This window comes from Ceratosolen solmsi, unplaced genomic scaffold (assembly GCF_000503995.2).
Source record: "Ceratosolen solmsi marchali unplaced genomic scaffold, CerSol_1.0 scaffold17, whole genome shotgun sequence".
NCBI classification, from domain to species: Eukaryota; Metazoa; Arthropoda; class Insecta; order Hymenoptera; family Agaonidae; genus Ceratosolen; species Ceratosolen solmsi.
In genome coordinates, this window is record NW_011948445.1 from 102,141 (window position 1) to 246,319 (window position 144,179).

At 23.6% G+C, this 144,179-nt stretch overlaps 7 protein-coding genes across 7 annotated transcripts in view; 5 read left to right on the plus strand and 2 right to left on the minus strand.

Moving 5' to 3' along the window:
• The first annotated feature begins 10,371 nt into the window (after positions 1-10,371).
• Positions 10,372-71,338, plus strand: LOC105366081 (zinc finger protein 780B). Its single transcript, XM_011504396.1, has 10 exons — positions 10,372-10,620; positions 32,783-33,784; positions 34,549-34,848; positions 36,481-36,873; positions 37,542-37,720; positions 38,317-38,718; positions 39,856-40,341; positions 62,340-62,537; positions 66,773-66,950; positions 70,817-71,338. The coding sequence occupies exons 1-10, from the start codon at positions 10,417-10,419 to the stop codon at positions 71,045-71,047; spliced, it is 3,573 nt and encodes a 1,190-aa protein (XP_011502698.1). The 5' UTR covers positions 10,372-10,416; the 3' UTR covers positions 71,048-71,338.
• A 34,455-nt stretch (positions 71,339-105,793) lies between these two features.
• Positions 105,794-108,844, plus strand: Rbpn-5 (Rab GTPase-binding effector protein rabaptin-5). Its single transcript, XM_011504463.1, has 8 exons — positions 105,794-105,859; positions 105,936-105,988; positions 106,170-106,312; positions 106,399-106,820; positions 106,915-107,426; positions 107,902-108,298; positions 108,373-108,489; positions 108,685-108,844. The coding sequence occupies exons 1-8, from the start codon at positions 105,794-105,796 to the stop codon at positions 108,838-108,840; spliced, it is 1,866 nt and encodes a 621-aa protein (XP_011502765.1). The 3' UTR covers positions 108,841-108,844.
• Positions 108,845-110,457: 1,613 nt separating this feature from the next.
• Pat1 (Protein interacting with APP tail-1) lies at positions 110,458-115,414 on the minus strand. Its single transcript, XM_011504397.1, is given in 9 exon segments — positions 110,458-110,836; positions 110,934-111,099; positions 111,169-111,394; positions 111,592-111,755; positions 111,828-112,083; positions 112,159-112,338; positions 112,910-113,160; positions 113,293-113,406; positions 114,835-115,414. Coding segments are annotated over 9 exon segments (1,725 nt in total). The 5' UTR covers positions 114,976-115,414; the 3' UTR covers positions 110,458-110,609.
• A 2,883-nt stretch (positions 115,415-118,297) lies between these two features.
• Positions 118,298-123,900, plus strand: LOC105366083 (uncharacterized). Its single transcript, XM_011504398.1, has 5 exons — positions 118,298-118,468; positions 119,462-119,775; positions 121,749-121,907; positions 122,792-123,158; positions 123,634-123,900. The coding sequence occupies exons 1-5, from the start codon at positions 118,438-118,440 to the stop codon at positions 123,801-123,803; spliced, it is 1,041 nt and encodes a 346-aa protein (XP_011502700.1). The 5' UTR covers positions 118,298-118,437; the 3' UTR covers positions 123,804-123,900.
• Positions 123,901-129,021: 5,121 nt separating this feature from the next.
• LOC105366086 (phospholipase A2) lies at positions 129,022-130,106 on the plus strand. The gene is made up of 4 exons (XM_011504400.1): positions 129,022-129,207; positions 129,283-129,355; positions 129,681-129,767; positions 129,860-130,106. Exons 1-4 carry the CDS (start codon positions 129,099-129,101, stop codon positions 130,035-130,037), a joined length of 447 nt encoding a protein of 148 aa, XP_011502702.1. The 5' UTR covers positions 129,022-129,098; the 3' UTR covers positions 130,038-130,106.
• Positions 130,107-130,109: 3 nt separating this feature from the next.
• On the minus strand, positions 130,110-131,470 carry LOC105366085 (transmembrane and coiled-coil domain-containing protein 6). The gene is made up of 6 exons (XM_011504399.1): positions 131,340-131,470; positions 131,073-131,285; positions 130,839-131,004; positions 130,554-130,746; positions 130,331-130,486; positions 130,110-130,246 (listed from the first exon to the last, which is right to left on the minus strand). The coding sequence occupies exons 1-4, from the start codon at positions 131,430-131,432 to the stop codon at positions 130,715-130,717; spliced, it is 504 nt and encodes a 167-aa protein (XP_011502701.1). The 5' UTR covers positions 131,433-131,470; the 3' UTR covers positions 130,110-130,246; positions 130,331-130,486; positions 130,554-130,714.
• Positions 131,471-140,087: 8,617 nt separating this feature from the next.
• Cow (Proteoglycan Cow) overlaps positions 140,088-144,179 on the plus strand; it is a 31,909-nt gene continuing 27,817 nt past the window's right edge. The window contains exons 1-2 of the mRNA XM_011504401.1: positions 140,088-140,243; positions 141,476-141,533. Of these exons, the coding sequence (XP_011502703.1) occupies positions 140,118-140,243; positions 141,476-141,533 (184 nt within the window). The 5' untranslated portion in view covers positions 140,088-140,117. The remainder of the gene's footprint in view (positions 140,244-141,475; positions 141,534-144,179) is intronic.

Here is a 144,179-nt window from a genome sequence, read left to right on the forward strand (position 1 = left end):
GAGCAATAAGTTACAATTATAAACCAACGTAATTTTACTTGTAATTTTTAGCAATTATTTGTAATTTGTGTTTTTTTATTCACATAAATAAGGAATCTAAATTATTATAGAGTCAAATTTGACTAATCTGATAAGTATTTCGTTTAATATCTACCATATTATTATTGCACTATATTTTATTTGAAAAAACATAATTAGTGCATAATTTATTACCTTTAATTATTCTATAAATATTTTTACAATTATAAATTATATAATATACTATATAAATTAAAACATATATCTCTATATAAATTAATCACTACATAAATTTAAATGCGGTAAAAAAATTTTAAACATTTATTTTATAAATGTATATAATGAATATAAAAACAATTAAAGTCGAACTAATTCTACTGAAATAAATATAAACTTATTTTAGTATTATGCAAAGATTAATATCTAATAAATAATTTAAAAATTAGATAAACGATTAAAAGTTAAAAATCAAAAATCAATGAAACAATTTTCTAAATATAAAATAAAGAATACAAAATAAAAGAAAACGAGAAATCTGTAAGTAATCATACAAAATATGTAAGTACATTGTACAATTCTACTCTCATTCATTCTTTTATTTGAACATAATATAAATTTTTTAAATTTCCTGAAAATAAACGATATAATACAGTCGACTTTCTTTTCATCGGAAATAATCCGTCAGACGATCCAACATTTTTTGTTATTTACAACAGTGCTTGTCTCTAATTCCGTTTTTTTCATTTTCTGTTTCTCTCTTCCTTCTCTTGCTCTGTTATTATAATTCTGTTTTTTTCTCTAGTATATTCGGTGTACATGTGCTGAATAAAATTTACACATCCGAACCAAATAAAATATCAAAACCAAACTAGAAACATGAATTAAAACTACTGTATTACTTAAAGTAAGGCATAAAGAAAAAATAAGATACTATGAGAAAAAGATGATATAAAAAATAGAAATTAAAAAATGAGAGAAAGAAGAGATAGCTAAGATAGAGAATGAGAACAAGAGAGTAGATAATGCAAAGTGGAATCTCTGTTTATTATCTCATTTTACATATCTTCGTATATAGCTTATCGCCTTTACAAAAGCATTGAACATCTGTCATTTCGACGTTGCAATTTATTAACTTCATTTCGTTACAGATACTTAGTATGATGGAAGGGTGGACAAGTATCATATTCATGGTTTCTGTCATTAGTTTATTAGTATCCTCAACATTGAGTGAATTATTTAAAATACATCTAACTTTACAGTTTTCTATGTCAGAATCAATAAAAAAGTGGGAATATAGAAATGATGTACTAAAGAATAACTGCCTAATATTCCTATTTCTTTTCATCTATTTTGCATTAATTATGCTTAAACTTACTTAAAAACGATTGATTTGTAATATTTATTGCTTTGATAGTTACAAATATCATTTTCTATTTTTAGATCATCATACATTTTAATATTAAATCTGTCGATAAAGACCAAAAATTTCATCACAATTATTTATTAATAATGTATACAATTGATTGTTTCAATGCTTATTTGTTGTTTCGTTGATTGAATAAATTGCGTAAATTAACACTTTTCAATGTAATTTTAAATTAATTATCGGAATTATTATAAGACACTTAAAAAATAAGTTGTAAACATTGAAAACATTAAAATGAAAAATTATGGTATTATCAATTTGATAGTATCTTACCAATTGATAATAAGGCAAACTCAAATGAAATAGAATGAGATAAAATTGTTTGCTCTTCGTCAAAGTAAGAAAATAAGAATCAAAATGACTTACTACAACAATATAGCAGTTGCCTATCACATAAAATATACCAAATATTAAATTTTATTTTATTTCTTCAATAACGTACCGTAGAATACCTGCTCGCAAGAGGGAGCGTGACTATGAGGTAAGAAGGACTGAGCATTTAAAAAGGGAGTAATACACAAATAAGAGACTAAGACTAGAGTAAAGTCCTGCTGTGGACGAAAATACATATCGCAATATTGGCACCCGTTGCGCAAAACTTTCACTGTACATTGCAGTCGTGAACAATAGCAAAAAGCAAGCAAAGCAAAGTCTTTTGTCAGAAAAATCTTAGTATATGCTTGAGTAACTGCCAGTCTGAAGGTATGTAAAAGTAACATTGATGATTACTCATACCATGAATAGTCAAACACTATAAATCCTTAAAAAAAAATAGAAATGAATATATTCTCTCTCTCTCTCTCTCTATCTATCTATCTATCTATATATCTATCTATCTATCTATCTATCTCTATCTCTCTGTCTCTCTCCCTCTCTTCCTTCATCATTACTATAGTGCTGCTGTATTATCTTATTTTCAGTAAAACAAAGTAATATAACCTATTATAAAAAATGATCATTATATTAATGATTACTTCACTGTAGATAAATAAAAATACATGATAAAAGAAAACTAACTTTAAATTGAAAACATTTAACTTAGAAGATTGTTATAATATATAAAATAATATAGGCCATTTAACAAACTAAATAAACTTATTCACTATTGAATTCGCTTTTAAGTGTTTATTAAATCTTACACAGGATCACATGAATGAACTCAAATAACTATCTACTTTTTTTTATGATGGATAGTTGCATATGTAAACAACGAAGAGAGATAGATAAGTACGGAATGCAGCGAACGAATAATTCGTTTGCATTATCCTTAAGGTCATTTTACTACTATGCATTTTTGTGTTAGATTTACATTTCTATTGCATACTTGATTAGTAATTTTCAGATTAATTCGACTTATTTTTTTTTTAAATAATTTTTTAAAATTTTGATATAACTGCATAAATTTTTATTTAATAATTATTTATATAACATCTTATTTGAAACAAATTTTTAGTTTTTTTTTTATAAATTATTACAATCTTTAACAAAACCACTCTTTTAATTAATAGGTTTTATCTTCAATTTTAATTTAATGATTATTAGTAAATAAATTTAATGAGCTTTAATATCGTATCTATGTATACTAACTTCAATTTATACCATTTTTTTATAATTATAATATTTATAATAATAACTCCTTTTTGTTATTATTTAATTAGTAAGGTATGAGCTTTTTATTAAGGAAAAGTTTAATATATTATTATTTTTATTTAATTCTACACAAATATTTTAAGGGATTTTTTAAGTTAATCATACTTCATTTATTGTAAATTCTAGTATAAATATTAATAATAGAAAAATATAACCACGTTTTTATGTATGACTATGTTGTACAAACTTAAGTAATATTGAAAAACATAAATAAATTTATAATTAATAACCCTGATGACAAAACACAAGCTGTATGGACTCCTTTACAATATATGAACTGTTTTAATTAAATTATAAAATTCATCGGTGAAAATCAACTGTCTTTTTTTCTAACATCTAATATGATTATCTTTCTTTTTAACAATTTTATTATATCTTATTTCAATATTTTAAATAGATTACAATTTATTTTCCCATATTAATACATGAGTTTCTTTTAAGTATTTAGTATAAATTGCATGTATATATGCTCTTGCTTATTCGTTTGATTGTAGTACTATAAATACTATATATGTTACAGTGAATTTTTATATTTTTATAAAATGTATTAAATTCTTCTAATTCATTAGAATAAGACAATTTTTTTTATACCAGTTTCTTTTAAGTGTACACGCTATATAATATTTTTTAATGAACAGTATTTCTAGAATAAAACATACATTAAAACAATAATGTGTTGCCTTTTTAACAGATAAAATAATAATCTGGCATATGAAATCAAACATATATTATATCTCACTATAAAAAAAGTAACTAATAAAATCTACATTGAAAACATCATTTGGGCTTTAGTATACTGTAATATAACCAATTAACTCTGATTATGTGTATGTATATATATATATATATATATATATATATATATGTCTTATGCATAATTTTTTCAAAAAATAGAATCTCATAACCATCTGGTACAGAAATATCGCAATACTTCACTGTATTCTTGAACTAAGTATATTTTTAAAAATCTCACTGTATCACACTACTATTATAAGTTTGAAATGATTAAATTAGCACAACATGTTATGTTGTATATATCATTCTAATAATATAAAAATTATTAAAATATTTAAATATCAAACAAACTTTTCGTATTCTTAAGCTTCTTTAATATACATATGTATAATCAAGCATTCAAAGGAATAATAGTAATATTATGTTAACGGATACTATATTACTCTTTACAGGTTTTGCGCTGTTAATTGTATGACTATACGATGTTCAACTGTATATAAGCTATTAATATAATAATATCAATCAAGTATTTAAAAAAGTCGTCGAACTTAAAAAAGTTGAAAAATATTTACATTCAACAAAGGAAGTATAATCAGAAAGAAATGAAAATACTATTAAATGCTACTAGCTGTCGATAAAAAAAGACAATAAAGAATTGTTATAGTATCACATCTTCAAAAAAGCGAATGATAAACAAATAATTAACGGTAATGATTTTGGTTATATGCGGATCAAAAAGTTGTAAATTAAATTGAAAATAACTGGTTTCTTTCACATGTACACTTTGATTTAAGGAAGAAACTAATCTTTAGTATGACAACTTGAACGTAGTTGCAGTACATATTTTATTTATCTGAATGCTCGTATAGGTGTACGTCTATCTGTTCCGCTGATGACTTTATTTATAAAGGGATGCAAGTTTTGAATCTGGTTTACGGCCAGCACACATAAAGGGCGTACATTACTTATGCGTAGGTAAAACGATACTTGAGTAATTAACGCATCACTGTCTCTCTTATTCATAAATGTATTTTTAATTATGTATAAAATACGCTGCATATCGTAAAAATGTTAGTAATACTAAAAATTCCATACAAATGTTAGTTATATACGGTCTTTGAATTTTCAATATATATGTTAATAATTTATACATTTATTATCTTTTAATTTGATGCTTAAAAAATATTTCATGTTTTAAAATCAAAATTTTTCATTATAAAACAGATTTATTGTTATGTAACTCGTTGGGCCTATATAATTAAGAAAAACTTATACTGTTATAAAACAGTGTTGTTTTGAATTCATAAAAATAGTTTATTGATATTCAATTATTTATAAATACTTATTTTTATAACAATCCTAAGCAATATAATTACTCTTTCATTGTTGCTTTCATTTAGTAAGTAAATCATCCTGAATGACACAAACTGTATAAAGTAAAAAAGAAACAATTGGAAATTCGAAATTCTTGACAATCGTCTTTTCGTTATAATTCAATAATTCCTTTTAAAGAAAATATATTCAACCGTCAATGAAGAAAAATAAAGTTAAAATCAAACGTGTAGCAAATACAAAAAAGAAAAATGTAAGGGAATTCCAAATAATCTCAAACTGATCATCATCCAGTTATAGAAACAAGAGATTCTGCCTGTTTAAGACATTCGCATGTTTTTTGAATATGTACGTACATACATAAAATTCAATCATCGCAAACATACTTTAATCCTTATTAATTTTGTAAAACTGCAGTTCGTTGACTTCTTTGAAATCAATTTTAATGGCATTAACGCCGTTAATATGCTAATACTGCAACTCAACGTGACAATGTTACTTCTTGTAAAACCTTCAGATAGCTCGGCGCGCTCATGCTGCATTGATCTGCAATATAATTTTCAAGCAAAATAAAGAAAGAAAGTTTATATATACGACTCTCTCTCTCTCTCTCTCTATTATATATATATATATATATATATATATATTTATATAGAAATAAAATAATAAGTTATAAAATCTATTACTAATTCAAAATCATTTTCATTTGTTCTGTTTTAATGACAAACATAAGTATATTTTAATAAAATACTATGTTAAAATAATGTAATATAATTTATACGAATAAAGTTTAATAATATATTTAAGTTAACTGAAAGTTTAAAGGTAACCATTATAACACATTTTTTAAATTACTATTTGTATTTAATTTTAGAATTGAAGAAAGGTGATATTTACTTTAATATAAGATATTTTTATAATACATCAATTTCATCAATAAATAAATCAATTGTATATAATAATTTAATATATGAATATAAAACTTTTTGAAACGCATAACGATAATTTTTTTATAAATAATATGTTACTATTTTCTTGATGTATAAGTATATATTATATTAATATTTTTAATGCCTTTTTTATCTATTGAAATACTATGTATGTAAAATACACAAATAGATAATAAAATAGAACAATAAAAAACAAAATAATTTTTGCTCTATTAAAAAATGAGTCTTACATTTTCACAAAATAGTAGAGCTACTAAATTTTTATTTAAGTTTTGACAATTACTTTCGATAATTATTTTGAAAGGATGTTATTATGAAGTTAGTTTTGAATACTAATATCTATACATAAAAGATTTTTTTAATAATTTTTAACTATTTTATTACAAATTCATTAGCAATTAGTATTCTAATTGAGTATAATGTGTCATGTATTTAAATAAATGTCTATTATTATTTAGAAATGAAAATTATTGATTTAAATAATAATATAAAAAAAATTTTTTAAAAAATTAATTTATGAAAATAGAATATTATTTAAAATTTAATTGTTTTACAAAGTTTATTATATAGAAAAATATTATTTTTGAAATAAGTTAGAGTAATAATTTCTAATCGATAAACGAATTCACTTTCATAAAATGTAATACACGAGTGAGTAACGAAGAAAATGATGTGAAATTTAATTAAAAGATAATAGAACGTCTGAAATCATAGATAAAAGGATAAAGGAAAAGAAAAAATTATTCAGAAAATTTGTTTGAGTTGACAATGTGATGATTTAATATTAGCGTCGCTGCTTAAATTTGTTGAAGATCAGTACGTAAATAAATGGTAAATGGTTTTTTAGCATTACCTCACTACTCAATCATCACTGTATTTCAACGAAAAAACTTCAGGTCTTATGTAAAGCAATAGACTAAGGAAAGCCAGATAATACTCTAGGGCATTATTAAAGAAAAATGAGAGGTGTAGAGTTTGTTTACATTCCGACGCTACTACTATCGTTTTCCACGTGGGAAAATCAGCAGGCGCAGTTGTAGCAATATGTCATAGTAGTATTATAGCAATAGGCATTTTATAAATACATTATTTATTACAATACTATATAATTTCGCATCTTTCTACATTAAATAATTAACTAAATTAATTAGTATCAAATTCATGAGAACATTTATTTTATTCTGGAACCCTGCTCTGGGGACCTATATTTAAGAATAAAAGAATATATATATAAGAATATATATATAATAAAGGAACCTATTTATATTTAGTATGTCTTGCAAATTTATTTTTAACTGTATAATTTGTAAGAATTTTGTAAATTTTAAACTTATATTTATATATTACTTTATGTATTTATTAAATTTTTAAATTTTCTAACATATTTTATTTTTTACTGTGTTAATTTTGTCGATAATTTTTTATACACATTTTAAATAATAAAATAGTTTTTTTACTATTTGCAAGTATTTAATAATCACTAAATTAAAAAAAAGTTTTTATAATTGAGATAGGCATCAATTAAATTAAAATATTTAGTATTGAAATAAAAAACTATATGTACACGGAGATATTTATTTATTCATACATTATTATAATAAGAAAGTTAGACTCTGTTTTATTAAGAGAAAAATATAATTTTATAAAAATTCTGAAATAATTTCTGAAAATATTTTATTGTTTAAAATTATAATCAAATTTTATAAATCTATTATAATCAGAAAAATTATTATAAATTATGAAATTTCAATTCTTTTGAGGATATTTTTGAAATTGATGTTCCTCCATATTTAGTTTTATACTCGATAAAAAAAAATTATATTTACATCATTAGATATCTGTCGGCCTTTCTAAAGATTTTGTACTATTCAATTTGCGTACAAACGGAACATCGCATTCACACTATAAAAAAGGTAATTTCAGACTTATTGAACTAAACAGTTTACGTTAGCAGTTAGATTTATTAAATAAACTTACATTTCATGCGTTGCGGTGCGTGCTGTTTCCTACGGGTCATCTGCGTTTTGTAAGCGATTTTTCCTATCTCGGGGGTGTCGAGATCTTCTAATGCTCTGCCCGCAGTGACAGCTTATCCGGAAATTTCTGTTCCTACTAAAATATTCTGTAACCTAAAAAATGTCAGCAAAGATGCCCACTAACGATCACTACCTAGTGTTGATTACGACGTTATTCTGTTTTTAACATCTCACAAAATTTCTTTTCTTTTCTCCCTATATTTAGCACTAATCCTTTCGCACTGTATTTCAACACTATTAATATTGACTACAATTTTAATCTGATTATAAAATCGTATATATATTATTAGGCGTATATATATATTTTTTATATCATTTAAATCACATGACTTATTTGTCGATCGAAACTCTAAAATCGGTGGATAATAATCTTAAGCACTGTGTAGTGGATCGTCACTTTTGTTGAATTCCTCATTAAAAGACTATAATTTCTTAATTTTATTCTTGAATCCTTAACGAATCGAATTTTGAATATATCACAGGCAGAATATCGGTTGTTCAAGAATCATTGAACTTTACACCTCATATAATCAATGCACTTTCCAGAAAACGTTTGTTTTCTCACGCACTAGTAAAATGGCATTTATAAAATCCTTCGTCCTCGACAATAGAACTTAATTAATTACCAGACTCTAAAAATACAAACAAGAATTATAAAATCATAATATTGCCCTAACCAATTATGTATATATATATATATATATATATATATATATATATATATACGAATTAGGTTCCGCGCACTTGCCGCTCCTGTCGATCTAAAAACTTCCGGTTGTGCTTCCTCCCTTCACAATTTTCTTCACGTGCCTAAGCTCACAATTTATCCTCTTTTTCAGTATAGCTTTTTAATAAAACAAACAATAACTGACTGTCGACGAGTAAATTCCAAGCTCACAATATTTGCAGAAGCTGATTTTGTACTGGTGGAGGGAAGAGGAGGTGGCTGCGGACAAGAGGGGCGGAGGAGATGTGTTCAACCCAAAGGAAGGAGTGGGGGGAACCTCGGAGGGAGAAAAATCCCGATATTCGATGGTCCAACAACAACGCCGACGGAGGGGGCTACGTCGAAGATACGTTGAAATGAAGCGGACGGCGGTCCAGCGCTGACTGACTACAAGAGAGTGCCGTCACGACGGCGGCGCGAAATCCACGGAGGGGGAGGAGGTGACGCAAGGACGCAGAGGGCCACTACCGCGCGCCTTTTCCCCTACTCGTGCTTCGTCTCGCAATTCTTCTCCCTCTTTGTGCACCAGTGAGTAGAGAATTGAAGAAATTACAAAGAATAAATGAGCGATGCACAAAGTCTTATGAGAGTGCGAGCATGTGTTTTAAGCAACATGCAACATTTTCTTTGTGCATGGTTCTAGATTATCGACAGAGCTAAGCGAAAGGTGAATATCAAAAAAATTCAGGTCAATAAGCATTGACTTTGTAGTCAACTCGACTTTGCAACGATATTTTAATAATAAGAAAAAGTTATGTATATAATTATTACATATACATTCAGATGAATTACATATAATTTCGGAATGAAGAGATTTTTTCTTCATACTTATACGTCATTCTTTCCATATATTTTAGAAATAAAACTATAATGAAGAAAACTAAATGTGAGAATTATGTTAAGGTATGATAAATATGTCTTTTCTACTACTTATATACTCATTTAATTAGTTTCTTTTCTTAAATATTTAACAAATAATCAACTGACTAGTTTAATATATTAATTGTTAAAGTAAATAATGTTATTAGATTAAATTAATTATTCTTATTCTTTCAGATTCTTATTTAAATTTCTAAATTTCTAATAACAAATATAATTATAATAACAAACAATTTATAATAACAATTTATAATATAACAAAGGAAATTTTTCATAAATAATAAGTTTATTATTTAGTAGATCACAATAAAATATTATTTGCAGTTGAAAGGAATATATTTTTGTATTACTTCTATCATTGATCAACGTGTATTTTTAGAAAATTGTAAGTACAACAGTCAATTATGATTTTATTTCACTGCCTACAGTACGAATGGTTTTACTGTAATAATGAAGTAATTCTCTGTTTAATACAAAAACTTATACAATTTATAAGTTCAAGTTAAAATTGTTAAAAATTTACAATTTGTCTCCTTTTTATAAAAGGACATTTTTTTGTATCGCAATTCAACGTTTATACAAGAACATATTTGAATTGAAAAAATTATTGCAAAAAGATTCAGTTTCCAAACTTAAAGAAATAAGACTAAATCCAACGACCACATGGTGAAGCCTAAAGGTACAGGAGAGCGGCTAAGGAGAAGGCGGGGCCCAAGAGCTCAAAACAACCTGAAGGATCCATGGGGTGGGATATCCAGGCCCCCTCCATTCTCGTATTTTATTACCCGCCCCGTGTTAAGCTGTAGCTCAACGGCCTCACACAAGCGACGGTCGACGTCGGAACTACGGTCACGCGTGGTGTCAGCTGTGAGTTTCTCGGTATTTTTATCTTGAAATCATCGCTAAGTGTTTTTCACAAACCACGTGAGTACCAAATCATTTTTTTATTATTTAAATATGTATTAATGAGTACAAACAATACCATATAATATTCCTGTGTAATGAAATACGTGCAAAATAAGAACCTAACCTCAAAAGGTGCCTTTCCACAGTTGATATTCGATTATTGTTTTCTTATTTATTATGTTTGAATTGAAAATTAATATTTAAATAATTTCTTGTAATTTGTAGTCACGGTTTCTCAAACGTATAATAGTTATTGACTGCACGACAAGTAATAGTGTTCAAAGTAAACTGGTAACACACGACAAATAATAACTCCTTCATGCTTGGCTAAGTAGGCCAATATAAAAAATCATTGTAAGAGCACCAATGTACATTGAGCATTCGGAAAATCTAAAGTCGATTATCAGCTCTGGTTCGAGTTTATATGTATATATTAACCATTGCTATAGCCGCTGCGGTGGCGCTACAACCCGAGCTAGACCGCTATGCCACGCCCACGTTCTGCTACGTAAGGCGGAGTTCCGGTGATCTATAGCGTCATACAATACCCCCACGACACCACGTTGCCCTTACTGTGGACATCTATTTGTTCATGACCACGCCCATGCGCACCGGCGCTCTGTGTCGTTGTCGTTGTCGCGGTCGTCGTGTCGTCGTCGTCGTCATCGTCGTCGTCGTCGTCGTCGTCGTCTCCCTCTCTCTCTCTCTCTCTCTCTCTCTCTCTCACTCTCTCGACATTTTCTCTCTTCCTTTTGGACTTTCTCTGTTCGACGCTTGAAAATACGTTTGTTTGCCCATACGAGCCAGTGGCGTGGTTTTAAAAGGGTAACTATATATCTTTATTTCTTGGTTGCAGTGGTATAACTTTTGGCAATCGCCTGTTTCGTAACATTTATACCTTAGGTGTCGATTTATGGTCACGTCAATATTGAATGATATGAGATTAAAATGATCATATATTTTTAAAAATCTTAAATACGAATAAAACTGCGCTTTTTTATCTAATTATGCTGATATAACTTGATAGCTACTTATGAGTAAAATCATAATTTTTTTTCATTTATCCATTGATTAGATAATATTTAACAATTTGTATTATAGATCGGTTTCATTTGTTTTTCTTATTTATTTATTAATTGATTGCCAATTATTATATGAATTATTATAAGGAGAACTAATAATATCAAATAAATGTTAAAAGTCATTGTTTTAATATTTTTAATTTAACATTTTAATTTAATTTAACATTTTAATAATTTTAATATTTATACTCTATTATATATATATTTATGTAAAATATAAATATAACAAATATTCATTTATATATTGATTATAGGTTTGTTTATATATTTATATATTCAACATATATTAATGTTTATTTAATTATGTTTTGTGTAAACTAAATAAATTAATCAAAGATATAATATATAATTTCCTAATATTTTGTAAAAAAGAATATTAAATTTATTAAACACCTTACTAATTTTCCTTTACAAAAAATATACATAATTTATTCAACAAAATATTTTCACTTCTAAATATAAATATTTTAATAATAAATCTTACTAAAAATAATGTGGATAATTAATTCTATTCGGATCAATTAAATAATATTTTAATATTATTAAATATATTATTAAATAATTAAATAAAATTTTAATATTATTAAATATATTATTAAATAATTAAATAATATTTTAATATTATTAAATATTATTTAATAAATTTAATAAATTTAATTTTTTTTGTGATCTGAAAAATATTTTTAGTTAATAATTCAATTCGAATTCAAATTATTTTTTTATATAGATAGTAATGGCAAATAACTTGAAAAAGTTTTATATTTGATCATGAATAACACACACATAATAGATTTGAGTGCGTAATGTGTTGGCAGAAACACATATGCAGACAATATATGCAATATATGTTTATCTTAGCCGAAAATGCCGAAAATGATTGGTATATTTTTAAAAATTTAATTTTAATAATAAGATACTAACATAAAATCAAATAAAGTACGTCACTTATATACTTTAATTAATATATGTATAGTTTTGTCTTTTATATACATTAATTTCTGTATTATTTTTCTGCATATTTTTGTAATAAAAAATTATTACATTAATTTACAGTTTTAGCTTCTACATCCAAATATTATTTAGAATATTTAAAAGAAAATTCATATCGATTAGTCAATGGATTAGTATAAGTTAGGATTTAATTTTTTTTAAATAATATAAAAAATGGTTGCAATTTAATATTATTCTTTATATATATCAACATATTATATATATCATTTTAAAAGTGACAAATTTTGTTTATGTTTCATTTATATATTTAATGAAATAAAATGATTTTTATTATAGCTTGTGATTTATTTAAAACTAAATTAAGTCGTCTAAATAAATCAAAAGGACAAATAAATGGTGAGACTAAACATTATAACATTAAGTACAACATATAATTTAAATAAGTGTGATTCATTATTTACTTTTCTTTATCTTGAAAAAGTAGAAGTAACAGAAGAGAAACAGAAAAAAGATTATATGAAGTAATTTTTATCTTTTGGAATTCTTCATATCATTTTCAACTGTGTAAGCATAATTTGATTTTTCTACCCTCTCGTCTTCTTCTTCGTCATCCATTTTTTCGCATTTGTATATCTCTTCTCTTTTCTCATATGCTTGTATCTTTAATCTTCACTAGCAAATTTTCTATATTTGCACCTTTATCCTCCGCTTTTCTTAAAAATCTGTTTTATTTAAGCTACATCATGTCTTTTTCTCATATCGGAAGGATCATTACTGCTAAACATTCTTGTCAATTAAAAGTTCTTGTACGCGAATCCAGACCCGATTTAGAATCCATCTTTACAAACTGAATCTTAAAAACGATTCCAATCTCTTGTATGCTAGAACAAACGAGCTAGTGAATGCAAAGAAAGTTTGAGCGCAAGGAAATATAAAGTTTACCTATATTTTTCTAATGTTTATATATTATATATTTCATAAACTTTACTATCACATGCTAACAAATATAAATGCATAAATTTAGGGCGTATAGAATCTGCCCTGTGAGTACGCTCAATATTTAACTCTACAAAAGTGCATGAATGTCAGTATCGGTATTCATTAATATAGATACGGATCAAGTACACGAGCTTATTCTTGTACTTTTTAGACAGAAGCGCATACAATAGAGCTGGTCTTATTCTTATTGTAAAATTTAATTCGACTATAATTAAAGTTTCTCGATATTATTAACATCTTTGCTGTTAGTTACGGTAACAATGAATATTCAATTAAATAATTTAAATTAGAAAATAATATATTAAATACTTTTTGATTTCATTAAAAAAAAATTTTTAATTGTTTTATTTATACTGTGCAAACCAAATTAAATTTACTATTTATATTTCATATTTTAATTTTATTATTTAATCTTTTATTACTGAATTTTGTATAATAATCTTATCGTTTGAACTATACAATTATTATTCTAATTGTTTTTAAAATGATAAAAAAGTTGAAATTTATATCAAACAATTTTTGTATTAGTTAATTTTTAATTAATCTCAGTAATTGTATTAAAAATAGGAATATGCATAATAAAAGAATCTTATATACAGGAAGAATGAAAAAGGTTGTAGAAAACAGTAATTTATTACAATACAAAGTATTATACTTTTGTCAACTATATGCTTTGAATAATAGATGGATAAATTATAATATATTATATTATAAAAAATATAAAAAATACAATGTCTTATAAAAAAAAAGAAAAATAAACAAAGCAACGAAATTGCAAACGAACAAAACGTGATTTGCTAGTTCCTCCGGGATGTTTTCACGTCAGCTTCTTTTACTCGATAGTAAACGACAAGTAGACATATACATAGAATGAATCGTACATTCGTTCAACAAACGATGTATGCTCTATCTCGGAATGAGTACAATTCAAAAAAAAGAGTAAGCGAGAAAGAAAAGATCCTTTACGAGCATTGTCGGCGGCGACGTTGTCATAGTTTCCGTCGTAGTCGTTGTTGACGTCGTAGTCGTTGTTGACGTCGCAGTTGCGTTGTCGTTGTGCCACAGTCCAAACCAATGACGACTATAGAACTTCTCTTATTATTCCTTGAAAAACAAAAAGTTTAAAAATGAAAAACGAATACGTATGCAATAGGAACCTGAACCTGCATAAGAAATATGTAGAAAAAAATGTAAACAAGAGAGGCGGAATAGCAATAAGTTAAAAAAATGAAAAAATATAACAATATTCATTTGTATCAAAAAAGTGATATGCACGTAAATTTATTACTAATAAAAGACATGTACTATAAATAAAAAATGACATATTGTATTTATTATTAAATATGTTAGTGTATACAGCTTATTTTTAATTATCTGAAATGTTAATAAAAATAATTAATAATATTACTTTCATTATAATTTAGGTATATATTTAATACAAAATTATTTTTAAAAAATGTGGTTTTAGTTTGATGTAACAATATTTTAATATCTATACTTAGGAAGAATATAAATCGTTTAACGATAAAAAGTTTAATTGTATAACTTTCATAGATTGACTTCAAAATAAAAATTGTACTTTATTATATTTTAGAATGTGTTGTTTAATAAAATTAATTTTACAAATAAATATTATTATTATTATTAATTAAGCGTGTTTTCTAGATTCACAATATTTAAATCATTGAGAACTATTTGTTTAATATATTATTAGCATAAAGTTTACAACGTTTTTTTTCTATTGCTATTAAAATCTTTATTGGATTATCGTTCTTCTAATTCTTGAGAATTATGCATAAGTTCGTATAATTTCTATCTTATATTAGAACAATTGTTTTTGATAAAAGTTAATATATAAATATAAATTATTAAATAGTTTTCATGATGATTAATTAGCTTGATTACCGAAATAAATTTATTAGTATGTAAACTAAAATTTGTAAACTAAAAACATCATCATTAATTCTCAATATATATTCACATCATACTTCATTTTTATGAGAAATTATTTTTAAATTTTAATAATTTTAGATAATATTTTATTTCATTCTTTATTATATTATTCTTTATTTAATCAATGTATGTATATTATGAAACCATAAAATTTGTTGTAAATGTTCCAATAGTTGTAATATAAAAACTGTATTATGCGATATGTTCCGTTGCTTGATACGTAGTTTTTATTATTTTCTCTTACGCTCTTGTCACAATTTGTCTTCTTGAATGATCATTTGAATATTATCCAACAATATTATAATAGTATTTGATTTTTAAAGCTTAGTTTAAGTTTTCTGTTCATGTATTAATCACTCACTTTAGGGATGTTATTATATAACATTATTGCACCTTTTACATAGTTGTATATTTAAAAAAGATACCCTCTTATAAGTGAATTTTGTTTATTTTTGTCGCGTCAATAATGTAAAAAATAATTCATATTTTATATTGTTATCTTTATTACATATAATTAAAACTTTCAAGTAATAAATGCTATTCAAATATATTAATTATTTATAAAATCAACACATGTTCAAATTAACATTATGTTTCATTGAACTTATATATTTTTTAATAATTTTTAATCATATTTTAATATATTTATTATAATAATTTTAGTTTAAAAATCAATCTTTTTTAATAGTAAAATTTAATTACTGTTCTTAAATGTAAATAAAATTATTAATATCGAAAATTAACATAAGTGAATGGAAATGTTTTATATTTTTATTATGTTTTTGAAAATATTTAAGTAAATAGAATTTATGAAGGTTAGACAATTTAAAATTTACGAAATAGAATATATTACATTTATTAGAATTAATACTTTGATTATAAATTTTGTTTAACTTTGAATAAAAGTCTAATAATTCAATTACATCTAAATAGAAATTATCAAATATGTAAGTTGTTAAAATTAACTTCTGATTCATCTTTCTTAGTGATAGTAGAAAATATTTAATGATTTCAAAGTATATATTACATTTGAGATCCAATTTAATTTTATTTTGTATTAAATTAGAAATTTAAAAATGATTTAAATGTTGAATTCAAATAATTGTTATATAAATATATTTTATACGTATATTTCAGATTATTTTTTGAAGTAATTAATGTTATATTATGTTAATTATGAGAAGTATTATTGCAAAATTATATAAGCATCATGAATTTAGAAAGTCATAAGTTAGTATTGTTAAAACTAACACATCAGAAAGATAGAAGCATTTTAGTTTCCTTAATATTTCATCTTGATATTCATATGGCTTTGAACCAATAAGCAATTCTATATAAAAAAATTTTTTTATTGTATTCACAAAGAAAAACTAATTAAATAAGAATATTATTTGCTGATATAATTGTTTTTCCTATAATATCATAAGATTTTTGCTGATATCCTTATCTGATTGAAAGTAAAATAAAAAATACTGTTTGCATCTGTAGAACAAATTGGATCCACGACTATGCATATGTGTATAAAAGTACGTAGGAACTGTGAGGTCTGTTCTTGAAAAATATTCAACGAAAAGGGGAAATATGCCACTTTTTGCCATCAATATTTTCTAATTAAATAAATAGAGTAAATTTTATTATGTGTGCGTGCGCATGTAACAATAAGCATACGGTGTCTGCCTAATAGACATTGCGAAGTCTATGAAATTATACCTTATGGAACTACAATATTAAATATATATATATATATATATATATATATATATATATTCCGGAAATTTTTATATGTTTAAAGTGTGCACAAAAATGTAGAAAAATAAAAAAATAAAGATGTATCCTTGAACAATTGAACTGCGTATACGGTTTAATATACTCGACCTAATTAGAACTGACTAGTACTTAGTTCATACTGTAAGATAAAAATTTCTTATTTGCATAATAAAAATGGTATAAACTTCAAAAGGATAATTTGATATTATTAAAACGTATTCTATTAACATTTTTATCAATTGTTTTTGTTATTTCTTTTATTTTTTTTCTTTTTTGTTATTTCATTCTTATTCTATTTTAAGCAATTTTAGACAATACTTAAATAAATTAAAATATTTTTAAGTTCAGTAAAATATATCCAATTGCATTTCAATAAAAATAATTATCGTTGAAATAATTTTATAAATGTTATGTTAAATTTTTTCAGATGCCATTTTTTTAAGAAACATTTTTTTCAGTAAACATTTACTTTTACACATGCTTTAAAATGCATATTATTTATAAATGGTAACGTGTAAATGTTAATAGACTATAATTTTCCGATTTATGTATTTAAATTTAATCAGATTTTTGTTATATTTTATAGACAAAGAAGTATTTTTTTGAATTTAATAATAAAATAATTTAATATTTATAAATTTCGTGCTTATTAAATTAAACATAATTATACACACACACACACACACACATATATATATATATATATATATATATACTATTTTGTAACTATATATATTATTTAATATAACGTATAATTATTTGTTTTTGAAAAAAAAAAATTTCTCAATTATTTTCTTTTCTTACATTTCTCAATATATTTCTCAACTAATTCTCAAAAGATTCTTAAGCAACGTAATATGGATATAAATAAAATAATATATTTAAATTAATAACATAACATTATCAAAAAAAGTAAAATTAAAAAATTTTATTTTGAAATTTAATTATAAATTTAATTATGTATTATATTTATTTAATAATTAATAATTGAGTTTAATGAAGTTATAATTTAATAATGATAACTTTAAGAATATACCTTTTTTTAATTTTAAGAATTTAAGTATATACAAAATTATAGAAATATATTAGAGTGGATTTCTATATATTATAAATTTTTACATATTTAATAAACAAGTACCATTTTTTATCGAAGTTTTTCTAAAAAATATTGATTTGAAATTTATCCTATTTGTGTTTAATGAATTTCGAGATTTCAATAATATTTTTAGTCTCCTGTATTTAAAGCGTGTTTTATGAATGCTTATTTTATAGTTCAGGTTTATAAAAGAATATTAAATTAATGTATTTTATTAATATAAATTTATTATCCATTAATATTTGAAAGTATTGATGCAAGAGAAATAAGTAAAAATTCACTTGTTCATTTAAAAATACAAATATATTGTTCTCTTATAATAATTTAATCAAATTTAATTGTTGTATTCGAAACTACAAAAGAAATTTCTAAAAAATAAATATAATTAACCATTTTTATTGGATATTTTTGACTTACTTCAATATAGATGAGGAAAGTAATTGATATAAAAAAATATTAATAGTTTTCTTTTCTTTGAAATTATTAAAGATTATTTAAAGTTTATAGCGTTGTTTGATAAAATTGAAGTTTAAAGAAGCTTGTAAAAGATATAGTCGATACGCATATAAGATGCACAGAAAATATAAATGATAAAATACAGCAGAGTACAGGAAGAGTAATAATACGAGAAGTACATAATTTTATTATCACAGAATGTGTTATATCGCGTCAATCTGGAAATTTATCGTGCTAAATATTCCCTCCCTTTAACCGAGGCTCGCGCAATATATATTCCTTCTCTGCTCTCCGCTCGAGAGATAGAAACTCGTGAGTTCCCATATCACGTGCGCAAACCTGTAAATTATGACGGTGAAACTTAAACAAATCAATGGGGATTAATTCGTTTAACTCCGGACTTACATACTCAACTTCGAGATCAATATTACAGATAAAACGCTTGAATCACGGCTGTGAATGTACGCACGCCTTGTGCTACAACATCTGTGCTCTGTTAGCTAAAACTTTTCCACATTTCGAATCCTTAAGAAAGTCTCCTCAGCTTGAATAAAAACAGTAAACATTGCAGCAATGAAAAAAGAATTTTTCAGCAAAATAATGTCGTACATGTAAAGCAGAAAAAACAAATTACCAATCTTCATCAGTTACAATATTTTTAATAAAATATAGACATGCATGTTTAACGCAAATAAAATTTAGTTTATAATAATTCAACATTATAACAAGTTGAACATCGAAAAACCTTGTATATTGAGAATTTTATTATCTTGGTAGTAAATATTTACTTATTACTTATTTTTTCAAATACTCTTCAATAATTTGTTAATGCAGGGTATCACATTTGTAATATTAAATTCCATATTTCAAATATAAATCTTTATATTACGTTTATAATTATTTAAACTTGATTAAGATTTTCTTTCAGATTATTTAGTGCAGTATATAAAGTATTTTTAGTTTAATACTGATAGAAACAATATAAATTATATATAAAAATATTTGTATTTAATATAGTATTTTATTTGAATTCCAATTATGCTTACATTCAAATAAATTTATTGATCATATAAATAAAAATAGATATATTTAAAACATTGGTATTTTTAAAAATATAAATGCTGGGAAAATTATAGGTAGATAAGACAACAAGGAGTTCAATAGTAGGTAATTACAGACATTCCTTATAATAAAATATTTTTTCTTTATACATTAAAAAAGATTTAGTTTCCTAAGATTTACGAAAACTTTATAAAAATAAAATCATATTAAATTTTAATGGTATATTAAATATTGAATTTGAATTCCCAGTACTTGTAAGTAATTCACCTACAAGTAATATATTCTATAAACATTTATTATTAATCTGATTACACTTACATTATTTATCACCTGGCATTCAAAAACATTCTTAGTAGTTCTAAAAATTAATTATTTATATTAAATATTACTTATATGTGAATTTTTTTCTTAAATTGATAGAATTTCGCCTAATCTTATCAAATGTATGTATTATTATTTGTAATAAAATTAGATCATTGATAAGAATCTGTTATTACGCATTCAAAGTTTCGATAATAATCCAAGTACGTAGTATAGAATTATTGTCCATCTTAAATGCTATGCACTTTTTATTTTCACATAATGTAATCATTAACTATTCATTTTAATAACTTAATATTTACTGAATATTTTTATTTGAGTTAATAAACTATGTATATTATGACTTAATTTTCTTAAAATAGAATTTCTTAATTATAATAAAGTATTGGCTGATTTTTTTTCATTAAAAATAAAAAATCATCAATTGACAACTTAGAAATTAATTTAATATGGTCGAAATATTATTTTCTTTTACAATAAAAATATTTTAGATAATTTATACAATATTTGTATAAATTTTTAATTTAAATAATAATTTGTTATATATATATATATTGAAAAAATATGATAATCAATTTTATAAAAACACGATGGACAATATATCAAATTCAATTTTATTTTAATTTGAAAAATTTGTACTAGAAATATTCATTATTATTAATTAATTACACATACATATATCATTATAATTATTGTCTAATTTTTAATTCGTAGATGAAGATAATCATTTTAATTTAAAGTAGAAAATGGATAAAAAGAAAATCAAAGATTTTTTATCTATATAGTAAACAAAGCTGAATCTATGTAATTAAAGTTTTTATCTATGTAGTTAAACAAAGCTATACTGAAATATCTATAAGAAAAATGAATACTTATTAATTAAATGATGATTTATTATGGGCATATAATCGTCTATTATCTTATCTCATTACATTAAACTACACTAAAGTTCTGAAGAATTTTTCGTAATAAATAGCCAATTCCATAATAAGTAGCACTTTTATAGTATCATAGAAAACTTATGCCTTGACCTGCAAGCCCATTTGTGCAAGTACAGCGTCGCGGCTTATCTGCGACAATCCCGCATTCGTATAATCGTCGTCGTCGTTTCTCTCTCTCTCTCTCTCCCCCTCTCTCTCTCTCTCTCTTTCTCTCTCGCTCTATCTGTCTTTCTGTCTTTTTTCTCTTCTCTTTTTCACCCCTTCCCTTCTTTATATACATGCTCTATCTCGGCTATGCAGTGCGCGGAGAAATTACGGCAGGAAACGCGAAAACCTCGATCCGTGCTACCCGTATAAATTAAGCGTAATGTGCTCGTTAGGTCGAATAAAAGTTTTACGGACCGATCAAGAGAAGTAGAAGCCATGTACTAAGAGTACGTACTAAAACAGAAAGAGAAAGAAGTAAACAAGGAAAAGAGGGAAGGATAAGAATATAGATAAAAGAAGGGAGAAGACAAAGATGGAAAAGAAAAGAAATAAAAAAGCTAAAATAAGAAAGGACAATAGTGAGAAGGGGAGTCGAATAAATAATAGATAAAGGAAATGAAAAAATGTCGAGAGTGAAAGAGAAAAAATAGAAAGTCTCCATCCAAGGGTAGATGTTCTGAAATGTTCAACGCTCTTAATTTTTCACTTTTACTTATTTTTGGTTAAATAATTCTCTATTATATGAATGAAATGTTCTTAAGAAAGCAGATATTTGTAATAACTGTATTATACAATTACAATTATGTATAATCGTATTAAATAGAAAAGAAATAATAATTTACATATCTTTACTTTTTGATTAAATGTAATATTATAAATGGAATGTTTAAAATATGTTGACATTATGATTAAATACAAATATAAACATTTATTGTAACTAGTAATATCTAGTCCTGATATTTTAAAAATAATTACTATTTTTAATTTACCAATAGAATTTATTAATTAATTAAAAATGTAAAAGTTAACAATAAAAAAATTTGCTTAATATTTTTCTAAAAATTGTCATTAAAAGTATTTCAATTTTACAATAATTTTTTTTATTATCATTAATAATATTCATAAAATTAAAAATTTAATTTACATAATAAAATTAAAAATAATGATAAATTAAAAATGTATATTTTCACGTTTGAATAAACCATAGATTCAAATAAAATTGCCTTCAATCTTTTACTTTACTTCTTAACAAAATTCAAAAAAATTAATTATAATAATGATTAGCAGCATTAAATGTACGTATCATTATTTTATAAATGAATTCATCCTAAGTTATCAAAAATATTATTTATAAAAATATCAGAGGTGATAATAAAAAAGCCTATTCTTTGAATGGCAGTTTAAAATCATTTTTATGAGAAACAAAATTTAAAAACTATTAAATATATTTTCAATTAGTAGAAAAAGAGAAAAGCTATAATCAGTAAAGGCATATTATAATGCTATAGCGTGTTACAGAGAAAATTCTCCGTGATGCGTTGTCAGCAATCACGCAACTCTACTAAACTTGACTAACTCTGTTTAATAAAATACCAATTCGAATTCATACAAGATTATTACATTTATAATATCATTTATAATTCTTCAATTGCTTTCACGTGTAAATGCATTTATAAGAATAATAATGATTATATTTATGTTTTTTAGCTTATTATTATTTTTGTTCGTACATTTTGTAAAATAGTGTGCTTAATGATTAAGAATCGTTCGAAACTTTTTTTCGTGATATTATATAACTTAATTATTATATAAAATATTAATATACAGAAATATTTATAAACAACATACTTTTTGAATAGATGTAGAAATGCATACATATATAAAAATTATTCGTTATTTATTTATTATATTAATATAGAATATTCTTATTAAATTGCATTCATTTTACTTTTTTATATTTTTTAAATATATTATATAATATTGAGACAATCTTTTAATATAAATATTGTGTATTATAAAGTTCAAATACAAAAAATCAATATTAAAAATTAATATAAGAATTTTAGGAAATTAAAAATTTTAAATGATTTTTTATCATAAAAAATTTTGTATGAATTATTATTGTATTACAACTATGCAAAGAATGAAAGATAGCTAGTACATTTCAATTACAATTATTTAAATTTATATTATATTTATAAATGAGATATATTAATGAAGTGAGATGCATAGAATGACATAAAAAATAAACTACTATTTGATTAAAAATAAGTCACACAATGTACTCCAAATAAAACTGAAAAATGAGTTCAAAAAGAATTTTACCGCATATTTAAAATTTTCAAGAGAATTAAAAATAAATATATAGCAAAATTAAGCTAAGTTATATTGACAATGGGAATAATTGTAATGCTCTGGCTGTAGTATTTGTAACATACAAAATTTCATGCGCACATACCAAAGAATAAATGAAAAATTGTAACTAAACGGTGACGAAGTAGGAATAGGTAATCGAAAAACCCTTATAGTACCATAAAATGTTATGTCTGACGAAAATAGGAAGAAAGATAGTATTGAAAAAGTAGAAGACCATACAAATATAGAGACAGTGTCAGTCATGGTGAGGGAAGTCGAGACGAAAGGATATTCTCGAGGTCCGTCTGTATCGATCGCGGGCGTATGCGGTAGATTGACACGTGTCATGGCCGCCTCGCTCGGAAAAGAGCTAGAACTCAGAAACATAGCGAGGGGCAGACAGAGTGAGAGCTCGTTCTTCGCATTCGCGAAGGGGAGTTGTGAGAGAACAGAACCGATGGTGGGATGCTGGAGGAGAAGAGGACATTAAGGTGCGTAATAGCCAGCGGGTCGAGCGCGCACACCGTGGCATCATCGATTAGACAGAGCACTCCTTCTCCTTCTCTCATAAGAGAATATACACCGATTCCCTTTGCCCCTGCCACCAACGGTGCTTTCTGCCCCTCACTGCTTCCTTTACTAAGGGTCCTATACCCGTCACTGAATTTCGCACAGCATAGTGAAAGAAAGAGAAGCAAGCAATATACGTGCTCTACATACACACGACCACGTTTATGCTTTAGCTCTTGTCCTCGGATGTACTATATGTAGCAGACTTCTGTCCACCCGTGTACTCGCTAGTCTTTCTTGATTTGAAAGTGACTAGACAGTAGGTATGTATGCAGGTGGTTTTTGCTAGTTCAGAGATGTGCAACTTCCTCGTTTTTTTTTGCCGCATTGCCTAATATAGTTATAAATATTAATAGCTCGGCTTAATAAATTCCGTACTTCCCCTCCTACAGCCATTTCAGATTTTCATTTTCTCAATTTGCATAGATAGGCTGGACATTCTAATAATTTTTTTAACGTTATACACCGGATTCACCATTCCATGTATTCTGTATCTGATTTGACCCTTTATCGTTTCAGTAGGATTCTATAACGGCAACATGATGACTAATTTTAAAAGTGACGACTATTTCAAGGCATATGATATATATATGTAGATAAAGAATGAATGAATATATGAATGGGGTGAATAGATGAACGAATGAATATATGAATGAATGGATGGATGGATGGATGGACGGATAGATGAATTAATAAATGGATATATAGATAGATATATAAAATTAAATTGAAAGAGACAAAGAGCAAAATGAAAGACTAATATTCATTGACACACATGTTTCTTTCTATTCGCGCTTCAAAATAAAAATTGCATATTTGTATATTCTTATAGTATTAATTTCTTTCTTAAGCTAATTCACCATCTTTTACGACATTTAATTATTTCCAGCTACATTTTTTAAAAGATCTCTACTCTATTTTATTTTTTATGTCAATTCTTAATTATATTTGTTAAATAGCAGAGAATAAAATGGAAAATATTATCAACTTACAATTGGGAGTATCATAGCTCATGTGCGTTTCAAATTTATTGCAACTATAAATAACTTTATTAATTTTATGCTTACTTTAATTGATATTTTATGACTAATTTTAATATAATTTTCTAAAGAAAAAGAAAACAATTTATTTTTATTTACCTAAACGTAAAAATACAAATGCAACAGAACTTTTATATATTTTATAAAACAATCGTCATTATGTATAACAGAGTAAATAATAATTGAAATGCCAAAGATTATTAAATTATCTTTTATTTTTGTTCTGTTAAGATACTGTTAAGATAAAAATAGTATGATATTAAAGCATATTCTAAAACACAATTTTAAATCAGTGAATCCAACCTCAAACATTTAAATAAATACTTTTCGATTTATAAATATTATTAATAAAGTATTTATATTTTTTTTCTACGATATTAGGTGAACTAGTAAAGAATTAAGAAATTTTAAGTATATTTATATGATTTATCAAATATTATAAAAATTGATTTTATTTTTATCTAAATACAGTTAAAATAACAATATCATCATAAATAAAGCTGCAATCACGTGTCAAAGTGAATAAATTTGCAATGCTCATAATGTAGAAAAAATTGTATATAATAAAATTAAAATTATATGCAGTAATTAGTTGTTCAGGTTTTGACTCAGTTTTTTTTTATTCAAAACAAATTATAAATAAGTGTCAATTGGATGAAAAAGTCTAGGATTCATGTGCAAAGAGGATGATCCATTACAAATTCCACTAGAAATAAGAAGTGAAGATGTATTCTTGAAAAGAGTCAAATCTCAAGACAGCTATTCTCGCCATTTGAATAACATTGTGAAAGTTCTTTTTTTTTATCACACCTTTTTTTTATCATTTGATATTAAGAGAAAATTTCACGCGTACTCAACACTGAATAATAGTAACATTAATGTGTATACCTTTTTCTATCCTATATTGAATACAATATGTCAAAAGATTCTTTTTTTTACAAATTTAAAAGTTATAAATTTGATTTTATATTTTAATTCTGTTATACCTTCATACTTAAACAATATAAATAGTGCGTATAAATTCATAATTGCTGAAGCTTACATGTATAAAAATTATTGAAATATAGTTATAATACATAATAAATTTCATATTAACAAGTTATTTTAATGTAAATAAAAATATAAGTAATTAACTTCCATTTTGATAAATAATATAATAAATTTATAATATTGTAATAAATATTATTAAATCCTTTTTTATTAAAAGCAAAAACATACCTGTAATAAACTTGCATCATCAATCAACGTAACATGTGATTTAATACTGATCTTTAAAATATTATAATCGATATAATTCAAATACCAATTATTTATAAATAATTACAAAGCAACTTATTTCTTGAAATATTATTCTTCGGTTTTATTTTTCATTAAAATGTATTAATTATGAAAATATTTTATTTATAATTAGTAATATATATTCTATATCACTCTAATTTTATAAATATAAATTTAAAATTTTTTTTGCAAATATATGAAAATACTTGAAAATTAAAATTTTTTCTAAATATTCATGTCGAATTAAAAAGAATCAGTCTTTATCAAAAATTGATATTTAAAAAAACTTTGTAAATTTACCATTATATAGTTACGATTACAAAAGTATATATACATTTAGTTTTAGATAATATATAATATTAAAAAATTATTTGCTCGTTGTTATCAAGTACACAAATCGCACCAGGAACATTAAAATTATAAAATTATAAAGAATAGAATTAATTTATAGTAATTTAAGAATTATATGTAAGACATTCAGCTCAGAATATTTGATTAAATATACATCAAAGGATTCTTATTTATAAAAATATAAAAAAAATTCAAATTATAAAATTTTTAATATTGGTTAATTTTCATGAACTTTAATGTGTATTTATCATTTTTCAATATCATAAAAATTCCTAAAATAAATTAATCTATCTTTAATAATGATACATATATATAAATATAAAAGTAAATACTTATAAATATCAAAAATTAAAATTAAATCTATAAAAATAAATATAATTTTAATGTCAAAAATGAAATTGAAATATGTTTTAAGTACTTTAAATTTATGTAAGTGCACAATTTTTTATCTTGCTTAGATTTAAGTAAAATAGTACATATAAAAAATTTATATTATATACAAGAAAAAATTGATAATAATAATTATGTATCAAGAATATTTTTCGCGATATCAATAGATTTCAAACACAATAATTTTAGATAATGTAATTAAAAAATTCACAACTTTAAATTTTTTCAATCTATTATATTTATATAGTACTGAACTTATGAATAATTGAAAATGTTTTGTAAAAAAAAGTTCATGACAATATTTTTTGTTATTAAAAAATGATTTTAGGTATCTTTTATTAGATAATATTTTGACGAATAATATATATGAAACATTCAGTAAATTTTCAAGTTAGCATTTATGTCAAATGCAAATATCTAAGTTTGTACACTATATATGAAAATTTGTGATTTTGAAGTCATAATTTTGTTTTTAATTATTAAATATAGAAGGTATTTATATATTTAGATGGAGATTAAATATTTTATTAACTTAATTACAAAAGGTTATTATAAAAAAGAATATAACTCAAAATACATACAAAATTGAAATACACCTTGTAAACATTTTTAAAAAGGGAAAGGTTTCGTGTACAATAACCTTAGTAATCTGAAACAGCTCCCTTAATATTTACCTGAAGAAGGTGGAATAAAGCAAAGATACGAATAAATGCTTAGCTACATAGACATTCAGAAAAACGAAAAATGAACCAAATGAGGAATAAAAGAATGACGATAACACACCTGTGAATGAAAAGAAGAAAAGAAGAAACGGAACCAGGAGAAAAGCCAATATCTTACCCTTGTGCAGTTTTAGGACCAGAAGTGAGCTAGATATAGCTTGGAAAGACATGCGGAATCGAGGGGAGAAGATATGGAAGCCTCAGGAGAGGGAAACTTTGAAGGTGGCGGTAGCGGCGACGCCCGAAGAAAGAGAAGAGACGAGGTGTCGTCGTCCGAATAACGGCCAAGCGGCATCGACCGATCTTTGCTGCTGCTGCTGCTGCTGCTGCTGCTGAGTCGAGCATCGCGCAACCCCATGGAAGACTGTCATTCTCTTTATCTCTCTCCTTTGCCCTCTCGGGTCTACACACGAAGCGTCAACTTGTTTCCTTTCTATTCCACGCATATTGAGTTCAATTGGGCCACTACACTTGAGCCCGCCATTCGACAATCTTTCTCCATTTTCGCTCTTCTGTGCTTCTTGCTACTCTCTGCTTCTCTCGATACTTCTCTCTTCTATGTTCAAAGTCTCTGTCTCTATAGTGTCCGGTATGTGAAAAGTCTTCTCTAGCACACACAATCTTCAATCGCAAATACAATGGTCCTTAGCGTTTGCTCCAATCGTTCCCTATGGATCATGTATGTTCTGTACTCCTCCCATTCATACTGCCTTTCTTTTGTATTTATCTTTTGTTATTCTTATGTTTGTACACTATCAAGCTCTTCGGTCTCTGTTTCTCTTGTCTCTATGTCTATCTCTTTTATAGCGCGCCTGTGCATAATATATGTGTAGTTTGTGGTGGAGTCGATATGATGAGAATGAGAAAGAGAGAGCGAGAGAGAGAAACAGAGAAAACAGGCAAACAGGCAGACAGATAGATAGACAAAGAGAGACAGAGAAATCAAGTAGTAAATGGGAGATGGAGCTTCCAGTCACTTTAGCGCGAGCACTTAAAACCAAGACGAGATAGAGACTGCCTTTAATTTCGAGAGATAAGAGGATCACAGCACGCTACACCTGCACTGTTTGAATATTATACCAGCAAGCAAACGCGCTCGAACAATTGCTGAGATTATTGTTAAAATACGAGACTGGCGTTTCTACGTGGCTAATGCTATATGTATGCCGAAATTGAGTTTCTCATCTCTCTTCACTTCTGTTTCTTTGGATTCCCTCGTACCTCTCATTTTTCCTCGCTGACTCTCTCTTCCCCTCTAATTTTTTCATTAAATTTTCTTTACCATAATTTAAAATAGTCACTTTATTATATTTTTCCATGACTAATGTTGTCTATTTTTATTTTTTTTATCTATTTTTAGCGTCCGAATTTTTCATATAATACATATATAATGTTAATAGATGAAAAGGACATTGTATTGTTTTTATAATTTTTGGGAATGTAATTTTTTTCAAATTAATTTCTCAAATTCTTACTTATTTTGAATTATTGAATTATTGAGTTATAATTTCTAAGAATTTACATGAAATATGTATATAATAGAGTATATAAATTTAATTTTGAAAAAAAATATCTTCATTACAGTTTTCAATAGTTATTAAGTAGAATAAATTTATTTTGAACATTTTTAAAGTAATTTTTTAAGTAATATTATGTTTTAAGTAATTATTTTTCAAATTCATTGAATTATAAATTAATTGCTTGAATCCAACTTGAATATAATTTCTGAACAAATTTATCTAAATATAATACTTAATCATTTTCATTTTTTATTAAAAATCTCATTATTACGTTATTTTAATATAATTATATAAATGTAAGTTTATATTTTTTATATTTTTATTATTTGTCTTTGATGATCATTTATTAAATACTTCAATTAGAGAAATAAAAATTAAAATATTTTTTATTTAATTTGGTAAAATTTAAAATTAAAATTTAAAATAAACTAAAAATTTAAAATTTAAACTTAAAATTTACTAATTTATTGTCTAATAGAATACAAATTATTAATTAAAGTATTATAATAAATTGAATCATTTTTGAAATTTATAATGAATTACTTTAATTTATTTAAAAATAATTCTTACAGTGTATGAGCAATATACTTTAATATAATAAGAAATTAATAACAAATGGACATTATTATAATAAAATTATAATGAAGTATATAATTTCATAAATGTGTTATTTTTATATTTGGATATTTTTATTTATCTATAGTTTCTTTGACTTTAAAATACATTTAAGTTACACATTTTAATTCATTTTTTAAATCTATAACTTGATTATATGATTCGGATTTATTATGGTACAACTGAATATCTAAAATAAAGTAGCTGAATTGTTTTTGTATTGATTAAACTACATTAATTGCGCTGGTGGAACTAACACTAATTTCTATTAACATCGAAGGACAACTTCAGATAATAGTTTAGTTTAAGTATATAAATCTAAAATATTTATATCATAATGCATATAATGTTTGATCCTGACAAAAAATCGAAACAAGCACAATTAAGATTATTAAAAATTAGATAATACTTTTTCTTTTTAACGTTTCAGTTATTCGTATATATACAATATATAGAGTAAATGTTTAATATTAAAAACAGATACATCATTAGTAAATATCCTCGTAAATAGCTTCAGTATCCAAAAGCTTCTTTTTCCTTTTCAGTCACTAAATCGCTTTCTCATTCTTTATTTTTCTATCATTCTCCCTCATTTTTCTTAAATTAGTTATGTTTGCATGGCGCTACAAAATTTATATCGTTTTTGATGTTTTTCTTCTCGTTTTGGCTCGAATCGCAAAGTATACTCGAGTGAAAATACGAGCGTGTACGTACGTCGGGTGTTGTCGTTGCTGCTTTCATCCTCTAATTGAATTCGTGTGTTCATTGGCGGAGGCCGTCGATACACTTCGAAGAAGACACGATGATGGTCACTTTTGCCGTCTTAACTTTCTCGCTCCGTTATCAAATGTATTTTTACGCGTTTGGAGTAAAATCACTGCACACATGAAAATGTTTTGTTTGTAATTAGCTGCTTACGTTGGTGAGCAGGTAAGAAATATGCAGTTTTGTATATGCACGAAACGTTGATCAGTTGTGAAATACATTAATTTACAACTCATTCCGCCTTATGGATTCTTATACAATTAATATTCACTAATTCTTTTGAAGTTATTAAGGACCTGTTCTTTTATAATTCAACCAATACTTTCTTTACATAAAATGTATAAGTCAGAATGATTATTTTCAACATATATTTTTCATGTGAACATATTTTAGATTATTTTATATTCAATTTCATAAATTTAAATGGGAAACCTTTTTCATTCCATACAATAATTTTAATTAAAATGGTAATATAATGATTACTATATGTATAAATAGTGGTATTAACTCTAGTTAAAATATATATATAAATGAAAGTTATTATCAAAATAATAATGATCTCAAAAAATAAAATTTTTTTAAAAATAAAATGAGATATATTAACAATTTTATTATAATTTTACGTAGCAGAATACAAGTACTATGAATTTATTCACTTAATAATCTTTAATATTAAAACGTAGTCAAACACTATATATTTGCGATAAATTCTAAATAGCTTATTCCTTTAATTTTTATAAATAAAAGAAAATAATTATATATAAAATATTAAAAATTTTGTTTGTCAATGGGTAATTCAATTTGATTATATAAACTGTAAAATTTATAAAATTTAATATACTAACTAAAAAAAATATAAGAAGATATAAGAAAAATATAAGAAAAATATAAAAATATAAAAATAAAAATATTTAAAAAAAAATATTAAAAAAAAAATATATAAGAAAAATATATGAATCTGTACATGTGTGTGGATATGTGTGGTGAGAGAGAGAGAGAGAGAGAGAGTAAAAGGGGAAAGTACGAAGATAACGATAAAAAGGCTGCGAAAAGAAAAGTTATTATAATGGAAAAAATAGAAATAATTTGTTGATATTTTCTGATATTTGATATTGACACGAAATTTTAATTCGGAATTTACTTCATTACGAAATAAATGTGACCTATTTAAAAAGTATAGTTTAAAAGCTTATTATACACTTATTCTATCTTATATATGCTTCTTTATTTGCAAAATAATTTCAAATATAAAATATATGCCAATAATAAATAATAAGTTCATAATTAATCTTTTTATTTCATAAAAGAAATTACAATTGATAATATAATCTCTTTATTATTCAATACAGAAATTTGTAGCAATTAAATTAACAATATAGATGTCTGTAAAAATTGCTTAACATTTGTTTAATCTATGATTAAAATTTATTGTTTAAATATTTGAATACTCTTATTTTTACATATATTTCAATTAGTATTATATTATATTTCTCTATTTTAAAATACAAATATTACTATAATAATTTATGTTTATTTTTCTGTTTTTATTCTTGCTTAAAAGCTTATTTTTATTCTTGTTATATAAAAATAAACATAAAAATGATAATGTATTAAATTTGAAATAGAATTTATTCATAAAATAATGTAAATTTAATTGAAGGTAAATGACTTTTTATTAACATATAATTTAAATTTTTTTATATTTCACATTATATTTAAAAGAAGTTGCATTTTAAAATAGAGACTGTTCATTTATGCAAAAATATCTTGTAAAAGAAATTTTATTTGAAATTTGTATATTTTTATATTTTTTCTAATTTCTATCTATTATCACAATATTGAAGAAATTATTAATTAATATTTTAAAGATTAATTATTTTTTATTTTATTAGCAACTCTAGATGGAAAACTACGAAGATGACGAAGACACACACTTTTGTAACAAATGTCACTCGAACGTCAATGGTTTAGAAAACTACGTGCAACATCGACAATCTGGATGTCAAACTATTAAGAATAATAAGAATAGAGTTTATCACTCTCCAGTATCAACTACTAGTATATCATATCCAGAGATTCTCAATGCTGATGCATTTTTCAGCTCCCTTGAATTACAAAGTAGTGCCAAATGTCATCCACGTAGAGCTAATGATCTATTATATGGTCGTATTAAAAAATCTAGTCGTTCTGAGGAACATAAAAAGAAAAAACGAAAAAATAAAAATCTAGAAGATAAAGATGAGAGTAAAGAAAAACTAGTAAACTTACTAACAGTTGTTACTGACCTAGATGATCTTGGCATACCCTCGCTAGTGGGCTTTCCCGAGATTGTTGCAAGTACATCTTCCTCTGTAAGCAAGCCCAGTATTTCTAATGTCTTGATATCCAGCAAAGAAGATACCCGTAGCAGTGCTAATTCAAAAACTGAATATCCAGTCTATTTTAATAAACATGAAACAATTATTACCAATCAGAAACGTAACCAAGTTGAGACTAATAAAATAAACCAACATCAACATCATTCAGTCTGGTTAGAGGATACGATACTTACTGATCTCGTAGCTAACAATGAAAATGAAAACAAGGATGATTTAGATGAGGGACATATGAACAGATATGCCGAATATGACTACCATCAGGATGATGGTTTAGATGATGATAGTTTAAATATGGATATGGTTGAAGAGGATTTGTACATGGATTCTGAAGATACTGAAAATCATGATACTCACTATCCGCCACAGAATCATACTGGAGGAAAATGGAAACCAATGGGTATTGTGCATGAGGAAATAATAAACGAAGATGATGCAGAAATAGATGAGCGTGAACATTATGATCGAGAACATCCACCTCCAAACCATACAGGCGGAAAGTGGAAACCAAATGAAATTAATCCTCAGGTCTTTACTTATTCTTTTATACTTGTTTATTTACATCTATAATAAATGTATATTATAATTACTCACACATAATTCGTTAATTTAATTGATTTATGTATTGAAATTTATTTTTTACTATTGCCTATAAATATAATTCTTGTTAATCTTGTTGTATTAATAACATGTGTATATAAAATATAAATTCATTTTTAAATAAAGTAAAAATTTTATTCTGTTCATACATAATTACTAAAAAGTAAAAAGTACCAAATATTTATTATTCAATAATCTAATAAAATCATTTATTAAAAAACATAATCGATTAGGAAAAATAAAATATTATTTTTTTTATATAATCTTTATAACTTGTTTATAAAAATCATAGAATTTGATATTAGTTAAAAATTTATATATTAAAAATTTTATTTTACTTAATATTATGTAAGCCCTTTATATGAAATAATAGTTTTTATAAAAATTTGTTTCATACCTGTTATTTACTTTAATATTATTTTTCTTTATAAATAAATATTAATGAACCTGAATTTTAAAACAATTATTTCAAATTCTTAATATATAAGAATATGGTTTCAGCTAGTTTGAAAAAAATTTGGAGATATCATTTCAATTTAAAGTTAATATGTAAAATTTTTTAATCAATTATATTTGTAACTGACACACATATTTTAAAAAATTTCAGTCTATATTCAAATATTGATATTGGAATAAAAGCAATAAAAAATAAAATTTTCATGAAAATAACAAAATTATTTGTGGTGACCCAGAAATGTAACGAATTCGATAGTAAAAACGTTCTGAGTCTACCGCCGCCAAATCACACGCGCGGCAAATGGGTTCCAGGAGCACGAACCGATATCAACAAGGGATATTGGTGCAGTCCATGTGGTCGGAAGTTAGCGTCCCAGTTAGTTTACAATCGCCACCTGCTGTCTGGTCTGCACGCCAGAAGAAGCATTCAAGAAATCAATGGTGCCGTACAAATGCCGAGAGGCTCCACACCATATATGCATCGGAAGAATCTCAGTCAACGTCAAAAAATCGTAATTTCAGTAAATGATACCTTTGTATTTCTTAATATAAAACTGAATTTATCTAAATTTATATAAAATGTTAAAAATTTATAAATTAAAATATTCTATAATAATAAAGATATAAATAAATAAAATAAAATAATATTTATAATTATAACATGAATCAAAATAAAAAATTTTTTTCCGTGCATATTAATAAATAATTATTTTGAATACTACATATTAAACATTGTTTAATATTGAAAATAAATATTTTATATTAATGAATCCTGCAAGCATTATGAAACAGATTTTATAGCTATTTTATATCATATTTTTTAACATTTAGTCAAATGCACTCCAAATCTCTTAATCTCATAAATTTGATATGTCGAAACATGTATAAAATTAAAAATACGTCTGTTTTATAGGTTTATTTATTTATTATTAAGCAATTTTCTTTCTTAATTAATATTTTTAATAGTCATAATATTCTTCTCAATATTTTTGTTATTGATAAACAAAAATCTTTTTTGCGTTTGCTTTAAAAATTCAAATCCAACAAAATGAAAAACGAGTATAAACTCCAACATTATACGTAGCATAAAATCAAATAATTGAGTTGTTTGGAAACTGAAACGGATAGAAAAAGTAAAAATGTTTAAAGTTTCAGTTAATTTTCAAATGATTATATAATAATGTAATATAAAATAATTTTTTAGATTATAATATATTATATTGTATAAAAAATCATATGATAAAGAATTAGATTTTATTGATTTATTTTTTGATTGACTACAGTTAAACTAAGTATTTTAGTAATTATGAACTGAAATTAAATTAGCTGGGTAATATTTATACATGTAGATGTTTAAAAAGAATTTTCCATAAAAAAATTTATTTTAAATATTGAATATTTGGATTTTTACATAGCTATGATTATTATTTTCTAATCTTTTAAAATATTATAATTTATATAATGCAATAAAATAAATTACTTAATTATTAAAATTAATTTCCCCATATTTTATCTCGTACAATAAAAAAAAATAACTAATTTATTTATAATTTATGCATTGCCTCTGAATATATAATGACTTATAAATACAAATTCATCTCGAATTTTTAAAATATTACTAAAATAATAGAATTAGAACATAGTGTAATTTTATGAATTCTAAAATAAGAAAATTATTTTGATACGAAGCTTCTTATTACGTGCATTAAATAAAATTGATACTCAAAATTTAATTGATATTAATGTTTAAATTTGCATTATTTATTATATAATATAAGAGAACATAGATAATTATAAATATTAGGCGTTGAGAAATTGTATAAAAAAGGAAGATTTCATTAAAAGCAATAACATTAATATAAAAATAATATCTCATATGTAAAATAGTAAATAAGTTTAAAGAATGATTAATATAAATATTATAGTAAATATTTCTATTTCCAACAATCAAGAAGAGACATTGTATATGATTTGTATATTGTAAGGGACGCTAATCTAACCAAATTTAAAAGATGATATCTTAATTGTCTATTTATTATATTTAAAAGAATAATTTTGATTGAAAAAAAAACTTGAAGAACATAGAAACGGGAGTTGACAGTTGTTTTTCAATTATATCTTAACGATTAATATCCATTCAAGCAATCACAGGACTTAATCAAATAAAGTTACCCTTAACCGAAATTGTCTGTTCACAGAAACAAAGCAGCAATGTTAGCGGCGTGGCAAGCGAGTCAATGCCGGTGATGGGGGCGGCGTCCCACCATCAGATACAAAAGAAGAGGCTGCGAAGTCGCGAGAAGGAGGTCCTTTCGTGCGAAATGTGCCATGCTCGTGTGCGCAAGGCGCAGATGGGCAAGCACCTCCTCTCGTATTATCATTGTCGCGTCGCAGGTGCGAATCCGAGCAGCATGAAAGCACGCCGCTTCCTTTTGGAGAACATGGCGAACATCGTGCGCCAGTGTCCTTTTCAATGTGCCTCGTGTCGTTTTTATTGCAACACGGAGGATACTTTCTTAAGGCATTGGAGATCTGATGCACACAAAGGCACAATTTCAAAGGTAAGTTTTTCTATCCCTTACTATTCTTTCTTCGTTTTCCATTATTTCACTTCTTCTTTCTCCTTTTTACCAATTCATTCATTTCTTATACTAAATTTGGTTTTTATATTTGTATATGAAATATGAAATCAATTTTGCTTTTTTCTTATATTGTTATCTATATGCATTAATAATTTACACGATTTAATACAATGTTCTTTCCGTAATACAATTATATTTCATTTGTTCAAAAATTGTATACAAATTTTTGTTTTAAAAAATAATTTAAGAAATAAAAATTGATTATAATTTTTCCTATCAAACATAATTTAATCGCTTATAATCGAAAAAACTAATAATGCGAATAGAAAAAATCTTTAATTAATCATAATAATGTACATCGTTAATTTCTTTGATATTTTAATAAATAATTGCTTTTATATATAAACATAAAATAACTTTTTCTGAATTTCAGCACTTTATCAATAAAGTAATGCCTGTTATAACAATTCAATATTAATTTTGTTGCTTCGAATAATCTTTCTTTAAATAATCATTTGTATCAAGGATTATCAGAAATAATACTATTTATCATTATTTATGATTAAAACTTTTATACGATATTATTCATATTGAATGGTTTACAATAATGTATTCATATTTATTATTTACTGTTATGTATTTAATAGATTGCGGGAAGTTTCATATGTGTATTATGCAACTTCTGGTGCGATGATAATAAAAGCGTAGAGTCGCATATAACCAAGCAAGGGCATCAAAATGTTGTTTCAATGATAAATGGATCGGTACCAATAATCATACGTTGTCAGAGGATTCTTATGTGCTCAACCTGTTGTCGTCGATTTAGGTATTATTTCTCTACTTAATTTAATAATATGTCACATTTTTAGAATTTATCTAAATAGCAAATACTTTAACTTATTTCTTTGTAATTGTGTACATTATTAATTAGTCACTTAAACTAATACTTACAATCATTATAATAATTCTCTCTCTCTCTCTCTCTCTCTCTCTCTCTCTCTCTCTCTCTCTCTGTGTTCTTCAATAGACCTGTGAAGTTACTATAAAAAGAATATTATTATCGTTCAAAGTATGTACAATTTAAAATATTTATGAATGTAGCTTATATGCTGTAAAATATTTTTTTTAATAAACAAAAATATTCAATCTTGTTGAAATTTAAAAATTGAAAATATTAAATAATTTTGAATTTAATAAATAATAAATAAAACTGAAAATGAAAATATTTTACACTATATCTACGTTTACTATTCAACAATTTAAAAAAGACGTGATATCAATTCGTAAAAGGATATATTTTATTCTCTGTGTAAATCTTAATATACTAAATTAATTAATTGACATTGCTAAAATGAACAAAGATAACGAGGCATAACTAAGAAGTAGTCAGATGAATCGTAACCTAGATATTTCATTACCGAGGTACAACATACAGTTACGGTTTCACGCCAAGGACACTGGGCATGAGGTCGATCATTCCGCTTCAGATGAGTATCAGTGCAGATTAACTTGCAATGTCTGCGGGCAAGTCGTGCGTTCCTTGATCTCATTGCAGCGTCACCAACTTGCCTTACACAAGCCAGCAAAGGAAGGGGTTAATATTGCATCTCCTTACTTTTGTTCCTTCTGTTTACTCAAGTTCAGAACTGCACGTCAAGCAGTACTTCATCGGCGAACTTCTAGTCACAAGGAGACAGTTAAACGAAGAAAAGCAGGAGATGTGCCGAAGAGTTTTATACAATGCCCACACTGCAAGGAGACACATTCCGAGCTTGTCGAGCACAAATATCATTTGCTCTCTAAGCATCCCGAATTATGCCACAGGTTCGAATACTTGAATTATTTTTTATCTTTACTATTTAATTTTAATACAAAAAAGATCCTGATATTTATTTCAATGAGCGTTTATGACAAAGTAGTAACATCCAATTTTTATGTGGTATAATATAATGATTTTACTATATAATACTTGGATTTACTTCTATCTTAATATTTATAATAAGTTTAAAAATTAAATTAAAGTAAAAAATATGAATATAAAATACACTAAATAGCAGAAACATTAACTTTAATCATATATTTAATTTTTAAAATATTATTTTATATAATAAAGTATATATATCTGAGACTTTAATAACATAACTAAATATAGATTTTATTTTATTAGTACTTTATAAGATTTTTAAATAAATATATTTTCAAAACATTAAACTAATTATTTATTATTAAATGTAAAATTTAATATATTTTTATATATTTTATTATATATAAAAATATATTTTATATATTTTATTTTTATAATTTTTAAATAGAAATCATAACAATTTTTCAAATAAATTTTTCTAGTCTAATTACTCTTACTAATCTTACTATTATCACTAATGTACATTATATGAATGTATCTCAGGGAAAAATGTATATTATTACTCATAAAATGGAAATATACATCACACATTATTGCAAATATAGATTATCATAAGTATAAGAAACATGCAATTTCAGTTGAATTGTGTTAACATATCTCTTAATTATAATGTTTTTATAAATTGAAATATATATATTATTATATAAATATATGAAAGAAATTAGTAATAAAATAAGTACCATGTGCAGAACTATATTTTATTGAATGCTTTTACAACATGTTCATTGATTTTGTTAAAATTCACAATAAAATCTTGATCCTTAGATAATTGAAGTTATAAATAATTCGTACATGTTTTCTAACAGTCAATAATTAAACTTAGTAAAACTTTTAAAAATGTTATATATATAGTATGACAGTCAATACATGATATTTTAAATGAGTTCTAATATTAAATATTAATTAATAAAAATATAAATTAATACAAATAATTATAAGAAATATATAAAAAAATTCATGTACAAAATTAATTTTAGTGTAAACATATAATTTAATTTTGAATTAAAATTCAATATAATTTTAATACTTACATACAGATGTCTGAAGTGTGGAAAGCACTTTGCCCTTTCGCAAGATGTGACGAAGCATACACGAGAAAATCAATGTTCTCGTGACGAAAAAAGTCTTTATAAAAATTCAAATACTAATAATTGGAAATGTCCAATATGTCAATTCACGAGCGATTCTGAAGCTGAGTATTTGTTCCATAAAGCGCTTCACGAAGGATTAGTAAAGTGCGACTCCCTCGTTGTAGAATACGGTTCCACTTCAACGCACAAGTTTCGCTGTCCACTCTGTCAAAATGTTTTTAGCAAATCGACACTTCGCGATCATATAAGAAGACACACAGGTGAACGACCTTTTCGTTGTGATAAATGCATTGCCACTTTCATGCGAAGATCAGCTGCAAGAGTTCATCAAAAGGATTGCAATGGACAGACAACTACGATGAATTCGCGCATAGAGATCATTCAAGAGAGGAAGTACATTTGTAGCGAGTGCAGCAGTGCTTTTCATACCAAGTAAGTAGTTTTAATATTTTTTGATCGTAAATAAATACGATGAATATAAGTGATAGATATTGTATTGAAATTTATTGAACATTTACAGTCTGCATACTTAAAACCCGTTAGATTTAAATATATTACGAATATTCTAATTACATAAAAACATATTTGAATTCAACTTTTGATAAATTTTGAAACAAATAATGAAGAAAAAAATAATAATTACTTAATATAAATATAATATAAAAGTGTAAGTAATAGTAGCGTTGATAAGATATAAGTAAATTGTTTTATTTTAACCTTCTTATTTTTTTTATTGTTAAATTATATATTTCATAACTGATATGAATTTTTCTGTAAAATTTCTTCATTAACAAATGCACAAATCTTTCTTAATAAATAGAAATAAATCAACTTTAATGTATATATAAATGAAATATGGAAGTTGATTGTTTAAACAAACATTTCAAAATAATTATTTATACCAAATTTTTGGTAAAATGAATTTTCTCATGTTGAATTTGTTCAATTTTTAAACAGAAATATAATTGACGTATTGTATTTTTGATATTTGAATTATATAATTGATTGAAAATATAATCTACAACTTATAAAATTTTATAATAAATTATAGAAATTTTATTTACTTTTAAAATCTTTAAAAATTCATTCTACATTTTTTTTAAAACTTCAAGAATAAATAATCAAAATAACGATATCTTTATTACATTTGAAAAATTCATCATACAAATTTAAATATACTCAATCTAGAATTATAATTCGTAAGTTATTATACAGTAGAATGAAAAACTTGTTCAAAATTTGGAAAAAATATTGGCATGAAAAAGAAATAATTAAAAATATTATAGAAAATAAATATACAAATAAAAAGAAAATAATTATATGAGAAATCTTAATAGGAATTTTAATAAAAAATTTACCTGGATCAAACTTTAATTAAAAAAACAAATTTGTGTTTTGCGTTTATATTTAATGTTACATTGTCAGACAATGTGTTAATCAAACATATAAATAAACAAATGAGTTTTAAATAAAAAGGAGCAAGACAGAGAGAAATAAAAGGTATATAAAAGACAGTAAATGCCTGTGGACGTGAAATAGTCTCTTTCCTGTAGTAAAAGTATCCTCAGTGCATAACTATGGAATGAAACACCGCAACTGTGTGACTGCAACTGCTTACATGTAAAGAAATAAAATGACCAGTGCTTTCCATTGTAGTTCTTTTTCTCTCTTTCTCGTAAAACAAATTTAGAAGAATTTTTTTTGAAAGCGGTGAAAAAATATAGAATGTAAGACAAAGAATTGAGTTTTAATATGAAAATATGAAGGCACATAAGAAACTTGCTCAAACCGATATAATTTAATTTTGAGAAAATTGACAAGATATGTGTAGAACTTTAGTATTTACGTTAATGAAAGAATCTGTGAAACTTTATTAACTTCCTTGTGAATTTTACGTATATTCCTATTCATTTTGATTCGTTCATTCTAACTGCATTTTTAATTTATTTTTTATTAATGATCTGATTACTTATAAGAATAGTTTTATATCCATGTTCGTATAAAATGTCATGGTTAAAGCGATAATAAATATATATTTAATAATTGGTACATAATTTTCCTTTAATATACAGAAAAACTATATTTGAATTTGTATTAAAATATAAAAGAACGTAAATAATTTTTAGCAAAATTGAATTTACGAATAAAGTAATAAATAAAGTAAAAGTTGTTATATTTTACTATTACTAAGATGTTTGCGTACCCAAATTTTATATTTTAATTTTTTAAAGAATTTTATGTAAAAACTTAACCTTTGTTGCTTGTTATCATTAAAAAATTATAAAGAATGAATTATAAGAATTACTGTTATAAAGTTGCATATCAATTATTTTCATATAGTTAAAAAAATTAAAGCTGACAGTTAAATTTTAACAAGTTTTATGGGTAAGTATAAAAAAAAAATTTATTACGTATGTAAAGATAATCGATAGAGACCTAGATAATGATAGAATAAATAGTAACATATCCAATAACACAAAGAATAATAAACACGCACTCCAAAAATCATTATTAAAATTTAACACATAAATTATAAAAATAGAAAGTATAACTAATACAAAAACAATCAAATACAAAGTAGTAAAATGTAGTTTCAATGCACAATGTTGGAACCATTCTTATAACGATTCTCTAAATAAAGTTTCTCTGAGACGTAAGATTACGTGTCGTTCCAGTAGAAATGAAATAATTTTGGGTTTTAATGCTCGTTTCGCCTACATATTTGCCTCTTACTTTTCCCACAATAGACATTATTTTCGTACGCACATACACGATTCTCTTTATAATAACCTACATACTTAAAAGCTTCAACATAAGTATTAAAGCACAATTGTGCTGACAACCACCTACTATAAAGTATACACTATCCTCTATGCTCTTTCCGTAACGGATTTTTTCTTTATGTATATACACATATATAATATTACTATATATATAACACATATTCTGTTTTACCGTATGTATCCATTTCCTTAAACTTCTAATAAAAGCCATGAATGAAATAAAATTTTTTGATAAATGATAGATGTTAGAGATTTACAGAGGGTTAAATAGTATAGAAAATCATCTCAGAATTGTTAATTTCTATTTATTAATATAATAAGTGTATATAACACTAAATAAAAATAAAATTTATGAAAATTAATGTTTTTATATACATTAAATAATACATATTGATGCTCTATTATCATGAAACTAGTTAAATAATAAGAAATTTAAATTGAAAAAAGTGTAAATCAATTTTTTTATAAATATTTAATTATGCTCATAGATTTGTTACAAATGGCATACACCCATTATCTTATACAATTCAACATGGCTGGTACCTTTCTCTTCAAACTCACCCAATTCTTTCATTAATTCTTTTTTCTATTATATTTAGTTTCGCATACTATTAAAAATTTATTCAATATCGATTTTATTAAAATCCATAACGTTTATCTATTAGAAATCTATTAGTATTCATCGTAATTCTTTCATTACAAGATATAATATCGCAATAACGTTAATAAATATATTATAATAATGTACGTGCAGATCAAGAACCACTATTAAAGGTTTATGTAAAAAATATTATCATGTGATATTCTATAATAATTATATAATGTTTCGGAAACGATAGATACAACATAAATCGATTCGTAAAATTGAATAGTTGAATCTTTCTATTTCCTGTTTTGTTTCATTTTCTGAACCTCTCCAATATCCACGCCGCATGTGATGTGTGTGTGTGTGTGTGTGTGTGTGTGTGTGATATGATGTGTCTGTGTGTATGTGTGTATGTGTGTATGTGTGTGTATTTTATAACAAGTACTGAACAAGTTACATGCCAACTTTTCTAAAAAAGATATTGCGTGTGTGGTAATATGTTTATGTGGCGAGAAGTCACTTGAATAGAGAGCTCTATTTTAGAAATTTTCGGGCGTCGCTGGTGGGCTTCTCTGTTAAGTGGCTTTTTTAATCGTCTGTAATGAAAGGGAATGTGGTATTATATCGTTTATTGAAAACTGCATAGAAACATGCACTGAAAATACACTTACGAGATGTTCGTGTTTGTTTTATTATGCATTATAAGCTACTATAGACATAATTTATCATAGTAAAATTTTGCTTTATATTTGTTTTATAATATGTAATTATTTATATCCATATTGATAGAAAGAATTTTTATAAAAAATTATAAAGTTCAAAAAAACTTCTTCATAATTTATATTACAATTTTTAAAAGTAAAGCAAATATTCGAGTTCGTAAGTCATCTTGGTATTTAAAATTTCATTAAAGTATAGTATGATTATTATATATTTATAATTATTTATATTTGAAAAATACTTGCTATTTTATAAGAAAAACACTATTCATAACCTTGTTTTAAGCTACCTTACTAATTCAAATAACTAATAAAACAGTTAAGTGTATTCGATTCTTTGCAGTATATATAGTTGAAATTTTTTAAAATTAAAAAATTTCATTTTCACATTTATTTATATATATTTTTAATCAATAAATAAACTGTTTCTTACATTTAAGTACTGCTTCAAATAAAAATGAAATAGGTTATTTAAAACTCTTAATTAAACATAAATACAGATACAAATACATTCAGTATTATTGTAAATAAAAATATAATTTTTAATATAAATGAAAATGGTTTAACAAATTAAATACTTCAAACTATAATATAATAATTATTTTTCTTATTATAATTAAAATTGTTTATTTATATGTTTTCATTTATATGTTTATATTTTGCATAATAACCAATTGTTAGTACTTAAATTTTTTTAATTAAATTCATTAATGTTTTATATTACTTTTCTTAATTAATGTTTCATATTGCAAATAATCTTTTGACGAATTACTTTTGATTTCTGACAATTGTATTTCACGAATGCAGTTATCTTGCTTTTAAAATACATTTGCAATTGGTTCATTTTAAACTATAAAATATATATTCTAGAAAAATCTAAATATAGAAATTATAGAATTTTCAAATACTTTATTACTCTCGTTAAATTAAACCTACGTATCTTCAAATATAACAACACTCTTAATTATTAACATCGAACATGGTTAACAAATCTAAACTTTAAAAAGTACGTACAAAAATAAGTAATTAAAAATAATAAAGAACGAAATCGAATGGAAGGAGGAAATCATTTATTCGTTAACAATACAAGCATAACTATACTATAAAGAATCTCATTGTAATAGGAAAAAGAGATAAATTAAATAAGACTCATAACTGCTTGTCCAAAAGAAATCCAAAAAGAAATCTACTTATGAATTTAGATGCTCTTGCGCACTCATCGATTACTTCTCGTCTTAAAATCATTATATAAAACTTCAAAAATATATTGCCATATTGTTCCAATAGATAAATAAAACCTCGTTGATTTTAGAAAGTGAGAAAATATACAAGTTCTTACAACATATGTGCCTATTTACAATATAATGCATACGCGAAAAAGCAACTGCAACTTATGCCTTTCTTTTTGAAACCTCTACTGCTTTCATTCCATTCCTTACTTTGTCTCTTTCTATCTCTTTGTATCTCTGTCTCTTTATCTGTCTCTCTCTCTCTCTCTCTTGACTTTCTAACATGTCTTTTATATCACTATATCTTACTTTTACTCTGCTTTTTACTTTTTCATATTTCGTTTTTGTTTTATCCTTTCCTCTTATTTTTTCTATATTCCTACTTTTACCAATTAAAAAAGAAATATGTATAGTTATCAAACTGCAACTTAATACGTACATGTTGTTATATAACGAGAAATAGTTGTATATTTTATCTTAAAAATAATCACATTTACGGCTGCCATTCTTCAAGAAAATTAATTTTTTCTAACTACTATGATGTAGAATTAGATTATCTTAAATTTTAAAAGGTATATGATATTTATTATAAAAATAATTATTTATGAAAATTAAGTTACGTCAATATAATTCAATCATTTAATAAAAACGTTCTAAATAAGATTCTTTGGAATAATTTTAAATGCTTACATAGTTTAGTTTACAGGTTAAATCACAGTATTTATTAGACTACTGAAGTAATTATCGAGCTTTTTCAAAATCTGTTCTATAAATCAGATCAAATTTTATTAAAAAAGGCATCTATGATAACAATCATTCTATAAATATATTTTATAATTAGACAAATATTATTGAAAATCTAATATTTAAAGTACATTTTATCCCTTAAAATTAAATATTTTCATTTTTATTATTAAGGACAATCATTCTTACTACACTTATCTTCATTTTAAGTTAATACTTTTTATAATCAATTTATTTTAATACAAGAAATGAAATAATTGAAATCTTCTATTTATAACATATTTTATAATACATTCAGGAATTTCAACAAATTTGTAATAATGTTAAGATATTTTAATGCCATAAATAATTTACATTTGATTCTTAAGTTAATTTTTTAGTTATAAATATATTTTTAAAAATTAATCGAAATTGAAAATTTTTTATATTAAATATACCAATTAGAAACCATAGATTGTAATAAATATAAAATTAAAATATATACTAAATTATGTTTTAAAACATTATCGCTTTATATCATCAGTATAATTGCATAAAAATATTCGCTTAATATCAATTAATTATATACAATAAAGATGTTAAATTCTCAAGATTAAAACTATTTATTTTCATGTTCTAGAAGCGTAGGTGTATTTAACTTGAAAATTTTCCAAAAAATAAAAAATGTATAAACTTAATAAGTTATTGATATTCTTTAAAGTAAAATATCAATTCATAAGCCACAAACTAATTTATAGTATACACTTGTATTTAAAATGAAGAATCAAAGACAAATAAATTATTATATGTGTTACATTTAACTATATACCATACTATATATATGAAACTTTTTATATTTATAGCTCAAAAATGTTATTGGTATCTTATTTTTATGTTTCAAACATTAAAAATACCCGAATATATTTACTTTGAAAGTAATTATTTATATTAAAAATATATATTTATTTAATATATTAATATAATATGTAATATTTATTAATATATTAAAAATAAATAAATTTCTTAATTTAAATATACTAAATATCAAATATTTTTTTCTATCTAATTAAATTATTAAATGAATTTGTCATTATAAATTGAACTAAATTATATTGACTAATAAAATGATGAACGAAAAAAGACCAATTCTTTAGTTTGGATTAATCTTTATTTTTAATTTTATATATGTACAGAAAAATAAAATAAGTTATACATGTTTTATAAAAGTATTGAGTATGTGTACAAAATACAATTTTAATTTTAATCATTTTTACAAATTGTTATTAATATTCACATATTGTGAATTATCGGATATTGTAAAATATTATATTGATTAATATAATTTATTTTAAACAACGGAATGAAAATTGAATTCTATACTTATTTGTAAAATAAACAATAATTGAATATTTTTCTATTTTATATAATGAATAGCAATATTTGTTTATACAATAGGAGCCATTTGTTGAATTTATAATCATAATAATCTTTCCTATAAGCAATTAATATAATCTAATAAAAGAAAATTAACAATTCTCATATGTTGCTTTGTATCTAATAATAATAATTGTCTATATCTACTTATACGAATGCAAGCAACAAAAAGACAATTAGTTATTATCTCATACGTCAAATTAGAAAGCATAACAATAACCTGTAAAAACAGTAGAAAATTTACCCTCACTTCTATTGTCCTTAAATATTTCGTCTAGCCCTAGAGTTTTATACCGAATTGCCAGTGTGCAAAACCTTATGCGGTTCGTTCAAAAGCTCGGCATGCGATAGCAGGTTACGTGCAGGCAGTTTAGCAGTACACGAACCCACCCGATCTCTATACTTGCATGAATCAGAAGGATAAGAGAGACTAAGAGAAAGAGAGAGTTGAGTTTATCTCATAAAATATGGCTATTCATAAAATAAAAAGCCCTGCGGTCGAGGACATACACGAATATAGCCTCTGGACACATGACTATTCTTTCTTCACCATCCTTGTTTGTCTTTCTCCTTTTCTCTCCTACTTTCACTCTATTTCATTCTCTCATTAAAAGTTTTTCATTCTTTCATTCTGGCATTTACTCTCATCCTTTCCTTCACTTGCATTTTTTTCAATTTTTGATTCTCCCAACATTTTCTTAGTTTACACTTTTGTACTAATATTGTTTTTTATGATTAAAATATACTCGTATAATTTAAAAATTGAATTCACGTGACAGTTCAACTTATAAATGAAAACTATCAATTTCAAGTAAAATTCTATCCCAAAAATATATTTTAGCGTTAGAAAGTGTATTACTTAAAATGTTTAAAAAAAAATCTTTTTATCTTTTCTACTATTAATTTTTTTCATAGTTCTTGATTTCATCATTTTTAGTTAAATTTTTCAGAATAATATATTTTAAATTAAATTCTATAAATTTCCTTATATTTAATTTTAAGTTTATGGAGAAAAGGTAAAATCATAAATTGAAAAACTATTTAGCATTTGATAAATATACAAACTTATTTACATAAGTTTTATATAAACAGATAAACCTGTTTTCTTCAACAATTACTTCTATTTGTGAGCATGAGACTTTAGTTTCTGTACATCCCTCGTTATTTTATATACTAACTACTTTTAACAGAAAATTAAGCGTAAAATATCAAAAGAGAAATTAAATTGAATCGTGGATCAGTCTGGGTTGACGATAACGTTGCTAACGGCGGACGATCTGTTCTTCCTAGAAACGTAGCCAAACCGCAGCAGCAGTGGCAGCAAAAACGATGGCTACATGCCGCATTGTCAACTTGTATCCTCTTGTATTTTTAGAGACGCATGTACAGAAAATGCAACCCCACCTGCGATCTCCACTTTTGGATTTTTTTCTTTAACTCTTTCAGTCTTAATATTCTTAAGCTCTTTTGTAAATACTTTATTTTACCAAGTAGCAATAATTTCGAATTCATTATATATACTTTTAAATTTAATATAAATTATATTTATGTTAAATTTAAATATATTTTTTTATAGATTAATTTATTAAATTTCATCATTAATTATATTCATATTAAACTTTAGTCATTTTCATACACTTATTACATTTGTTATAACTTTTAATCTCACGATTGCTTGAAATTAATCTTTTTATAAACTGCAATATTCATAAAATTTTTACAACTATATTTTTATGTATAAAATTTTTATATTTTTCTCCAAATTAAATTAAAAATTAAAAATATATATTTAATGCAGATAAATTTAATTTTTATAATTTTATAAAAATGTATCTTATATATACCATTACCAAATATGTATAAATATAATGAAAAGTATTTAATAATAATTTTGATGTATACATATTAATTGAAAATAATTTTTAAAATATAGCAATTTATATATTCTACTTTTAACTAAAAATATTAAGAAAACTATATGTCAATCATAAATGTCTATTAATTCGATGTCTCTGAACAAATTAATAAACTGTATTACAATAAAAAAAAATATTTAATATAATATTAGTAAAATGTATTAGATCATAAATTTGAAAAAATAATACGATTCTATAAATGTAATAACTATCTACAAACTGTTTGATAATATATTCATTTTAAAAGTCAATGGTTGGTTTTTATTTAATTTTTTATTAAATTACCGTTTTGTTACAATTAGTAGTAAAAGTCTTGCTTTGAATTAATATATATATATATATATATATATATACATATATATTAATATATATATTTATTATATAAATTTATTATCATATTTTTTATTAATCTCTAGAAAATTTATTGCACTGGCCCATTAATTTAATTAAATTCAGTTTTCAGGTAAAATTAGATTTAATTATATAAAATTTTAGAAATTTGACAAGACATAATAAAATAAGTTTTTTATATTCTAGATATACTTAAGAACACTAAACATGAAATGATTGTTGTAATTAATTATGATTATTCCATAAAATAATTATATTATATAATTATTAAACTTATTGTATTGAGTATCTTTTATAAAGTTACTATATTATTTTAAAACTTAATAAAGTAACAAAAAGCTATATTTTATAAAAATATTATTCAGAGTGTTTCAATAAAATATGTTTAGTTATTTGTATATCATTTGTATATCAATTTGTACATATACATATAAGTATATGTATGATATTTGAGAAATTAAGTCCATCACATACCTTTAATGCAAATGTTATATACTATTTTTAAAAAATAAGATATTCAATTACACTAAATAAAAAGAATTATTTTGTAAAAAAAATATATGTTAGAAAATAAATTAAATTTATACACATACAGGCATAAAAATAAAAATACTTTTAATTAGACTTTAGTAATTATATATTCGATAAATACTTAAAAAGAATTCTTAAAAATTGCTTAAGAAAATGTTTTATTATTATATTAGTTGTAAAAGTAAAATTACTGTTTTATATAGCATTAAAATTAAAGATAAGAATCTTTTTTATCACTTACCTAATTTCATAGATGAACAAAGTTCAAACTCAGGTCTGTGACCTCACGTCATTAGAATGGCCCACCAACAATCTTCGTCGCCTACATAAAAATTGTCTACATATCTTTTATAAAATAATAATCGTGTATAAATTTCTTCTTTTATACATGGATGCATTAGTAAGTGACATATTTATTATAAATGAATTCTACTAGCCATTGCTGCTGTATAGTCGGCTGCCAATATCGAGGGAGGGACTTCGTGGAATCCGGCATTGGCAGAGAGGGAAATAGACAATGGCGACAAAAATGAAAGCGAGAGGAGTTTCACTACACACATGTATACAAACTCGACAGTAGGATTAAACCAAAATCAGAATTAATGATATTTTCCGGAAGAATTTAATATACATGATTTCCCAGAGAAATGTAATAAAAATGAGATATTCACTAAATAATTGTGAAGCCACTAATTACATTTATTTCTATATTCTATTATATAAATACATCAATAGATTAGACCAATTGTTCCACAAATTTGTTTTTAGAAATTATATTCGAAAATTTTTAGTAGAACAATTATTCCTTTTATTTAAAATATGATCATTCTACGTTATAATATTAAAAATTAGTTTTCAAGATTTCTGACGTTGATAATTTAATAGAACCATTTTAAATTTTGATTTTAAAGAATGTCATCAGATATAATCAACATATAGATAAAAATTTATATAAGGAAGAAAACATGAAATACCTGCATTTATTAGTTACAAATATATATATAAGGAATGTACAAAATTATACAACCTTGAAAAAAAGGTGTTTAAAAATTATAAACAAAGACGAAAACAAGCTTCTTTTTGTAAATCACTTCTTTGTCACCATTCTTCTTTATTTATTTCACTGTTTAACAATATTTGCTTTTATTCTTTTATCTTATTTTCTTATCACCATACATATCTATTTCAATAGATATTTTGCATAGTACGTGGTACGTTATAAAAACAACAACTTCTTGTATTTGTACTTATAAATATAAAATTGTATGATATAATTTTAGGTATATTTTTATTTCGTTGAATTAATCTAATATAATTTTAAAATAGATTCTATATTCTATTAATAGATTCATATATTCATGACATGATAAATATTTTCTTTTAATATAATTTAAGAGTTAATTTTCTTCTTATTAAGAGTATAAGAAGTATTAATAATATAGTAAGTATTTATAATAAAAAAATGGTAAATAATAAATTAAAAATACAGTAAAAAATTATAAAAGTTTAATAATTATTTATAAAAAGCTCATGCTTTTCAATACCAATGGGTAATAAATTTTAAATCATGATATAAAAATATAAATAATGAATAATAATAATAATGAAGAATTTACTTTAGTCTTAAATTGAGTATTTTATTCTATCTTTCACCAAACTCTTTTTCTGCCTTATTTCGATATCTTGTCATGAATTTTAACTAAACTACCAATATTGTAAGTGTAAGTTAAGTCGAGTGAACGGTCAAGCTGTAGGGTATTCCACCCTAATTCTGGTCAATTCGATGCATTCACCTCCTATCACCCCTCCACCATTTGTCGATACCCCGCCCACGGCCTTTACCCACACATAGAATTATTCTGTAGAGTAACGAGCCCCGTTTGATTAGGGACTATTAATGCAAACATATTCTGACGTTTATGCAGAACACGTACATCTAGTAAAGCTGGACGACGTTGCCCACGATTAACAAAGACTCCATGAGACTGACTGCTTATGATTCGGGATCATTTTTATGTTCAAAAAGAATAATAATAAATAATCGACGTTGTTTTAGAGCCATGTTATTATTTTTTATTTTTTTTTTTTTTTTGATTGATCAATTAAATTCAACATGAGATATCAATGAGCAAATTTAGGAAATAGCAAACGTAATATAAATTATTGTTTTCTAAAATATTATGGTATATTATAGAATAAATTTCAAATCTGTATCTTCTGCATATTGATGAATAAAAATTAATGAAATTGGTATTTTTTGTTTATGTAGTACTATTTATTATTTATTATTTACTAAAATTTGTCGATGTATTTAGTTATTAATAACAAATGTTATTAATTTTTATGATGGTTTTATTTACTTAAATGTAAAATAAACACTTATAATTTTATAAACCTAAATGAAGGATTCTAATAAAATATTCCCTCAAAATAAGTATTTGAAAACACTTACATATAATTAAATTTATTTAAAATAAACATATAAATATAAATATTTACTCAATTTTTATTAATTGTAAAATATATAAAATAGAATGTAATCAGTTTATTTTTAGAAGTTAACATTTTTAATATTAACCATTAAATTACAAATTTAACTTGTGACAAATGACATAAATTTTTCTTTAATTTTGCTCAAAATTTGTAATCATAATTTAAATTGGAATTGTGTAAAAATATTTCATGCGTATAAAAATAGATCTTTTCATTTCCTTTTTTTAATTATTTCTCATTTAGAATTAATTGTTTTTCATATCTATATAGAATTATATTTAATATCTAATGTTCTCCTTATTATGATTAATATGGTTATTTTTATTTGTATTTAATATGTGAAGTTATATAAATTCATAAATTAAATAGTGATGAATATATCAATATATCTTCAATAACAATTCAATAATGTTTTATGATTTTAATTCCATTTAAGTTATGTCTGAAACAATTTTTTTTAAATTATTAAAATATTTTATCAAAGCCAAATTTTATTGAAATCTATTAGAATTTAATATTATAATTAGTATTATATTTACTTTGTTATATTACACCATAAAGATAAAATTAGAAATTATTTTTAAATATTAAAAATAAGAATATAAAATTTAAAAAATACAATAAAATATATAAAATAAACATTAATTTATAATAAATTTTTAAATGATATTAAGATTACGATTATGATTATAATGTTATGAATTAATTTATTACATCATAAAAGTTTTAGACTTAAGCAGTTTCACTAAATTGAAAATAACATTTATACTTTAATAAAACGAATTTTCAAACATTATAGTATACAAAATATTTTTTTTTTTAAATAAAAAAAGTAGTTTTCAAAATTATCGAATTATTATTTTTTTTAAATTATTTACAAAAAATTTAAATAACTTGAAGGATATGTGTAAAAAATAATTAATAATATGATTATTTTTATTCGATTATATAAACTTGTGTTTACTTGACGATATACTTAATAAAACTTTTTATCATCCTATATTACAATTCTATTTATATATAACATTATTATAAAACAAATATTTTGCAAAATCATTTTTACATTCTTCTTTTAAATATATTTTTCAAAATTTGTATTATAAATATTAACGTTTTATAAATGAAAAACATTGATAATGAAATTATATTTATATATGCATTACATTATAAATGATATGCATGCAATTATATGCATTACAATGTATTAAAATCTTAAATTTATATGGTTATATATAGTACTATTTTTATAACATGTTTTATCTTAAAAGTTTTTTTTATTAATAACATATGATATGTTACGACTAAATTTTTCTTTTAAAAAGGTTACTTAAAGCAATTAAAGTATAAGCTCACGAAGCATGTATATATAAATATATATATATATATATATATATATATATAATGATTTTCATATATGAATACAAATTTAGTAAGCAAAATTAATTGATAAATAAGAATAAATGTTCAGAAACCAAATTTGTACCTTTTAAGTTTTGAATATCCCATTTTTATACAATTCATTTTTTAAAATTTGTGTATATGTAATTAATATATTTTAAGAATTAATCACCGCTAGTTATTAGAATATTATAAAAGAATGTTAAATAATGATTTCTTGAATGCATAAATAAAAATCTAGACGTTATACATTATTAAGACAACAATACGCTATAAATTTTACGGAATAGTCCTTTCAATCAGGTAGTCTGTAATCAAAAAGAAAAAAAAAAGAAAATTGAAGATTCGAGAAGGAATATAGAAGAGGGTAATCTCCCTATTTCATAAATATCTCTCTTTGAAAGTCTAAAACAAATAAGTCACCAGACTTTCTATAGCCCCAGACACGATTTTGGTACTGTTCCCACGTTGGAGCGAGAGCCACACGAAAATTCTAATCTATCGATCGATCCTCTAACTCATTTGCTACGATGTAAATTAAGGGACCAAACTGTGCGGCTCATCCTACGTTGCCTCCTTAACCTCTTCCAGAGGAAAGCTGCACAATAAAGAGGCACTCGCTATAAAAAGAAATATAGACAACCAAGAGAAAAAAGAAGGCGGAGAAGAGAAGAAATCGAAGAAGCATTCGAAGAAGCGGATGAGAATGAAGAAGTGAATAAAAAAGACAACCTTGGTTCTTTGGAGCTCTCTTAGACAAGATTCTTTTATAATCAAAGAGAGGGGGAAGAAGGAGAATGGAAGAGAGAGATAAAATGTGACAAGAAGAAAATCGAAGCGCAACGATGGTAGGGAGTAAATACGAAAAGGAGGAGACGAAAGATAGAGAAAGAGCCGCTTTAGAAGTCAGAGAAGGAAGAGTAGATAGATCCCGCAGGTGCAGTCTGCACTGGGAATGGACGGACATATATGAGACTGACGTAGAGAAGGTGGGATTGAGTTATGACAACAGTTGCTCCAGGAGGCCGCCTATCTCTTCTTCTCTATTTTTCTCTTTCCGTTTCTTTTTCACTCACTCCAACCACCAAGCGGACATTTCTCTTATTCTTTGTATTTCTCTCTGGCAAAGAGAAGGTACGATGGAACGTTGGCCATGTATCACCTTCGGCTCACTCGAGTCCGGCCTCTTCTACACTCTTCCTCTCCTTCTCTTGCTAACTCTCACTTACGCCTTTCAAGAAGAAAGACAGACACGCACCGCCATCAACTATGTATGCACACATATAAACGTATATACTACATAATCAACGCCATTGCCATCATCGAGGCGTAGCACTAAGCGAAACAACTCGACGATCTCGATTTATATAAACCCACTCTACCCTTTTCTTCCTCCTTCAAGATAGTACGCCTTGCATCTGTACTTTTTTTATTTTTCTCTTTCATTCTTTATATATAAATATATGAGGCGCGTTTCTCTTGTCTTTAAACCCATTTCCTTCTTCTTTTTCGCTCTTTATATCTGTCTTTGTCTCTCCCTTGAGGCTTTCGATTCCACCCACTGGAACGTTATAATATGTGTTGTGCAATGTGTGTGGTTCGGACCGAAGTTTAATGTTTAGTGACCAAACTCTGCTTGATTTTCTCTTTCTATCTCTGTTTCTCTTTCTCCTCCCCCTTTCGCTTAATACGATAAATGCCCCTTGGTTCTCAAGTATCGATTTGAGACCTGTGCTCCATCCCACCTTCAAGAAAATAAATTATCTAGACAAACCTCTTCGATTAATTGCTCTCGCTTGGGTTGACAGCTGTAATGCTTGCACTTGCAAGCTCAAAAGAGGCCTTGGCCTTCAATGTCCTTGACTCGATCTCACTCGCGTGTGCGCATTAAAAAGTTCTAAAGCCGCTGCAGGACTTTAGACCCATATCAGACTTCTCTTTTCTACTCATCTCTCTTTCGTCTTTGATAAAAATTTAATTGGCTGTTCTTTTTCTTTTAAAAAATATTCTACTTGTATTATAGAATTATAAAACTATTTTCTCTTGTTAGACTATATAAATTTCCAGTTACAATAGATAAATGAAATATAGCGAATATATTGTACCGATTATACATTCTTGATAGACTGTACATTTATTGATCTAAGTATCATTGGCACTAACTTGTTTACAGAAATTAATTATATAAACTTTATATATCATATTCTAATTCTAATATATATATTACATTTAACTTTTAAAAGAACTAGATACATTTTATTATTGGAAATATTAATTATCAATCTAAATACAATATAATCTAATACTTTATAGAGCAATAAAAATATTGTGTTATTATATGTTACAAATTAAATCATTGGATACGTTCTTATAAGAAGGAAATTTTTATTGTTATTAAATTATATATATTTTAGATTGCTTAAATTAGTATGACAAAATTATAAATTATAAATTGAATACTATTCAATATTATTGTCATAAATAAATAAAAACGCTAAAGCCTTGATCGATATATTACTATTAATAACTTATTCAACACACATGATGTCAACAATTCCTACCATCTTTCCATGGGACTTTTTCACGCAATCTAAATAACTATATGAGGGAAGTTTGGACTATCTCAGTGAAGCGTATATCTATAAAAACGCATTGGTTTGACGAAATTTGAGTTACATTTATTGCTCAATTAATTGAGTAATCAAAAATATAAAAATCTATAAGCGCGTAAGTATGTAGGTGGAAATTTCGCACGATTCGCGATGGCAACGTATGAGTGTACAAGAAATTAGGATAGACACTGTTTTCTTATAAGTACCTTAACGAATTAATTCAGCCAATTAAAACAAAACATTTTTAAGCACAAAGTTTTTAATTAGTATTCTAGCATACTACTTGTACTATTCTCTTCACTCCAGCCCTTCCTCCAGTCATTGCACACCCCTTTATTAACACGAAATATGTTTCATAGATTTCCTATTATCGATTTCATTCTAATGTTTTATGATGATAAAAATATGAATGTTCCATCCTTTTTATCCTTTATTTTTTAATTTAATGTAGTTAATTAATACGTATTTTTATAGTGATGGTGTATATGGATTACTTTATGGTATCATTTACAAGAAAATTTTCATTAGAAAATTATTATTTATACATTAAAACTCTATTTGATATACAATTTTTATAAGACTCTCGCTCTATAACTAAATTAGACGATCATCTTATTTCATTTTTATATAAATTGAATTTAGGTAAAAATTATTTATATACTATAAAATTTCATATATACGTTTGTATTGTTCTAAATGAAATTTTAATAATGATTTTCTAAATTACCACACTGTATTGATGTCAATTTATAATTACTATTTTTTTTAAATATTTTGAAAACATATTATTTAAAAAAATTAGTATTCATAAAACTGCGTAAAAAAAGATGAATTTAATTATATTCAATAGTTAGTACTTATTTTTATATGTTTATATTACAATATCTATTAAGTATTTACAATTAATTCATTTTTCTAAAATTTTCTTTATTTCTAGGAATAGTAATTAACATAATTACTAATTAAAAATACTATTTATTAATAATATTATATGTTGCTATATTTTATCATAAATTAATTTGTATATAAAATTTTTATTAATAAGTTAAATGTTTCAGTAAAATATTTTTAAAATTAGTTTTAAATATTTTTAAAATCACTTTTGTGCAATATAAACATATATGCGATGTAAAATGTTTAGAAATGTCAAATAATTTACAATCTATTAACAAAATTTAAAAACTAACTAATAAAGTTTTTTAAATGTTTGTTTCAATATAAAACAATGTAAATGGAAACTTGTAATTATTTCTAGGTAATTGAAAATAATAAATATTATACTCCAATATTTTATGAGTAGTTTCTTTTAACAACAAATATAAATTAATTTTTTACTTAAATACATTAACAAAAGTTTAAATGTTTTGAACTACCTATAATAATGTCTACATGATATCAACTTTTAATAATAGACAATATCTTTGTAAGTTCTAAATCGATATTAAAAAGTGATTTAAGTAAAAAAAAAAAGTAAGTTAAAATTATTCGGCTTAAAGATGACTAAAATCATTAAAATCTCAGTTCATTTTCAATAATTATTTCTATAAATGCTTTCGTTATTATAATAATAAATACTAAATTTCGATTCGTAAAAATCTCTAATATTATAAGGACTCAAAATATTGTAAAGAAAATACAGTTTTTGCTTCGTGGGAATATACTGACATCAAAAAGTTGTTACACTCATATATATATTCCCAATATCTATAAAGTACTGAAATCCAGAAAGCAAAAAGTTCAAATCCGAATCGATATAATCTAAACATCTCCATCATTGTGTGCTCTCTTTCTTTCCCCATTACAACTCTTCTTGACCGCTCACCCGGAGTCTTAACGGACGTATATTAGAGTACGACCGTACACATAAGTCACCAGTTTTAGACATCAGAACGCTCGTGTAACATACGTGCATAAATCCCATAGCATTTGTTTTATCATTCCAATTGTGAATCGACATAGTAACATCTAACAATAATATGTCTTTGCATACGCTTAAAATGAATCTTAATGAATCTTTTATTTAGAAGTTAGAATTTATTTGGTATCTACATAATATAAGTGACTCCAGGAATTCTACTTGATTAATTTAATTAGATTTAATGTTATAATAATTTATTGCTATTTATAAAGCTAAATTGAATTAAATATAGTTTTTAAATATATTTTGTTTATTAATATACTATAATAACATCAATTAATGATAAATAATCAAATCAACTCAATAGTTTATATATATTGAATTTTAATGGTTAACTGAATGGTTTGAATAAATATAATACTCTTTTATGTACAATTCTGAATGTTTATGGTATGTTTTTCTTATACCATATAAAAATAAAACGACATTTAAGCTCTTCCATGTGTGGATTTCGCACTTATACTATGTTGTTTAGATTCATGTTCATTAAGTAAATCACAGCTATCGTTTTACTTGAATATTTATAATGGCGTATTAGGTAAAGTTGCGGCCATCTCGCATAGAATAGTATTACTTACTCAAAGAAGTAGAGAGCGAGAGAGAGAGAGAGAGAGAGTAAGATAGAAACCAGTTTTTTCCTTACTTTAGTATATTATCTGCCCTCCCCCTCCCGTTCTCTCGCTCTCCTATCTATCTATCTATCTATTTATCTATCTATCTATCTATCTATCTATATATATGTAAATTTGTATTCCTTTACAAATCTTAGGCCAAACCTTTTACACTTATATTGACGAATGTTATAACGAATCAGTCGTTGGTAGCTACAGAATATATAATTGAAACTGATTAAGAATGAAGTATTTAATGGCACTAGTTCGATCCAGGCAACGTTAGCCTTTTTTTATGAACCAGGATTGATAAGGACAAATGAGCACTTTATGGAAAGACGATGCTCACACAGATAAGTTGCAGTAGTTTATGGCATCCCGTTTTTCTCAATTGCATGCAATTTTATTTGCTTGTCTGTACAACAGGAAAATTCCCAAAAACAAACGTCGTACCGATACGATTAATCGAATTTTGAAAGTTCTGTTTAAATCTCACATCGCATAAATAATATAAATTTAACTTTCAGGCAAAATTCTATCAGCTTAACGAAATTGATAAACATGAGTCTTCAAAAAGACTAGTTAAAAACCCTATTTCTTTGTTTATCCTTTCCTTTGATTATATCAGATAATATTATTAATGTATAATTTATTTATATTTAATATTGAAATTAAAAAAACTGACATATTTTTTGTTAGATTTTTATTTTTACTTTATAAATATATATTATTACCAAAATTACGTGCTATTTGAATAAAAGTCAAATTTTTATAAATCTTGTAAATAACTATTGAAGTATCAAATTTAATATAAATTTTTACCCTACGTATTTTTTAGCCTTTATAGAGTCGGTATTTATTGATAAATTTTCACAATTATTTTTTTCTATTTACTATGAATAATTACTAATCACAATATATATATATTTATTAATTTAAAAAGGCATTGACAATAACAGTAATAATTTACTTCTTGCGGTTGCTTGTTTTTTTACGGATTCTATAAATCATTATAAATATTATACTTTATCCATTTTGCACACCACGTATTAAAAATATAAATTTTTATAAATTTAAAGGATTAGCTACAGATAAAATAAAATTACAAGTAACTAATAATTATAATTTTTAATATTATTATAAATAGTATCATTCACATATTTTTATTATTTATAACTTACAATTTCAATTTTTTATAAAATATTCTTTAAATTACTAAAAATTGGTATTTTTACTTAAATTTACTTATTATATGTATATATATATGTATATATATGAAATGGTATAATAGAATATTTTTAAACTCGCCTATTAAAACAACTTTTTTGTACGATAAAAACTTTATACATTTTTCTAAAGAGTTAAATGCTCTACTAACATGTAAATTGTATACTTTATACAAATTGTTCGTTCGTGTTGTTTGTGAATAAATTTTTTTAAATTAATTAAGATTCATAGAAAATGTTTGCAATGCTAAATGTGTTCTTATATGTAGCAATTATCATATACTATTCTAAAATTTAAAAGGTTTCAACCATGCACAGATTTGCCCAGTATCACCTTTTGTTAAACACTATTCTGTCGTAAAATCACTTCAACTGGTACTGAATCATTAACAATAAGCACTGGACTGAGAAAAGTATTATCATATTTTTCCAATGCGTTTTTAAATTCAAAGTTAACTTGAGCAAGCTTGAACTGCTTTGTTTTTATCGTGATAAAAAAGATCATTCTTTCAAGGATTTCAAATTTGCCAAGGCCCATATTGTATGGTGTACTGGTACACGTATTCATAACAGAGCAGTCGTTCGCTTGGTTGGACAGATAAGAAGAGTCGAGCGGCGGGCCTACTCTCCCCGTTGCTTCTTGTGATTTCTCATGTGAGGGCGGGCGTCCTTACAATGTAAAATCGCAGCGTTACACTTGCGCGGCCAATTGCGGCCCGGCTCCGGCCGTTCAGGAGAGGACGGCCCAGATCTTTCGCCAGTGCGTTTCCCTCCACCACAAACCATACGGTCTGCCGCGCTCCTACGCCCACCCCCTCACCCTTTTTATCGTTCGTTTATATATGCTGTGTGTCCTTACGAGCCATGTCCACCTCTCTCTCGGCGTCCTTTCTTCTCTCTTCTCCCTTCCTTGCTTTCGATATGAGCTCGCGCAAGATTTCTCGGTAGCCAGTAGGAGCTATCGAAAAAAAGCCAGATGCCCTTTTGTTTGCAGCATTCTTCACTGTACTATAAATCGTGCTTAACGCTGCTGCTGCTACTACTACTGTTGCTACTAAGAGAGAAGAAAAAATGCTTTTGCAATCTTACAAGGACCTTCTGTAAGCGTTGCTGGTCGCGGTCAATGCCGAGCTCGATGTTCCAGTACAAGACTATATGCACCTGGCAAACTTGCGATTTCAGGGACAAAATTAAATTATTTTTTATTATTAAAGAAAAAAAAATTGAAGCTTATTATTCATCAATATATAATACATGAAATATAAAGTTTGCTTAGAGAGATATATATTTTGTTATTGATATTATGTGAATATACAAACTTTATTTTCATAATTGCCGTTTCAAATTATTATTTATAATAATATTATTTATAAAGAATTTATTTTATATGCAGAACTGAGATTTTTGAAAAGTATAGTTTTTTTATATATTTTCATTAAAATTAATTTTAAGTAAAAAATACACAAATCATGAACTATAAATATTATGAAGTATTAAAAACGTTAAAGATATACATACTAATAAAATTTTCAATAACTTATTATTTTAGTATTATCATATTTTATTTCATAAGGATACGAGAACTAAAATATTGTGATAATGTACTGTATATCAAACTAAAAATAATTTACCATAAATTTCACAATAAATTATTTATATGGATAATAGTTGTAGTATATTACTGATTTATAAATATTATAATTTAAATTTATTTAAATTTTAAAATCATATTTGTTATTATTTGAAAAGCAATCAAATAGGATTAATTATTTATGATACAATTTTATATGAAAATAACATAGTTTTTTTAATTTTTTAGATATTAAAATATGAAAATTACAGCAAAATTCGTCACTTATGTACAATATTGTTGAAATAATTTCTTTCAATTATGTAATAGGCATACTTTACGGCAGCATATGTTACGGCATGCCGGAAAACAATACAAATGTGGACTTCCTGGCTGTCCAACAATTCTTCGTACTGAGACTGAATTAAAAAATCATCGTAAACTTGTTCACGAAACTTCAAATTCTAACCGAGACTTTCGATGCAACGATTGTTCTTACGCTGCAAAAACTAAAAATCAACTTTCTAGGTAATTTAAAATAATTTTCATATTATAATATTGATTTATTTTATTAAAAGTTTTTTAAACTTTTAAAAATAGAAATTAATTCTTTTATTATTAACATTAATTATATTAAAAACTAAAAAATTATTATAGAATATAATACATATTATGAAAAACTAATTAAATTAGATAATTTATACATTTTTTAGTTTATTTATAAAGATATGTTTGAATATTATTGTATTAGTCTACGATCAATTAAAAATCTTAATAAGTAAAATATTAAAAGATAAATCAATTAATATCGAAAGAAATAGTCAAATTATAGAAAGTTTGACTGTCATAAATGACAAAATTAATAACTATTCAATATACGAAATAAAGAATTGAATAAATAGTCAATAAAAAAAAGAAGAATGATAGCCAGAGAAAGAATTCTAAGGAAAATTTATACATTAACATTTCTTATGTTAATTTATTTAAAATTATTTATTTAAAATTATTCATTTTTAAATTAAAAGTTTCTCTTTGCTGATATACTTTTTTTGTATTCTTTTTTTACTCACATACAATTTTTCTTTATATTTATTGTAGTTACATTATTTATAACCTAGATATAAACAAAGTTTCTTAGTTTTAATTATTGATACTAGTCTTTAGTAATACATAAAGATAACATAATAAGCATTTAAAAATATTTCTCTTTTTAAATATAGTATTTTATTATATATGTAATCGATTTCTATAATTTTCTCTATTAATATACAAATGTGATAATAAAATAATTATAAAATATTATTGTATGAACTAATTTTTTTATTTGTTTTGATTGATGATTTATGACTATACATTTTTTGAAATATTTAAAATAAATTCTCCAGGTCGATGATGCTATTAAATACATTATTTATCCTATTAAAATAAATAAGAAATATATACAATTTATAAAGAAATCTTTAAAATTTAGTTTGTGTATATTACAATATAATTCTTGCAATGAATTAATAGCTGATACATTCAAATCATTATTTATATAAGAATTTTAAAATTATATTAAAAATAGTTTCCTACACATTATCATAACAACAAATGTAATATATTATTTGTATAACATGTATGTAATTGAAAGATTATTTCACACTTATTTTTACACTAGTTTGTATTTATAAAACTTAACGAGATATAAAGAAATTATAGTACTTATAATTTCTATAAATATATTAGCTTTGGCAAGCATAATGATATTAATTAACTATCAATCATTTATAACCATTAAAATTTATCATAAACCATCACTTAAAATAAAATTAGCATTCTTTCTGGAGCATACTAAACGTATTTACAATCCTAAAGATGATATACACTATAACCATTCTACCGCCTTCGTCTGATACATTGTAACAGCAGGAAGAAAAATTTAATCCAACTGAATTACATTTACTCAATGGATTTAATTATCCATGAGAAGCAAAGGAGTAACTAGAGTGAAGGAATCATTTTTAATGGCACTTATAACTCATACCTTGTGCCCGCACATCAGGTACGTACACCTGCACCGTACAACGGATGCGCGTTATAGCCCTTTACACGTGCATAGAGTGGACTACCATAAATTGGCAGCTATATATCTCATCTGTATGTATGATAATTGCTATCAATACTGGTACAATAATTTTTGTATAGAAACTGGTGACACACTGACCTCTCTTTCTAATGATAAATTCGCTGAGCAATCGTCTGCATAGATACATTTTCATTTCATAATTCAGTGCAAGAAAAAAAAATCAGAAAAGATGCATAATATTTTAGTGTATGGATAGGAAGCTAAAACATAATATATAATCTCTGTAAATAAAATGTATACTTTTCTTTATAGGATACTTTGATCTATTCATATTAATTTTCAATATTTTCATGATTATTTAAGAAATTATAAATTACATTAATTTACGTTATCGTTTTAAAAATATATTGAAGATTAATATTTTTAAAAAATTTACCTCTACACTTATAAAAAATTTTAATTATAAATAAATTTACTGTTCTGTTTATTAAAAGAATTAAATTTTAACATCCTTATCGTTTAAAAATAATTTCTTCTCATATATATCAATTAATGAATAATTTAGATATATATCCAAGAAAACTGTTTGTTAAAAGCAAATAAGAATTTGTAAAATGTAAATAGATAAAAAATATATTAAAATTTATTTATATTCATTTCAATTATTATTAAATATTCGTTTTAAATATAGTTAAATATATAATTTAATATAATCGCGTTATGCATACAAGAATGAATAAAAGTTTGAAAACGAAAATACACAATTTCTGAACTCATCTCTTGATACTCGCACTACATTTAAACATAGTACAGTGGTTTTCAATTTTCTAGCAATTAAGTGACCCTATGTTTTACTGTCCACTATTTTACTCTTCAGCTGCGTTCCTACCGTACTCTTTAAATCACGAAATAAATGAAAAGTGAAAAAGAAAAAAAGCGAAAATATAAAACATAAAATAAAATCGAAAAAATACAGTAAATGTGGGAATTATGCGGAAAATTATGAAATAAGTATATGTTATTACAAAGGTTCATGATAATACTCACTGTATTAATACATTATTATAATTATATGATTATAATTAGAATTTTTTATACAAAATTTGTACACCGGGCTATTCAAAATGTAATCAGAATTTTATGCTTAAATGTAAATATTATCACCTATGTAGTTGATTACATTCAATTATTATAATTACAGTGTAATACATAAATTATTCTTCCTGTAATAATTTGCAGTTTTTAGAACTAAATAATTGTTCTAATAAAACAATTTTTAATTTATTAAAACTAAAACTATAGAAACAAAAAAATTTAATATTATCATTTATAAATCATTTTATTAATATTTTATATTTTATATTAGAAGACTTATGTCTTTCATACAATTCATACAATTCATACAATTCATACAATACAGCATAAATGATATAAAATTAATAAAATTAAATTATATATTCTATAGGATAAATTAAGTAATTATAATAAATTATTTATTATTTTAAAACCATATTGAATGATAATTAAAACAAAGTTTTTGCGATATTCTTCTAAACAGCTATTTGACTTAATTAAAAATATATATGTTCTGTATTTGTTATTGCTAGCATATATTGTTTATAAAATTAAATTTGCTTGAATGATAATAGATTGAAATGAATTTTATTATTTGAATTGATTGATTTCATTCAAACATTGAGTTGAATCTTCTGTTTTAAAATTGAATAAAGCCTTATTAATATAAAATTGAAAATAATAAAATAAGTAGTAATAATTATAATAAAATTAAAACATTTCAGTATATACAAATTTCAATATCTAAAGTTGCAAAATCACATTTGGAGGCTTAGTATAAGAATATAACAAAAGGCGAAAAGTTAAATAATGATCACATAAATATCGAATAAACAAATTTATTATAATTTATTTACTGAACCTGATCTATGACATTTTCTGATTATTTTTTTTTCTTCTTTCTGGTCAGCCGGCCTTAGCCATTTTCTGAACAAGTCACACCCCAATACAGAAATAAACTCAACCAAGAGTAAATCACACAGGGTTTTTTTATAAACGTGTCATGCATTTTGAAACTGATAGAAATTAGAACTAGTACTATGCGAGCCACTTGCATCAATGCTCGGAAGAGTTCGAAGAGATAGTAATTTGGCACATGCCTAATAGCATCAGCCATAATCAGTAATCGTCTATCCTTCTTTTCGTTTGGATATAACAATTAATTTTACGGTCAATAATCATTCGTATGCGTCTATAATCATTATAATTATCCTGGCAATTGAAACTGTTTGATAAATTTATTTATCTAACTAATTTCTAAGCACCATTGCTGATTTAGCAAACATTATTTGCATCTACATTTGCTTCGCTCTCAATCAATAATTAAGCTAAGAGTTTTTAATTTTGCTTTGATCTCATCGTTTAATTATTAATTAACAGTAATAAATAATATTGTATAAATAAAAATTTAACAATTAATACAAGACAGTGAAATTTCTTCTTAATGAATATACAAAAATTTTTTAATTATTCGTAAGTAATTTATTAACATTGATATATTTAATTTACATCACTAAAATAATAATATATGTATTTATAAACATAAGCGATTTAGATATTATTATTGCATAGATTTTATATACAACTAATTAATTAACATTTAACATATTTTTTATCTTAGACATCAGAAGAGGCATCAGAATGTACATACAGAAAGCAATACACGGCAATACTCATGTCAATATATTAATTGTAATTTTCAAACAATAATTAATTCTCATTTGAAGCGCCATAATCGTTTACATACTGGAAAAAAACCATACAAGTGTCGTCATTGCACTTATGCAAGTAATAATTTGGTAAAGTATACATATACGTTTTTAATATTTAAAATTGACAACGAAATAAAATGTTTTAAACATATGTTTTAAAATTTTAAGAAAATATGAAATTTATATTCTATATTATAGAAAAAGTACTATAATCAAACAATCTCTATTAAATATTTAATTTTTTCTCTTATTAATTATAAATGTGTTTTAAATAAAAAGTAAGCAAAATATATATTAGTTTATAAAAAATCAATAATTTTAAAAACTGATTAGAAAACTTTATAAACCAATAAAGTCTGTCAAGTAACAGAAGTCTTCAATGAAGGAAAAAACCAGTCTAAATTGTGGCTGGCTGGAAATTCTTTTTAAAAACACGAATTCTTCAGTGGACGCGCGTCGGTCAGGTCAGCGTTGAAAGACTGCCTTCACATAAATCTCGAATCCAAACGCTGATTAACCTTATCGGAATGCTCTTGGGTTTTCATTCTTAAAAAATGAAAAGAAAGAATCAGCGGTCGTCGGACCTACAGCGAAGTGGTAGCCGCTTTTAGATTAACCTGAGAGCAAGAAAAAGAGAGAATGTACATTGATGACCGCCCTAGTATATGTGAGACCATTACAATGTACCGCCTTATTTCCGTGCAAATAATCAGTCCTATCTTTCTCTCATTTTACAATAAAGCAATCCGCGATTCAATACGGTAATAAATATAAAAGCTTTAATAATATTTGAATTTTATTCTATTTTACTGAGATACCTATTTATTAATAGAAAATTCTTTTTCGGTATATATAAACTAAACTCTTTATAATTTGATAATATATTTTTGAATGCCTTATGAGAGAACTCGTATTAGTGTGAATTCTCATGCAACTTTTATTATTCTGATATATAGAAATTAAGAATTATTGAGTTCTTATATAATATTTCGACAATATGAAAAAATGAAGAAATTTCATATTTCTACTGTGTTGAAAAAATATTATAAGCGAAGAAATCATTTTCTCAATTTGATAAGCATATAAGAAATATAACATTTTTCAAGATTAAAAACACGTATGTTTATCTTTAACAGCAGTCTCTTCCTTCAATTTCCATAAAACTCAGAAAAAACTATTAAACTCAAACAATAATTCTACGTAATATCATTGGCAAGTAACATATTCATTAAGAAACAAAGTAATGACCATCAGGGGCTGCAGTTATCTCCAACACGTATCTGGCCGATCTTCACGATGATAACCTTCTAAAAGATATTGCCAACTATATAGAGAATTGAAATGGTTAACTGCATCACCATAAAATCTGCGAAATTATGAATTTTGCACAGCAGCGTTACATCGTGCATCGAAAGCTACGATATAAAACGATTATCTTGCTGTTCGTTCTTTTCATAGCATTATCGGCTCGTTCAACTCAAAGCTTGACACACCTGTTTCGTTCATCAGCATAAAGCTGTCAGCGCTCTCGCGCATACAAGCACAGTAAAGTTCAAAGAAAAAAAGATGCAAGGAAGATCGGAGAAAGAAGAGGAGAGGTAATTCTGGAGTCATGATATACGTATATATGCAGACGCATTTCGCGCCGGTGGTCGCACACGTATACACGTGATCCTCTTTTTTACATTTTGTTTCTTCTTCGCTCCCTCGATTCTCAAAGAGGTAAGGGGAATGTCGGATGTTTTGCGATTTTTATTTTAGGGTGTAAATTAAGCAAGGCATATACGCCTTAATGTTTTCGGACTCGAAGAATCACCGCCGCCGCCGTCGTCGTCATCGTCGTTACGATAAGATAACGAGTTAATTGTACTCACTGGATGCTTAAATACATGGATACAGTGCCGAGTTTGTGCAGGGATAGATTCATGCGAGGGTTTCGTCGACCATGACACCAACGCAGGTATGCTAATGCTTTTTAAAGCCATCGTCAAAGCCTCGGTGTCGCTGCAATAGTGCGTCACGTAAACTTATTCCAGTGGCTCTCAATATTGCATCTATCTCAACTTTGTGCCAAGTACGCAATATGCAATTCATAAGCAAATTTTTAAGATTATTGTCTTTCACTAGTTATTGAGAAATCAATTAATTACTTGAATATTAATATATTATATAAAAAGATTCCAAAATTATATAAACGATAACAATGTTTATTATTGTAAAAATTATTAGTATAATTGTATATTAAAATTCACGATTTTTACCCATAATCAATAAATAAGTAACTGTATAAATAATAGATAAATATAAGCAAATAATCAATATAATAAATAAAATTAATTTATTTATAATGAGCCAAAGTCAAATAAATTTAATGACTTTCGTTTTTCATTTTTCAAATTACATTAATAAAAAGCTTTATATTAAATAGAAAATATTAGATTTTTAATTCAAATACAAAATTAAAATGGATGTCCGTGAATATATTTATTCAAATTAGTATATTATCCTTGAAAACAAGGAATATAGTTTCATAGAACATTTTTAATAAAAATATGTATACATTTAGAATTAACAAAAGATGTTTATATAATAAATTCAAATTTTTTATTACACACAATGAATTTTTCAGTTAAATTAAAATAAATCAAAAATCAAATAAAATATTAATCATATATAAATAGAATATATAAATCATATATAAATAAAACTATGTGAAGCTCAAAACTGTTTAAAAATGTAGTTATAGTATTTCATAATAATTACACATAAAGAGACGAAGTTACAAAAATATTGAGAATGGAATAGGAACGTTTAAAAAGGCAACGTACACAACACACTAGTATAAAAAAAAATATGAAACATTATATAATTAAATTTGTTGTATGCTACGACTATCAACATAAAACCAAAATCCTTCAGCAATATTTATAACTACAGCGAGACACATGGAAACTAAACTCCCTTTTTATCCATCAGAAAAGATCTTCTACCATTTGTATCAAGTACCATATTTTTACATCCTAATCAATGAATATTTTGGCTTTATTGACATATATTCAAGCGATGACTTCTGAAAAATATCTTTTATATACTGTAGTATCCTCTATCTAAGTTATTCAATTTAAAATTACATCACTCAGTAATTCATCTATTTTATAGATGTGAAATGGAAAATTTAATCTTTTTATAGATATTTGAAATCCTTAAGTACACGAAAAATGCTTCCTGTGTTTAATATTTACAACTCTATTATTAAACATAAAGAATATTTTTATTTGTGATGATAAAAAAATAAGAATATTCAGTTTGTTAAAACATTGTTGCTTTTCGAAGATATCTAACTGATAAAAACTCTATTGTATATTATAATACTTTAAATAATGTATTTAATTTTGGTTGTTCATATATTATTATTAAATATATCAATGTTTACAACAAAAAATTCCCTTTAATTATTTCTTTAACAAGTTTTTCAAATCATAGATTATTTATTTGAAATTGATAAATTTAGATACAAAATTATATATATCTATGCATATAATATTATCTAGAATATCGTAATTGATATAAAGAACTCAAGTACAAAATTAAAAATAGAATCAGATCAAATTATTAGTAAGTAAATTAAAACAAAGAATTAAGACAAATATATTCAATAAATAAATATAAAATGTTTATCAAATAATAATGCAAAATTTAATGGCACATATTTTATTTACCAAAAATATATAATGTGATAACAACAATACAGTCTAACTATTATTAGCTAAATTACTCTGTATACTTCATACGTTTTCAAAATTTGTTATTAACTGTTAATAAAATGCTATTTTTTTGTGAAATTAAATTATTAATATTAATAAATAGATAATATTAACCCAATTCTAATTAATTTAAAAATAAGTACATAATGTAATCCATTAGACATTGAAATCTATAATATGATTTTTTAGGAAAATCTTCGAAAACATGTTTTATCAACAAATTTGCATCCGGGTAAAATGGTATACCAGTGCAAATCATGCAAAAGCGATGAAATGTTTCAAACAAACTTTTCAAAGGAACTTCGAGCACATTTACTTCAAGTTCATTCAAATGAATACCTGACACCTAATGATGCGAGTAATTACATAGCAACTATTTTTTATGAACGTGAAGATACAGAGACTAGTAATACAACATAACTATATAATGAAATTATATACTATTCTTAAGCAATTTTTTTCGGAATAGAATTTTATATTTAAACAATTTAAATACTGAAAAATATAACCTTTTGTTCAGCATCATAATTGATACAACTATAAATAATATATTTTTATAAAGGCACATGAAAACGAAATGCAAGAAACTTTGAAATACGACATTAAATGCCATGTAGCTAACGATAAATATTGGTATAAAAAACATAGACTACGGTTAGAGGACGAGAATGACAACAACTATCCTATCCAATAAAAAGTCAATAAACAGTCCTCTTTACTGAAAATCTTTCATCCCCCTGACAAATTAAAATTCCAGCTCCTTTCGATACTCCGTTTCTCTTCGAACAAGTTTACGAAGCTATGCAACGTCGGATAAGAAACAGAGAGCGAGGAAAAAGGATGGAAATAGGAGGAACGAGCGCAAACACAAGCTGCGTATAATTTACACTGCCCAATAAAATTCGCGGGGGAAACCAGTTCGTAATTTCCATCATTGTAATTCAAATTAATGTATCCAAGAACCAGTTACTATTCCTAATCCTACGTCTATTCGTTTTTGTACCTGTGAGAACTATAAAGTTTGGTATAAATTTAAACAATGAAACATGCACAAACGTCTATCCCAAGAGATAAAATGAGCAAAAAAGTAAAAAGTCTTGACATTCATAACTAGATCTTGAACAATTACTAAAAATAGTTCTACAAACTTATCATCATTCGTACTCACCTTTCTATATCGCTAGCTTTCAGAATCTTATACTTACAACAATTAATTGTTTCAGCAATTTCAACACTGTAATACTTTGATTACTTGGTTTATTCAAAGATCATATACAAAACATTTAAAAAGCAGTATTTATTTAGAAAACGTATTGGATATCCATTATTGGAAAATAATTAACGGATCTAGCTTTCATATGCTTTTTATAATTATTTTTATAATTGTTTTTTATAATATTTTTTTAGAATAACAAAAAAATAAATATCTTTGTCTTTCTTATTATAGTATGGCTGATCCTGAATTAAATTATAATTTCATAATACATGCGATAACCAATCGCGTAAGAACTTCACATAATACCAACTTCATAAATTCGTACGAATGAAATAGTCAAGTCCTCGTTGGATTAGAAGAAAATCATCGAGGTTGAAGCATGAGCCATACAGTAAGACAAGCGAGCACTATTCGTGTCCGATAAGTATCGTAAACCCAACGGAGAAATTCGAGTCAGTATAAGTTATCTTGTGGCCTCTAACCAACTTCTTCGTGAATAATGTGACGTTAAGAATCGCGGTCGCGCAGTGCTCCATGACAGCTAACCTCGCCCATAGCAAGCTCTTTGGTTACCCTCACAACATGCGCACGTGTATGCGAGTGGTTTACACGGCTCGCATCCCGATGAAGGAAGCAGTTACGGATCCACTGATGTACGAACATGCAGCACGAACGCAGCCTTCAGGGATATTGCTGGTTTCGAATCTGACGACTTGGATTTTTTGTCGCGTGCATAACCCTGACTAAAATCCTTCCGACAGCATGAAAAGGGTATGCATCTTAACGACATCATGGTGAATATTTTTACTTCTACACAAGTATTTTCAAGAGATTCAGTTCTAAATACGATATTTATACTTTGAAATTTATTTCTTACGTTATTTTAGGTTTGTATACGTTTGTAAAAACAAATGGTTTTTTTATGAATATTTATTTCTTTTATATTATTCTTGTTTTGAAATACATAAAAGGATAAATGTCGATGTAATAACATTTTTTCATTTTTCCTTCAATTCTAAAATTCTTCCAAAATTCTATTTGTACATCAATACAGTAAAGAACTGGTCTAAACTAGCAACTAGCAAAGACTAATCTTTAAAAACAATTTATTGAAGAAAACATCAAATATTTTCAAAAACAAAGCTTATAAATCAATATTATATTCTCAATATTTATTAATCCAACATTTATTAATAATATTTGTTATACAAATAAAAAAGAAAATATACATACATATGATTAAAAAATTATTTATTTCATATACTGTTTCATTTATATTATTTATAAATTTCGTAATATTCGAAACAATATAAATATTTATGTTACGGAAACTAATATTTACGCAATATTGAATAATTATTAAATAAAAACAATAGTTGTAATCTTTAATTTATTTTTATTTTCATAATCAACATAAAATATTTTTTAATATATCCAATATTCAAATAGTAATCAAATATTATATTTAACAATTTTAAAAATAAATCGATTAACTCGTAACAGAAAAGTCACTATCTCGTTTCTTGTATAATGTATTATATTATTTTATATTTAATATAATAATGAATATATCTAATTTTTATGTTATTTATATTTTATATTATTTAATATAAAATAATTAATTTAATAAATAAATATACATTTTTTATCTAGAATTTGTATTATTTAAATTATTATGTATTGAAAAAGAAGTAATAGAATTCGTAAAATTTATCACAAATATTTATAATAGTTCATTCATTCTTGACCTTATTCATATAATAATTATTTCATCGTGTGCACTAATTTATTTTCAAAAATAATTTCATAAAGCAAGCGATCAATTATTTACATTTTTCTCCACAGTTTCTTCCATTTTTAATTTCGGGAGTAAAATGTAAAATGTAATAAACTACACTTATGTACATTTATTTATTTATACATTGATATTCCTTACATTTCGTAAAATTTAGCATGACCATGACTTTTCTAGATAAAAAATTTTATAAATAATTAGAAAAAAACATTTATTAAAATGAATACAGAAAATACAAAAATGCAATGAAAAGTAATGGAACATAAGGCAGATGAATAGATTTGTATAAGAGAGTGATTATACGTGTATGTGCGTGTAAAATATAGAAAAGAAAGTCTCATAAGTTTAAATGCGAAGAATAATTTATCGACTAATTAATGAGGGTGTCCTTCATTACGAGATTTTGTAGTATCAGTAAAGGCAACATCAGTAATCCTAGATACGAGCCAATGCGAAATCATTATTCGGTTGCCGAATATTTATGGCCAGGCTTTCAGGACAACTTATCAAAATGGATAAAGAAAAAAAATTGAAAAAGACTTGATACTCTTTATTGGATTCCATAATGATGTATCCTAACGTTGTGATGATTCGGTACCGAGATCAACAGCCAGGTACTTTTCGTTAGACTTTTTTGACGTACTCGTTCTTTATTTTAAATTAGCTAGAGACACTAACTCTCCCATGTTCTTCATGCGATACATTAAAAAAAAAAAAAAAAAAGGCGTATTTTCCACAAAGTATATTTATACTCAAGTAGAAATTGCATGTAATGTGTGAACTGATCAATTGTACATTTATTTCCTTATCTTTTTTTCCTTGCCATTCGCTTCATGGGTTTCAGTAATGTTATAATGTTCATATTCCGTGTTTATAAAGTTTATGTGCTTTAAAAGATTCGAAACTATTTGCATATACAGATTGATATTGAAATTTAATTTCATATCTTTAAATATTTTAAAGTTTCTAGAAGTATAATGTTTAAAAACTTTGTTGGTCTAAATGGGACTGCAAATTCTTATTATACAACATTAAATGATATTTTGTATCGTAATTATTTAAATAATTATTATACAAGATATAAAGAACCAATATTTTTAAAATTATTTCTTAAATGAAACTGAACAAATGTATTTGCAACATTAATTCTGTGTAAGACAATATAATATAAAATAATATAAAATTACGTAGAAATTATAGAAAATAAAAATAAATATATAAAAGTAAGACAAAATATCTTTAAGCAAGTGTTATATATCAAATAAGTAAAAATAATCGGCAACATCAACAAAATTAAACACTCCTTAGGGGTTGTAAGAAGAATTACACCTATTTGTTACTCCATTCATACTATATATTTGCCAACAAAACCCATGATTCTTTCTCTCTATATTTCTCTCTCTCTCTCTCTCTCTCTATTTCATTCTCATGTCCACACCATCCTAATTATATTTAATACAATTGTCTTTTAATTTTTTCAATTTCAGATTCATTACTATATAAAATTAGCAACTAATGTAATATACGCTTAAATATTATTATTTATTCCCTAAAACTAAAACATACTATTAATTACGAATATTTTTTATCTTTTTATAATAATTTTTATATACAGAATCAAATCTTTGAAATCTGAATAAAATATATATCATTTATTATTAAGTAAATATGTATCGTAAAGTGTAAAAAATATTTACTACACTATTAGTATTTTATACAAAAATATTGTACAAATTATATTATACATGATAATATTTTAATATTATCTGCATTATTTCTTATACTATTTATAATGAATCTCATATTAGATATATTATATTTTTTATGAAAAGTTAAATTAAATCAATTTTTTTCTTAATAATTTAAAAATTTTACGTTAAAATAAATTTTTTTTCAATAATAAATACTATTTAAATATTACTATATAATATTAAATACTATTCAAGTTATTATTAAATTTAAAGTAGTAGCATATATCTATATTATCATTAAACATTCTTTTAACTCTTTCTATATACATTATTCTATATACATTCTATATAAAATTATGTTCCGAGACTAATTTTTAAATGCACTAAATTAACATAAATTACTATGCAAATTATTGACATTTCATTTTTTATACAGCAAAACTTTGATTTAGTTTAAACTTCAATTAAATTGAAATATCGATTATATAATGAAAAATTTTATTCCTTTTATATCTCTTTATAAGTATTATAAATATCATAATATATGAAGCAAGTCAACATATAAAGAATTTATAAAATGATAAAATTTAAAAAGTAAAAATTTTAAATTAATAGGAAAATTATCTATATAATAACAAAATTTACATTTAAAAAAAAAACTTTATCATAGGTTTTCAAAACAAGAATAGCATTGAGTGTATAATATAGTATAGTAGAAACAAAAACAAAAGCCTATAATATGCTACTATTTAATTTTATTTAATAATTATTAATTTTATCTAATAATTATTTAATATTTAATTCACAAAAAAATTATACTTGTATCTCTATCGGTAGATGTATCTATTTGTTGGGTTCCTGATGAAATTTTGCAAATTGATTTTCTTCGATTATGTCATTTCTAAATTTCTTATCAAGAGATGAGAGAAAATGAACAAATACCGAATAAAATTTTCTTTTCGTTATTTAATTTTATATTATTGATACATTATCAAGAAACTGAATTCTATTCTATTTCACATTTAATAATCTAATAATCAGTTTAAAATATAATAATCATCAGTTTGAAATGTATTTTGAATAACAATTTGTACTGTAATCTAAATTTGAATATTCCATGTACTTTTATACCATTAAAGAATTTAAAAAATTTTAAGGATTTAAAAAATTAAAAATAACATTTTATATTTGAAAGAAAAATCTTTCACCAGTTAATTAATATTACAAGTAATTGTATTTACAATTTAATATTAACAAATTATTATATCCAAAATATAAAAATATAAAAAAAACATTAAATTTACTTAATACTTCATATTAAAAATAGGTCTTCATAAAAATGCGCAGTATATATTTTAATTAATTAATAATATAAACTATGACACTGGAAATGTAAAAAAAATCTATATGATATTAAAATAAAAAATGTTAAAAATAGTTTCCAAAGCGTTGGAGTATCTTTTAACTTGATATGAGTCATTTATACATCGTATAAATTTGGACTTCGTTTATAAAAATAAAATATTAATATATTCTGTATACACATAATTTTTATTATGTTTTTTATGTACTTCTATTTATTTCTGCAAATTTATGAATACCTTTAAATACTTTCATTAAATTATTGATACATAAGAACTTTGTAAAAAATGCTATGCTCCTATTTTCAAATAAGTCGTAAATCAATTGATTTTCTTAGCCAAGTTCTGTGAGATGTTAAAATATACGTATATACACATACTCACCGAGGTTCACGTATATATGACTATATGTACATATATATGTATGTATATTCATTTATTACAAAACTTGGACCTATCAATAATTTCGTGAAGGTATCTGAATAAGTCACATAAATTCTAAAAATGAAATAAGCACACAAATAAGAAACAATAAAAAAAGCTTAATAAAAAGGTTTCCCCTATATACATGTAAATTTTTAAATTCTCATATCCAATCATTATAAATTAAGATATGTTGCAATACTTATCAATTTCCCTTTATCTAACTTTTATGTAAAGGTTCAGAAATCATTTTGCAAGAAAGCTTTTGTTATAAAATTATCTCTCCTATTAATTTCTATATACTCAATTAATTGTGTGACTAAATCCGTCTGTGAATCCGCCTTATTTCTCTGTTTGCACCGCACTGTGTTAGATTCTCTAAATAATGAGAGTGAGATGAACTACTCTAAAATATTGTTACATCTTGAAGTTAAAAATCTTTAAGTTAATGTAAGATTAATGGCAACGACCTTTAATGCTGTTTATATATAGTGACTTATAATTAATTCTGTCTCATTAATTGTTATGTGGTTCCCTTTCTCTCTCTCTCTCTCTCTCTCTTCGCCAGCTTAAATTCTTTTATTCAATAACAAATACTTTTATTATTTCAATACAAATATATTTGATTAATAATAATAATGATTATTAATTAACTAACAGTCAGGAAAAATAACTACCTTATAATTATACATTTAGAATAAAAGACAGTATATTTTTATTTTTCAAATAAAAAGATTTATTTTTAATAACAAATTACTTTAATGTGTATTAAAGCTTAAACATTCATTATTGTTGAATGAAATCTTATTTCAATAGTAAAATTAGCTTAAAATATCAATTTTCTATTAGAACTATGATAAAAACAATTAGGATTAAATATAATTAGGATCAAATACTCTATTGTGAATTTTGGAATTAAAAAATAAAAATTCGTTTTTATATGCATATCTATTTGCATATTTTACATTTACTGTATTTATTATAAAGATTAATCACTTAAAAGGATTATTGCAAATAAAATAACTAAGAATTATAAAAATACAAAATACACCCACAGAAAACTTAAAGGAAGTTATAAAATTTTTCAAAGCAAATATAAATTTTATAGTTATTAAAAAAAAATTATAAATTTTATAGATTTCGAAATGTATTTCTGTTTATAACTTGTAAATTAATGTTCATAAAAATTAGACTCAAATAAAAATAGTTTTAATATTTATATTTATTATGTATTTAATTGAAAAAAATATAAAATTTGTAATAGTTTTTTAAATAAATACGCTTTGTATTAGATTGTATGTAGACGAACATATTTTGTGCACTGGAAGAGTAAAGAATAATATTTGAGTGTATAAATGAACCCATTAAATTGTTATCACTTCATTTAACATTAATCAAATTGCTGTTTTATAAAAAATACGTAGGTTAAAAATGTTCTTATATTCTATGATTTATATACAAATAAAGTAATGAATACTTATACAAACTTATAAAAGATAAAATATATAGTATAAAATTAAATATATTATATAAAAGTACGCTATATTTAAATAAATTATAATGAAATATTATTTATAAAAGTACCAAATAGAAAGGTTGGATTTGTCTGTTTCATTATTCATTTTATTCATGTATTATGAACATTCTTAATCCATAAAATTAAGTAAAAGATAGCTCTTGTAATTTTGCCTTTCCTATATTATGTTTCGATTTATGTAACTTATTAATTTCCTTTATTATTAAATATTCTTTATTGCTTTAATGCAGTTAAAAAAGTTTACATAATAAATCAATAAATAAGTTTATTATATCTATAATAAAATAGATATGTATAAATTTAATTTTTTTTTTATAAATTTTTGCTACGCATATTTTTTAACAAATTTTTTTTACTATTTTATCAAGTATTTAAAATAAATATGCTATAAAAGTACATTTATAAAAAGAAATATTCTAGAAAATAACATTTTTATTAAAGTTTACATAATATAACAATGAATGTTGAAAATCTTTATATAAGAGTTATATTGTATTAAACATAACGAATCTATTAAAGTATATCTTATATTCTAATACACTCGTCAGTTATACAATAATTATTACTACTAATGCCTAATGTAAACTAAACCACAATGTCCTTGCTTTTTTTCCCTATATCTTCTTGTATTAGAGCTTAAGATGCATATTGAGTCTTATCTCTACCATTTACGATTTAAACAAATAAATGTTATCAAGCATTCCAATTAGACGATAAAGAATTAACATCAAACGTTTTAACATGCAGAATTTCTCGGAGGAGGCGTCATCGAAGGATTTCAGGTTATGAATTTTTTTCACACGTATGTACGCCCCTTTTTTAAATTAGCCTATTTGTCATACGGAATTTTTTTTATTTTTTCTCATAAGTTATAATAGAATATAAAATTCCTTTTCATAGCTCTGTACAATAAGTTAGGTTTAATTAAGAAATATATTCGCTAAGTAACCAACTACGAGACTTTAAATATAATTTAAACCATTATTATTTATTTCAGGATGTCAGATAAATTTTATTGGATTTCAATATTTTTTAAAATATTCTTTCTTATTCTTTTGAATATTTTAATGCTATCTTATTTAAAAACCTAAAACTTTTATTATCATTTTTATGGGTATCGAGACGCAATTTGATAAAAATTACACTTCTTGTAAAACCGTAAAATAAAATATAAACGTTTACTAAAATATAAATATATGAAAATATGTCATATAGCATATATAAATAAATATTTGTAATAAAATCCCATATTATAATTTCTAATTGAGCAAAAAAATTTTTAATTATAATTGAAAATAAAGAAATCCAATTTTTTTTGTTTCACAAATAATTTTTATACAAATTATCTTGATTTTTAGAAAAATGTTGCCATATAAAAATGATCATATTAAGTGTAGTGCAAGATTACATATATATTTAATAAATACTGTTCAATTTTACGTTTAATCATATTCATAATTTTAATAATTTTTTATTTTTAATAATTAAATATATTTAATCATAAATATATGGAATAACAAAAAATTATTGTTTTTTTATTTAATATAATTGTTTAATTTAACAATTAAACAAATTTGATTACTATTTTAATTTTTTTCGTTTCTTATTTAATTAAATTATCAATATTTGATTTATTGAATCATTTTTATAAAAAGTACAATACTTTTGTTTTTAATTTTTTGTAAAAATTTCGAAGCATTGTATATGAAATAATTTGGATTTTATAATTTTCATAAATTATTAAGATTTCAGTTTTTTAAATAATTCTATCTTTTATATAATTTCATTATTATTATCTTGTTAATCTTTATATTTATTTATTCATTATATAAATAACAAAAAATGATGTTAAAAATGATCAATAATTACACATATGAAAAGTAAAAATAAATTAAATAATAAAACTTGTCTACTAAATATAATTAACGAATTTAACAAATTAAATTGTTTTGAAAAGGCTAAAAAAAGATCCTAACAGCAACATGAACACATATCTGGAGAACACGATATATACGAGTTCATACAGATCTGATTTATAAGTCTCTAACTAGTTTTAATACGGTTTTAGTATGTATTTATTTCAGATAGCTGTCAATTGTTCCTGATCAAAACATGTGTAGCTCTACCAAGCAGCATTTTTGTTACTATTCTACATAAATTCAAGGTTTCTCAAAAAAGAAAGGATGATAAAGAGAAATTAAGAGAAAAAAAGTAAAAAAAAATTTTAATGATTGTTGAAAATAGACAGAAAAACTTAGAAATAAAAAAGAAAACAATTTTGACAGACGTAACAATGGTATTACGAGTTCTCATGCAAGGGCGTGAAATAAATCGCTCCGGTTTTCGTACGGTGCGATGTGTGTAAAAGATGGATGGATTTAGAAAAGAGTCTGGAAGTTGAAGAATCCGAAGTGGTCAGTGCGATTGAAAGATATATATATACAGAAATAAAGAGCGTAGTACACAGCTAAATAAAACAAAGTGCGAATAATTTTAGGCAGGTATAAGCACAATACAAAAGAAAGAAAGAGAGCTAATAATGACTGAAAAAAGAAAGAACGCGTACATGTGGAACGCAAATCGTCCATCGGAATCCCCGAAATTCTGAATCTGCAAACTGTGCTCTTGCCTCTATGCGTATGTATATAGAAACTCTTGAAAAAACTTGAAAAAAAAGTTGAATAAACGGAGAGAGGCAAGGGTTCACCAGAACCTTCAATAAAAATTCATCCTTTTTCAATGAAAGAAAGGAGGGAGCGAGAGCGAGTGGAGAAGAATTCTACATAAAACAAGGAGAGGAGCAGCAGCACCGGTCGAGAACAGAACACAGAAAGTAAGAGAAGATACAAACGAGGAGAAGTTGGAGAGAAGTAGGACTTTGGTCCGAGTGATTTAGGAGAATCGTTGCGTGTATCACACCGCTTCGTCCTACAAGGAAAGAGAAAGAAAGAGAGTGAGTAAGAGGATATCAGTCGGTGAGGCTTGGCGTGCAATCCAAGCAGCCACAAGACGCGCATATTCAGCGTCCGGGTACGTACTGCTCTCACAACGCGCTGGGCTATAGTTCCACTTGGTATCTCTTCCACTCGTTTCTCCTCTATCTCCCTCTCCCTCTTTGCTGACTCTACAAAAGCCGAATTCGCAAGCAAGCAACGTTCATGGACGACAGAATGTTTCATTACAGAAGCCAAATATAAAGGATCAGATAAAATTTCATGATTAGTGGTGACGTTGCCGGCACAAATCTATTCAAACTAATAGGAAATATAAATGATGATTAAGTTCCCAAACAAATTATTCCATTATTAAGAAATTTTTTTATTATATTTCAAATATTTAATTTTACTATACATAGGCGCTGATTAAAATTATGATGTCATGTAAATATTCGGCATTCTTTCGTTTCATGATCGGACTGCCTAAAAGCAAAGTTGTTTTAAAATGGAATAATTAATATTCGTATTTAAATATTTGTTAATTATTTCTAGAATATTTTTGTTTATTTATTGAATAGAATCAAAGTTCATAACAAATAATTTTTACAAACTAAAAATTATAAACATAAATAATTTTCACATTATAATTTTCAAATTCAAATTATAATTCACACACAATAAATTATTTATATTAAATTTATATTCCCAAATAATTAGCAAATATAAAAACCATATTTTTGGATCTAACTATACTTTTTAAAATATAACAGTCTTATTCAAATAGAATAAAAGATTTTATCGTTTACATATTTTTTAACTTTTACAAAATCTGCACTTTTTCTATATAAAGAAACTATTGATATAATTTATGTATTAAAATAATTAAACTGAATTATTACTTTCCATATTTAAATTGTATCTTTATTAACACAGAAATAAATTTATTTTTGTGTTTCTAAATTCTTAATTTTTTTATATTCATAATTATATTCTCAAAGATAATGTAGTTCAAGTAGAATCAATGTACGTTGCATAATGCTTACATTAATAATTATATTTCTGCAAGATCATTTAAACTGACACGAGAGTAGAGAGTACATAAAAAGTAGGCATACCAAGGCATTAATCTGAGCGTATGGAAGAATTCAAGGAGAAAACTACAAAAAGAATGAAACCCGATGGATCTAACAGAATTGATTTATGGTTGAGTAAATAATCATAAATCGAGAGAGTGTCAATGCTTTATAAACTAATCATCGTTTCTTTTCCATCCTTATCAGTTCTCCCTTACCTCTCCTCTCACTCTAAAATGATTTGGTAACCAGACTTAAGGATTTTAATATTATCGTACGGTACTTTATATATTGATTTTTGTTGGATGAAATTTGCGTATTATTAATTACTGCTACCTTATTCTTGTGTTCACATCTTGGTTTCACTTCATTTAGATTGATATTTCTAATGATGTTAATAATATTTGATATGTTCTTCTTCATCATAACAAACAAAACTTTAAATACAAAATTATAACAAAAAAAAAAATTATTTAAATAATTTATATTTATGGCATAAACGAAATAATTATTCAATAAAAATGCAATTATAATAGTATCTTATATATTCAAAAAGATGATCAACTAATGAATATGGAGTGTCATATAAATAAATTTTAATAATCCTTAATCAATTATTTAACTGTTATAGTAAGTGAAAGTTAAATAGAAATAAATAAATTAGTTTTATTGATCAAATAAATCGAATAAATAGCTCGTCATATAAAAATATGTAAACTTGCATGATATTTAGACTTTGAAAAGTTCCTAAAATAAATTAAAGAGTTTAACAATATTTCGAGAAAATATATTTGCAGATGAAAAGTTGAAACTACAATAGCATGACAAAGGGTGTTCACAGAATTTTAAAAAAATATTGAATAAAGTTCAATACATTAAAACGCTCTATATTTGCTAAGTGAATTAAAGAAAAGTAAACCATAGAAAAAATGTTAAGATGGTTACAAATAACCACTTGGAGACTGAATAATGAAAGTTATTTAAATAATTTAATTTTGTAGCAAACCAACTTAAAATAAAATTATATTAGTTTTCCATCAATTTGATAAGAAAGATAAGTTTTCATACAAAACGATAACAATAAAATTAAGTATAAATCATTTATTTACTCTAAAATGACCAGAAAAATATTTTAAAATGAAACTAAATCAATATTTACATTTTAAAGCATTTTTAGAAATATGGAGTTGATAATTATTATTGTAAATTGATCGCTTTGCAAACATTCATTAGAAATTTACATCATTTATATTTATTTTAAATTCCCATACAAATAAACTTATATTCCGATATTTAACTAATTTTATAATTTATTTGTATTAAGTTAAGCGTTTGCTTTCAAATATTTATTTGTAAAAAAATAATATTTATAATAGTAATTATCATTTGTAAATTGTATTTTAATTAAAAATAATTATTACCATTCCTGCAAGATAAATAATTTAAAATTACTATAATAAATATTCTATCATGCAAATAATTCCATGTTTTAATTATTATATTTTGATTATAAAAATTTATTTATAATGCCAAATTTATTTTATTAAATGCCATTTATATTAATTACTATTTCATAAAAATAACTTAAAAAACTTTTTGTGCCAATTTTTCAATTTTATTTGATAAATTAAATTTCTTTAATATTTATAGTATACTTTCGTGCAATAACAAATATAAAGTAAGAAATATATCAAAATGTATTTGATACCATTAATTTTAACATTGATTATATATTCACACATATTTATAAACTTATTCTTATTATTCACTGTTTCAGTAATTTTATTGAAAATTGGTAAATTTGAGTTGAGTTACCAATTTTTAAATAATTATTGAAATTAACTGCTGATAAAAAAGAGAAATAGGAACAATAGAATAAAATTTGAAATCACAAAAGAAAAATTTAAAGCAATGACAGTGAAGAAAAGCAGCAATATCACCCTAGCCACCATCTGCTATCATGATTACTCTCTTTCTTTTGAATCGTTTATTATTTCATTTTGATAATATATGTACATTGAAAAAGTAAAATAAAGAAAAGAGAAAGGATTTATAATCAACTAAGTAACACTAAAGAAAGGTAGAAGATGTTTGCATTTTGAACTGTAAGGTTAGTAGCTGGCATTAACGAGAAAAAAATAGAAACCAACTAATATGGTAGTGCAACAGTATATAAAAAAACATAAATTTTTTCAGAAGAAATCTATACTTCTATATAATTCGAATATACAACTGCAATACTTTTTTACTTTTACGTTATATGCCTTTTATTTGCTTTTCTTTATTGTCTCTTATCTAAGTTCTTTTTAGCACCGCGTGCTTCGATCATCACCTACATTAGATTCAGGTAAGGAATATTACATTGACTTACTAATTAACATCCATAGGTTATGTTGACGAACTTCCTACATGAGATTATATGGAAGATGGCATGTGCCTACTAATAGAGTTCATCAAACTCCTGTATCCCAAACGGTTACTAATAATTTATACAAAACCTTTAAATTATTCCATTATATCAAGCTTATTCAATCATCTTAAATTATTACATCTATAACATTAAAATGCTATCATCAGAGAATAAATTACGTTTTTTATGAAATGCCAAAGCTAACTTATCTACTATCAGAAATTATCTCAGGATACAAAATTTAAAATCTCAATTACTTTTAATATAATTTAGATTAAAAAAACAAAAATTTACATAATAAATTCAACGCATTTTCAAACTTAGATCTTTATTGTCTACAAAGAAGCAATTTCAATGAAGTTTTCAATGTTATTTTTTCTTCAATCAATGAAATGTAGTGTTTAATAAATAGATTTCACAGATTCTGAATCTTAAAATAAAATATATGTATCATGATTCATGTCTCGCAAAAATCAATATCGAAGATTCCAAAAAAATTTCAAAAACAAAGAAGAATTTGAATTGCTAAAGGTGAATTCAGGCATACAATAGTTTGCAGATAAAAGTGGTTCATCGTTTAATCCGGCGAATGCATACCGAATGTAGAAAGATTGAACTTTCTAAGAATAAAGAACTCTTAAAAAAATCATATAATATAAAGATAAGAAATTCCATGAAACTGCAAAGCTTTACTTTTGTGTGACAATTGTCGTGGAATACTATATTGCAAAACTCTATAAGTAGTAAGAAGATAAAGGCTGATAATTTCATTAAATACAATTTAATCACAGAATTTATGTGCCATTATCACATTGCTTGTTTTTTAATTTATTTAAATGAACCAATGTAATTATTACTGTAGATTCCAAATTTATAATAATTAGTTTATGTACTTCTACTGAATTTAGTGTTATTTATTGACATCTAATTTATATAAGAATTTAAACTAACTGATATTTAATATATCATATTTTATTTTGTAATGAAAAAATATTGATTCCATTAATACTTTTACAACCATCCATTATAGTTACTCGTAAATAGTCAATTAATCAAATAGATACAATATTGTTGTTTACATGATATTATTTTTTTAATGCATTTTACCAAATACTTATGAGTTACTCGAGAAATTATAAAAAAATCAGCGATATGAAATTGTAAATTTCTTAAGACTTTGGATATTTATAATATGAATTCAATGAAACAAAATTTGTTTAAACAAATTAAAAACAAACATAACGGGTATATTATTGACTTAAAAATATTAGTTTTGATATAATTTATAAATAAATTTTACCTATACATTTAACTAATATTGGTCCATGTATCATGATTTTAAGTTTATTAAGTAATAGAAAAGTTAGAATCAATTAGACTTAATAAGTAATTAAATTGAAAAAATTTCCCTTTTTAACAATTTTCAAAATATTAATACATACGAAAAACCATTTATAAAAAAAAATTAATTGTTAATTGTAAATTAATTGTTAAAATTAATTTGTTAAAATTCATTTTTATTATAAGTATATTTATTTTATTTTTTTATCATTTAATTATACTTATTAAAGTTAATTATTAAATATTTAAGAGTAATTTATAAGAATGCTAACTTTTATAGAATTAGGAATATTAAGAATTCGAGGTTTCTAAATTTTCATATAAATATAAAATACACATAATTATAAATATATCTTATAAAAAAACAAAATCTTAAACGAAAATTGAAAATGTACAAATTGTAGAAATATAAACAAAAATTATGAGAATTGAAGAAAAGATCTTGTATGAAATTAATGACCAACAGCTTGATGCGTACTTTGAAGAACCGTTAGTAGCTGCGGGTTCAAGGTCTTAATCGTCAGTAAAACAATCTTTAAGGTTCCTTAACATTCTCGATTTCCTTTAATTCAGTCCACATCTCGATTTTCCTCTTTCTCTATCTCGCTCTCTATGTCTCTCTCTCTCTCTCTCTCTCTCTCTCTCTCTTGTATTTAAATAATAGTTTATAACAGAATTCCTTTAAAGAGTTTTTTGCTTTTATACAAAATAATTTGTTTGCACTAAAATAGAATATAATATATACAGTATACTTATTCAATTTATCTATTTTTGCTGAAAATATTAAAAACCTACTATTAACATTGTATTGCTACTATTGTAGCAATAGAATTTCAATTTATTTCATTTATCAGATTATTAGCTTGCAAAAAATGTTCTTATAAATAATTCATTAATATTAAGTTTGTCTTAATATTAAAATTGTGATCGCAAAATTAATTTGAATGATAGAAAAATATCATTTTATATGAATTTAAAAATATTTTAATCAATTTTTCGGGATAGAGAATAAAATATCATATATGTTACAAGCTAAACAAATGAGACCTAAATATAATATGAAAATGGATAAATATAGAGAACAAAATTGCACTGTAATCTAACGATCAAAAACTGTGAAAAACAATGAAGATCAGAGTGACGAAATGGATTTGCCTTTTCCTACCCCCGACAGGAATGGCTGTCAGCCTTTAGATTCATTGGTGCATCGACAAAGTACTTACTGTCCTTTTCCGCCCCCCCCCCTCCATCACACTCGACCACTCATCCTCTCTCTTTTTCTCTTTTCCTCTCTTTCTCTTTATTGCTTTCTTTCTACACCTAGTCAAGATTCCTTTTTAGTGCATTATACTGTCCGCACCTTTATCCTTCTAGAGGCTTGCACACTTTCGCGTGCCTTCCAATATGGAACCCTTTGTATCCATTGTTTTCTCACACTGTCCTGTACGTGTTCCTACTAACCCCTCCCTCACGTTGCTTTTTCACGGCATGTGCCAACATATATTATAGTCTATCATCATTTTTCTTTTACATTCTTTACTTATTTCAAAGTTATGTACATCTATATATTTTATCATTTTCTAACAAAATCCCTTTGTTTATTAATCGATTACATTTAAAACTGAACACAAATAATCATTTTAATATACATTATTTCTACAAATATAAAGCAAATAATGATGTAAGTTCATATACTTCGTGTGTTACATATTTATTATAAATGCATACATGTATGTAAATATTGTGATAGATAGTTAATATAAAAAATAATGCACAAGGTAATTACTTTAACTATCGAATAGTAAATATTAAACTATGTTAAAAAACTTAATATAAAATTATTTATAGTTAATATTTAGAAATCTTATTTCATACTGATTTTTCAATCTGTAAATATATTTAGAGATTTTATTATAAGTAATTATTTTCATAAATTGATATGATTTTAGTATACCGTTAAATTATTTTTATAATCAATTTATAATAATATATAAATTATGAATATTTATCGATGATTTACTACGTATAAAGTTTTATTCATTAGTATCAATGAAAAAGTTTTAAATTAAAAAAATTACCTGTTGCATTTAGAATATACGCTTGCAATACTACAGCAATTTATATATCTGAATCAAAAATTATAATTAAAAAATGTTTTATAAAAAATTGAAAATTGATTATCCTAGATATTAAAAGATAATTAAGAATATTTGATAATTAAATTATTCAAAGTATAATTTATTAAATTTTTATTTATTTATTTAATCAAAATAAAATACATAAATAAAGTTTGAATACGAAATTATATATTTATAATAATTTACCTTGTTACAATAATAAATACTAATCAATCATTCAAATATATGTAAGATGAATGATAAATACAGAAAATTAGATTAAATTTTTCAAGTTTAATGAATATAAAATATTAATCATTTAGTATACAAAGTATTGTGTAATTACATTATTTTTATGATTTTTTTTATATATTAAGTATAGTGTAAAATTTTTTCATTTTATATTTGTGTCACCTTGCTTTTTTCTTCTAATTTTCTATATTTAACAAAACTCGACTGTACGAATGATTATGGTAATCGAATTACCCTCATTCGTTGAAAAGAAATGTTCATCAGAATTTGCTTTTAAAATTTTATTTTCTTTGTTTCTTCTGTGTCAATGGATCATGTCAATGAACTCAGATGCATGTAACACTAGTCCAATTTCGAAGTTGCCTTATATTGGAAAATTCACATGATAAGAGAAAAGAACTTCATCTAATCACACATTGATTTATGCTTAAGTTTTTAATAGTCTTTATTGCTTTACAAACGTGTAACTGCTGCGATCAACAGCATGATTTAGATATCTCAATCCTGTTCTGGAAATGTATCTTCTGCAGTACTAGACTCATCTACTTTTATGCAGCTCTCATTTACAAAAGAAGAAAATATAAAATCCCAAAAAATTGTTGGATCCACTAATCTTTTTATACCATACTATAATTCATTTATAGAATAATTTAATTTATACATTTATACCTATTTAACAATATGAAAAACATAAATGAATTATTGTATGGAATTTTTATTCGTATTAATTTAAATCAATCCTCTGATTCATTATTTTTCAATGATATTATTAAAACAATATTTAAAACAGTTAAAACATATTAATTATGTATTTTTGTTATTCTATTTAAATTATTAAAATATAAATTATGTTCAGTAATCAATTTCAGTAATTCAATTTTCTATCAAAGAAAAAACATTTATAATTAAATATAAATTATAAAAATGCCTAGATTATTTTATCAAATTTAAATATTATTAGAAATATTTTTCATAAATATTTTAATTATTTTGATAAAAAGAAACATATAATACTATAACTTTATATATTCCATGCAATAAAAAACATTTTAAATTTATGAATTAAAATTATAAATTCATTAGATTTACGAAAAGCGGAATTCACTTATACTCTACAGTTTCTTAGCCATAAAATATGATTAAAATTGATTTTAATTTTGGATTTTTTCTTGTATAAAATACATATAAATAACTATTATATAATTAAATGTAATTTTTATTATATTAAAATTAAAAATGAATAAACTGCAATGCTTAATTTACTAATTAAATCGTTTATAATTCTTTTAATACAATCCAAATATAACAAAATATTTAAATTTCAATTGCTATGAGCTTCTATAAAAATAATTCGTATGTGCAGTAAATCTACTTCATGTACTACATCCACACGTTTTTATTTATCCGTGAAGACAGATAATGTTCGAAAGACGTTCTAAAAATTCCTCAGATCGCCATAAATCAGTCCCGCGTACAGCTAAAGCTTTTCATCTTTTTTTCCTGTTCCATCTTCAGTCGCTCACTTTCTTACTTTGCATGAACAAAATCCAACGAAATTACATACAATATGTAAGGAACAGTAGAAACTCTCCACCAACTTAGGTAAAAATATTTTAAAATGCTATCATTATTTTTGATGAGTTGTTACGATAATTTATATTAAATAAAAAATTATAAATTTTGTCTAATAATCATTCATTCAATTGATAATTATCATATAGAAAATACCATAAATAAATTATAAAGAAAATAGATGATATCTATATATAACTAACAGTTTAAATAAAAATATCAATTTATAATGAAATAAAAATATAAATTAACTATAAATTAAATGATATTTATAGGGATAAGTATTACAAGGCAATAAACAATGATAGTAAAAATGTGTATGTAAATAGTGGTTGTAATTTAGGAAACGATAATACTAAATTGTATCAAATTAATTAAAATTCATTTATAATTACAAATTTTCATTTAATAAACGATAATATTATAATTAGATTATGTAGTTAAATATTAATAAATATAGTATTGTTGATGTAATGAATATAATATAAAATATTAATAAATCAATGAAAATCAATGGAATTAAATTCTTTAAATTAATTAACTTAATATAAACACAGGTATAAATTGTTTATATACATTTTATTAAAAATGTTTTTAAATGTATACAATATATCTTAATATATGTATTAGAACTCAAATAAGTAAAGCTATAAATAATTAACTAAATAAGCATTAGTATTTTAAAAATAAAATATACTAATTTCTATTTGAATATGTAATTATAAAGTACAATAATTTTTAAATATAAATATAAATATTTCTAAATATACAGAGAAAAAATAAAAACTCTTATTATAACGATTATTCAAATATATATTAATGATTTGATTGTTTTACTTAAATACGAATGTTGATCTTGAATACTAATTAAGTCTCGTTTTGGATATCTTACACAAATAATTGGATCAAACAAAGTCTTATATTAACTGAAGCTAACTCAATACAATATAAAACGATATATGATAGGAAACAAGTCGATAATCTATATTTATGTAATATCCATATTACAGTTATATACTCAAGCTATATTTATACACAATATAAAGCAAAAAATAAAAAAACTATAAATTACTGTATACAAACGCAAAGTAAATGTATGCAATAAAGTTATTATTCTAAATAAAGAAATATATTAGTCACTAACTTTAAACATTTAAGTATGGATATGTTTACTTGACATGTTGATATCAAAGTTCGTATAGCTAAATTTTTGTATTTGCAAAAACACACTGCATGAGAAAAAATAATACAAAATAAAATGTTGATAGAGTAGACAAGAACAATAAGGATCAATAAGATGTACGTGAGGAATAAAAAAGATAAAAATGAAATAAAACAAAGGAGAAAAAGAGGTGACTAAGTCCGTTGATGAAGATAATGTCAGTCCAGGGTCATTTGAATTACGATGCGATCCAGGCAATAATAAATTTCAACAAACATTCATTTTCGTACACTAAACTTTATATTGTCTTTAAATAGTGGACCACATTAAGCATTCAATCGGACCTCCGTTTAATCGTTGTCATTTAATATATTGATGATGATCCTTAATTGTTTCAGTCTACTCTGGGCTAAATAGATGATTTGCAGATCTTATAGTTCTATTGGTCTCCAAATATACTATTTGGATCCAATATCGATATAATATAATATTTAATCCAATATCGATAGAGGTATGGATAATATATGGTTCTCTATCTCTAAACCTTGTTTATAAATGCCAATTGACATTTCTTTCGTTGCCTATATATATCTTGTCATTCTGTTTTTCATTATTGGCTTTTTATTCTCACACCCTTTTCTCAATAATATCTAAAATACATTAAAAATAAAAAAACTTATATAGCATCTATAAATGATTTGCATTTCAATTTCAAGTTATACATTTAATTACTTAATACTTAACTTCACATGGATTTCCTGTATTACAATCAACTTTACTTTACCACAAATATTTACTTTGTAATTAAGTTTATTACAAAGGAAACTATTTAACAACCATACAATGATAATTTTTTGTAATATTCATTAAATTTTATAAATCTTAGATAACATAATATTGTACATTAGTTTCATTAGTAATATTACATTATCGTTGATGAAAATATACAGGAATTTGTATATAGTATCAAACTGGAAAAGATTCTTATACTGTTAAATACTTGTATTCTAATTTAATATTGTGTGTTCATTTAAAAGAGAAACGATTAGATGATGCGTTTAAAAAGTGTTTAAAAAATAACATCATTTTAAAGATTTATCAATAACGCACTCCAATCTCTATTACACATAAAAATCGTGGATGTATTATCTATTCAAACTAAGAATTTTCTTTTATTATTCTTATACGAATAAATTATCGATAAACGTGATTATATGTAAAAAGATAAAACAGCATAAAATAAATAAAGAAAGAATAAAAATCACAAAAAAGGTCAAATGTTCTGCTTGGAATTCCAATATCCGTGCAAAGACAAATACATATCCATTTCTCTGAGATCGGGATACTTACAAATGCTTTCGGATTAACTTCACGAGCCAAACGCATGCACACAAAGAGTCAGCGAAAGGCGCCAGTGCCACAGTCGCGACATTATAGGTGGAGCTCCCTGAGTCATGCAATCGCTCCTAATTGGAGACTCGTTATCGTTGGGGATCGCTCGCAATTCCACGGAATCGTGGATCTCGCGCGCCCACTAAATCCACCTGTAGTTAGAAACGTATATATCCCATGTACGGAGGGTCTGCCGAGCTATGAAAAGCGTGAGCTCAAACATAGATAATGTGCTGATAATGAGAGACAGTCGGTGAGTCCCGGCCTGATTTAATTAGGAGAACCTGTGTTACTACCACTGCAGGCTTCCGAAGAATTAAGCGCACCATCGAGAAAAAGGAAACGAGAACTTCGGCTCCAAGCTGCGAGAATAAAGGAAGCAAGAAGAAGAGAATCATCGTCATGGAAAAAGGGCTTTACTGAAGATTCGCTCTAAAAGAAAAATGACTGCCGGAGGATTGTGGGAAAATAGTAGCTGCTTCTCTCTATCGTCATTTAACAAAGATTTGTTTTGCTTTTCTTTATAGTGTAACTTCCAAACTTTAATTTTATATTTTTTAAACTTTGTTTTATATCATCCTTTATATTCTACTTAACAGAGAACCTTTATGTTATCTAATAATCAGCTTCAAAGTTTTAATAAATGTTCTAAAATAGAATCTTTCATAAATTAAGAGCTTATTCATTTTAATTAATTTATATACTGCCTTTATTGCTTGAAAAAAATTATATTAAAATATAATTAACAAATTAATTGTATAATTTATCTGTTAAGTAATATAGCTTGTTACCTGTAATCTCTTAAGCAAATATATATTTTATCTTTTTTTAATTTTAAGATGGATTTAAAGATAAAGGATTACAGTTACACAAAATTTTAAAACTTAAATCGTATTGATAATAAAATTATGGTAACATAAACAAAGAACTATTTATTTTATTGAAACTTTTCCTTGAATAATATTAAATTCAATTGATATTAAATATATGTATATATATATATATATATGTATATATATATAACAGAAAAAATCAATTTACTTTAAATTAAAATGATTAATGAAATTAATTAATAATTTATTTTATTTTTAAATAAATAGAAAATAAATACATAAAATATATTTGATTTCAAATAATTTGTATTTACACGTAATGATTTACGATATATATATAATCATTATTAAAAATAATTTTAATTCAATAGGACATTTTTTATAATAATATAAACACAAATTCAGTGTTATTTCAAGTGTAAAATGATGTTATGATATGATTAATAAAATATGACATATGATTGTAGTTAATATTAGAATTTTGTATAATTAATAAATAAATATAAAAGAAAGTTCGTTTTTATTACGAATTGATTGAAATATATTTAAGTATAAGATGTATTATCTACAAATTCTGATTAAATCATAATGCTAATATGCATCAAAGATAATTATTTTTAACTCTATTTAGGTAATATTTATAAGCTATGTGTAAATACTTTTATATAAAAACAAATCAATACATGAAAATTGAAAAAGACTGTTATACATTATATGTCAGATATTTAATTAGGTAAAAATTTATTTACATTTTACAATTTATTACTTAATATAAATTAAATCTGTAAACTTCTTTCACTTTGTTTCACTTTGTAATATTGACTATAATATTGTTACTAAATATGACAGTTTTTATCAGGACACAAAGAAAACCTATACAAAAATAATATTTTTAAAAAGAAAACTCCAAATACATGTGTGCAGTATATCTGAAAAGGAGATAAAAACCTGAAGATACGAGATTCAAAAGATAAGATAGTAAGTCCACACAAATGTACCTGACAGAAGCAAGTGCAAACAGGTTAAATCTGTGCAAGCCATGAAATACGAGGAATCCCAGGAGTTCTGAGCTATCAGTGTCTGTCCCTTTCTACAGCTTTTATATCTTCATTCTCTTTCACTCTCTCTCTCTCTCTCTCCCTCTCTCTCTCTCTCTCTAACATGTACAAATTAAAAATATAAGAATAAACAACGTAATTATTAAATTATTGTGACAGTCTGCAACATAAATAAATTTTTTTATCGGTTAATTCTTCAATATTATCAATTTTAAGAACAGATATTTCTTCCCTCCTTTAACACCAGAATCAGCAATAATAATGAGTTATCAATACATTATAATCATCTGAATATATTAATATATATTCAAATTATCAGTATGGGCTGCACTACTGAAACGGTGTACAAGCACGAGTTTTTAAATTATAGGTTATGCCAATATATTCTTTGGAAGAAAGTTACTGTGAATAAAGAACATTGTTCCTTAAACACTTTTGTGCACTAGTGCTTAAGGAACTATGGTTTCTGGATACAATTAATAACTTATAGTTTTATTTATAGACTTATGACTTATAATTACATAATATAACACATAAATATAATTGTTAAGGTATTTTATCAAAACGTATGGCATCGTATATCATATGATATAAAATCCTATAACATGTATAGAATATAATTGTACAACATGGAGTAATTAAAATTTCTAAATTTCATATATTTATACTAAAATTTCCATTTCCATAAAATTTCACTCTTTTTAATAAGCTAAAAGAATTAATAAAATAAGAAAAATTTTATTATATAATTTATATAAGTTAAGCCTAACGTGTTTTCTATTTTAATGAAAAATTAATTTTATGTGAAGTTATGTGCAAGTTTCTGTTATAATCATAAAAATAAATAGTATTTATTTTATAAGATTCAAAAATTCCATAAATATTTTAATTAAATGTCTCATTATTGAATTATTTTGTTTTATAATGAAACTATTATAATGTATTTATATTACAATTCTTAATGAGTAATAAATAATTAAATAATGATGTAATAAACAATTTCTTAGCACCAGTTATACTTCTATAAACAGATATATATATATATATATATATGTATAGTAATAAAATTAATTTAATTATTGTTTAATAAATATAGCTACTGTTCAATGTGTAGTTTAGATCAATAAATTAGAATAAAACAATTATGTTTCTTCTGACATCGAGAAAATTTTTAATTGTATATTTAAGAGAATTGTACATACATTTAATGAATGATTTGTTAATTGTTTGAAACTAAATAGTTTACTTAGACAGTTTAAACTTAAATAGTTAATACATGAAAAAAATTATAATTTTTTTCTAAGAATCGTGAAATACGAAATGAACTAGATGATTTTATTACATATATATATTTGAATTATAATAACAATTTATTTTCTTTTTTATCTTTGTAACTAACAAGTTACAATTAAACAAGTAGATTTTAAAAAAGGCTTGCTGCATCTAAACGATGGAGAATTTAATTAGTATTTGTTTATGACTAGATGTTTAAATGAAAACTTTATTGCAATTAAATATGTAAAAAATTAGAACTCCTACTATGTCCTTGTATAATCATTTTTGTTCCAATACTAAAAAATAGGTATCGGCAATGTTGTTTTATGAACATTTTTAAGGACGAATAATGGCAAATTAAACAAACTTTAACAAAATTAAATTAAATAAAAAAGGGCGAGATGGGAATATTCATGTTAATCTGAAGTAAATTATCCAGGACAATATCATAATCGTATCGTTCTTAAATTATTCAATAAATTATAATAAATATATATAAACATTTAAAATATGTTTAAACTAAAATCTTTTGTATTTAAAAATGAAAATTTTAATTTATTAGATTCTTCATCATCAATATAATAATTATGTTTTATCTATAGTTGGAGATAAATAATTGATAAAATTGTTTAATTTAAATATAAAAATTAAAAGAATAAAAATAGTAATTCAATAATAGTTCGATAATAAAATATTTAATGATTTAAATTTACGAATATCAATTTTGTCAAGATCATACAGATAAAAACATTGAAACATTATAGTAATTAATCAAATGTGTGTAATTATTGAAAATGTTAATTTAATTCTTAAAGATTTGAATTTTTAATAATTTATCAAAACATTACGTCATAGTATTTAATCTAAATTTTAGAAATTTGTAACAAATTATATAAAAAATTATATTGATAACCATTGTATTAATAATGGAAGATACTAAAACTAGTATCTATAAATAATAAAAAAATATAGATATCATTAATAAATATATTTACATTAAAAATCATAGCCTCGTTCTGGTACTCGGATTTCGTATAAATACTTTTAAAAATCTCCATGTTTATTTGGCATTTTACATGTACTTAAGACACAATTAAACTTTCTTATCCTAAAAAAATATTACTTTACATACATTAAAGAGAATCATTCTACATTTATATATTTGTAGTTGAAGGTTTCTTTGTAGATAAATCATTTTAATAATTTTCAACTTTTCGCCTTTTTTTATAGTCTCTCCTGATTTTCATCTTCTTTTTTTAACTCTCTTATTTTCATTTTATTTCAATTATTTTCTTTTCATAGTATAATTTGTTTTACCGAATGATATGTATAGCAAAGATTTATAAAGGAGAAAAAGTAAATGTAGAACTAAGAAAACACAAAATTGTTTTCATGCAACAATTTAATGCATGAAACGCACTGGTATAATTTAACTCGCGACATGGAAAATTACACTCCCGTGCAAATATATATAATATATACATAGATCTATTTTAAATGAAAGAAGTTGTAAAGCCCAATATCGGAGAAATAAAATCTCATATTGACAATTTTGTTTGTTACATATTTGCAATATGCAATTTTAATACGATTTAATGTTGGCTAAGTATTCTGTTAGTAATAATAAATGCTATATTACTTGATTGCGATTTAGTTACTATTTGTATATACTAGTTATAATTTTTAAATATTCTGATGTATAGATATCAAAAATAATTTCTATTGCAATTATGTATGTGTTTTTATCAATTACAATAGTATTATATTAAGTTTACAGATAGCAAAATAAAATATCAATAAATTCTTATTATTAATATGCTAAAATGCTAAGTATGCTAAGAAAAGACCGAGATGACTGGTACAAAGTAATAATAAAAAAATTGAATAAACAAATATATATAGCTATTAATGATATAAATATTGACATAAAATTTTGGAAATACAAATATTTATAATACTTATAGATATTTTTTAATACAAGTTTCATTTCATGCGTATATATATTATTGATTACACTTATTTTCAAATTCTTCTACAATTCAGTGGAAATAGATTTTTAATTCTTAAATCAACAAGTTACTAAAAACAATAAAACGTAGATATATATATTTTTAATAATTATAAACAAATTTACTTAGTATGATCTTATAATTATATTTAATATTTTCAATAGTTTGAAATTTTCCTTTTCAAAAAGCTATATATGCAGTCGTTTCAATTTTTCATTTAGTCATTTCTTATATTACAGAAATTTATAAATACAAGAAACTTAAGTTAAATTTTCAATGATGAATACTATAATTTATATTTAAATATTTATTGCTTAAAAATTCATTCTGAAATCTATCTTAAATATATAAATATTAACATTTTTATTTTATAACAATTATGTGATAAATGTGTGTGTGCGTGTGTGCGTGTGTGTGTGTGTGTGTGTGTGTGTGTGTGTGTGTAATTATATATTTGCATAATTATATATTTTGATTTTGGCTTTTTGTAAATTGAATATTTATATGTGTGTAATTTCACAAATTTTATAATAATGAACTATTGTTAATAATTTTATAATAAATTTTTAGAGATAATTAACTGTTATCAAACTTAACTGCTATAATATTTACTTGCGTTGACTTTATTTCGTAACAAATTCATGCAAATAAATTTAAAATAATAAAACGCATCCATTAATATTATTTTCATTACGAAAATTATAATAAAATAGCGACATAACTTTTGATCCAAGTTTCCACTGGTCTGATTTCAAGTTATCCAAGTTCTGCCATTAATGTTGTAAAATTTTTGAACTTTGCAATCTATTTAATATGCTGTACTATTTATTTGAATACATCTTAGATTTTAATGTATATGATACTCACAAATTGATTTATTATCATAAAATTAATTTTAATGTAATAATTATCATATATAGTCACTATTTTCTTTTATACCACAATTTATTTTATTCTCTTTCTCTTACATATCAAATTTCGGCTCGTTTGCTATTCACTATATGTCGTGGTAGAGTTGTAACATTATAGAAATTTATATTAATCATATTATATAAATAGACTACGTAATGTAATAAGAAACGTCGGTCATTATTTAAATATATATTATACTTGTAACATATATTAAATATTCTAAAGTTAAATTACAATACACAAAAGTACGTACAAACAGACCCATACACATTTAATAAATAATAAAAAATGAAAATTGTAAAATATAAGTTAATTGAATAGTAGTAAAACATTGTAAAAGTCTTTACAATGTCGATATCTAGGCAATTTCGTAGGTGATTGTTTAAATATATAAGCACTGGTGTTTGGATCTTTAATGTTTCAATAACAACCTAAACGTTCTCTTTTATGAGAAACGAATGTAAACTTGAACTGATCATTACTTACTTACTAGTGAATGTGGTTGGATTAAGATTAAAATCAGTATTATTAATTGATAATAATAGATGACTTATGATATATGTTTCAAAATTATAATACAATATAAACGATTATCTATAAGAAGTCAAAAACAAAAGTACATAAATCAGAATTTTGTATTACCGGGTTATGGATAGAATTTTATTGAACAATGAAAGCACAAATTACAAAAAAATTGAATTCTAACGAAGATATATTATAATAATATGGTTTTAAAGTGAAAAGTATATTACATATTTTAACTCGATTTGAACTAACAAATTAACAATATATATTATATTATAGTAATATTATAAAGATTCATATAAAATATATTACTTTTATAAACTTATAGCCCTTTACTGTGATTAATAACACCATATTATAAATTATTAAATATAAAAAATATCAAATTTTCTAAACCTATTCATTAAAAATTTATATTACTTAATTTTTAAATGCTGAAAAAATACATTATATAGATTACATATACATATAATATTATTTGAAATGATCCAAAATTTGAATAATTATTTTTTTTTTAATTTTAGTGATTATTTGAGTTTATTACTACTGTTAGCCAGTTAATATTCGTTAAAAGAGTAAATAATTTAATTTATTTTCATTAAAAATCATTATAGCACTATACTATAATAATAATAATTTAAAAATTAATAAATATTAAATAAAAGACTACAACGATATTGTCGATTTATTTAACTATAATAAAAAATATTTGTTAAATTAAAAATAAAAAATAAAATAAATTAAAAATAAATTAAATAAAAAAAACAATTAAAATTAAAAATAAAAACTATAATAAAAAAATAAACATCTTATAACTAATTAATAGCAAGAAACATAATTAATAATTAGAGTAAAAAATATAAAGTAAATAAAATAACATATTTTTAATATATATATTTGAAAATACTAATTTTCTTTCAGTAAGTAAAGTAGCTTGTAATGCATAAACATCTTTTACAAAAAATTTTTTTTTAGAAACATTTTTTTACAAGAAATTTTCTTTCAATTATTTTCGTAATGTGATTTTTAATCACTTTTATATTATTATTATAATATGTATATAAACGAGCGTTGTCAAAAATATGAGTTGAGAAATACGTTTATATACGAAATTGGAATAAGTAAATATTAAATTTGGTTATTTTAAATTAAACATTTGTTACTGATCATATGTTTATAACCAAATGAGTTGGAATTTATCTAAGAAAATCTCTGCAAAGAGATTTTTTTAAACATCTAACAGAAGACCTATTTATTAATGGATTAAAATTAGCTGGTGCATTAAAATAGTCTTTTAGAATGATATGAAAATATTCGACTTAATAAACTTCCAATTGAGACATAAATATTGTTTATTTAAGATAAATAAATAAGCATATCATTATGAGTTTTGTAAATTGTATAGAAATTTCAGAGTAGAACTAAACATTAATTAAAATGAATTGAAAAGTAATTGAAATAGTTAACAGCTACAGATAATCATAAATTTGGTAGGTTATCTACTAAAGTAAAGTATGCAAATAAATTTGAATACTAAGATGGCTTCATTTCGAAATATTAGTTCCGAAACATAATTTGGTCGGAAGTTTCAAATCGGAAGATTCAAATCGAAGTGGAAGCTGATAATTAGGAAATGTTTTTCCTTATGATTATAAGAATGTGTAAAGCATAAAGTGGGTACGATGCGAGTACAGGCACAATATGTGAAGAATTATAAAATGAAAGCTTTTTACCTTTGTCAAAATTTTAAACAAGCCTCTAGAATAGTATATCAAAACACTAAGTAAAGAACATTTTCAACTATTGAGGATAAGCCCAGAAAATTAATTAATGTGACTGTTGAGGCAATTAAGGCTAACATATTTCTTATGGCTAATAGTAAATATAGAAGTGCTTAAACTACTCATTATCAAAAACAGTAAAATCAATAAATGAAAACATTACATTAATTAGTTTTAATATCATTACTATGAAAATTTTAAATAATATAAAAATCAAGAAATAAACTACTGGATAATTTTTTAAAAAACATACCATTTCTTTTTATTACTTTTTCAACTATTGACATACATATCAGAATAATCCGAATATAAGTTATTCAGTTTGATATAAAAACAGATCTGATTTTTAAACGTAACCAAGTTTTAATCATTATTCGTAAATATAACAAGTATAGATTGCGGCATCATTGCAGAACAATTGGAAAAAACAAAAATATCGAAAAGGAAAAATTAAAACCGAACATGGTAACCATATATTGGATAGAAGAAAAGATATAAAGAAAATCGTTACAAGTGTAGAAGCAAAAAGCAAAAGTAAACTATTGAGTGTGTACGATCAAAAGCATATTTCCAGAATATAAATGAATGTTTACTGGTCATTTTCCTAATTTACATTTTTTAATACTTATGTATAAAATTGCTTGTTGATAACGATCTGTGATTACTTTATGTACTTACGTATAAAAAATATAGTAAATTTTACGAAATTCTAGATTATGTATTAAAAACATTATTTCGACACGTTAGATTTCATAAATTGCTCTAATTATTTATTATATTTAGTATTAATTTTGTATCAATCTTTTAATTACTTTATGTACGTTTATTTCATTAATGTGATTACCAGGAATTATTATATCAATATTTTGTCTCTTTTTTCCTATTTTTCTTTTTTGATATGTATATTAACCATTTTTTTATTAATTTGCATTATTTTTAATTTTTACGTACTTTTTATGTTGAGTATTTTAAATGATGGTGAAATAAGAAGATATATGTTTGCCTTTTAAACTAATTGCAAATTATTAAAATGTAATGAAAATCGTATATTTTAATTATTTTCAATAACAAAAACTTGTTAATCAGATTTCTCATTAATTTTATTTATATAAATAACTTTTAAAGATACTATTTTAAAATTTTTATAATTTATTTCCTATTTTATGTTGTAATTCAAATTACAATGTATTATTTAAAAAATCTTCTATATATGTGATATAGATAAAAACAATCATGCTAGCTAGTATGATAATATTTATCCTTTACATAAAGAACTTATAAACAGTAATATAGTTTCTATTATATTAAATAATATTTAATAAAAAATTTAAGTATTCCATCTATTTTTGTGTTAATCTAAAAAGTAATATTTTAATAGACATTTAATATGAATAAATAACTACAAATACATTACAACTTAATACAACGTAATAATAAAATATAATCAACAATAAGTAATACATTTATATAATTATTATAATTATTATATTTAATCATATGAATTACTATAAAAATATGTAAAAAGGCTATTGCTAATTTATTTTAATACTTAAATTTTGGAACTGATTACTTAAATGAGTAGCTAGTATATATCCATGAAATAAAATATGTAAATTGCTTAAATTTTGCAAATTATCCTTTTTAATAAAACTATAATCAATACACAATATATAAATACACGATAATGTGATAAATTTAAGGATGTATATTGAGAACTGAAATATAAAATTATTTGTGTTTAATTTTAATTAATTTTTTTATAACAATGTTTTATCAAAATTCTTATTTGTAATAAAAAATATTGATATTTATGAAATAAAAATATTTGTAATATTATAATTTTGAACTCCATAAATTAATCGATTGTAATTGTTTTATTAATTAATTGCCTTCGCTCTAATAAAAAAAAAATATATAAAAATGTATATAACATGATACATAAAGTAGACGAAAATAAAAAACGGATATGTAGCAAGTAGCTTTAAGCCGGAGTTCAGTGTTAAATAATGGCTGAAAATCAATTTTAATATATTCTGTTTCAAAACAGATCATCACCAGCAAACTATAAGCATCTTTAACTGATGGGAGTAAGCATATTACTGATTCCCTAACCTCTCATCAGAAACATGATATGCAGCACATCCGAAAATTAATCGGCATGGGCGTTACAGATAACGGATGACGTTGTCACCGAACTGCCGATATATTTTACTTTACGTTAGTATGTTATATTAGTTATTTTGCGAGCGTTCTGCTTGTCATCCGAATGATGATTTATTCACTTTGAATTCACTTGAACGATCTCAATTACATTACCTATATATAAACTTTATAAGCTGCGTGATAGAGATAAAGTCCATAGTTGAGATGCTCTGTAAAACGGATAATGATCACACACATCGGCCTACCAATTTTTTGTCAAATTACAATTTCAAAGAACTGCATTACTCGTATCTAACATAATCACTGTTTGCTGTTGAATAATAATTGAAGTATAAACAAATTTTGTTCTAAAAAAGGATATAAATACATTAAAGTAAAAATTACCGATGAAACAATATTTTATTTACAATTTCATTGTAAACAAAATTTTATCCGCTATAAGAAATATTAATACAGCCAATTATTTTAAAATTTATCTTTTTAAATAATTTGAATATTATTGAAAGTAACAATGATTTTCATTGGCAAAAAAAAAAATTATTATAAAATCTAGTTGGTCTTTTTATTATACAATTATAAAATACGAATATAAAATTTAAATAAATTATTGATTATTTTATTATCTTACATATTTATCTTTCATTTACATTTATGAATAACAAAATTATATTAAATAAATATCCATTTAATTAGAATATATTTCATCATTTATTATGAGCACTAAAATTATTTTTATTTGAAGTTTAAAATATATAAGAGTTTTGAGTTTTAATGTTTTTAAAATTATTTATACATAAAGACTTCAAAATTATAAAATGGCATGTTAAATAAAAAACAAACATCGTTTTTTAAAAAAAACTTTTAAAAATTCATGTACTGTATAGATTTTTTAATTTTCAACCAAAAAAATGAAATGATGTATATATATAAATCATTTTTAACTTAGAAAACTTATATTTATTCAGTTTATAGTAAAAATTTTAATATTTTATAGATAATACATGCATCGATAAACATTTTTTTCTATTTTTTATTTATTTAACTTATTAATAAATAATATCAATTTAAAAATAGTAGTTAGTACATGCTATATTAAAAAATGATTTTAATAAGTTTAACGTATACTTTATTTGGTAAATAAAAAATATAAATAATATATAAATATATAAATATAATAGAAAAGAATATTCATTAATGCACATGTTACTTGAAAAATATTAAAATTTTCCATATAGACTGAATTAATATAAAATTTTTAAGATTAAAATGATCTATTTTTTTTTTTAAATATACTTTGAGTGTACTTACAATATATATTTTATAATGTTAACTATATCAATTATGTTAGAGTTTAAGAATAATATTATTTACCAATATAACATTTTAAATATATTTCAATATTTTATTTTCACATTCCATTTTTTTGATTTTGTATTTATTGTAAAAGAAATTATCGATCATGCAGATTACTGTAAAAAAATTTAATATCTGACAGTGTAGTATTTGAATCGTATACGAGTATACGAGACTTTACACTTAATGAAAAAGAGAGGAACACAAATTAATTTAATGTATAAGAAAGGAACTTGATTAGTATTTAATTAAATGTCATTAGAGAACGATAATTTGATTTTGAAAAATATCTTTGTTAACTGGTATAATAAAGTGAGGTTATAATTAGTATCATTCACTCTTACTTACACTAAGCCACAATCAAATCTTAACAATTTTTTGTCAATTTTTGATTATTTTTAAAGTTCGTGTATTGTTCATAGCTCGTATATAAAATTTTTACCCATATTTTAGTACATCAACCATTGTAATAAGCTTGAAGAATGCGTGCGCAGCCACAAACGAGTAACAAATTACATAGCTTGTAAAAATTCTACTCTTTCACAGTAGATTCTTAGGATTATTGTCACGGGGGTGATAAAAATGCCTGATCTTATCATTGATTCTACAACATACGAAATTTCTACTAGAAAGAATGACTTAAGCATATATCGTAATTTTGCTTATCACTACCAATGTGTATAAAAGTTTTTGCATTAGTTTATGACTCATTGAACGATTATTGCTTTTCGAAGACCCCATAATATCGATATTAATTCAAAGAAACAACAATATCTGATGTATAAAATTTACAGGTACAATATTGAGTTTTCTTATTTTTTTCTGTTTCTAGAATAAATACTAAATGCATTATATCAAAATAATAAAATTTAATTATATTGTGTTTACAGTTTTTATTAAAAATATAAATAAATATAAAAATAAAAATAAATATAAAAATTATAAACAAAATTTGTATAAAAATATTTAATAATCCACCATGAATTCTATAATTGAAGATAAAAATCATGAGATCAAAGATGAAACTGGAATTATTCCTGATAATGCAGGTAATACTCTTTCTTTATCAAGATTTATTTTTAATATGAATGTTTATAATGTTAATACTATAAATTTTTTAGAGATTAACTCCTCTTAAATTGTATCAGCCAATTAAAAATCACATTCTTAACAAGTGCGGTTTTCAAATTGACCGAAATATATTTTTAAACATATTTTAAACATATATTTAAAAAATATTTGATGTATTTTTCCAAATATACAAGATTTTATATTTTTATGTATAATCCAAAATAATTAAATACTGTTTTAATTTCAATAATAAATTAATAAAATTGTAACTGTATTATATCCAGGATTATTATTAGAATTTATAATTTTAATAATTTTATAGATGTATATGAAAAAGTTCGGAATTTAGAAGCAACAAATAATCAAATTAGAGAAGAATTTGATGTTCAAAGAGGAAAGTTGAAAGAATTATTTTTGCAAAAAGAAGGTAATAAAACTTTTGTAAATGTATTCTTTATGCATAATAAAAATTGTACATACTTAGTATAATTAAAATCTTTGTATTTTATACAGAAGATGCTAAAAATAAAATAGAAGAAAATTTAAAGCTACAGGAAGAAAACTCAAAATTAATAGATGAATTAAATGACATTAAAAGTCAATTAGTGATAATTAATATAAAAACTCAAAATGATATTGATTTTGAGAAACGTAAAGCAGAAGATGAAATAGCGTCTTTGCAACAAATTATAGCATCGATGGTACAAGATTCTTCAACAACAAGGAATAAACTAGAAAATAAAATTAGTAAACTTAAAGAAGAAAATAATAGTTTAAGATTACAAATTATGCAAAATTTATCTATAGATGGACCTCAGATTTCCTTAACAACGATGACAAAAACATTAGCAAAGAAAGTAGCATCTCAATTAGGTGCTGATTCTTTATCTCTTAGTTCTGAAAATGAAGATAGTTCATCAAAAAATAAACGCCATGTATTTAGATATTTTATATATATATATATATATATATAAATAATTCTATAATTAATGAAGGATTATTGAAAATATAATTTTTATTTTATTTCAGGCTGATGAAGATGCTGAAGTATTACGTTCACTGGTTGTACCATTAGAAGAAGAAATAACAGCCTTAAAAGAAAAGTTAAGAACAACAGATGATGAATTACAAAAATGCAAAGAAAAAGAAGACCAACAGAATAGACAATTCAAAATAAAAGAAATGTCTGGATCTTCGGAAAATACTTGCGATATGTGTACTAATTATGAAGCTCAACTTCAAAGAATGCAAATGGAAGCAAAAGATCTTAGAAACAAATTACAAGAATTTGAACAAATTTTGTATAATCAAAAACAAGATTTAACTAAAGAAGTAGAATTTCGTAAAGGAATGGAAGAAAAATGGAATGAAAAAAAAGAAGAATTTAAAGCAGAAGTAATAAATCTTACTTCTTCAGTAAAGCTAGCAAAAAAAACTATAGATGAATTAAAGCAGCAATATCAGTTAACAAAAGAGAGCATTAAAAAAAAGTTATATCAGTTAACAAAAGAAAGGGATCAGGTACAAAAACATTTGGAAGAGTAAGTAATAAATAAAAATCTATAGAAACTTAGTTGAAAATTTTTAATTAATAATGAGTTATTTCATTTTGTGATAAGATCCATTTGATTATTTGATTATTTGATGATTGATTTGATATAAGATAGCATTTGATTATTTTTAACAATTTTGATTAATTAGAATATTAATTATAAATTTATAAATAAATAAATGAATTATAATTAATGTATTGTAATTAGAAAGTATTTAAGTATTATTTTATTATTTTAATACCAAATTTAATGAAACTTTACGAGTACAAAATATTGAATTTAATAAAATCATTTATATTTTATATTCTTACCTACAAAATGTTTCCATTTTTAATTAAAAATTGAAAAATATATTGATTATACTGATTTTTATTAATATAATTAAGAAATTATAAAAGATATATTTTTTTGATATATTAAGTTCTAGATAAACATGAGTTTGGTATGCATTAAATTATTACAGACTTCAACAACAAAATGACTACTTGATGGGTAAATATAGTAAACACTCGGAACATTATCAATACGAAAATATAAATATGCCAAATAATATTGAGGAATTACATCTCAGTATACTTAAAATTCGTGAAGAGTTAGTTGTGGCAACTATTGCAAAAGAGGAAACTGAAAGAAAATCCAGATCTTTTGAGTATGAGCTAGATTTATTACGTAAGAAAAAAGAACAAGTTAATCAAGAGAAAAAAAAAAAAGAATTAGAACTTCAGTACATGATTGAAAATGCATCGAAGACAGATTTAATTATAGCAGAATTAAAACAACAAATAACAAATTTACAGCAAGAATTAAATACAGGTGAACAAACACAAAAGGACTTTGTTCGCTTAACTCAATCATTGCAGGTATTTTTCTTAATATTTATTTGTAAATTGTTAAGAATAAATATAATAATTTTAAACATTTAATCGTTGCATAGGTTCAACTTCAAAAAATAAGAGATTCTGAAAAAGAAGTTAGATGGCAGTTTGAAGATGATGTTGATGAATGCCCAACATGCCACACATCATTTATCTTAGTTAAAAAGAAAGAAAAGGTAATGTTTTTATTATTAATTAGATATCTTCAATTATTATATTAAAAAACTGAATAATATATTAAAAAATATATTCAATAAATTACTTTCTTTATAATTTCCAAATTAAATTTTGTTATAATTATTTACAAATGAATAATTATTTTTAAAAATTACATTGGAAATTCAAACAATAATATATTTTAAAATATGCAGATGCACTGTCGACATTGTGGTCAAATTTTTTGTCATTTGTGCCTAAATAATGTTGTGAAAAGCGGACCCAAACAAAGACCATCGAAAGTTTGTAATGTATGTCATACACTGTTGGTTCAAGAAACTGCTCCATATTTTAGTCGGGATCCTCCATAAATTATCATAAATAATTGAAAAAAGTAATTAACTTAATAGCAAATAAGATGCAATATCATTAAAATTAAATCATAATTGTTTTTAATTATGTTGTTTTTAATTATTTTTATAAAAAGTATTTTTCACTTGAACTAAAAATTTTTATAAAGTAATTAAATACTTTATACAATGTGAAAATATTGCACTTTGTAAATATTAAAAAAATTCTACAATAAAATTCTATCTAAATATTTTTTATAATTATTTTTAGTAATAAGATTAAAAATATGATGGTATACAACGTTTCATCAAAGGCCATTAACTTTATTTTTTACATTTCTGATATATTTTCTTTATTATTAAAGTTATTTCACTCTTGAGTATAAATAATTACTGAAATTACTCACATTTTTAATAAAAAAAAGTATAATTACATTAATTCAATATAAAACTAATAGATTAATTCTCATTACATTGCAAAGTTGTGATAAAAAAAAATGATTGTGAAATATTTTATAAATGTGATACTGTGTTAAAATTTAATGTTATTTAAAAATTAGCCTTTCAATGCATGTTTTATTTTAGCATTAATTATTTTTCCATGCAGGTGAATGGAACCAAAACTACAAAAATATTACTTAAATCCAATATATTATAAGTAAACATAAAATATTTACTATATTAAAAATTCAAAGATTATAAATTCCAGAATTATTATGTGGAATTTATTAAAATGTACAAAAATTTTCATTTTAACATCACAGTTCTAATTATTACAGTAAATTTTCATTTTTCATAGTGGAACTTAATAAAAATTATCTAATAACATACACATTGTTATGACTCATTTATTTATATATGAAATTTTGGTTTGATTGCAAAACAAAAACCATTTATAAATGTGAAACGCTTTAGAAAGCCATCCAATCCTCGCGTTATACTAAATTACAAATATTTTCATAAAGTAATATATATATGTACATAGAAATAATATTAAATCTAAGATATAAGTTTAAGCATTAAGCATCAAACCTTTTGGGTTAACAATTTCAGAATTTTTTATCAATTACGAACTTATTTTTTTTAACGAGACTACAGTATATGGTATATAGGATAAATGTTTCTGTATTTTAAAAATGTTAAGTATGATAAAATCAAATTGTACTATTTCAAAAATAATTTAAGCAAAATAATAATAAAAACCATATAATCTACCTATTCGCTTTAAACGTGTAAAAATTTTTTTTATGTTAGATTAATCTATTAAAATTACACAATTTATATTTATAAATCAGAATTTTTATAAATGAAAAATTTTCAATTATGAAATAATGTATTTTGCTTTTAATAATTTCTATGACTTGTATTTTCTTAAATTATATTAAATTTAAATAGTTCACTCATATCTTGCGTTCAATTTTGAAAATATAACTTTATAATTTAGTTTTTGTTTTATTATATGCACATAAAGAAGTGAACTCAAACAAAACAATTAAAAACGATAAATATGATACTTTTTATTGAGTATCAAAATCGATTATTGATATACATGAAACTTATAATATATTACAAATAAAATTATATTTTTATTTGTAAATTTTAATAAACTAAAATCTTGAATGTTTAGAACAATTGTGAAGACAATCTCTCAACAATTTATTTATTGGACTTATAGCTTAAAAAACTCTAATTTTAGAATATAGGACTGATATTACGTCCTAATTTAAGTAATCCAACTGGCAATATATTTTTTTTTTAATTTTTAAATAACCAATTTTCTTGTCCTTATTTTACATAGAAAAGAACATATTTATTACATCTTCTAATGGCTGTGGACATTTTTGATCAATAGGTGGTTCTTCTAATTCAGCATGCTTGTACCTTAATTCTTTCCAATGATTCAATGCATCCATATATTCTAAATATTTATCATGCTCCTCCAGTTTTGTATAAACATGTAACAAACCTCTATAATCATATTCTAAGCCACTATAACTTCTGCCAAATAACTTGAGACCTATAAACAAGATATAAATTTAATTTATTTGTACAATTTCCTATTTATGTTTTTAAACAACTACAATATTATTGATTTACAAACTTTTTAAACTTACTTATATGAATGCTTCGATAGTATAATTCTTCAGCATCTCTATATCGATTCATGTGAAAATTGTAAAGTGATGCTAAATGTCCTATGCTTAAACCAACCTCGTAATCATCAGGACCTAATAATTCTTCCTTGATCTCAATAGCTTTGAGATGCATTGCTTCAGAATCCTAAAAAATATTTAGTTTATTAGCAGCTATTGATGGGAAAAGTAGCAAGTTTGTAAAATAATAATTAACCTGAAATCTTCTCATGCTTTGGTATAATCTTCCTAAATTTCCATAATGTTTGGCAGTTTGCACATTTCTCTCTCCAAATGCAGTTTTTGCTAATTGTAAAGCAGACAGATGAAGAGATTCAGATTTAAATAACAAAGTTTGTTCTGTTCCAGGCGTCGGTGCATTATCTAATGCAATTTCTTCTAAAATAAGGGCTTTCACTCTTTTGACACTAGCTAACAGCATGGTCACTATAATTCAATTAAAATACATACAATAAATTTATTCATTCGTCTTTAATAAATCTAAATATTTAAACTTCATATATACAGCAAAGTCATTTATTGAAATCTTTTCTGAAGTAAAATTATATGAAAAAGTATAATAAATGGACATATATTGTAATAATTATTTTCTTGGAATAAGTAAATATAAATATAAAATTTAACTATATTTCAGTAGTTAATTACTCTTTCAATATACCTTGCTAAATGAAATGTTCCAGAGCTATATTCTTGTACATAAAGTGCATATGCTAAATCTTCATGGGCTATCGCTATGTGAAGATTATATTTACTAAATATTGCTTTTCTTATGTTTAATGCAAACTAAAAATTGTATAATTTTTAATATTGATGTAATAAAAACTATGTTTAATATTTAATAATAAAAATATTTACCTCATAAACCGAAACACTATTAACAATACTATCTGAATTTAAGAGATAAAAGCCATAATCAATAAGCACATCACTGTATTTTGGATGATCTGTATCAAATATTTCTCTTGCAAGATATACTGCTTGCTTAATTAATAATCCTGCTTTTTTAAATTCTCTTTTTGCTACACAAGATTTGGCAGCTTGACGTAAAACATTTATAATAATGCGCCCTGGAAGAGTTGGTTTTAATTGTTTTAATGCTTCTACACTCCATCTGTAAATTAAATATCTCATAAATCATTTTTAAACGTTTTATTTTTATCATTTTTAATACATTATTTTTCATTACTTATATGCCTGATCATATTCACTTCTAATAAAGAAAAGAACACCAAATTCTGCATAAAGAGCAGCATGATTTGTATTTGTATACCCAATATTTTTAAGTTTCTCAATTGTTTTTAAGGCAAGTTCGTGTGTTTTGGCTGCCCCATTAAAAGCACAATATGCTGATTGAGCACGAAGCAATCTGTTGAATTAAAAAATATTCTATAATGAATTATAATTATTTATGTTTTTTGGAACATAAAAAATGTTATAATTTATAACTATAATTTTGGTTATGACCAAATGAAAAGAATTTACTAAAATTATTGCTGAATTTTATGCAGATAAGATACTTAAAAGGATATATTTTCAGAAACTCATTTATTATTTTTAACATTTCTTTATTTTTCATTATACTAAAAATAATTTTGAAGAAAATATAAATCTTAATTTTTATATTTAAAAGTATATTATACATAAAATACACAATTATGTAAAATACAAACATTTGTAGTTTAATTTTACTACAATACATTTTAATTATTACTCTATTTTGAAAAAAAAACTTAACTGAAAGAGTAAATTTATAAATTTATATTTTTATATAGTTTAGTTGTAGTATACTTGTATTTATATAATTGTATATAAAATATGACCATAATTATTTAAGTACATTAGACATTTATAAATTTTTTTTATCTTATCAAAAATTAGAATAAAAAATAATCATTTATATAAAAAAATCTTTGAATATTTGTTAGTAATTTACTTACTTATGACAACAGTCTAAAGTACGACACCAACTATCAGGGTTTTGTGGACCAGATAGACAGACATTTTTACATGCTAGTAAAACTTTTTCACTTTCTAAATACCAGCCTGCATCATTTAGAAATCCTCCAAGACTTAAACCTAAGTTAACAATTCTTTCTTGTGCATCAAAATTTTCTTTATTGCTCAGACAGCAGATATTGTAACCAAAAGCTAATTCATTTCCAACTTTTGTTCCATGATCAATTAAAGCCTTTGCAAAAAAGGCAAAATTAATTTTTACTTTATTAATTTTATATATAATATAATTTATTTACATTTATTAAAAGTTTTATATAAATATTATTATTTAGTTTTTTGACAATATTTATATGAAACTAATTACCTGGAAGCTTTTCAGTAAATGAATACGTTTATTTGTTACTTTCAGCATACGTGAAAACTTATTGAGATCTATTAATTCTAACCCAAGAAGACATAATTTTTTATCCTGATATAACTGAAAATAAATATTTAATTATCAAACAAGGATTCATTTTAAATTATCTTTTTTTCTTTCCATATATTAAGGTTTTATTATTTTATATCTATAATTATACTCTTGAAAACAGTTGATTATTATATATTGTCAATAACAAATTATCTCATTTAATATTTTCCTTAATTTTTTTATTTTATGTTTATCCTATCTTAAAACTGATAATAATAAAAAGTTAAAAAATTTACCTTTATAACATTTATTTACTCTCTGTTTGAGAAAAACTGAAATCTATCTTAAAATTATAATTAAAATGTATAATATATTGTTATTTATTATATAAGTATGGCTGATTTAATATTATAATAGTCAAGTTGTATATTTTCTATAAGAATGGTAAATATAGAAATAATATATTGAATGAACAAATTCATAGCAAATAATTAATACAATTTTAATAAATCAAAGATTATAAATTTATTTATTAAAAATTTAAATTAGTTAAATACAAAATAAATATTAAAATATCCATTATAAACTTTATTATTTATTAAATAACTAAAATCTATAAAATAAGTACAATTTTTAAAAAGTTGAAACATTTTTAGATAAAAATTTCTATATACAAAAATTTTGTATAGAAGCTATACATTAAAACATTTAAATATTTTGTAAAAAAAGTGGTTATAAATTTTAATTAAATCTAAATTATCTAATTTTAAATTACTTGAAATCAATTTATAAATATGTTAAATAAAGTTTTTAAATTTATAATATATGTAGAATAATTAAAATATATTAAATTATACAAAAATTTAAATAGCAAATACAAAAAAAGAGGTGTATGAAAAAATATTATTAAATTAAATTTTTTAAAAGGTTTTTCAAAATAAGTATTTATTTTGGATAAATCTTTAAATAGTCCTATATCTTACAAAATTTTAAATACAACTTGTCATAATATAAATATAAAATATAAATATTATGTGGTTATATAATAGTTATGTTTGACATTTTGATATATATATATAAATATGTGCATACTGCCAACTCTCGACTACCATAAAATGAAGACAAATGCAGAATTAAACTATTATTTCTAATTTTACTGTATAAATTCATTAACCATTGATCAATCAAATAAAATTATTATATTAAAAACAGAATGTGAAAGAGTATGAAAATCTAAATAATAACAAATATTTATAAATAACATTCATTGTTAGACAAAATATAATGTTTGACAGAAAAGAAAGTTAGATTTTCCATCCCCGTTTTACTTGCTTCCAAACACTAAATACAATTACGAAGGAGTGAGTGAGACAACATGTTAGCGACATACGATTACCAGTTATAACAACGCTTCAACCCGAACGATGACGGCGACGTCATTAACGATAATACTTGTCATTCAAAAGTAATATTAATAATTAATGAAATATAAATCACCTGATAATATACGTCAAAAAGAACACTTTCGGGTAAATAATTTAAGTATTTCTTGTAGGCGAGGAATTGCTCAGCAACTGCCGACACGCTGAATTCATAGAGGCTCTTCGTACTAATCTTAGAATCAAGGACTTCGGCCATTTTCCGCGGCTATAAGTCATATACACACACCCACATGAACCCACAAGCTTGTCGCATGCGAGGCTCTTTTTTTCCTAGAGCTCGCGCTTACGCACTTAAGGCTTAATATTTATCAGATCTGTCTACGCCTTTTTCTTTCTTATATATACAAACACGCAAGACGGCAGCGACAGCGAGTCACTGCAATCCCATTCACACAGCAACCAACGAATACATATACGCGCACTCTGTTCCACTCTTTTCTCCATGAACACAAACACGACACACAATGACAACTACTGCTGCTCTCTGTAAACTGATAGGTAACAACCAATACGTATACTCTGACTTCTTTGCGCGCATACAATCTAATTATCTGATGGCTAATATAATTTCTCTATAGTAGTACGACCGCACATATCATTAGAATCACACTTGTTCCGTCTGACATGCTCTACTTCGTTTTTTTTATAGCGAGCATTAGAGTGCATAAATTTTATATAACCTTAGATAAGCGCATGCGCAATAAGTTTATTACTAAGCGGTAACTATAAATTTGACGTTAATTGTATATAAACATTAAACGGTAATTATACGTTAAGCTACTGCTAATATTAATTAAAAAGTAAAAAAAGAATTTTTATTTGTATATTATTTTTTTCCAACATGTAATAAAAACAAATATAACCAAATGAATTGATTTAATTTTAAGATACAATTGAAAATAAAACCAAATTTTTTAATTATTGTAAAAATAACATTTTTTAAAAATATTCTTTAAATGTATTGTTTAAATATAAGATTATTAATAATATCTTCTTTTTGAATAATGATTTAAAAATAGAATTTAAATAATTTAGGAATATAAACTTTTTCATTAAGGTAGATAGAGAAATTCATTAACAAATTATTACCGTATGGTTGAGAGCTTTAATGAATATTTCAAAAATTGCATCTGTTGAAAGAAATAATCTAAAATAAACAAATATGACTGATATTTTTCTATTTTTAAAATAAATTTTATTTTTGTAAAATGAAGGAATAAAATTATACATTCAAATTTCAAAAATTACGTTAGACTAAAAGTAAAACTTTTGAATTCTTTCTTAATTCATTTTTATATATAAAAAGTAACCTTGAATTTGTCTATAATATTATATTAATTTTTTCACAATTATTTTCAAATCAATTATTATCAATTATTAAATATGTAAAAGATCTTAATTATAATTAATATTGAATTCTTGCAATAAATTGTTTGTGTATCATCAAATTATAATGAGCTTTCTTTCAGAATAATAATAAAATAATTTTTGTACAAAGGATTTTTTTATAGTAAATTTGTTCATAAAAGATTTATAATTTATATGTAAATAGATTCCATTTTAATTTTATTTTTAATATTATTTTCATTTTTAATAGTATAAAAAAAAGTATTTTATACTAAAAATATAAGTATTTTTAATCTAAAAATTTTTATTTTTATTCGGTTTTATCTTTAATGTTACAAAATTAGTTTACATAATCTTAATAATATAGTAGTTTTTCATTTTCTTGCTAACTTGTATTATTTAGTATTTCCATTTTCCAAATTTTTATTTACAATACATATAACTCAATTTAACCTTAAAATTTCATTTTGTTAATATATTTCATTTGATTATGCTGAAATGATTTGTAAACATTTGAAACTATAATTTATAATTTATTTATTTTAATATACTTTTTTAATGTTCCTAAAGCGCTATATTACAATAAAATCTAATATATAAAGTAAATAAAATTTCCATGTATTTATTACTTATATTTTTAAGAAAAAAAAATAATGATGAAATAAAATAATTTTATATTTTGAAGAAATTTATTTATGATTCCTGTTTAAAAATATTATAGTATTTTGTTATTTTCTCAAGTAGTTGTCCTTTTAAATTCCTATATAAATGAGGAAAATGAATGTCTATATGTAGAAAAATAATGTTACTTATGAATATTAATATGTAGTTAATGAAATGATTAGTAAAGATATATTTAATTATAATAGTTATCTATTATTTTCAATATTAACAAAAATAAGTAAAATGCAAATCAATAAACTGATTTCTAAATGAATAATAAGTTTAAGAAAATCTCGTCATGATACTTAATTTGATTAATATGAGAATATAATTATAAAAAATTTTTATACCGAAAGGTGTAGAGGTAGTACTTAATTGAACATAATCGTGATAATAAATTAAAAGCTAATACAAATAAATAAAATGGAATAAATAGAATACTTTACACTAATATTGATATTTAGAATTTTTAATTCGAAAATTAATAAAGAATTGCCATTGTATATGTTAAAATAATCATGAACTCTAATATGTATATGACAATCACGTAATTGTTATTAGTCTATTTAACTTAAACATACTTTTATTTTTTTACAATTTTTTTAAGTAAAAAATTAGATAGAAATTACATTTTATTTGTATATACTGATTATGTATTATGTATTTTAAAAATGCATATTATGAATATTGTTGTAAAATAAATTTGTTAAATAAGTAAATAATAATAATGAATAAATTTTATTTATTATAAATTTTTATTATTATTAAATTATTTACCTATTATAATAATTGACATTATTTATTTTACATTATTTATATTTAATATTATAAAATTATATTTGTATAATACCAAAAGAATAATTTGATAAATAATCTCATTTTTACTGTATATATTTTTAACATTACCGTATCATTTAATATTAGAATGGATCATTAATACATTAATTTATTATATATTTATTATTCCAATACTAAATTGATGAATTTTTAATTTTGACAAGTAATATTTAATTTTTTTGTTAAATCTGCAAGATATTAACTTATCCATTCCTATTGAATATATTATATATACATATAGATGTAAAACTATATTATATATGTTAATATATATTATTAACGTCAAATACATAAATGTTAATAAATTAATATTTTTTATATAATCAGATATTATTTATAAACCAATAAATATTTATATTTTTTTATGAACAATGGTTCTTTTTCAAATACTTAGAATTATAGACACTTAATAAGAAATTAGATAGTGAAATGTATAGATAAATAATAAAGTTTGCGATTTAAATAAAATAATAACATATTGTACAAATTACATTAAGTATTTAACATAATGTATTTGAAAATACATATAATGATTGAATACTGTATATATATATATATATTGTTGATAATTTATAATGTTTAAAAATATTTTTATTTGAAATCGATACTTTAGTTTTAAATAATTAAATAGATAGACACACACACGTACATCCACACACATTTAATTGAATGAAATTATAAAACAATCAAATCGATTATATCAACGGAAGTTACTTCCAACTGTCAAAATAAACTCGCGGCTTTTCGGTGCAGCCGCGAGGGATGAAAATGCTTTCCTGAGACAAATAAAAATATCATTCATTATTAAAGGATGGAAAATCAGGAAACCGACGAACTAAAAGGTGGGAAATAATTCTTTAAATAGCTCCAGATTTTAAAAGATTTTATATTTATAACTAATACTTAGCGTATATTTTCATCTTTTTTCATTTATACATTTGGACTTTACTTTTAAATTTATCCAATTTAATTGATATCTTTGCATTATAAAAGTTTAAATTTTAAATTATGTGTACTATGGCTTTTAGTAAATTTTTAATTGTCTAGAATCAATATTTGCTCATTTCATATATATATATATATATATATATTATTGAACTTATATCAATAATTAATTATATCTTTTTTATATTTTTTAAAATTTTATTTAATTCATTTGCATCGCAATATTTCTATTTATTAACTTATAATCATTCATTTTTTTATTAAAAATAACGTTGTATTAACATAAATAATTTGTAAAATTTATATGTTGTTAAACATAATACGAAAAACAAAAAAAAGGTAATTTTTATATAAACTTTATACTTTCATTTAAAAGGAAAGTAAATAGAATATACAGAAAAATACAAAGAATCTACAGATATTTTTGTAATAAATTGCGTATCACGATAAATAAGTAATAATGATAAATATATATATTATATAATTATTTAATAATTACTAAGCGATAACAAAAATACAATAAGAAAAAATAAATAGGCTTACATTAAATTTTATCAAATGTAAATTGAGTAAATGTAAAATACTTATTGAGTAATTGAAATTTGAAGTCAGAAAATTTATTACAGTATATTAAATAACTGAACATAAATTTATTTACTCTTTGAATAATGTTAATTCATAGAAAAATTGAAATTATAAAACAATTTAATAAAACTGAATATTCAACATTTTTTATTTAGATTTTACTATATATATATATATATATATATATATATATATAATAAAATTAATATAATATAAATAAATATTTTAAAAAGTATCATATCTTGAAAATATAATCATGTGTTAATATTTTTTTATTTGAATAAAAACGATTGTCGATTCTTCAGTGTGCTCAGACAAGTCCCAGGACCAGCCTCAACAACAGCAGCAATTAACATGCTGGTTATATGTATCCCGTACCTGTGACTTTGATCAGCAGCATCAACAACAGCAGCAGCAATCGGAAATAGGTCAGAATTATAGATGTGATGGACTACCTAGGGGGATTCTCGAAGAGGCAATTCGTGCCGTTGAACCAACTGGATCCTGGCACGTGTCTGAAACTCATTGTGGCCTAATAGCTGGTTTCGCTCGAGAGTTTGATGCTGACAAACTCTTGCAACGCGGGGATCTCGCAAGGATCTTCGAAGCAGCTGTTCAGGTTTGGATGTGATTTCAAATTTTGTATAAACGTCTGTTTCGTAGGAAAATTTATGTTTTTATTTCATTATTTACATTTTAAGTGAAGGCTAATATAAAAAATAAGATCATCAAATTTGCATATTGCTTAGTAGTAAAGTTATAATGTTGTTTATTATAATTAATTCTGCAAACTAACTAGATGAAAAGTTTTCAGAATCGATATAAAATTAAAATTGAATATGCGTTATTCAAAATATGTTTGCTTTCATTACCTGACATTATCCTTTATCGTATATATTTTTATTATTCAAGGTTAATAAAATTAGCTTCATACTAATTTTTTTATAAGACTTTTTAATAATGACAACAAATTTTAAGCATTCTAGATTATTATATTAGACATTCTAAATATTTATCCTCATATCTTGAATTAAATTACATTTAATTAGGTTTATGTATTTATTTGTTTATACATACTATTGATTCATTAATCACTTGATTTTATTTTTGTATTCATATTTAGCACAGTACATAAATTTATATTAAAAATATATTTTGTTAATATTTTTTGTCATTGTTTCTATATTGTTAAAATTTAATTTTATTTTAATATATGATTTTAAAAATTATTCCCGATTTATTTCACATTTATGAAATTTTTTCATTATTCAGTATATATCATAAAAATGTACTTTAAGATAAAATACAAATTCAAACTTGACAAATATAATTAAAATATATATACAATATCATCATATTATATTTTTCTAAAAATATTGTTTATAAAAAAAAATACAACAATCAATTTTACAACAATAAAATATGACTGCATATAATTATAACTATATAAGTAAATTTACATTACTTATAAAATGACAATATATACTAGACTGCTATTTTAAAATAAATTTAATATTATTATTATAAAATTTTTTATATCATATAACTATTACTTTTTAAAAGTAATTAAGAAACTAACACAATGACCGGCATAAAGAAATGTAAATATATGTTTATCGTCATAAAAATAATCACTAAAAAGGTGGTTCATTTTAAATATAATAAATTGCAATATCAAAAAAGCATGTAAGAATATAAGCGTATAATAAATACTATTGACAGTATTAATAATATTAATAAATAGATTACTAGTCATGTAATTAATTATTAATAAGTAATTCTATTATTACGTTATTTAAGATTCAATATATTAAATAGTTTTTATAACTACCAGGAAGTTGAAATAAATTATAATTTACTTTAAAATGAATTATGCAAGAAAACGGAAATTGATCTTCTAATATTTATTGAATAGATAAATATTTTTTATTAGAAATACTTATGTCTTGAATAATTAACCAAAGGTTGAAACTTATTTAATTTTTTTTATTAATATATTATACAAAAAATATTAATATACGATATAAATTGTATATAATATAAATACGGTTTTGTCCATTTTATGTACTCACCAAATCTAAACTTTGAATCTATTATTTTATCTAAGTATTAATAATTATTTTTATTGAAGTAATTTTAAAATCTTGAAACAACAATTAAAACATTATTTGTTAATAAATTTTTTATTTAACTTATATTAACTTTTATTTACTAATCGAGGATAGATCCTGCTAATATCGTTTTATAAATAATGTCACGCAATTACTGCTATATTTACACATAATTACTATATTTATTTATATTACATCTGTTTCTATAATAGCAACAAACTTTCATATAAAATATTGTATGCCTAAGAAGATATCAATATATAATTCGATATTAAATATAAATCACAAAAACAATAAACTATTATTACAAAAACAAAATTTTATATAAAATATTGTAAACATATAAATATGTCATATTTAAGATTTTAATTTAAAATAAAAGCATTGTGGAAATTATGTGTAACTAATTGTTATAAAAAAGTATAATTTTAAAAATTCTTATAATTACGACTATTAAGAATACATTTAAGCTTAATTTCAGGTAGCTCGATTTTGTGATCGAGACTCTCGTTATCGTCAGGCGCTTTTATTGCGTGATGTACCATGGGCCATTCCTCTACAAGATCTTAATTCAGCATTAACTAGACAAGGTATTATGGCTCGAAGTATTGAACGCTTACGTCAATACGTACGAATTGAGGTAATTAATAGAAACATTTATTAGAAACCGTAAAAGTATTCATTATATTAAAATAGCTTTATATTATATACAATTTCATTTAAAAATTCCTGTAACAACAAAACAATCCTCGTACTTTTACTATTTAGAAAATGTACTTTATAAATTTTATTTATTAAATTATTATCCTTTAGTTTTAAATTTTAATATTTTATTAATAGACACTATTATATACATTACTTTACTTATTTTAATTCTTAAATTTTAAATTGTTCATATATATATATTTATTTATTTATTTACATAATTGCTATTAACTTACTATTTCTCAAATTAAACATATTACACTAAATACAATAAACTATTTTATAATTAAGGATGATTATTGTCATTATTCGAATGATTTTTTAAAAATTAAAGAAAAATTGATAACAATCGTGCAATTTTGCAGTAATTAAGCAATTAAGCAATTCAACATTTGATAAATAATGTAATATTAAATATGTCAGTGCTTTTCAATATTTCTTTTTCAATATTAGATTTTCAATTATAATTTATTTAAATTTGCAAACTTAACATCTAATAATTCGTTGAATCGTGAATATAGATCTATATATATATAAATGTTACATTTTGTACTATGTCCTTAATGAATTTTTAGTTTAAACAATATTTATTGTAGTTATTTTTTATTTTATTAATAAGACAATTGGAAATATTCAGAGAAATTTTTTCAATGTTCTATCTAAGTAGTGAGAACAAAAGAATACTTCCTTTATATTTATATTCTTTTAATAAATTCGTCTTACTGTTATTGTTTGTATAAATTAAGTTGTTTATTATAACCCACAAAAGAAAATCACATAAAAAATAAACACAAAAATTACAAAACTTTTATATTGTAGGTATTCGATTCAAGTCAATATGAACAATTACTTCGGCAAGGTTTGGATTTTTTCGGCGCGGCTCGCTTTTGCGCCATTCCTGAACGTTGGTGGCGTAACAGTGGAGTCCCAACATCTCAAAACTTCGCAGGCGGCGGATACACCACGAATAATAACCAACTCGCAGAACTTGGAGGTTCAGCCCAGCAACAATCATTGGTTGATGATGTGCTACAATGTTATCGCTGTCAAGGTTTTTGGCATGTTGCAGCAAATTGTCGACATTTACCACGTTGTGTACGATGCGGTGAACCTCACAGTGTTGAATTTTGTGCGAGACCAAGAAATAATCCTATTTGCTGTCATTGCTCTGGTCCTCATCATGCCGGTAAGTATTTTTAATAATAATATTTTTAATAATAACTCATCTAATTTCATATTTTAGTCTTAATACGAATTTGCTAATATTTTTAACGAATTTAAATAATAAATTTATTAATAAAATTTAATAAATGTAACGATCTCTTTAAAAGATTATTAATATTTGTCTAAAATATTAAAATTGCAAATCTATATTAATGTTATTAATATTATAATAGTTTAATTTTTTTAAGAGAACGTAGATATATATATGAATGAAGTAAAATATCGAAAACATCAATATTACAGTATTTCGCTAATAAGCAAAATTAATTTATTTGAACTATCAATAATATTATTTTTACGTAAATATTGAATTATGTAATAGGAGTGTTTAGTATAAGAACTTGACTAAACTGACATAAATAACATAAGAGTAATATTTTATTTATATAAGTCCAGAAAAGATAATATTACACTTAATAATCTTATTTATATTTAAGGATACCGTCAATGTCCTGTAAGACTTCAACTCCTGAATGCGACTCCAGTAAGTTTGACTCTCAGCATTAATCGTTTGAACTCCAACGCACCGACTAGCCATTTATTACTGCCTTATGGAAAATCAAATAACAATAGCAGTAATCCAGCAAATAGTGCTACAACTCTATAAATAAATTTATACCTCTTTTTACCCATAATTTTCATTTTTTATAAATCATGATTTATTTTACTGCAAAAATAAGTGACGCAATTATTAGAATCACTTCAAATTTTTTAATTGTAAAGAAAAAAAAGAAAATTGTAAAAAATATACTTAAATTGACATTATATTTGAAGTAATTATTTTTTCGTATTCATAATAAATATATTAATATTTTATACAGGTGATTATATATCTGAGTGAAGACTTATTAATAGATTTTCCTGCAATTGTTTGTATTTCGTTTATAACTTACACGATATTTTTTAAAAATTATAAATATTGTTATTATTCATTCTTGCCTAAAAGAATGTAGATAAAATAAGTGAATAGTATTATTGAATACAAAATGATTTATATAGTTCAACGTTTACGAATTCAATTTGATAAATGCCCTACTTTCTTCAAAGCATTTTTTTCTTTCTGAAATAAAAGTAGGTTCTTGTTGTGACAGACGTTTTCTCTTTTGTCTGTATTATTTTCCTTTTTCGCTCTAACCCTTTCAATGATATATTTTACTTTGTATATTATTTTATATATTTGTCTTATATTTATAGATTATTTCTTCATTAATAAAAATTTTAAATATATTCATTTTCGATTCCTTTTTTTTTATTGTACGATTCATAGTATCATGCGATAGCCAGTTGCTTAACATATTTTCATTGGTAACAGTGAAGATCAATCAAGAATTATATATACGTACAATTATTATTACATTAAAAATGGAAACGAATATGATTAAAGGATTTATTACAAAATAATAAATGCTCACATAAAAAATATAGTAACTAATATATTAGAAACCATTTAAAAATTTTATCTGAACATTAAACTATTAATAATACATATTAATAATAAATATTATGTTTATTATTTCACATCAATATATTTAAACATTTAATTTAAATTTAAATTACTATATTTTCTTTCATTGTAAGTACTTATAAAAATATCAAGAATGTTCCTAGTATTTTTAAAATGATATTAAAAAGTGTATTCAGAATTAAAATTTATAATTTATTTTAATACATTTTCTTTTAATTTAATATAATATTTAATCAAGTATTGAAGTAATATTTTAAAACTACAATTTTGGAATTTAGTCTTATTTAAATCTTAATTAATATTTTTAATCAACTCAATAAATGTCAAATCGCGAATAAATAAACGTATTTATAATTAATGATTATAATAATAGAAATTGAAATACTAAAAATTCTATCTTTACTAAATCAGTTTCAAATATAGATTAATTAAATATATTAACATATTTCTGAGTCAATTATTACAATCATTTTAATACTAATTTTTAAGATAAATTATTTTAATAATTATATAAGAAAAAAGTTCATTTGCAGTTTATTAAAAAAAAACTTGAAAAAAATCAATTATAATTTTAGTGGATAATTTATTTCAATTCTAATTTCTCAAGTAAAATTATTTTTAATAAAAATGTAATTAAATAACCAATTAATTTAAATGTTATCACTCACTTATTCATATCCGTAACAAACAATAAATAATAATAATAATAAATCTAACTTAAATACATAAGATCTTACATTTATATGAACTATGAAAAATAAAGACAAAACAGACAATTTATGTGGATACAATAGACTATAGAGTCAGCGTTATGTGAAATATGCACATATGTGGACGGGTGAAAGGACCAGACCAATCTAAAAAAAGCATAACTCTATTCACATTTATGCAGCAAATACCAACAGAAAGAGAAAGCAGCAGCAGATCAACAATCATAATATAAATGAAGTCAGAATCTTACAACTGGTTTTTAACTTTAATCTCAATTTAACTCGCAGTTTGCGTCTACTTTTGACGATGATAACATGTGCTTTATATCGTTGTACGTGATAAATTGTACCATAAATTTGAAAATCGTAATGTACAAAAAAGATTTACAAGAAAACATTCGTAAAATTCTTTCACGAAGTTGATAAATGTATCATAATCTGATTAACCCACATTATTTAAGAACTGTACAGCATAAAAATTTATTCATATAATTAATAATTATTAAATCATGTAATACTATTATTTGTTATAATATATTAATTATTTATTATTTAATATTCATTCTTAGTATAGTGCGCCAAATCTTATTATTTATAACTATAATAAAACTGTATATAGTTACATATAAATTGTTTAATATATTATATATAAAATGTAAAACATTGTATAATAAAACTATAAATTATAAAATGATAAAGGATTTGTGGAAAAGTACATACACAGAAATGTGAAAAATCTGTATGTTGATAGAAAGTGTACACCCCAAGTATTAAAAGAAGAAAAGAGATATCAATTGAAATCGTTATAATGATCAAGCGATTTCACCGGTGACGATTGTATTAAGTCAATGTAATGAAAAAAAAATTGTGTGTGAAATAAAAAAGATCTTTTTAACTTTGATTGAATATGAAAATTAATGAACTGTTTATTGCAATGCAAGACCTAATGGATACAGGTGAGCGTGTTTTTTTAAAATTTGTATTATTTTAGCGGTACATCCTAAATATTCTAACATGTTATAACCTCTAAATCAAGTATATTTTGAATATATACTTAAATATTTTAAAAATTAATAAAATTCGATGAATTTAGATATTTATTGAATACAATTTATTTTTATTTCAATATCATATCAAGAAAAATACTAATATATTATAGTTCTTTTTACATGCAAATAAACTAAAACATGACTAAATGCTTAAGGTATAAAAATTATTTTGAAATTTTTAAACAACTAAAAACACGTTTTTAATTTTAATATCGTTATAGTTAATTATAATACATCATATATTTCATCAATGCTACTATATTATAATAAAAAAACAAAATAGTGTCTTTAATTTAGTAATACATAATATGTAGATTGTAAATATATGTTAAAAATAAAACAAAAATTAAAGTAAGACTGTATATAAAAATAAAATGGGATTTTTTAATGCAATAAGGCAATAGATAATGGATTTAGATATTATTGGTATTTATTTTAAAGTAATATTCGTTTAAAAATTCATTTAAATATTTAAAATTTCTTACACCTACTTTGTTAATTTATTACTTTGTTTAAGGGTGCCAAAAAGTAATGCAATTTTTAATAATAATGAAATAGAACACTATAGTAATTAATGTTTATTGATATAAATCGGGTGACTAAAAATAAATACTTATCGATACGTATATAATTAATATTTTATATATAATTATGAATAAAAATATAATAAAGAATAAATATAATTAAGATTAAGATGTACATATTACGTAGAAGTATTAATATTATTCGCTAATAATACTTAGTACTTTGTTATATAAATAATATAATTATATTAAAATATAAATCAATTCCACTATCTTATCTATTTAATTATAATCTTATAATTATAAGAATATGTGCACTCATATCATAAGTATGTATAGTGTAAGCTTTTTTCTTTTAAATTATTAATTTAATAATAGATAAATATCATTGTGAAATATAAAATTTCTATTAATATTCTTTCACTTTTTCCTACAGAAGATATACTACAGTTTGTCTTGTATTCCACACACTGAACAAGTAACATCAGTTTATCGCGGAACTGTAACTAAAATATGAATCTCACTTTTCCTTTTATTCTTTGTTACGCAAGAGAAATAAGAAAAAGCGATTTAAAAAATAATAGTTGAAACTCATTTCATACACAATGATTATCCTAGCATTGATGCTATTGTTGGGATGTAATCAAAGTCAACAAAATTTAACATTTGATTTATTATCAACGACGGGAAATGTAAAGGCTTTTTCAAGCACAAGCACCTTTAAGGGTCTGCCGAAATTACCAATTCTTAATGAAACAGCGGGAGAGACAAGATCGGTATACTACTATGATCAACTCGTTGCTATTCTAGACATCGCAGAAGGAAAGAAACTTCTTCATTGCGAACTCATTGAGGTCTAGTGAGTAATTTTTATTTTATATTTTATAATATAGTATGAAATGAATCATTAGCGGTCTTTTACTTTAGAATTGTCACATTTTACTGAATAAACAAGTATATAAAATAATATATTAATAGGGGAATATATTTTCATTACCTTATTTATAATTTATCAATATTTTATTGTTTTTAATTTTTTAATTGAATTTTTGTCATTCAAGAATTCATACACATTCATGCATAAAAAGGATCGTTATGAAAATATACTACTTTTAATTAAAAGAATTTTTTATTTTACTTAATGAATATAATTAATCAAATTATATTAATAAAGTATTGATTTAAAATAAAAGTTACCGAAAATCATAGTTTTAATTTCGGTAATGAAATCGATTAGTATTTTCAGTATAAAATTGAAATTATATTTCGAAAAAAGAAACATATTTATTGCATATTACATTAAAAAACTTATGAGAAGTAAATAACATAAATTTAAAAAATGTAGTTTAAAGTAATTAATATCTTAAATATAAAGTATGTTTTTTAAAATTCCACGAAGTCGTCAGTTATGCACACGTGAAATTTAAATTTATCATATATATTGTTTAATATAATTTCTTTACTATTTATTTATTTCTAGCAAACCTATAATAAGACATTTTTTTAAATATTCTCAGTATCCATATATATGTTATTTGAGTTATAGTAGATATTATATATATATTGTAGAATCTAGATTAATATAGCTAAATTCATTCAGTATAATGTTTATTATAAACATTTACTACAAAAATTGATGAAATTTGTAACTAAATTAAAAATTGTTGTATTTCGTTATTGTATTTAACGTTTCATTTTATGTTTATTATACATATTATATTTAATTATTAATAAATATTATCAAAATAAATCTCATAATTGCAAATTACTTTACCATGATAAAATCTGAAAAAAATATATTAAAATCGATTATTTTATGAAATAGCTTGTGCAGACAATTAATTTTTAACATATGTTATTAGGATTTTATTCTATTTTAATATCTCATATTTTAATATTTTATTATGAACAAATAATTTTACTGTTCATAAAATCGACTAATTTGTATAATTATCAAACTCAAATGAATATAGAAGTCATTCTGAAAAACAGTCTTATATTAATTATAATTTATGAATTTAATAAATAAAACAAATTTTTCTTCTAATTTAAATTAAATGCAATTATAGCGAATCAAGTGAAAAATACGAAATTTTTAAAAATTTATCTACATCAAAAGCTCATCGAATTTCTTTTAATGATATACTAAAACTTATGGATAAGTGTGATAAGTTAGATGAAAATGTTGTACGCTCATTAAATTTCAATGCATATGTTGAAAAATACAATGAAGGCAATCCTTTATTTGACGGGATTGTTCCAGGTAAAGTTTCGTTAAAAAAATTATAAATAATTTTAGATTTATAATATAAAACGAATTAAATTCTTATATGAATAGGAACTAAATGGTGTGGCACTGGTGATATTGCTAAGAGTTATCATGATTTAGGATCACGAGCAAGAGTTGACAGGTAATTAGAGGTCTCCAGTGTAATTTTTAACATTATTCCACACACACACGTACGCACACATACACATCCACACATATATATTTAATATATTTAATTTTTTATATATAATTTTAAAAAAATTTATGTTTTCTTTTTATAAGATATAAATGCATGTATGAAATAATAAATAGTGATAATTCATTTTTTATATAATTAATTTAATCCCGTCATATTTTATAGCTTTTATCACAATATTTTTATATTTCATATAAAAAAAACTAAATTCAAAGATTATTAAAATGTTATTAAAATTAATATATCTAATTTATAATTTGAAATACTATAGATGTTGTAGAGCTCATGATTTGTGTCCAATAAAAATTCGGGCATACAAAAGTCGTTACAACTTAATGAATAACTCATTTTTCAGCAAGTAAGCAAATAAAATTATTACAATGAAAATACAGGCATTATAATTTCGTAATATGTTACAGTATTTGATCAATATCACTATTCTTTCTGTAGATCTCATTGTAGTTGTGATAAGGCCTTTTACGATTGTTTAAAGAATATCAATCATATCTCAGCAAGAGTCATTGGTAATATATACTTTAACATTGGTCAACCAGTATGCATAGAAGATGTATTCTCATCTAAAAATAAATATTTAAGGAGATTTGTTCCTGTAAAAACAAGATTTTAACTTCCAAAATAGCTTTCAACATTTAGAAAATTATGATACTAATAGTGTACTAATATTATTAATTATTCTTAATAAACATACTTGTACTGATAATATATTGTATTTGAATTAATTAATTGAATTCATTGCAAGTTCCAAAGATGGTAAAGAAGAAATCATAGATTTAACCAAATTTTGAACAGAGTCCAAATAATGATTGTAAAGATTGCCTAAAAAAATTAATATTTTTCTATGTAATTACTTAAAAAAATTTAACAATGTACATTTATTTGCTATTAAAACAAAATAACTACCTAACATCCATAATGTATCTTGTCTAATATGAATATATTGATGAAATAATAACTTTTTCAGAAAAATACAATTTCTTTCAAATTCATTACTGAATAAATAAAAGGCTACTTTTCCCGATGATTCTGAGATAATGTTACATATAATTCTAAGAATGGCTGAAATCTTTAGAAATATTACAATTCAACAATTTTATAAGAAGGAATAAATATAATAAAGAAAAACCTTTTTGATATTTTTATCATCTGTAAGTATAGCTTGAAAAAAATAAGTGCACATTGTAAAAATATATTTCATAAACTCCATATTACATTCAGGTTCAGATGATAATATTGCTAATAACCATATTGTATCAATATCAAGTACTGTAGGATGTCGTACTAATATTATTGCTCCAATTTTAATAATATCTGATACTCTGATAATAAAAATGTAAATATAAACTGAACATTGCATATAACTAATCTGTTAATAATTCCTTTATAATAACTTACTCTATTAAATCAATACCTGAATAAATATATCTTAAACATGCATAACTGACAGCAGGTAAAAGTGTATCAGAACTTTGCCGAACAAGATTAATTAATGATTTCATACAATCTTGTGCATGTAAAATACAAAATACATTATTATTTTCAGTAACTAAATTTCCGATAGTCCAAACACATACTTCCTAAAAAAATATCAATTTTTTAAAAAATATTTAACAACTAAATAGAGAATATATTAATATTGACTTACAACTAGAGGTTGATTTCTGCTTTCAAAATCAGCAATAAGATAAGGAGCAATAAATTTACAAAGTGTTATACACGTTTTTGAATTGCCTAAAGCTAAATTACAACAACAATTGGCAGCAGCCAATTTTATTTGTATAGATTTGCTAGCAAGATCTCTACTTAATCCTTGTATTACATTATTTACTTTGAGAAATGCATTGACATGATTTTCATTCTAAAATAATTAATTTTTGTAATATAATCATTTTTACAATATAATACTTTTTACCTGAATTAAAGCATTTTGTAACTTCCTATATTCTAGAAGACTAAGCGATTTTCTTCGAAGATTTATAGCAGCTGTTACAACAAATTCTTCCATACTTTTATTATTATCTAATTCTCCAAGAATTAAACGATTTTGATTTATTTTTAAATCTCGTTGTTGTTTTCTAGTAATATTTATTTCGTTTCGTAATTCATCACGAATAAATTCTAATGTATTATTTGTATTTGTCGATATACATTTTATTTCAATCATCTTGATTTAATGAAATATTTAATAAAAACGATTAAAAAATATATAATTTAAAATCTTATTATACAATGTATAATTAATAATAAATAATAATCATAACCTTCAAGCAAGTCCATCAAAAATATATGATTAAATAACCATTTGCATGTCAATTAAATATAAAGAACTAATTACGTATTTGTAGTCATTAAATTCTATATATCAACTTATTACCGACATATATATTATAACAGAATTTATTAGATAATTTTATTAAGCTCTTCTATAAATACAAGACAATTTCGTTATTCGCAAAAGCTTAGATCTGTTATGTACGTTATCATAAAACAAGTTTTTTCACAATAAAAATTTTACTTTGTCATAAAAAAAAAAACAAAAATAAAAGTAGTTTAGTTATGTACTAGTTCATTTATCCATGATAATTAGCAAGTTTATTTAATTAGGGAGCTTTGAATGTACGTTGGCTATCTTAGGCGTCTAAACACAGTTCATTTTCATCAATAAACTCAGGTTTATTAATTTTTATAACATATTCTATATAGCTTATTGCATTTAACATGTAATTAGCAAAGTTAATACTATTAATTTTTACTTTCATTTACTCATGTACTTTAGTGTAATGTATATTTTGCATAGTTTGAATTTTCCTTCATGCGCATTCCTTCCTATTCTTCTTAATCTATAAAGTTTATGTTTGTAAGATTTATCACAGTCTCTAACCTTTTCTTTAACTTTAGAATTGAGACGTGAATAAACGTTATTCGGTTCAAATTCTTTCCTTAATCTTATATTGATAAGATTGACAAACTGCATAGAATTTAATTATAGTTCCATTTTATAATGGCTTGAATTTGATTTATGATTTTGGGTATGGAAACTGTTGGTGTAAATTATGAAACATACAATTTTGTCATGAAAATTAAATACTAAATAACGAACAAACTCTTGAATATCATTGTATAGAAAATAAATTGGCCGTTACAAACGAAGGTGTTTGAAAACAAAATTACAAAATAGAATGAAACAAGATAACCATAAATCAATTTTGAAAACTCAGATATAATGAAACGGTTATATTATTAATTTCGAATATGTAGGTGCACAATTGTTTATGAAAGATAAAATTTTTTTTAGTTTAATTGATATAATAAAAATAATTTACATTTTATATTGTAAAATATAAATATTAAATATTTTAATTTTTAAATTAAGATAAATTTTGAACAACTAATCTGAACGAAACGTTTGAAATAAATTTACAATCATTTATTAAGTACAGTAGAGATAAATTTAAAAAATAAAGATTTTAATTAAATATTATATTCTGGATATATTTTTGGATATTACGTTAAGTATAGTAACTATATTAAATTTTGAATGAAATTTAAAACTTCATAATAATAAAAATCAAAATTTTAATTATGCTATATTAAGATTTTTATCCTATATAACATCCAAAAAGTCACAAAGGAATTTTTTAATTCAAAGTGATTAAACATATGTAATTGAAGAACAAATTATAAAAGCACTTATTTCTTTATACATTTTTTGTTAGTAAACGTATATTTTAAACAGAGATAATTACATATATTTTCTTCATTCAAATGAAGAATTGAAATGCATAAAATAAAACATCTATTTAAGAATGCAAATGAAATTCAATTATCAAACAATATACTTAAAATTAAACATGTTTTTATTAAACAATATGCAAGTTCCACTATACATTCGTGCATGGAATTTATAGTATACACACATAAATAGAAAAGCAAAACAAAAGAATTGATAGTTTCTTCAAATAATAAACAACATGTGCAGTTTTGAAGAAATAATATCTTGATTACTACAGTATCATTCCATAAAATTTCTTTAAAAAATTTATTTATTAAGCTAATATTAAAATCGTTCCATATCACAAGAAAAATGATATCACCAATCGAGGCGTTATTGTATAGTAAAGTAATTATAATATATTAAGTATTCAGCAAGTAGATGTACAAAGTTTGGAGCTAATTATTGGAGTTAAAAATAATAATTTAAGTAAGATACAGAGAACTATACTTAATAGAATCTATAGGTCTATCGGATCAAAGACAGGTGGATTAATTTTAAAATACTCTTGGAAGAATATATAATAGATAAGTAAGTATAACAAATAGATAGGATTAATAAGTTAAAAACCAAAACAAATTATATTAAAACAAATAAATATTTAACAAAAAATTTGATATATAGAATTAAAAACATTATTGAAAATTATATTGATTGACAAGCACTAACATTTTTCTAGCATAAGCATCAAAATATTTCATTTATTAATAAGGTGTATTATGATAGAATCAAGAACAAAATATTTGTCAAAAATCGTTATTGCCAATAATCATATGATTGATTGTATATTTGCTAAAAATTTCAAATTATTAAGTAAGATTAAAATAAAGATAATCTTATATCTGGAGATACAAGAATATAATAAAAGTATTATTTACACAAAATTATACTTTTCGTTTTAGTCACCTCACAACCTGTAAATATATTTTATTGAAAAAATATATAAATTCAAATACATTATTTACTTTATATAAAATTTAGTAAAGTATAAACAAATTTATTGTGTAAATATAAGAATTATCATATCAAAGAATTTTTTCATAAGATAATTAATAAATATTACCTCCTGAAAAATTTGTTTACAAAAATTATCAGAGATAAAATGATTTATTATAATGTATTTATAATAACAAGTAATTAATAAGAAGATTTAAACTATTACGTATAGTATAAAAAGTATTTTTTTAATCATTTCAAACAATTCTTTTATTATATTAAATCATACTTTGATATCAAACCTAAATATTGATTTTAATTAATAATTACGTTTTTATATTAAACTTTTACAAGCAGTTTATTAAATTGTTTCGTAGACGTAAGTTTTTTACTTGTAGTTCTATATTTCACGTTTTTTTTTCCCTGAAAAATTGGATACTACACTCCTTGTGACTTTTAAGTAGTAGATTTTTTATTTTTCAATATATTAATAAAATTATTTCATTATATTATTCTTGGTAGCACTTATTACTTTTAATAATACTAAAGTAATATTTTAATTGTTCTACAATGTTTAAAAGTTATATTATTATTATACTATTTTTAAGATGAGAAATCGAAATAGAAAAATTTGATTTATTTACATAAAAGTAATAATTACAAAATTAAGAGGTAAGAAATAAGACTTGCGTATTCAATAACAAGTACATTATCGTCATTGCAATTATACATAATTTAAGTGGTTTTCACAAAATTTGGAATATTAATATTTTTCTAGAAACTTATTTGATATAATTATTTTTTAATTTGCTGTTGTATAAAAAAAATCTTAAAAAATGTACAACCTCTACTTTAATATGCTCAAATTTTCAAAAATAATAAAATTTAATTTCTACAAATTTTATATTTTGTTTTAAATTTTTTACAAATTTTATATTTTTTCGTTGTACGAAAAAATTAAGTTAATATATAAATATAAGAATTCTAAATATTATTAATCGAATGCTTTCAATTTCATCACTTAATAACAAAGCTAATGTAATTAATTATTTTTGTTAAATATATTGATATGACCCAAATTCAGTTAATTTATAATCATACACTTTCCATGTTACTAATCAATATTAATTTTTTTCAATAAATTTTTAATTTAATATAATGTATACATGGGATAAAATTTTTTTACAAATTAGTAACTATAAAATGAAAGATGAAGAATAATATCAAAAAGGTACATTATCTCATAAATGTATTTTTTCTTGCAGACAAAAAACAATACCCTATGCAATAATATACTGATTCTAATATTAGCTTCAAATCATGGCATTCACATATTTATACATTTATATGAATTGTTTATATATTCTATATTTATTAAATTATTATACAAACTTATTTATATAGATTAAGATATTAATTATTAACTATTTATCATAGTAAAATTAAGCTGAATTTGTATTATTAACAATAGCGAAAATAAGAAGAATAATGATTAAAAATATAAAAGGAATATTAATTTTAATCATTTATTATATTCCTTATAATGAGTAAAAAGCGTGACGGTTTGCATAATATTCCTATAAATATTTATATAATTTCATTTTTATTTAATGCTTCGTATTTTAATAAATCTTTGTAATTAACAATTTAAATAAATTAATAATATTGTTAAATCATACATATTGAGCCAGATTATGTAAATAAATTAAGTTCCTTTTAATTATTTGATATTAATTAATTTAAAAAGATAAAAAATAATATATAATTATTTCTAAAGCTAGCCCTGCTTACTTGAAAAAATTACTTCTTTGAAGACAAATATTTATTCATCTGAAGATTTTGTTTATCGAACTGTAAATAAGTATTACAAAAATCTATTTTTAATTATATTAAAAATCTTTGAAATACAAAAAAATAAAATTATTTAATTTTTAATTTTAATATTTAAAGGTTATTAAAAATTGAAGAATTAAAAAAACTAAAATATATTGTAATATGTAACTGCACAGAAGTACTAATTTTTTATTCCAAAAAAATCTGTATAAATTTATAAATTAAATAAAATAGAATCTTGGATAATGCAGAATGGTTAAAACATTATTATTACTTTAAAATATAACACTTTGACATTTTCCTTTTAATTTATTATAATCACTTTTTAAAATTTGTTTTCTTTTAAATCAGACCCTATAAAAAATAAACAATTTTCAGTAGTTATATATTAATTAACAAAAAATAATTTTAAAATATTAGTTTATATTTATTAATAATATTTTACACAAAAATATTAAATAAAACATTAAGCAAAATCATTTATAGGCGAATTTCAATAACCATATGATGTTCTTTTGAAATCTAATATGCAATGTAATTCAATTATGTAATGTTTAATTTTTTATGTAAAAAAATCTTTTGTGGGTGTAATATTTAAAATAAGGAACGTAGAATATACATCCATATACATACGTGTAATTAAAATAAGTTATTGTCTATAAACAAAGCACTCGGTATAAAACTAAAGTTACACATGCAAATATATTACTGATTTACACAGATTTGTAGAAGCACAAATAATATCAGTTTATCATTTAACTAGAATTGTATTTATTTTTGTTAATTAATTACAATTTAAAAACTGTGATTCAAATCTATTTAATGATAAATGAAAATATTAAAAATTTTTAATTATATAAACAATATAATATATATAATATATTCTTAGTATAAACATTGTGTAATTTTAATTAAGAGAAATATTTTATATTTATATATTAAATATAAATTAAAATAAAAAATTAAAAACTTATTTTATATAAATGGAATTACATAAAGATATATCAATAAGTTCATACAAGATTGAATAATTTTCTTTAGAGTACTATATAGTCATTATTATATATTTTAATTTTACTCATGCATTACAAATTCTTTTATAAAATTAATTTTTTAATTACTAAATTTCTTAAGTAATATATTAATATTTATAGTATACTTAAAATATGTATGTTGTTAATTTAGAAATAATCATATTGAGGTTTTTTAATGATTTCATTTAAATAAAAATGCGAAAGTATTGTATATTAGGAATTTTTTAATAAAATACAACTTTTTTCTTATTGTGGAGGGCTAGTGAATAATAATCTTTATAAAATTAATATATTAATTTTTAATATATGCGTGTTTATATATATATATATATATATATATATACGCGAGGATCTGTATAAAGCATTGAACTGTAAAAAAAACCTCTTATTTGTTAAAAAGATTTTTATTTTTAGAATGCATCTGTGTTAATACAAAATCATTAATTGGGTACAATATTAGGTAAGTAGCACGAAATTAATATTCCACTGTAGCGTGTACTATTCGAAACAATCCTAAATGTCAAATAGAGCGTAATGTAATGTGGATTGTTACGTTTAATGTTTATATCGTTGAAACATACTTAGACGTTGGAACATTGTAATTTAGTTCAAGTGATTAAAATATGAATATTTGCATCTTCCAATATGGTGATTGAAATATAAATAGCGCATTCGAATATATAATTTAACACTTCGATACCAAGAAAAAGGTATTGGTGTTATAAAAATAAGTCAAAATGTTAGATAGCCATAATTCAATGATTCACAATTCCAATAAATCCATGAGAAATAATACCATATTGCTTATATTATGGACTTGATATGGTATATTGAATAGATTTGTAATTTCATTATACAAACGAGCAGTTCGTTTGCAAATTAAAATGGATATTGAATGATATAATTTAACATCCATGTTTTGAGGTACAATTATTCATATTCCTACATATTTCATTTATTCTGTTAACGATCCATATTCGCATTTATAGGATGTGTAAAACAAATATTCAATTTTTAAATTTAATTTTTGTAGAAAAGTTTAGTCTTTTGAAATTTAAAATATTTATACTAAATATAGAATGTCATATATATCTTTTGGTATGTTTATTTAATGATATACTGATATTAGCAAGTGTTTAAAGAAGATCAGAATTTAAAGTTACACATTTCAGTTGCTTTTCTGAATTTTTGGTTATCTATAGTGTAACAATAATAGCATCGTATTTATATATTAATATACTGCATTTGATGTTTTACAATACAAACATTTTTTTGTAATTGCTTATGTATTACCTTAATGAACTATTTTACGATTCTTCGAAATCGTTTATTATATATAAACGAAGCTTTTTATTTCAATTTTCAAACAAATAAATATCTCTATAAATCAAATAAAAACTCTTATTTCATTTTATTAATTGTTATCTACCTTTTCTCACAAATATCAAATAATGATTTTAAAAACTCACATGATAGAAGTGTGACAACTTATTACTTATGCAGTTAAATGTTGCTATATATAAGCTTTCATTTTTCTTTTTTTTATTTCCAGTTATATACTTAATTTATTATGGCCAAACCGATTGTTTCAAAATAGTAGCCTGCTTTGTCATTTATGACATGAGGCTGTCTAACCATTGTTGCCTCCTAATATCTTATTAATTTTACTATTTTTTAGAAGTATTTCCTAATATCCTTTCTAAAATAATTCAAGATCAGAACTACTTGAGGTACGTAATTATTATTGACACAATATATTGATTCTGGAAACATTAATTTTGTTCTTATATCTAGAATGTGCTAACAACCATTGTATATGAAATGATAATTCAGCCCTCTCTTGATTGACTAAAAGTTATGCTAACCATGTAATATGACTCAACTGCTCTTCAATATAATATCGATATATTGCTGCATGGTATTCCCATTTTTTATTTTTTTTTAGTATTCTAAATTATTGTTATCAATACATTGTAAATAAAATATAAAACTGACCAAAAATAATTTCTTTTTATAATATGCTATCACAAATTTATACAAGTAAATTTAATTTATTATAAAAGTGTTTCTACTTGGAATATAGTTTTCAATTAGTTATTCAAATTTTTATTTACTATTTATTATATATACATAAATACATTATTATAATACGCATACATGTAGTTGTAATATTTAAGGAAATATACATATTTACATATATTACAATACTCTTTTTAAAAATTTAAAAATTTCAATGAATTATTTAAGAACTTAAATTGAATTTCTAATTTTAAAGATTTTTAATTTATAATTTTGAAAATACAGATTATTTGAAGATAAATTTTAGAAAGAATGTCTCTAATTTCTAAAAGAAAGTGAAACTATCAGTACTATTAACTAAATTTTACTTTTTCATAAAAATTTAGTTTAAACAAATATATATATATATAACGTTTTTAATAAGAGAGTAAGGCTGCTCTCAATTTCAATTTGAATGAGAATTTAATTAAAAAAATATATTGTATAATAGCAGATTGTAGAATTTTCTTTTTATAAATCCTTAACTCTTACGCATTACATACATGTATACATATCCAAACTTACTTAAATTATCATGCGCATGCGTATAGAAGGCATAAAATTTTTATCTCTACCAGTGCCGACGATTCGTTTCATGCTTTTTTCGTGTATGTGAACTTCAGTAACTACTCTCAAGTCTCGACGCTAAAATAAAAATAAACATCAATATATGTTAACACCTACGTAAATGGCATTTGGTGGCTATTCCATGCAGTCACTTATCATTTGAGTGTCGTGGAAGATTTCTATTTTGCCTTGTTGATGTGTTTCATTTATCTGCGTTGGTATAAATGATAAATATCCTCGCCATTCTACACTCACTTAACAAATCAATATTGTTTGGATTTTTTATATATATTTTATGTTTTAAAATATAAATACCCTATAAAAGATACACACAAAAAATTAGTGTGACTCCCTAAGCAAAACTATAAACCATAAAGTTAATGAAAGTTTTGCAAAAACAGTAATAGTTTTGTAAATTTCAAGTGTGTTTTTCATTTTAAAATATACGTAGAGATAGAGAGAGAGAGAGAGAGACAACAAATAAATAGATATGCGTTTTTCCTGCTTCTTTATGACAATGACTATTAGTTCTTGCTGTCTATTAATCATATGTTTAAATGCGGTTATAGCCAAAAACGCTAAACGTAAATTTGATGGAGATTTTGAATTTGCGGAGGTAAGATTTTTTACGTTTCATTATTCTCATTATATCTTACAATAAAGTTTTTAAGCTTCCTCTTTAAAACTTATTTATAATAAAACAGCAAATAAATGATCCTGGTGGTATTTGGTTTGCTTAACTAACATTTGTATGGACTTATTGCATTGTGCACAATTTTTTCAACATACACGTGCGCATACTTAGGTGCACATTACTATTCCTGATAATATATATATTATATGTGTGCATGAATATATGGATATATTATATTGTACATCTGGCATAGAATATTGAATTTTATCTCGGCCCCAGACTTTATAAGTGGATTCCTTTTGTGAACTCTTATGATTAAAGGACGCTATTTGTTTAATTTAATTTGTTTTAATAAATACGCGATTTGTACTATCCTATTATATTAGACTATACTAATATGAAATATGTCGTACATATATTTGGAAATTATAAAAAGTATTTATTAAACATTTAAATATATTAATAATAATATCCTTTTCGTACCAAAAAATAATTTAATATTTTATAATGATTTCTTCATTTACATTTAATATGCAACTTTTCGTACTACAATTAAATTTATTAAAATATATTTAAAATTTATTATTCGATATGATACACAAAAATAATTTAAATAGCATTTTATTACTTGTAATCAAATAAATCTTTCACGATAAATTTTTTTAATTATTAAACGAAATTCTCGAAAAATGAAACTTTATAGTTAGAAAGGATGTAACATTAAGAACATAAAAAAGAAAATATGAATTTGAATTGTATATTTCATTGATAATATGACATATTTATAATTTTTTTACAATATTTTTTACAGTATTTTAAGGAGTCGCAATTTAGTTCTATGCAACAAAAATGTTCACCATTCATTTTCAACGTTTGGTTTCTAAGAAATATTGATTCTCTAAAAAAATAAAAATTAAAATATATATAAATGTTAACAAATATATTATTATTTAATTGAATACATCGTTATTTAACTCAGTTAAGTATATTGTTTTAGTGAATACCATTAATTCAAATTTACCTTTTAATGTAATAGTAAAAAGGAGCATCGTTTGACACATAATATACTATCAATTTAAAAGAAATATTATTGCATTATTTTATTTTATATGCATATAATTTTTTTTTATTATAATTTCAATTTCATTTTTTATAATTATAAAAAAATTATGTCAGATTTATTCACAGTATAATTTGAATTGTTATACTTTCAGGATGATTCGAGAGTTTCAAGATTTAACGATAAGAAAAAGTGGATGCATGTTCCAAATAGTAAGTTATGTTCTTTTTATGATTATTATTAAGATTTATTATTAAAATGATCAGACTGTTATTTAGATTTAGCATTATATAATTGGTCGTTAAAGGTATACATTACGGAATTATTAATATATTATTTTTATTTGAATATTTAAAATTATTTTATAAAAATATCTATTATAATTGGAATCATACCATTAGTTTATGAATTTATCATTCATATCACAACTAGATTTATAAATACATTGTTTAGAACTAAATTATGGCCACTAGTCTCCTGGTGGGAGAAAAGTGTGGGCAAGTGGAACGAGTAGCGCTTCAATTCAATATTTAAACATCAGCTTTTCGTGCTTGTTTATTGCATTTATTTTACAACTACTGTCTGGGATCAGACTAAAAACCTCCTTAGATGTTGGGTGGAGGTGTTGCTGGCAAGTGGAAGGGGCAATGCAATTATTCAATACTACATGCAGTGTTTACTTTCATTTCTTTATTAAATATAATAATGTAATAAATAGTTATTATTCATAAAGTGTGTGAATAAAGGTGTTAGCGAATAATTAGAGGAAGTTTCTTCAATAGTGTTATGTGCTGACGGGAGTGTATGTACTCTCCGTAATGTGTAGAGTGACTCCTTCCCTTCCAAGAGTGCCGCTGTTGTACCGCTGCTGTCTAAGTGAGACTGGGTTGCTCCTGCCTTTGTGTTGGTGCGTAGCGATTGCTGCTATCTTAGGGTCGGTGTGTGAGTCAATGCCGTCGTAGTATGCGTGTGAGCCTCCGCTGTGTGCCGCTGCTGCGTGTGTGAGTCAATACCGTTGTAGTATGCGTGAAAGCCGCCGCTGTTTACCGCTGCTGCCTAAGTAAGACTGGGTTGCTCCTACCTTTGTGTCGGTGCGTAAGAACTGCTGCTGCTGCACCTAAGCTTTCTAAAGGGGGACCGCTGCTGCTATCTTAGAGTCGGTGTAATCCGTTAATATATGTAGTAGGCTTCGATAGTTTCACTCTTGATTAAGTTAGCACTATCGCATTATTCGTTAAGTTTGATTAGCGGATTCTGAAATGTGCTTCACTATTGTATAGTCAAATTGCTTACTGTTTGAGTAATTACGTACGTGTGTATCTACAGTGAGAGATGACTGTAGAAAGAAGCTTGAAGACTGAATAGTGAGTTGACTGAATATTACTGCGTAATCGTTATTACGCTAAGCTGAGACAAAGACTCGCAAGGGACCGACAAAGACTGACTGGCGCGTGGCACACGCAGTCCTTAAGTATTCTCGTAGTAATTTTCTGGATGCCGGTGGCGATCCGGTGTCTGTTACTATGCCAGTATTTTTTGTGACGTCAATAAGCATAGTTGTTGTGAGTTTCATTGTTATAATTCTTCGAAATTTTAGTCCTATATTCGGGTTTTCGGGGTAGAAATATTACTCCAGTTCGATGGCTAGTGTTTATAAACAATCGTTCGCTTGCTTATACCTCTCCCACTTTTATCCGCTTTCAACTGTACAATCCGTAACAACTACACTATTATGATTCTATGTTGACATTGAGAATCGCTGAGATCTTGCCATTCCTTGGTTGTTGCCAAGAAGTGTTACTCTTCACTACTTGTAGAGGTAGGAGGTCGTAAATTTCCGTATTCTGATAACGTGATGCACTGGGTAGTGGATGTTTACACGAAAAAATATGAGATCGTAAATCTCTGAATACCTCTTTGTAATAGCCTTTGTGTAATATTACGTGGTGACATTCGATACCTTGGTGTGGTGTCGAATAGGATTGCTTACACAGACTCGTGGAAGCAACCACTTGAGAGAGTGCTCGTTGGCACTTTGAGAGAAAAGGTGTGCGCATTGGTACTGAGTCCCTTGAGAGAGTTACGATGACACTGAGTTGTTTTGCTTTAGTATTCCATCCATGGCATCGCCACTAAGGAAGCGCCTGTGTCTCTGAGTGACTAAATCATGACTGAATAGCTCATGGCTAACTGGACCTCTATCTAGTGATGCGCTTGCCTACACGGCAACTTAGTTAGCTGACAAGAATGAAGGCGATTATGGTGATAGAATGCGATTGTGGTGCTAAAAACAATAGAGGCAATTCTGCACTTTTTTTCGGATGTAACTGCTTTTCCGGATCTCCAATGACCGTTGGAGGTTTTCCCAGAAATTATAACCCTTGGGGTTTTCCAGAAATGATAACGGTTAGGAGTTTTCCCAGAAATTATAATAGTCGAGAGATTCTCGGAATCTCGAACAATATTTAAAAAAAACTTGTATAAAAATACGACGTTAACTTACAATCTTTGAATAAGACATTCTTCAATAAAGCTTAGCAGTCACGATTAAGTCGATAAAAAATATATTACGTACGAATAACTTAGATAGTATTGAGCATGGCCGTAAATAATATATTAACAACGACTTTAATGAGTTATTTCACTAGTTATACCTATAATTTTCTTATTAGCATTTATTAAAGTCTTATTTTTGTTATGACTAAAAATTATAAATGAATAGAATTTTAGAAGTGATTTGATGTATTATTATAATTTGACCTACTACATGGTCATGCCTTAAGCTTATTTTCGAAAATATGATACTCATTATATTATTAAAAAAGTAATGATATCAAGTAGTAATAAAATAGTAAAAA

Coding starts and splice junctions, on each gene's coding strand:
- LOC105366081 (XM_011504396.1), top strand. CDS start 10,417: ATGGTGAAGCCTAAAGGTACAGGAGAGCGGCTAAGGAGAAGGCGGGGC. Junction 33,785..34,548: donor CAAATGAAATTAATCCTCAG/GTCTTTACTTAT, acceptor GTGGTGACCCAG/AAATGTAACGAATTCGATAG. Junction 40,342..62,339: donor AGCAGTGCTTTTCATACCAA/GTAAGTAGTTTT, acceptor ATTATGTAATAG/GCATACTTTACGGCAGCATA.
- Rbpn-5 (XM_011504463.1), top strand. CDS start 105,794: ATGAATTCTATAATTGAAGATAAAAATCATGAGATCAAAGATGAAACT. Junction 105,860..105,935: donor CTGGAATTATTCCTGATAAT/GCAGGTAATACT, acceptor TAAATTTTTTAG/AGATTAACTCCTCTTAAATT. Junction 108,299..108,372: donor GCTTAACTCAATCATTGCAG/GTATTTTTCTTA, acceptor ATCGTTGCATAG/GTTCAACTTCAAAAAATAAG.
- LOC105366083 (XM_011504398.1), top strand. CDS start 118,438: ATGGAAAATCAGGAAACCGACGAACTAAAAG. Junction 119,776..121,748: donor TCTTCGAAGCAGCTGTTCAG/GTTTGGATGTGA, acceptor GCTTAATTTCAG/GTAGCTCGATTTTGTGATCG. Junction 123,159..123,633: donor CTCTGGTCCTCATCATGCCG/GTAAGTATTTTT, acceptor TTTATATTTAAG/GATACCGTCAATGTCCTGTA.
- LOC105366086 (XM_011504400.1), top strand. CDS start 129,099: ATGGATAAGTGTGATAAGTTAGATGAAAATGTTGTACGCTCATTAAAT. Junction 129,356..129,680: donor TCACGAGCAAGAGTTGACAG/GTAATTAGAGGT, acceptor GAAATACTATAG/ATGTTGTAGAGCTCATGATT. Junction 129,768..129,859: donor AATAACTCATTTTTCAGCAA/GTAAGCAAATAA, acceptor TTCTTTCTGTAG/ATCTCATTGTAGTTGTGATA.
- LOC105366085 (XM_011504399.1), bottom strand. CDS start 131,432: ATGGAAGAATTTGTTGTAACAGCTGCTATAAATCTTCGAAGAAAATCG. Junction 131,005..131,072: donor GCAGAAATCAACCTCTAGTT/GTAAGTCAATAT, acceptor ATATTTTTTTAG/GAAGTATGTGTTTGGACTAT. Junction 130,747..130,838: donor TTTAAGATATATTTATTCAG/GTATTGATTTAA, acceptor TTTTATTATCAG/AGTATCAGATATTATTAAAA.